Below are 111,943 nucleotides of genomic sequence, written 5' to 3'. Positions count from 1 at the left end.
TATTTGCGCGAGAAAGGAAAATGACCGGATTAAATGTAGTTGACTTGGTAAAAAAGAAAAGGTGGGTACGGAATACTGGTGCTAAATACTTAAAGAAAAACGGATTTTGATCGCGCTTTTGATACCAAACCCTTTAAACTATCAACTTCAATCACTTTATTTTTAACACAGAGTAAATGCAAACGTTTTCCACTGTCCGTTACTTAAGTTACATAGTTCTGATAGAGATTAATTACTATCTTTCCTTATTTGAAGCATTTGAAGAGGTTTTAACATAACAAACTAAATCGTCTATATGTCTTTAAGTCACGTAAAAAGGCAAATGCAGTAGTTGACTGGATAAGAGGGAACCAGTTAACTCTAGAAAACTGCCCTTCTTCAGGAAAATCCGTCTTTCTATTATTTTTCTCGAAATCCAACTAAGGGCCTTTTAACATTTTTTTCTGTGGTATTTATTTAAAATACCGTTCTTGATTTTGACATAGCAATTTTCAGAAAGCTCTTTGTCGGCAAATGAGGTGACTTTATGATCTCCTGCCTAACTCCCCACCCCCGTCCATACTCACACACGTCTGTTATGTTCCAAACCACTTTCTAATATATTATTATCATAACAATTTTATAATTAAAAGTGCCTTTTGATTTTGCTTTTAATGGGGGAGCTGTTTGCCAGATTATCCAGGGTCCCAGCTCCGCCCCTCACTCCAGAAATTTCATTTTGTTTTAGAATTATAGAGCAAGACAAGATTTACGTTAACTGATACCCTGGTGACATTTGACATAGGTTCGGGCCTTCTTTTGTGTAGCATTGCTTTAAAGTATCAAGAGGAACGACCAACTCTTAACTCTTTGATCTAACTCCCAAGTGTGTCGTTTAAAGATGCCACCGTTTCCTAGTTATTTAATCTAATAAAGAGTTAATTTTAAGCATCACTGGACAGAAGGTCACAATGGTAAATCCAGGGACCTTTTGAGACTGGACATCTGCGGTTGGGGTCTGTTGACCAAACGTTTATTAAAATATCTACAACACAAGTCAATTTTTGGATCAGTTTATTTAAAGGTGAAAATTAAGTATATTCTCAAGAGCTTAACCCCCAACATTTCCCGCATCTGTTGAAGACGGCCCCTGGATTTTTCCCTTGTTACGAGTAAGCCAGAACTTTTATTCCTTGCAATTATTGGAGATATGAAGTAGTCTTTTCTGTTGATATACAGCCGCGTAATGCATTTAAATCACAATCTTTAAGTAATTTCAAATCAAATAACAAAGCAATTTGTATCTGTTTTACATTTTTAATTAGTTACACTTGAATTTATTTACAATTATACATAACGCATGGAATGCAACATTTCCTCAAATAACTTTGTTGTTGGCAGTGATTATAGCCGACATCGGCACAAAGATGACCAATAAATGAACACATTGAATACACTAGTCCATTGAACAATCTACTCATCACTTTGAAAAGTCCAATGCTTTGCTGAACTTCTCGTAGCGCTTTCATTAAATAGTTAACGGCTGTGCTGTTATATGAGATTCAGAACAACCTCATAGTTGACTATAGATACAGCTTACACTCGGATATATCTTATAGACGTAACTAGACGATAACTTATTATAGTGTAGGACACTAATTTGAAACCTATTATCCGTTGAATTGTTCAACATTGTTACATAGCAAATATCAAAACATCCCTTCGTGCACCGTAAGTCAAAGATTACTGTCACTTGGTCTTTGTATCACAATCTAAATGTTATTCTTTACATTACATAAATATTTCCATATTACTAGCACCCGGGACCTAATAAAGCACCGTGCAAAACGGAGATCCAGCTATTTTTTTACTGTCTTACGTTCTTGTATTTGTGAAGTAGCGGTCTAGTATTGTTTAACGTCCGTTGGAGCGCACTCGACATGAATACACCATGTAGAAACCACATTGGCTGTGATAATCTTATCAATATACTGATATGAGTAAAGTCATAAGGAAATCACATTTGGCATAGTTGATCTTTTCAGTTCTAAAGAATATGAAAAGTATGACCAAAAGCGGGATGATGCTGAAGTAAAGGGGGGAATAATAACTGTTACACTCTGCACCGCTTGGGAGAGGATCTAGGGGTAACATAAAGAGCCTTTTAACACTAAGTGGTTTGTTCAAAGCGTCGTCTGTTCGCCTACATCATTTACAATGAGCAGACATGTGTCTTAATATGTAGAGTCATCCAGAGAAAAATTGCCCATCTCAAATCCATTGGTTCTAATGTGTCTGCATCGATTTCTATCAGCAAACAGCATATGCCGATGAAAATCAGAATGGAGCAAAGTCCCTTGGATACAGGGGAACACAAATTATCTGAACAATAAAACTATACATCGGGATACTTGCATATCACGTTAAGTGATCCCATGACGTCAGAGTCGAAATGTGATGGTCGTGTACCATTAAATCGGGTCGTGCGTTGACCTGTCGTTGGAAAGTGTCCTGTCGAGGATCTTACAGGAAAGACTTTTGGGCAAAAATAAATGCCTGTTCCACGTTTTCTACCACGTTTTCTCTTTCGCAAACAACTATGTTGCTGCAAACACTAAAATCAATATTTGTTTTTAAAATAAACACAATCCAGAGTGTTAAATCTTAAATGCAAATGGTATGGGAGAGGACAGAGATCAGTTATTCAAAAAGAGTTAAATATAAACTACAGTGATTGGAAGGCATGTACATTCCTTGAAACCAAACTCACATTGCGCTTTGACTCTGAACTGAGACGCTGATGCATCTGTTCTAAGAAAGAATGACGACAAGCTGAGATCTTTGAAATAATACGTCTTTTACAAATCATGTCTGTAAAATAATGGGTGATGTTTCATTTTGGCATGCTCGTGAAATACAAGGTCACTGGCTAAAATAAGACATCCTGTAATACGCTTAATCTTGATTATTTTCCTCTTTACATACTCCAGGACCATTTTTAATCACCCTACATCTTCATTACCAGAATAGATAATGACACGCTAGGAGATACGACATTAACCGGCTATATAACAATTGAAACGTAATACAAACCGTTAAAAATAAGCTAACTTAACGTAAAAATGAAAGACTTGATGAAACTAGAGGATCAGAGAGGCGATACCGCCTCCGAATATTGTACCACCAGCTGGAGCAAGCGCATTCGTATAGACCCCCACATACGCAAAATAAGGGACACAGCCACTAGTCTTATGCTTGACAAATTGTAAAAATGCAATCAACAAGAATTTTCAAAATACGCAAAAAAATATATATATATAACTTAAAATGGTACAATCAAAGTTAAGTTCATTGTAAGGTAGGTCAAAGGTCAATTTCAAGGTCACAGTAAATTTCCAGTATATGACTTCCTATTCAACTTCAATAGTAACTATGGACCTATCTCTGCCAGGTTTGGAGTTAAAAGAGAAAGAAATTAGCAGAGTTAAGTTCATGATTATAAGTAGGTCAAAGGTCAATTTCAAGGTCACACTTAGATTGCCAATATATGACTTCCTATTCAAGTTCAATAGTAACTATGGACCTATCTCTGCCAGTTTTGGAGATAAAAGGGAACCAAAATTTGCAAAGTTCAATTCATGATAAAAAGTAGGTCAAAGGTCAATTTTAAGGTCACATTTAGATTGCCAGTATATGACTTCCTATTCAACTTCAATAGTAACTATGGACCTATCTCTGCCAGGTTTGGAGTTAAAAGAGAAAGAAATTAGCAGAGTTCAGTTCATGATTATAAGTAGGTCAAAGGTCAATTTCAAGGTCACACTTAGATTGCCAATATATGACTTCCTATTCAAGTTCAATAGTAACTATGGACCTATCTCTGCCAGTTTTGGAGATAAAAGGGAACCAAAATTTGCAAAGTTCAATTCATGATAAAAAGTAGGTCAAAGGTCAATTTCAAGGTCACATTTAGATTGCCAGTATATGACTTCCTATTCAACTTCAATAGTAACTATGGACCTATCTCTGCCAGGTTTGGAGTTAAAAGAGAAAGAAATTAGCAGAGTTCAGTTCATGGTGAAAAGTAGGTCAAAGGTCAATTTAAAGGTCACATTTAGATTGCCAGTATATGACTTCCTATTCAACTTCAATAGTAACTATGGACCTATCTCTGCTAGTTTTGGAGATAAAAGGGAAGCAAAATTTCCAAAGTTCAGTTCATGGTGAAAAGTAGGTCAAAGGTCAATTTCAAGGTCACATTTAGATTGCCAGTATATGACTTCATATTCAAGTTCAATAGAAACTATGGACCTATCTCTGCCAGTTTTGGAGATAAAAGGGAGGCAAAATTTGCAAAGTTCAGTTCATGGTGAAAAGTAGGTCAAAGCTCAATTTCAAGGTCACAGTAAGATTGCCAGTATATGACTTCCTATTCAACTTCAATAGTAACTATAGACCTATCTCTGCCAGTTTTGGAGATAAAAGGGAACCAAAATTTGCAAAGTTCAATTCATGATAAAAAGTAGGTCAAAGGTCAATTTCAAGGTCACATTTAGATTGCCAGTATATGACTTCCTATTCAACTTCAATAGTACCTATGGACCTATCTCTGCCAGGTTTGGAGTTAAAAGAGAAAGAAATTAGCAGAGTTCAGTTCATGGTGAAAAGTAGGTCAAAGGTCAATTTAAAGGTCACATTTAGATTGCCAGTATATGACTTCCTATTCAACTTCAATAGTAACTATGGACCTATCTCTGCTAGTTTTGGAGATAAAAGGGAAGCAAAATTTCTAAAGTTCAGTTCATGGTGAAAAGTAGGTCAAAGGTCAATTTCAAGGTCACAGTAAGATTGCCAGTACATGACTTCCTATTCAACTTCAATAGTAACTATGGACCTATCTCTGCCAGTTTTGGAGATATAAGGGACTAAATGTTATAATTTCGGAGTTACCTTAATGTGCCATAAATTTCCTACAGAAAAAATTAATTAAAATAAAGAAAAGGTCATTTTGGTCAAAATTCTTGAAATGGGAGGTGCTCAGAAGTTCCAGAAGTTCAAATTTGATGAAATAATGTCATTTTTGACCACAAGTTGTCTGCTTTGCCAAGCCTTATGTTTTATTTTTCCGGAGTTCAAAATTTATTATCCATTACCGTACTGCACATTTTGCTTTCACCACCAATATGTACTTTTTGATACAGCATAACTCGAAAACCGTATGGAATACAAAAAAACGGAGACCACCTCCAGTGTTGGGCTTTACATGCTCTACAAAATGCAAAAAAGAATGGGTCTCTAGCATTAACGGTTCCCAAATTAGAGACAGTTTTCAGTTTCGGTATCTTATGGCCGCTACACCCGTGAAAATGCACCGATTGACCCCAAATTCACACAAATGAAAGATGACCTGAAGGGTAACATTTTCCAATAATATTATTGGTTAAGTCTGTGTGGTGTCTGAATAACAGCGCAAATAAATTTTTTTTCGAAAAAAAATTCATTTTTTTGAAAATTTTTGCCCGTTTGACCTTGAAATAAAGGTCAAAGGTCAAATCCAAGGGCATATTTGAAATCTACACATATGACTTTTGGAAAGCCGTCTGTAGAAATTTTTCCCATAATTCCTTCCGTAGGGTAGATAATTAGCATTTAATTTTGCCATTTTTGGACAAGGGTGCATTGCAATGAGTGCCACACCTAGACCCCAATACCGACAAAGCCCAAATTTTACGTGGAACGAGTTGAGATTATAGGTGACCTAAATCCAAGAGATGGGTAAAGGGGCCCATACCGTCTAGGAGGAGAAGCGGTAACGGTAACATGGCGGCGGAGCCGGCGGAGCCGGCGGAGCCGCAGGAGCCGGCGGAACGGACCGGACGGGACTAAAACCATGTGTACCGCCAGCGCTAACGCTGGTGGTACAATAAATGCTACTAACGACATGAATGAAAAAAGATGATGAGATCTAAAATTCTTTAAGTACACGTCTTTAAGTGCTGCAGTTTAAGGAGCCGCTACGTTACGAAAACTCACCGGGAAAAGTAAGAGGCTCGATTCAGGATTACGTCAAAACAAAAACAGATAACGAAGCATGTGTGTGTGTGTGTGTGTGTGTGTGTGTGTCTGCGTGCGTGTGTGTCTGCATGTGTTCTCTTACAAATGGGACACGTAGGTGGCTCTTAGACTGCAGTTTATAAAGACCAAAGTATGATGGCAAATAAATATTGGTTTATATGACCTAAAAGAATAACTGCTGTACAGAAAGTCTTCAATTTCAAGTAAGATAGCCTGGGTTTTAGAAACCCTGTTGTTTTACTCCTAATCTTAGATTTTTTCATCATACCAATAACTGCGATTTAAATGATGAGCAAGTAAGGATATTACTTTCAAGAACTCTGAAACTGGCTGTGAATAGCCGTCTCACGTTATCACCCTGTTTCAGTTACATACACTCAATTTCATACACTCATAAAGTAGGTTTTGTCCAAAGAGGTACTCAGTGACTACTTGTGAACTATCTTCTTTGAAAGAGTGCCAGGGGGATGAGGAAATTCCTACTGTTGAGGCAGTTAGTATTTCATCCCAGTTCCAAGGAATAAAGCGCCTCCTGCGACGTTTTCTTCTTGTTTAGGCTGATGAAGTACACTACACTTGGCACACAAATACAGAGATCAGTTGAAAACATGAATAAGCATTATGGCATCACAAAGATCAGGAACATGCGCAAGACTCTACCACCATGTCGGGCATGTTTTGCTTGTACATCCTCCCATCATTATCGTAGTATAGTAAAGAGATGTGGGACATTTTCTTCGGGTTGCAGCATGGAGTTAGCTCTTCCCGTTTTGCCACATCGCGTTCCAGCAGAGCCGCGGTCTGTATCACCGTGGTGTGATGGCTTCTCGGCAGTGTGCTACCTGGAAATACCAAGAACTGATCCAATTGATGGGCACATCACCGCGAACTACATGCAGTGCTTGTTCAACGATTAACGAAACGTGTTGAAAAAGGGCCGAGAATTACTAGCAAACATAGTAAATAATCAAACGAACACATTTTTAAGTACAGTACTTAGAATAAGATATTTTAACATCGACGATAAGCTGTAGTCATTACCGATATCTCTTCTTTTATCTTTAAATAGTTCCCCGAAGAATAACCACGTAAGATAAAACGTTCATTTCTCAAAAAGTTGCAATTACCGACAATCGTTTCTAGGGAAAAACTCACCTTCGCATGAACCTTTGCAGTAATTGGCGTAGTACCCACTTGGTTGTAGTATCCAGTCTGTCCAACCTATGGCCTCGAAAGAGACGTAGAAGGTCTGTTTGCAGCACTCTGCAGTGTTTCCATCACAAACAGTATTTCTCTTTTGTCGATGACGATTCTTTGATTGTCCACTTTTTATGACAAGGAATGGCCGAAGGTCGCCCTCGGTTTCTACGGGAACACTGTCAAAAATACCTCCGTCCCCTTTGCATGCTTTGCATGAAATTTTAATTCCACGCTTGTTATTTGGGTTGGCAAGCCAGTTCTTTGCCAGGTGTTTAACATGAAACTCAAACCAACCGTGACCAGAACCTATGTCAGCCATTGCAACTCGTCTTGACCTTACTCCGAGGTGATGCCCGGACTGGAAGGTTTCAGAAAGCATCAGCGTCGCATTGCGATGTCTTGGGGACGCTTTCTTATACACCCACAGGTGAGCAGACGATATTTCGTCTGGATCTATCGTTGCTTTCAAATTAAACCGGAAGCAAGCAGATGGTTTACTTCCACGACAGTTTGTCGTATCTAAAAAAGACGAATTATAAAACATTATTTCCTTTAAAGTGAGAGAGGATGGCAAATTAGCTGGAAATAAAAAGTAATTTTGTACTCATTTTAAAGTTCTATGAGCGAAGTTAAAACAAAACCCCTTTGTTTTATAGTGAAGGTACAACAAAAACGTCGACTTAGATAAACATTTGCGGTACAAACATATACAGACAAGTTTGCATAATCACCATTACTTATAAGGCATATTACAGTCTTCGGTGTTTAAGAAAGTAATGTTTTTTGTCATTAGGCTGTGAAAAATCTGACAATAGCTGTAAAAAATACAACAAAGATGTCATCAAGATGTCAAAAACCTTTGCATGTATTTATAACTGACAATTCTATTAATGCCACCTTTTGTCATGCGGGCACTATTAATGTGGCAGCCATATTGCCGCACACACACACACACACACACACACACACACACATTAACGACGTTTCCTTGTGTACGTGACTAAAGATGCAAAAAAAGTGATGATCACAGATGGGAAACAACGGGAGGATATCCCTTTCCTTTCATACAAACACAAAACCAACCCTCTGCCCCAGAAAACTTATTAGAGAAGTATGGCTCTATTGCTCAGGTGTATGTCGATGGACTTAAAATTAATGTTTCACAATTGTTTTTGTGATGTAGAATTTTGCTTGTGTTGTTGGTTTTACGAAGCTCAATATTTTCCATCTTAAATAACCCCCAGGCAAGCCAACCTTCTCCTAAAGTTTGTTTCAATTGATCAAAAGAACAGACGGTTCGCAGTTTCCTTTGACCTTCTGTTTGTAAAAACATGCCTTGGAGAAGAACAGACATTTCGAGTTCAAGTACAACATGCTGTTTCAGACAATATCGATGTAATTTTGTGGTTAGGAGTATATACTGTCTGCGTGTGATAAGATAGCCAACGCGAGGGTGGATTACGCTAGGTTGTTTCAGCACAAGAACTCAGACGACTTGATTGGCTACATGTATTTAGGTCACTGCACCGAGGTTTTCTGGGATAAATGTCATTTTGCGTCTGAAACAATCTGGGACTTTTTTTCGGGTTTTTTTTTATTCTTTCTGTCCTGGTGTTAACATTCGAGAAAAACCACTTCAGTAGCTAAAATTAATCAAAACCTGTTGATACTTAAAAGCTACAATGGACTTTCATTGTTGAATTAATAACCTTTTGTATCTGGAATAACCTTCAGACAAATTTCTTTAAATCTCGATAATAACATTAGAAAGTTAGAGCACAGGAAATCATATTCATTTGAAACAATTGGAGAAGACATGATCCGATATGATAAATCTACTATCGGTCTATGGCAATTAATTATCATTAACATTATCACTTGAACGACTGATGCACTGTTGTCATAATGTCTCAGACGAGAGCAAAATATTTTATTTCAAAGTTCACAAAGTCGTCTGCCTATTTGATTATTTATTAGTCTATTTACAAATTAATGTGTTTTCTTTATCCGTTTCTTTATTTAATTCATCCTAACTCACGCACATATAAGACAGTGAGCGGTTTTCATTATTTTGATCAAATAAATTACCAAAACATTGGTTACGTCTTTATTCAGATATCAAGTTATTCATTTTGAGATTGGAAACAGAGTTGCATAAACGACATACATATTTTTCATTGTACTGTGTCGTCTAGTGGTAAACTGCCAAAGAAGAAACACATTTACAACTGGTAGTACAATTACTTGCTGGGAGGTTTCACGACGATTATTTACTTTGTGGTATATCGCACAAAGCCTTATTAAATGACCGAATGGCTAATAGATAGCCTCAAAAGATTGTTTCATACGGAAATTTCAATTTGATAAAACTAAATCCAGACGGAAAAACTAACCACCTCAAAGAATTGAACTCCATATTATATCTTAATATCTCTACTATAACCCTGTAAACTTCATGGGGAACTACGATGTGGGAATGAATCCAACCACATACAAGGCCGTATCTTTTATGACAAAAGGGCAAAACTGCTGTGGCTCACACCCAGGAATAATTGGACGTTGTTCCGTGCCACCGAGGCATTGTCAAAAAGGTGCCGATTGAATACGATAGAAGCAGTCTTTGTTTTGAAAAAAAAAGTTTTTGAGAATAGTTACAACTGACATTTAGTACGTGTGACGGAAACGGGCACCCCTGGTAAAAATTCTCGCCAGGATTTCTAGAGACAAAGCAGGCCCTTTTTCTGATGCAAGTATTGATTGATGTGGGTATTTCCTTCATTCATACTTGCTCTGTTTTCCTCTTTTTTCTTTCTTTTAATCTTCTCCCCCCCCCCCTTTCTCAATCACTTTCGTTGTTGCGATTTTATTACATTTCATTCATTCATCTTATTTAAATGGGTGAAGGAGAAATAGGCGGTGGATTTTTACCAAATTATTTTTTTCTTGAAAACAGTAATAAAGGATGGTTGCATATAACCAGAATCAACATACGATGTAGTGACTAAAACCCAGGATGGGAGTCGCTAGAGTTGTTATCGATCAATGAATCCATATTTTCTCCTATAAATCCGCACATTCATAACAATCGGATGCTAGGACATTTTCTTTACACGTGCACATTCAAAACAAGAGGGCGTATTGGATAACCATTAGAACTGCTTAGTTGCGCCACAGATTAAAAAAACAAACAAACAAACAAAAAAAACAATGGTAATTACTATAGGAAGACATGAATATTAACACGGAATCAGCAGAATATAATATATTAGCCCTATTAACTGAAAACCCTGGTTATCAAATATACTAGAGCGATAGCTGAAACACGGCCTCTCAACTAGATAATGAAATTCATGTCACGCAAGTCCTTGGGTTTGATTATTCTCTATAATAATAATAATGATAATACTAATTATAATATATTTAGAAATTACAACCAAAAGTGAGAGACAAAATGATTACAGATGCCTCTTAGTGTACGAACTATGATTATCGTGAGGATACGGCTCCACTTTACTCAAACAAGGATGACATATGTAGTTAGCGTATTCAAGCATTATATGTGGGATGAAAAGGAAGTTGACTCAACGGGTCGATTTCGACATGCAATGTACAATATGGGCTAGCTGACCTTGTCTTTTTTCCTAATAATAACAAGATAACGCCTCCCATCACCAATAAAACTGCTAAAATTCCATGCTGTTGCAACTGTTAATTGTAGACTATTGTGGCCTACTGAACTCGGGGAATGCTTTTTATCTTCCATTACCCAAAGCATACATGTATACGTATTTATTCTCTCTCTTCTCTCTCTCTCTCTCTCTCTCTCTCTCTCTCTCTCTCTCTCTCTCTCTCTCTCTCTCTGTGTGTGTGTGTTGTGTGTTTTTATGTGTGCGTGCGTGTGTGTATAATTTTCATCATTTTCCCCCTGAACTTCCACGGGCAGATATCGCAACCCGGTTGGTTAATCGAATGCACAGGGAGAAAGAGACATACTTTCACATCGTTTAAGGTGCTTTAATTGTAAAAATTCCAATTTGAGAACATCAAAATTCGATATGAAGCACGGAGGCTTTATTAGTGAAGACAAAAATTATTCTTATTACGATCGAAAATTGATCAGGAAGACGTGTTCAGAGACAGCTTTTTAATACGAAGAGAAAGGACACATTGGGAATTAAACAAAAGTATCCCAAATGCAATTGAAATCCATTTTAGTGGGGTATTTCGTTTTAGTGGAGTAAGTATTTTGAGTCAATAATTTGCCGCCATGCCCTTCATCGTCTGATGAAAATAGAGTCGAGACCTGGGTCAAGATAAAATGTCTTAAAATGGAGCAAAATTTCGAAACTTATTGGCAATTTTTTTCACTTATGAAATATACATAGACCACCGCATGTAGGCTTTCGTTTTTGCTATTTGGAAAAGGAAGAAATTTCTATTCCTCGAAAAGCACAAGTAGATACAAAACTTAAGTAAAAATGACGTCATATTTCAAACTTTATCCTAACATTATGGGCCTTTACTTAGGTCCATTAACCATTAAAATCAAATAAAGTGGCAATAGCTAGAGCATGCTTATCAGGTAATCATTGGCGATAGCTAAAACACTGCTTGATACAATTGTACATCCGCTTTGAAATATTTTCATGAAAGTCAAGGATGAATGGGTCATTCACAAGAGGGGGAGAGGAGAGTAAGTCAAATGAGGCAAGTTAAAAGTATTTTTCTAGTTCTTTCGACGATTGTACCCAAAAGTTCGATTTATAAACATCAAACACATTGCACCTATTTTTACATCATGGGACTGCTGTATGCGCTCTACTGGCGAAGAAGGCACAGACATACAGTGTATGAGCCCCTGCACAATATGAAACGTGCGCACTGTTGCAGAAAATGACAGCGTCCAGTCTTGCACCCCTAGATCTCCCTACTTGTCAATCACTCAGGTTATCGAATAACGTCAGAAGTAGAAAAGCCGGCCGGCATTTAGCCGGCTTAGTGGTGCTTACTGTAGCCACTTTTGAAAGTTTCAGTTACTTAGCATGGTATTTAAACAAATATTACTTCTCGTCGTTTCGCTCGTTCTTATGCAATTGTTTTGAAAACCACACAAACGACCGTAGCTATGTAGCTTCTGTTTGATTCCCGTCAGTCAGCTACTAACTTTGCTTGTCGATACACTGATTGGGGAATAAGCGTCGCTTTCTTCCCTAGGGCTCTAATACAGACGCACTCTGTTCCACTGGTAATTAAGTTACCCTGTCTCACCCCTACTCACTGTCCCTCTGATTGCCTTAAACCGTTTTGTAGTCTAGAACACACTCTATAATCGCTTTCGCATGACAGGCTTTTTGTTTTTAAATTATAGGAGAAAATTAGTCTGATCGCAATTTAGTAGACCTAGACTCCTATCAATCTGAAACAGCGGTCATATGGAGGTGTTAATCTGATATTTAAGCAGAACGTTTTATTCGTCTATGCTGTCCTTTTTCATCCAAATGGGAGTGGTAAGGAGAAAAGTAAGTCAGCTGCCTTCAAATAGGTCAGCGCTCCAGACTATTGGTATCGATCCGTCCAATCCGTCCAGGGATCTTCCAACTTTATTGCTAAACATCAAAGCATGTATTTTCCCTAAACTATTTACCCGGTCTCAATTCGTATTTTTTGGCAATATTTTCGAGAAAAGATGCAATATGCAAAAACAGATAGCGCATTCAGTTTGCATAAATTGCTGTTGCCAACGCGAGTTATTTTTAGAACACTCCACGTGCATTGATAACAGGGTGCAAAGTGTCGGTAGAGTGACAGATCGCGAGTTTTATAGCTATATATTGAGAAACCAAAATTTTATCAGTATTAATGCACCTGCTTAAACGTAACACACATTTTTCAGGACAGTTCGTCTTAAATGCCATCAACACGAAGAACTGTTCAGCAAACAGGTTGCAACTAAAAAATGTAGGAGAGAACAATTAAAAAGTATCTGAAAACAGTTTCTTAAATATCAACTTGTGTAATTAAGAGGCTTATATATGCCTGCAATAATGAATTGCAGGAAATCCGTTTATGCATTTTTTGGGTGTTATTCACCTGACGATAAAAACAAAATGTCCGAATATTTGCCATTTGCATCTCGTAAAATTCGTGCATTACGGGCATCAATCCCAGGCATCAAAAATTACCGTTTAGAATTGAGACAATTTAATTTTAAGTGCATTTACCACTCTGATAAGGTCATGCAAACCTTAAATATATTTCTTATTGTACATGTATTACAGTCGAAAATGCTACTACCCTTTACCGCATGAGACTGCATTAGAGGGTCAATAATTTATCCACATATTTCATTACATTGAAAACTAACAGTATGTATTTCATTCCGGCAAACAACAGTGTTTTGCGTTCAGTGAACTCATAATCGCCACTTCATTCCAAACAATGTGTGGGACAAACCTCGGGTAGTCTACCGTTTCATATAGTAGGTGTCTGTATGCTGCAGGATGCTTTGCACCCGCCTGTTACACTTACCTTGATCTGCAAAAACCACCATTTCTGTTGTTTTTCCGTAGAAATCATCTCCCTCGCTCTCTACTGCTTCGGTGGCTTGGAAGTCCGGGTCCTTAAACAGTCTCTGAGCTAAGGGGGCGGGCAGGAGTTTATTCCTGTTCGTTGTGATATTTGGCCTGTGAGTCATTTGAAGTTTGTCTAAAATTTGTTTCTTTATCATCTCTAGTCTTAAATCGTGTAATTGTTGGTCGGTTAAAATGTAATTTTTAGGCTGTGCTTGGCCCTGATTTGCACTAGCGGATGATGAAGTCATTGCAGCGTTCTGGTGAGTATCTGAATAACTATTTTGATGAGGAAAACGAAAGTCCTCTTCTGTTGTTCCCCTAACTGTCATAGCCCGAGCTGGCTCCCGGCAAGCCAAATGTACGCACGCCACTATAACAACAGAAACGCAGTACTGCATTGAATGCATCCTACTCAATGCTAGATACCTCTCTGGCCTAGACTGCAGTGACTAAAACAAGTTATAGTTCTCTCAACTGCAGTGTAGGCAGGGTATAGGGACGAGCAGTCTCTCTCCTTGATTTTTAACCCGTTGTAGCAATCAGCTGATTCGGGCGTGTGGAGGCTACATCGACCAATCAAATCATGAGCCGGTTACTCGTGTGGAGGTTGGAACCCCGACTGCGATGACGTAGTGCTCCGGCAGGCCAAAGGATACCAATGAGCAAATATTGACTGGGTGTAGAGTAGATTCTGCAATGTTACACACTATTCCTTGGCAATCAATCAGTTTTATCAGTAATTGGCGATTAACGATTAGTGAGCACAGCGTTGCGTGAAGAGGTGCATCTCAATGATTCAGAGATGCTGGTGTCGTTTAAATGTTATTGTTCTTACCCGCCGGAGCTTTACCCCCTTAAATATTCCGAAAACGCTAATTGTGGACCCCGTCGGATACGCTATGATAAAAATAGCTATAATACCGCGGAAAAAAAGCTTACGGAAACCAAGCCATGGCTCACGTAAAGGAAGTAAAAAACATTTGAATATAGTTAGCAGTGGGGTGATTACTAAATAAAATACAGGTTAAATAAATGTAGAGTCGCTGATCTAATAATTATTATGGAAAACCGGACAAGAGACTGCACTCCTTAGAGCAATAATATGGTATTTAAAATCGTTAGTTTTGAGAAACGAGCTGAGTTCTGCATCATATACAATCTTTGGGTACATTTATTCAACCTCAATGTGAGTGTTATTGTGTTTCTGAAAAAAAAAATGCCGCTGTAGTAATCAGTGCACATGTGTAGAAACCGGAGGAGGGGGGTATCCCCTGCTCCCACCCGCCCCCTCAAAATTATTCTTTAACCACGTCAGTCATACATCTATGTAATTGCATTGCCTCTTATATCTATGCACCGAGCCACCAGTCAACCAATGTCCAACCATAATTGTTATCTCCCCCCCCTACACCGTTCCTATATTTTCTTTTTGAATGGTAAGTCCTCCCCCCTCCCCAACACACTCATACAACCACACTATCAAATTTTGCGTCTTACTTATCTGAACTAATAGCAGATTATTGCAAAATTAACAGAGTACGTAAAATAAAGATATCTTAATCGGAATAGTAATAAAATGAATAAGATGCGAGATCACTCAAGGAGTTTCTTAATGAGACGCCAGTGAATTCCCGTAGGGTCCACTGCCATACCAAAATTGATCTAGAAAACTATTTTCTATACATCATTTTGACTGCATTGTCTTGAATAGGTGGAAATTGTAAAGATGGTAAAGAAGAAAAAGTATCGAAAATGCGGCCAAAGTCTGGCTTAGATTTTTTTCTGAGTAGCAGTTCGCCCCTTTTTATCTTCAAGATAAGTCCACTTCCCTTTCGCAAAAATGGCTGATGGGCGAGAGAGTTCTCATGTAGATAAAGATTTTTATACAAAAGAAAAAGTGTGTGCACGTATCGCATTAACCCTTACTGGGTCGTTTTTAACAGTAGTCTTTAATGCGAACCTTTTCTTTCATTATATGAGTATGTCCATTTTATATTCCTTTGCCGTGTAATAAAGGACAAGCACCTGTCCCCATCCCCCCACCTCACTCGTGTTTAACAAACTGTGAAGATGCCTTGCAAATCAAAACTCAGTACAAAAATCTTAAAAATCTTTTTAATACCCCCCCCCCCCCACCCATTTTTGCAGGCACAGGTTAGATCAGGTAAGTGATAAGAACAATGAAGTGGAACCTGGGCAGAATGTTCCCGTCCATACAGCCCCTCACCACGTACTCTTGGCCATTTTCAAAAAACCTCCATCGCTTCATGGCCACATAAAAACCAGAATAGGCACAGTGGAATCAAATGTTATTGTGAATATGAGTGCTGATGAACCCTGAGACAAATTGACCCAGTACAGGTGCCACTCAGACATCCCTAAGAACAAGTTTTGACTGACGTCAGAGAGTGTAGCTTTTGAATGTTAATCATTCTCTGAAAAATGTGAAGATGAAAAAGAAAACGAGTGCCTGTTGGTCTGTAACAATAGAAGGCGAGCATCATCAGATGAGCACGGCTGAATAAATGGGTTTTTACTGGGTGTTTATTTGATGGAAAAGAATTAGATTTCTACAAACTCGTTTCATTTTGTGTTCCACATCGCCAATCTGTATTTGGCGAAGAAAGGTTGTCTGTTTGTTTGTTTGTTTGTCATGGCGTCTATCGTGAACACCTCAAATGAATAGGGTTCAATCAGAACAAAATGAAGCCTCTTTATTCTTCTTTTATCCTGTCGCTCTATCGGAAGATATTGGAAAAATATTAGAATCTTGTGATAAGCATAAACAAGAGATTTAATTTAATCCGCTTCCGCGTGGTAATGCATAGCGTAAAAGTGTCATGGAAGTTTTTTTCTGTACAAATGAGCATAGACTGTTACAGTGACGTTCAAAGCTTCGATTTTTGCATCAATTATGTAAGCGAAAATATAAATGCCATTCCATGTGTCTAGGTTATTTGCGGTTTTCTCTAGTGCATCTCGCGGTCAAGTAGCGGTGCGGCACGTCTTGTCAGTTAACGTTTATCTGTAGTTAATACAGTTTAATAACACATTCGAATTTAGCTGGAATGCTACTTGTAGTAAACAACACATTGGTTATGCGGTCCTTCAAGCTGTTGTCAATATGCTTTTTTTTTTTTTATAAATACATAGACGACAATATAGTTAGTTCTACTTAAACTTATAAATAGGTCTTCCGGGGCTTACATTGATTTTGGTAGCTTAATAGTACCTGCCTGATGTCTCAGCTAAGTCCTGATGATGGCTTTCTCACTAATCTAACCTATTACTTGAGTCATTTCTCTCTCTCTCTCTCTCTCTCTCTCTCTCTCTCTCTCTCTCTCTCTCTGTGTGTGTGAGAGAGAGAGAGAGAGAGAGAGAGGGGGGGGGGAGATTGTGTGGCGTGTGTGCTGGTGTGTGGGTGTGTGCACGCGCGAGCAAAGAAGTACCGTCATCATCAGTGTCATCGTCGGGTTCCATGCTTACGGATGCCCTCCTTTGTTGTAACCATCAATGTTGTAACCACATATCCTTACTGTACTCAATATCTATCCCAAATTTTGACTGCCACATGATGTCACTTATAATGAACCGATAATATGACAGTAAAACGGACCAATGACATCTGTAAAAAATGTAAACAATTTTCTTAAATGCAGTATGAACATTATTTCCGTATATAAACCTGCAGTATGGACGACATTTTGGAATGTTGATGTTACAATAGGTGTACGGCAAAGCAGGTAGACATGCCCTTTTCAGACCTTGCTCCAGTGACCATGTCAGGACTTGCCTACGTATAAAGCTACAAATTTCAATGGTACACGTAGAGTTTTCGGGAGAGGGTGGGGAAACTTATGGGTAAAAATTCTTGTCTCTCTTTGTGAAAAGGGGAAGGCTCTGGGTTTATAAACGAGTGAAAAATACAAAAGTTGAATTACTAATGGCTTTGTCAATATGGTTCAGCAGAACTTCAAATAAATTATTTTCTTGTTAGACCTAGTGAAGTGGTAGGGCCTACGCCTAGAAGACACTGGTAATTTTGTTCCGGTCTCTTTTGAAGACTTTGATGTACTTTATACAGATTCAATGCATACACCCCGTTGAATCTTTTGAAAATTTCTCAAATGTTCATCATCATTATTTTCACCATGCCCCCTGCTTCACGGCATTGGCGATCAATTCTCAGCAAGATTTGGTACGTTCCATCTATTGCGCACAGTTGTCCAAGATTGTTTTTCTTTCAACTTCTTTGTTTATGCCAAATGTTTATCACCATTTCTTCTAATGTCCTAAGTAAGTGACTTGTCTTTTTTCCGATCTTATTTAGAAGGTCCAGTTGGTATTTGCTTTCCTCGGGATAGTTTAAGCAACTGGTGATATTACGTTAAAACTTCTCCGCGACGACTGACCTGCTGTTTCAAACGACTAAAGCGTTAGCAATAAAAGGAAAACGACTTCTGCTTCAATATGTTTTTGTAAGTTTTATACTGACAATAATTGAGTCGGCTTTTATAACACATCTATATTTCTATTGTTAAAAGAAGAACGCTTAGTGTTAACTGGTTTTGACGTGGGCCCTAGGTCTACAAAGAGTTATGTCATTAACAATAAACAATGGAGCGTCTGTCGGAGTGCAGATACCCGGATGTCTACTACGTGACCAACGTTGGCGTAACACCGGGGCGATGATCGATGGCCGCAGAGTTGGCTATAGAAGAGGCAAAACAGGTCTCTTGATTGCGTTAGCGGGCCAGCGGGTTGCAAGTTTTATACAAAAGTACAAGTCCGACAAGTACAGACTAGGATAGTCGCAAGAACTTTAGGCAATCCTTTTGGTATCTGCCAAATTTATCTGCCAATTTAAAGCAGGGCTTGTGGTATTTCTAAAAGTTTTTCGCATTTTCCTTAATAGAAAATTGCTTGCTTTTCAAATAAAATTCAAGACTATTATATGTTACAAGGAAGTACAGAACGTGTCTTTGTTTAAGATGCCTTCTATTTTTTCTTTGCTATAACTTTACAGTAAATCGCCACATCTTCACCTCTAACTTCCTTAAACAAAAGATATCAATAAATACAGAAGGTCAATCAGTAAAAATCTTTTAAAGGCGAATCTGCCCTAAAATCTTCCTTTCCAAGGTTTCCAAATTTTCTGGATGTAGCTACACATAACCAACGGGATACATTTTCTTGACATGAATTCTACACCAGAGTTCGGCAATGGCGTACTACAGTTGAGGCACAACTGTTTTTGCTGTTTCTCTTGCCGATTACATCACGAAACATTCTAGTTAGTTGTAGAAATAGGTGGAAGGCACCTGGACAGAGAGTCTGATTACCTTCACGGTCGTTGTTTTGCTTTGTTTTGACTAATCGTTCAGAGTTAAAGTAGTTTGTTTTTTGGAAGTGTCTTATGTTTGTTTAATTTTAGCATTAATAAATGAACGGGAACAGAGTTTTAAGAATCGCCTTTGAAGATTATGAAATTATGATTAAAATTACTCCACTTAATAAGGAATTTCCTCCTCGGGACAATTGCACTTCTCTTATAACATGCAGTCAATTGCAAAGGCAGGTTCAATTAGGGAGAAAAAAACTGCGTGTAAGCAATAACGGAGTCATTTCCTTATTTGCGGTTTGAAAGGTACTAGCAATCTTCTAGGATAATCTTCTAAGGAAAATCATTTCACGATTTATCACTCTCAGGTTTCTTGGGAATGAAAGAAGAATGTCACCATCATACATAAGGATAATTGGGATACTGCATCTATATATTGAGGACGACATGCTTGAAACACTTCGAGTCTGATAGTCTTCGACTTTTCTTTGGATTTTTCAAAATACCAATGGTACACAAGGCTCGTGTACACTGAAGATTTGGCATCACAGAATTTTCTTTGTATTATTTAATTGGTACAATTGGTCCAAATGTGTTCCTGATTCGGTTCTAGGTCAAATCAGATTTTGCGTTATGTAAAAGTTCCAGTGGCCTCCTGCTCTAAAATCTAGGAGAAGAGACTTGCGTCTCTCAAATCCCCTGACATCTTAGACCCTGGAACTTTTTACGCATTAACAGTTTTGTTGAATCGATTTTTTTCTCAACATATAACTAAACACAACAACAACGTGAAATCAATGCAGAAATTGGGAAATAAAACTTTGAATTTAGGTCTTGCCCCTGGAGAAATCCCTTTCAGACGATATCCGGGGCTTCGATCAACATCAACGCAAAAGCAGACGACTGTACCAAACAAATGCGGCGCGGAATGTCCCATTATTTCCTTTTCCGTAAAATTAATCAAGTAAAACAAGTGCAGCGGAGACAGTTTCCGAAATTATTTTACAAGGCAAAGGGAACGTAAATTGGCTTAAGTATTTACTGAATTAAGATTGCGTTTTGGCACAAGGTCAACTGGTCGTCCGCAAGCAACCCTGGAGAAAGGGTACCACTTCGCTACGAATGTGAATTAGTACACAGTATTTGTCAGGATAAGCCGTTTTGTTATTGGATTTTCGAAAGTTCTGAAAACATGGGGAATTATCCCGTCTTATCGGCAAGTTTGTGTATCCTTGTGTTCAAGATAGTTTAAGTTTAGATATGTAAAAGCATGAATAATAAGCTCATATCCTCATTACAAAAGGCTGGAATGACTTTTATTGTAGATAGTCGAAATGTAAATATTTGGCTACTGCAATTCATAATTTGTAAAATTTGAAAAAAAATAATAAACAGAACGAGCAGTTGCAACAAAACAAACGTGAATCAATTAAGGCTGTACTTCATACAAGCAGTTTTATAATAATAATCTTAATTGGTTCTATCACTTTTTCTAAAATAAAGGATACTGCAATAATGGCATATGTTAATCTAAGGGACCGTTTCCAGACCCTATCGGTCTAACTGTGGATCACTCTATCTCCAAGGGGATCCTCACTAAATTGCAATCAACTTAAGCGGCTTAGATGTCTCTCACGCCTACTAAAGCTGCTAGGGGGTAATTAATTATCGTTTAGCAGCTTCAGTAGGCGTGGCAGACATCTAAGCCGCTTTAACTGAAAGCAATTTAGCGAGAAACCCCTCAGAGATGAATCAATCCTGTTAGATCGATCTAGGTATGGGAACCCAGTCTTAAGTGATTAAGCAGGAGCAATGAGAACTATTTTCACTAGAAGCACAAGCTTTTATTTTTTATTGGTATCACAAATTAACGCACCAGCACTATCACCTGTGTTACATGAAACAAATATTATTAAAAAATATGATCACCTCTTGATCATTGCTGATCGTGATTGCACAGAAAGTTGACAAAAACAGTCAATAAAATTTTCAGGTCGAGAATCGCACAAAACCAATCCTTCACCTCCAAAGATGTCAGACTCATTACCTATGCCTCAGGATGAACGAAAGGAAATACTAACATTGATTGGGAGGAATGACACTTGTCGGAAAAAATAAGACAAACTGCAATACCCCTCAAACTATAGGTATCAGATCAGGCTATCACATCACTGCTCAAACATATGCTTGAAAGATGCCACAATGCTCTACCTCCAATAGAGCTGGTGCTTTGAGAAGAACACCAAAAGCACCAGCTCTATTGGAGGTAGAGCATTGTGGCATCTTTCAAGTACATTTACAGAAAGAAAGGCAAACAAAAATTACATAAAAACTGTAAAAAAACATACAACTATCAAATTGCAGAGGCAGCAGAGCGGAGGTCTAACGTAGCCTAGCTAAAAAAGTGCACTGATTTTAAGTTTACTACGCATAAATGTAGCTTGGGGAATGAATATTCAAGAACTTTTTGTGTCAAGGTTTTAGGGGATTTGACGGAAAGCTTCCATGATCAAATTGATTCCAGAATGAAAAATATGCATTTTTTTTTTGCCAAATTTTGATAAGCGAAAGGGATATTGTGGTCCAAGATGCTGTGTACCATCCACTCTGCTTGCTGGTGTAAGGTTCGATTTTATGTTCACAGATGGAGAAGATCCAAACAGCTTTATTCCCACTGCCTTAGTTTTTAAGTCCCGAGTCATAGGTGCCTAATCTACCCTTCACCTGTCCTACTTATACCAAGATCTACCTTAAATGTCTTATTTAAATATTACCTATAAAGTTAAGGTATTATCTTGTCTCTCAAGACAAGTCTCACGAGAGGTGCGCGACATCTTGTGAGGCGTGGGACATATGCTAAGGGGCGCCGCCACCCTACTCCTCGTGTCCTCTGGTGGAGTGGACATAGTAGGTGGAGTTAAGATATCGGCCCGCCAGAAGGACAGAGCATGGTAGATACTCGAGACTTAAATCTGCAGTCACTAAGGAAGCGATTCCATCTGATGTGGCCACTTCCTCTAACAATATGCGGTAAGCCAGCACAGCGGCAGGTGGCGGTACCATCGTCTCCGTGTTGTGTCACCATGACGGCGGCAGCTGCACTGCTCCTAACTGTGGTGGCCATAAAATGAAGAATCGGGTCTTTGTAAATCACCTGCCTCACATCTTTCTGGACAGTTTGACTGGCAGGGTTGCTGTTAACAGAAGGAGCTGAAATTCCAGATTCCACCCTGGTTCAGCTCCTGAGGTACAATGGGCCATTGGGTTTCCCACAGCGAAATAAGGAGATCAGTCCCTAGCTGGAGCTGGCCATGTGGGAGTTAAGTAGCATTTTATTTGGAAGTTCAGAGGGTCCTTTTCGGGTCAAGGCCAGGGGCAATGGGCTACATGCCCTCCTCCATTGGAGGTTCCTGCTCAGGATGGCCGTCCTCCTGGAACAGCCTCAGAGTTGATTGATGGGACCCATTTACTCCCTTCAAAGAGAAGAGCAGTCATTTGTCCAGCCTCCCTGAAGGGCTTGACTCCCATTTCTACCTAGATCAAGCCTCCCTGCGTATGGGCAAGGGGTTTCTCTTCCTCACTGAAGAGGTGAATGGCAGGGACAATGAGTCTGCTATCCATTCAGGCTCATGGGGCAAACAGCAGTGTTCTACATGACATCTGGCCCAGGACCCAAGGAACTGCCCATTCTCAAAAAAATGAGCCTATGCCGAGCTATGGGGCTTCACCTTAAGAAGCAGGTGAGGGACGCGTCATATCTGCACAAAGAGGCCCTCCTGTCCTCTCCAGATGTCACCACTCTGGGAGGTGGGGATTGACCGCATGGTCCCCCAGGCCTGAGGGAGTCAAAGGCTGGAGAAGTGCAGCACAGGTCCTTGTGCTGTACTGCAGTGTTGCCAGGTGAGAACCACACCCAGTTCTCCTTCCTGATACTCATCCAGTGCATTCTGGGGAGGAGGGATCAGCTGATCCACCTACACCACTTTCAGGGTCCTTGCAGAGTTCCACAGTGCTGGATGTTTGCCAAGGGCCCTCTCTGGCCATGCCATGTGGTCAAAGCAGGGCACACCATGGCAAGCTGTTTAACATGTTTAGTGAGCTGAAGCAACAACAGTCTCAGTATGCCCCGAATGTTTATTCAGAAGAGGGGGTAGTGTAGTGGCTTGCATCACCAGCTTCCTCAGATCCTGCAACTGGAATTGGTCCCCAAGATGTGCTGTGTGGCCCCTTCTGCTCTAGCAGAACGTAGAACTCATTCCAGGTAAGCAATTTAGCCTAATCAGATCATTTTAAGATGTTGATCAGCAGTATAGATGACATGAAAGAACTGCCACAGACACCTCTGGCATTTGACTCTCACTGCCACGTGGTGTTGGTCGGGGTCATGTCGATACTCCCCCGCACCTATACTCCCCCGCACCGTTACTCCCCTGCACCGATACTCCCCTGCACCAATTATCCCCCCTTAGTAAATTTCTGTGTATTATGCACATCAATAATCCCCCACATCGATAGATCCCCGCATCGATACATCCCCAGTAAAATTGCTGATGTAGGCGCACCGTTACTCCCCCACATCATTGCTTCCCTGCATCGATACTGAGGGAAAGTATCGATGTGGGGGAGTATTGGTGCGGGGGAGTATCGGTGCAGGGAAGTATAGGGATGTAACCTGTTGGTCTGAAGAAAAGATTCAGGTCAAAAGAAAGGAGGCCATTAAGGAAGTATTACAGTTCTGAAAACATTCTCTAGAAACTACAAGATCCATCTTGCTCTGGGAACAGCAAGTGTTGTTTAAGGCCACACTCAGAACAGCTGACTAACTAGTCAAATATGGTGAGCCACTTAAAGCTCACACACTAGTTAAAGACTGCAATCTTATCCCCTAAGAGCCACTGCATAGATTCCCTGCAGGGATTACCCAATAAGCATTCAAGTGGGTTGGCCATAGTTTGATCCGTGGACTTGTAGGTCTGCTGTTGTGAATGTAGCTTTACAGTATCTTTAGACACTTTCAATGGTTTTTAAATGACAGAACACAGTTTTACCTAACCTCCCTTACTATACTAAGAAAATATCAAAAGGGAATTTGGTTAAAATGTGGAGTGTGAATTCTATAGACGCATGGTTCAACATATCTGCGATGAAAAGTGTCCAGTACAGGTGTAGTGGTAAATATAATTATATGTATATAGTACAGAATCTCCTTTATATTTCTTGAAAAGTAAGCAAAACACCTTTTTGTAACAATTTGTTGACTTGAATAAACATTTATATTCATTTCACAATTTTATAATGTTATATTTGTAATGCCACAAATCCAGAATTCTGCTTCTAAAGTAAGCTTTTAGCTTAAATAATTAAAACAAATATGGATGCATTTTACCTAACCTTTGTTACAAAATTCCTCATTTTTCATTTGAACATTGATCAGATTGAGAAAAGCTGAGTGCTAGTAAGGCCACGGCCTAAACATGGCGTACCTACATGAAAGGAAGACCGCTAATCCTGTAATGGTCTCTCCGCCTCTCACACGCCTCCCCACGCGTCATCCCTGCTGGGGCAAAGTAATTAAATCTCGGCTCAATTCAACCGGTCGAGGGACAACGAGGGGGAGGCGTGTCAGAGGCGGAGAGACCATTACAGGATTAGCAAGTAAAAGCAAGTCTGTCCCCAATGATTTCTTAATTATTTAAATTGGAATAACTTATTTGTTTTCATAGAAAACATGCGACTTATTACTGATGTGTTTGCAACATGCCATCCATAATTGAACAGAAATCCCAAATTGGGAGGTGAGAGTGTAAACACCCAGTCTGTATTAGTGCCAAAAAGGACCACCAGGCGTCCACTGAAAATTGTGCTAAGGCACACATGTAATGCAGTATATAAGAACTGAACTTTACTTTTTACTATTTCATTTCTGAGACATGATTTATATATATCCAAACAAAGTTTCAGATACTAGCATAGATTTGTCAACCAGCAGGAAGTACAATTCACCTTTCCAAAGATAATGACAGGCATGCATGGTCAACCCATTTCTGCTGGTGGTGATTGCATGCCCAATATCCAGTGGCACTTAGAAGCTGCAACTTGAAAACAGCAGTGCACATGTATAGACCAGAATGCTGCATGCATAACATAGTTGGTGGAAAGGTGAATATTACTATGGTAGTCTTCCTTGAACACAGAAAGGACACTGGTTTATATAACAGTATGCATTGTATTCCGATTCTCAGATTACATGTGCAAGAGGTAAGTGAAAAAGTATGCTTAAATCTTTTTAATCTTGGTGCCAAAAAGTTAAAAAATTCCATACAAATAGGAAGTTAACAGAGAACAAACCAATCCAAAAGGATTGCCCTTAGGGTTCATAAATAATGCAGCAAAAAGCAAATTGCACCATTGCACATACATTAAATTTAATATTATCACATAGCTTAATCCACCATTCACTGACAACAAAGTTAAATTGTTATCATCATTTTCATTGAGTTATTTAACAAGTTACCATATTTTAAAATAAATTTTCTCTTTAGGAGCACCAATTGATGTTCTATAACTACATTGAGAGGGGACTGAATTTGCAACTTCAAACATTTTTCTTCCATCAATGCTTGACTTATTGATTTCCCTTTTTTCTGACCCCTAAATGATAAATAACAGTATTCTTGGTTCATCAGCCAAGCATACACATTTGCTAGTTGGTAACATATACTTCTTTTAAATTAAATTATTTACTTTAATGAGGATTCATCTGAAAGGATCATATTGTTTTTTCCTCAGTAACAAAGGCAATAAAACAAAATTTCAAGTCAACAGCAAGTTTTATGTTTTTTCGTGATATCATCCAAGTCCACAATAGATGATCATTTAATCATATTTTGAATGACTACATTCAGCCTAAATTTGTAATTATGCAAAGTTTTCCATATATGTTATTTTTAAAAATGCATAACTGAAAGTTACAATAATAGATTCATCCAACAAAAGGTAAAAATCCTCATTCCCCGATAAAAGTCTCTTGTAGGTGAGACTTAAAAATATTCAAGTGAAATAAGTCTGAAGTTTAGCTACTGATGGTAGAATTTATTATTGTAAGTTTGAGTGCACAACACAGATGATGAAATGCTTTGCCGAAAGTGCAAAACTGTATCAAAGCACTGGTGGGGACCAAGGTTTTTGCTAAGTGATGCCAGGTGAAGCAAGACCAATATGAAACAGTACAGCAGTCTTTGTCAGGCACAAAGACTGAAAATACTTTTTCTCTTTTCCTTGTTATAATATTTTGGAACAGGGAAGAAGGTGGCACCTCCCAAGCAAAGAGAAGGGTCTGAGCCCTGCCCTGGACCCGCCATTGTGAAACACAATATGCCAGATCAAGTAATTAATGCTGGTGCTACAGTACAGCAATGCCTGCCTCACATCTACTTGTGGGCATTTTACCAATCTCAATCCAAGTCCAGGTATGGGGATCAAAGCACTCCACTGTGTCCAAGGTGGCTGGAGCTGTGAACTCATTGCTACTTGTTCTTCCACCGATCACAAACACAAGTCCATTTACTGCAGCCACTGAGGCACCAGCGCGTGGCTCAGACATGGTCGGGAGGGATGTCCATTCATTCTGAAATAGATGTCATTTTAGACAGACGATTATTATGAGATAATAAAGCAATTTTAATTGGATTAATCTTTGAGTCATATATATTCAAAAGATACATATACTGGTTTTTGATTATATATTGCAAGCACAAATTGACTTTAAAATTAGTCAACAATAACAAGGTGGCATTCAAAATTAGATCAACATAACACCTTTAAAATATTTTCAGTCACATACATGAATCCTCATAGAAAAAGGTGCTCACAATCAGTAATTTTCTTACAAGTTTCCATTAATCTTGCAATGAGAAATAGTGTAAATTTTCAATCCATAAAGTCTGTCATGTTCTAGAGTTCACACATATTCATATATATGTTATCAGAACAAGAATATCTTGTTACTTTTATAAATATACTGAGGAATAATCATACTTGGTATGTGTATTATATGGTAAAAAATTGGGTAAAATGTCAACTTCAAAAAACTGCACTATAACATCAATGTTTATTTTGGAAGTTATAATGAAGGTGTCACACTTCATTGCAATAAACTTTATAAATCACTTATAGTTTGCCCCCCCCCCCCCCCCCCCAAGTCTGTTAAATGCATTTCAATTTGGAATGTTATGATCCTAATGACAAGCAACATATCCTCAACATAAGTCAAAGAATTAGACACTGAGGTGAAGGGTTTGGGACTCACTTCTGCTGTTAAGGGAGATCTTATAAAGACTGGTATAAACCCAACAAAATAAGCTGAACAATACTATGTAAAAATCAGTAAAGTAAAATAAATTATTGTACCTTTCTGGGATAATACCGCTCCACAGTTTTCAAAGCACCATGATGTTCATTCCAGCCTCCCACAGCATATATGTACTCATCAAGGACAGTCACCCCAATGTAGGCACGTTTCTCTTTCATGCTGGCAAGCTTTGTCCATTCATTGGTGGCTGGGTTATATCTTTCTACTGTTTTCATTTCTGTTCCCAAATCACTCATTCCACCGAGGACATAAATAAAGCCTAGGGGAAAACATTTGCATAATAATTAAATTATATGGATCTGAATCAAAATGTATATTAAATGCTATGTACTGGTACATGTCTCATACATCTGTTCACAATTTAGAGGTAAAACAAATCAAACATGTCTGACCAAGGATGTTAATCATCTGCTGTTACTCATTAAGAGTATGACAACAGTAACTTTTCTTTTGGGAGACAAGCCCAATATGGGAAGCACAGGATCTTCCACAGGAATGGCAGCATAATGTATTCTATTAAAGTAGAAATAACAATAAATTCAAAACCTTTCATTTCCTGATGTGAAACTGGACAAATATCTTCATTTGTACTACTTATAAAACCTGCCACAAAGCATGCTCCGCCTAGTATTTCAGTCAAAAGTTATAACCAACTTCCCACATTTTTTTCATGAAATAGGACAAAGGTCATCCAACAAAAGGCCATATGAAATGTAACATGCAGCAACTTACACATAAACATCATTCAGAATCAACTAGACCAGGTGTTAATAATCTTCATAATTTATATTAAGAAATCCTGTATCTGTAATTATGTCCAAAGGCATATTTAAGTCCTTCCAAGAAATGAAATTATTGCCACCTGCTAAATGCTGAAAATTTGTTATTTCCCTTGAAGTGACATGTGACCGTTGCTCATCCTACATGTACTGTATATGCCAAGTGAGGTGAAAATAACCTCTAACGAACGTCTTTGGCCATGATAAGAAATTTGCAAGTAAAACAAACATTAAAATATAATTAAATCTAATACATAGTATCATGCCAACTATCACATGTTCGTATCTCAGTATTTCTCTCTGTATAAAACTATTGGTCTTTTACTGCACTCTTTCATTTGCAAGCATAAGCTTGCTGATGGGGAATTTGAGTCACACACAATAAGAACCAAATTAAGGCCCTAAAAACCTGGGAGTTTTGATCATTCATAACCTTTTAATATCTGTCTTTATGTCTTTACCAAACATGATTCTCTAACTTATGTGTCTGCGTTGCTGATTAGGATATTGAACTCCTCTCAAATTTTCTATAAATTATAAGATAATGTATAGCCAAAGCACTAGTACTAACATGTTAGACTGATCTCAAAGGTCACTGGTTTATCTACAAAAAATGTCTTTCCAGAAATAATCAGTCAGGCACCTACATGTAACAAAAAAGGCAACAGCCGAGGAGTTAAAAAAATTCAACTAATCACTGTTGATCTATTCTTATTAGTGAGCACAACAAATTGCCTTAACTACATGTAATCTTAACTACATGTATATATTTGGCAGCATTCAGAACAGATAATCCCAAATTAAATGGTCCATGGATCAAATATGGCCAACCCATTTGAGAGCAATGCCACTAATCCCTGCAGGGACCAAGCAATTTAAAAAACAGATTAAATTTAGGCTCTGGGGTTTAATTGCTAGGCCCTTGCAGGGCAGGACATGTGGTAGGAGGGGACATCATTAGGGGATTACCAGCATTGCTTTCTAGTGGGGTCAGCTCTACTTGATCCAGGGATCATCTGTTCTGAAAGCCCCCATAAGTTCCAAATTTACTGATTTTTCCCTTTTATCCAAAAATAAAACTTCAATAGGAGTGTCAGCACATGTCACTTGCCACTACATCATGTGCATGTTTGTACTCATGTAAGTGCATGCTTTTTTTGAAGGCAATAATGATGTCATGTAACGATACAAATTCTTTTATTCCATTAAAAATATGGTAGGTCAAAATTCACTAGCAATTACCTTATACCTATTTCAGTACTACCAGTGAATCATGGGTATTAGTAGCTCATTTTTCAATCAGATGTTCAAACTATAGGACTGCCCTGGGAATTGGAAGAATCACTCAATGAATGTTGAAGGTTATCTATCATACTAGATATGCTCATCATTAAGCTCCAGTCCCTGGTAATCATCACTATAGTCAATTTCTATAAATACAAAATCACATGGGTATTTTGTAAAATATCACACTTTTTATTTTAAAAGTGATGCTAAAAAATTATTTTTTTTTTTTACTTTTCTGGTGCCCACTTAACAAAATGTTCTAAAGCAGAAACTATATATCAATGACATCATTGTGAATCTCAACTCTGCAGAAGCCCACAAGTGCCCAGCTTCAAATCATTGCAGTGGACCCTTGTTGGCTTGGTAACTGCCTATTTATCATGCCACTATCAGAACAATTTTGGGAAATATAATCACCAACTTAGTGAACTGCATCATGTAGACATTCACTTGTACTAAATGAAGCTTATTGCAGTAAAAATAAACAAGGCATCAAAGAAAGAAATATAATCCAATAAAGCTGGTTTGCCAATTTGAGCTGTATGTCAATTATTCTTGTAAGTTACAAAATAATAAGTACCACAATTTTATTTTTACAGCATTCGTAGTGGCAGTACATAAAAATCTTATTATCAGTTTTGATGCAATGTTACTTAATGCTTAACAGCTTATAATCACCATCGATTATTAAATTAGTAAATTATGCACTGCAGGTAACACAGATATTTAGAAAATGTGACTAGCAAAGGTCTTCAGGCCTATGGAAATTCAAAGTTAAGATGGAAAAAATATCAGTAGAACAATGTAAAAGTCCAATTTACTCCATTCTGAGATTCTGTGAGGGATTGATTATGACAAACTGCAAAGATTTGAGTTTATCCATTTTTGACTTTTTATTATATAATACACGATAACTGATCGTCAATGATCCGATCAGGCTGATTTTCAAACTTGACCTGTACTTTATGTTCTGTAAGTTTAAAGACAAAAGGTAAAACGGTTTTCATTTTATTTGTATAATAGTGGATGAAATATGCTGAAAAAAGAATAAATAAAAGACCATAACTTTTGGAAAAAATGGCCTGATCAGGCTGATTTTTTAACTTGACCTGTATTTTATGAAAATCCATCTGTTCTGTAAGTTTGAAGAAGGTGAAATGGCTTTCATTTTATCTGCAGAAAAAAGAGGAAGAAAAAAATTATTACTTTGGGAAAAATGGTCCAATCAAGATGATGTTTGACTTTGACCTGTATTTCATGAATATTTGTCAGTTCTGTAAATAAATGTCTAAATACACAGCTCTTGATTGCATATAGAACAAATGTAATACCAATAAAAAAAAAACAAATTTAACTACCTTGAAATTTGACAAAATCTTCAATTTGCATTCCGTGTTCTAGAGAAAATTTTCCATGTAGTAAATTCCTTCACACAATTGAATGCCATTTATAAATTGTGATGTTTTATAGACCATAAAAACATAAAACAACCTTAGTGTTTTAAATACCATAACAACATATCACAGCATTATAATGGAAACAAGTTCAAACTTAATTCTTGCATCCCTTTACCAAGATAAGCAAACAATTCCTGTTTATGACTTTATTTTTGAACTGATGAACTACAGTCAAGGCTGGAGGGAGGTTGCCACCTTTCATGTTTCTGTCCTAATATAGAAAACTAATTTTGACCAAAGTTACCACTACACCCATCTCTCTCTCCATCCTCCTGTTCACTAATTCCATTAACTTTTTAAAGGTCTACGACTGTCTCTATTGTCAATAATAGCTTTCATTGTATCCAGGGGGATTAAAATGAGCAAAAACTTGTGAAAGCTAGACTTCTTTTTTTGTAACTTGACACAGTTAAAATGTGTAATGGAACAGATGCTTTTTTTTTTTTTTTTGCTAAGAAAATATTATCTAATCACTCTCAACTGTTACAGCATATGAGGAAGTTGGTTCCTAATGGATAAAACCACCTAGAAGAAAATACACTTAGAAGATAATCACCACTCAATAAGGAAAAATGAGTCTGGAAAAACTGTCTGGCAAAGCTAGACACACTCTAAGTATGAGTTATAATGTAGTTTACACCATGTGTATCTGCTATAAATAAATGTCTGTGGTTCAGTACTTATTACTTAAGCTACTCAGGATAATTAATTAAGTACAGCACATAAGGGTCTACACCACCCCCACAATCCTCAAAGGAAATAAAATGCAGGAAATACACCCTTATATTAGAATCTAATCAATAACCACAAAGATAACAAAATCTAATAACTATACACCAATGACTTCCTATCTATACTGGATCTCTAAGTGCCCATACTACATATTGCAGGATGTACTAAAACATGTTCCATTAATAATTGTATTGTGTCTCTTCAATGCTTTAACGTAAAAATACTTGAAACATGGGTTCTAGGATCAAATGAGCCAGATATATTCGATCATAACCTCTTTAAAATATCCCACTTATGTTTTAAAAGCTCTTCACACGGAAACTTCATTAGTTGCTCATTGCCATATAGCACATGCAACTTTGAGTGCTTTTCCTGGAATTAACTGTCAGATCAAACACAAATCTAAGGCATATAAAAAAATACATGCTGTAACATTCAGAACAGTAAATTGTGGGTGTTAAAAGACTGAAATCTTTATAATCTCCAACATACTCAGCTGAGAGATAATAATTTCAGCAAATGGTTGTTTGTGAAATCCTGTCAAATGAATCTTGAATAATTTTGAACTCACAGGACAACTTGACAAGGGTGATATCACTAAATGAACTGCATTTGCCTACTATTTATTTCTAAAGTAGAGTAAAAAATACATGAATTCTGCTCAATAATTATTGGCAATCATCCATCTAGATCGACCTAACTCCCTGGGGGTTCATGCTAAATTGATGTCAGCCGAGTGTGCACGGTAGTTAATTACCCCCTTACAGCTTTTAGTCGGCAGTAATCTAGTGACTCCCCACAGGGATAGATCGATCTAAAATCTGTGGGAATGGGGTCTTAGGGACCATTCCCAGACCCTATTGTACCAACTGTGGATCAATCCATCTCCAAGGGGATTCTTGCTAAATTGCAATCAACTAGGGGGTAATTAATTATTGTTAAGCAGCTTCAGTAGGCGTGCCAGACATCTAAGACCCTAGGAGATGGATCGATCCTGTTAGATCAGTCTAGGTAGGAACCCAGTCTTAGGGACCATTCCCAGACCCTAATGTACTAATTTTGGGGGTAATTAATTATTGTTTAACGGCTTCAGAAGGCGTGTCTGACATCTAAGCAGCTTAAGCTGAAAGCAATTTAGTGAGAAACCCCTTGGAGATGGACCGATCCTGGTTGACAAATCTAGGTAGTGTTATAATATCATTTTATTATTATTAAATTATAAAAATATTAATTGTACATACAAATGCTCTCCTTATTCATCCTGAACCTTCTCCTCAATGTATACAGTCATGTCTGTGCATGTACTTTAATACACATAATTTATAAAATTATAGACTGCTTGGCATGCAAGCTCTAAGGTAGCTTTTAACAGGCAAAATGTTTTATGCTTATCCAGTCTAGCAATATATCCTTCTGTTAACTTTATTAACAAAATTATATATATATTGGGTCATAGTCATTGTATATGTAGTTGTGCTGAAATAAAGTTATTCTCATTATTATGATAAGTTAAATTCAAATGTTAGACAACATCCAACCAAATATATTTTATAGTGTTGTGTTGTACAAAATAAGGCAATAATGAAAATTTAAGATGTTTGATGTATACCAAAAAAATTAAAAATGTCAATTAAAAACTTGTACACAGGTACAATCAAAAACATACGAGTAATCACAATGTTAAAAAAATAGAGCAAGCTCAAAGGGGAATTCATATTCACACAAAAAACCCTTACTATCATCATGTTAAATGTTAAAGACACATATATATGCTTACCTTCATGCTCCACAACTCCCATGGCAAATCTAAGAGTCACCAGTTTTCCAACTTTGCTCCACACATTGAGTGTGGGATTGTAGCACTCTATGGTGTCTCCTATTTCAGAGCCAACCCAACCACCAAGGGCATATATAAAGTCATCCACTGTACACACCCCCAGCCCACACCTTGGTACCGTCATACTGGGCAGCATGGACCAATGATTGCTCACTGGATCAAGGTGTTCAGCTGTGTCAAAAATCAAGGAGTCACTTTCTCCACCTATCACATAAATATTGCCATCCAAGACAGTGACCCCATGGCCGCTTCTGCAAAATTTTATGGAAGGTACTGTTTTCCACTGTTGTCTGAATGAATCAAAACATTCTACAGTGTTAAGGGTTTGACTGTCACTCCATCTTCCCCCCGGAAGGCGACTGAAGCCACCAATCACATATATCATCTTTCTAGCACACCTCCGAGGCTGCACATGATGTTTTTGGTAATAATTCAACTTATGGGGTTTTAAACCAAAAGAGGTTATATCTCTATCAGTTTTTATGTCTTGGATGATTTTTCTCAGAGCAACTTTTAGACTCAGATCTTCACACATGATGATGTGTTTCTCTAGTTGTGCTGGTGAAATAATGGACAAACGCACTGGGTTTAGCACATCAAACACACTTGGTCTCCTTGCCTTGATATCATGATTGATCCAGTCCATTGCAGCAGAGAAGACCTGAAACTCATTTTCTATGCGGAGTTCCTCACTCTGGAAGATTTTGATTACTGTTTCTTTTGGAAGCAAGAAAAATTCTTCTTCTTTCACTACATCCAGAAAATGTTTGTGAATATATTTTTCAGTGTATTTCTTCAAATCCTGGCAAGCATGTGCATCAGCAAAGTCATAAATACCTGCAATTCAAGTATTCCAAAATATCATACAATCTGCCACAGGTGTATAAAATTTGCAATTAATAAATCTTGTTTTGCCAATCTGCAGTTGCTATTAAATAAATATTCGTAACTGGATTTTTCCAAATTCTTAGTATGTTGAGTAAGGCAAACAAACCTAAACAGTTTGATGGATGAATTTGCTGTTTCATAAATTCACAGCATGCAGTCATGACCTCAGGCAAGCCAAACATATCTGCTGCTGCCAGCAAATCTTGACAGTTATCATTCCTCACATCTACCTCACCTGAAAAATTATGAAAATCAATAAAAGTTTTTTAGTGAAGAAATTTAAAAAATGATACAATGTAACTTAAAACATGGTACCAGATATAGCAACTACAATAATGGTTCTATTTGTATCACTTCCAAGTATTCATATGGCAACAGAGATTGCACAAAGAGGGGATGATCTCAACATCCATCTCCTCCACTAAATTGTCTCCATCTTCTTAATTTTTATACATCAAACTTTCACACCTTCTTTTAAAGGATGAAAACTTCTGTCGATATCCTGCATAAATAACATTACCCCTTAAAACCATTATGACTAATAATACTGCAATAATCAGCAAGACCATCTTATATATATTTCACTAATTAATAAATAGTAATATACTATAATATGTATATCTTCAACTTTATTGAACTAATCTAGTTGATGATGGACACCTGGAATGATACATATAAAGAGCACTATTAGATATCTAGCTATATCCTTCCCCAGGGGAAGTTTTATACGGGCATGTATAAAACGTCACTTATATGCCAGTCCTCATTCCTCTTTTTTAAAGTCCTCTGTCTCCTCCCCTGGGGAGCTTTTAAAGTTTGTGAACATGGGTCCTGTGACTGCCAGTCACAACCCACCACAGGACATTGCAGTTGGGGCATCCTGTTTGTTTTGAAGACTCTACAAATTTTGGCTGAAAATCTAACTCGGTTATTGACACAGTGGCAAGGGAAATCTGGTGTCCGTCATAGATAAATATGTATATCTTCAACTTTATTGAACTAATCTAGTTGATGATGGACACCTGGAATGATACATATAAAGAGCACTATTAGATATCTAGCTAATAAGTTTAATTTATTAACAATATTCCTTTAACAAGTGACTGTGAATCTGTACAATTTAGAACAGTTGTACATGAAAATGCACCATCAAAAAACTTACCAGTATACATAAAATCTAACAAAATAGAGAAAATCTCCAAATCCACTTCATGCAGCTCTACTTTGGCCATCCCTTCCTCAGCCAGCCCCCCAGCAAACATGGCCTGGAAATATGGACTGCAGGCAGACAACACATTCCTGTGTGCACTAAACTGCTTCTCCTGGACAGCCAGCTGTACATCACAGAACCTTCCATTGCACCACAACTCCTGGAGTTTTTTCAGTAGGTCTTCCGCATGGTTCGGTGACTTAAAATTAAGGTGGTCCTTTGTTGACATTTTGTCAGGAACCTCTTAGTGTCTGAAAATAGATTAAAATAGGTTGTATGTAAGTACGTTACTGACACAACATGGAATTTCAATTATTTAAAAATATTTATAGTAGTTTCAAATTTTTTACTTGAAAACATCCACACACATTCCATTAGTATTGCTGTGACCCAGTACTTCAAATTGGGGGTGAGGGTGGACCAGTCCTATTACTATGAATTACTATAATTTCTAAGATCCATAACTCCAAAATGCCATTACTCTGAAAGTCTGCCAGTCAAAATGGTATTACAGCAAAGTATTAGGCCATTTGGGTAATTAATGGAGAAGCAGCACACTGAGATGTTTTTATGGAATAACGAGTGCATGGATTTGTGAACACATAAAATTCTATATAATTTAAATACTATTAGTTATTTATATATTTTTTCACATCATGACACCTTTGGAATAATTGATCCTGCATAAGCTTTATGTACTTAAAAAAAATAAAGTCCAGGCATAAGTTCCTGAGTGAACAGTTTTTGGATCAATATGTATGTTTTTTCATCAATCAAGGACATATTTCTCTTCTCAATGGATGGAAAGCAGTCAATAGCATATAGGACAGTCTCCACATAAGGATGGAGAACCTACCAGGTTCTTGTACAATATTAACCGATTACAGTGACGTCATATTTGCTCCGTAACACTAGTCCCGCGGCCATGCTGGAGGGAATGAACGACGGGGAATAGTAGCGTAAATATAGGTAAACCAAATAAAATAAAGTAAACTTCATATCACGATCAAGGACACCAAAGGGAAAAGGATATATACAAGCTGAGGCTTCAGCTGATCAGCGGGATCGACCGATATGAACTCAAGACAGTCTAAATACGTGAAATCCTACTAAATGCTACTTACCCAACATCGTGTTGTCAGAAGATAGTTCAGTTATCTTGTACTTCATTTTTCTTGTTCATTGGGTAATAACAGTTATAGTTTGAGAGAGTTTAATGTGTAATCATAAGTTTAACCATAAATAGAAGCAACTGTTTTCATAAAGGATAGATATAAAACATTTGAGCTGATCATTAGGATAAACCCTTGTGGATTCAAGGAAGAATGTATGATTGTCTTATGACATGAAATATTTCTGTTAGTTATGACTTATCTTTACATCGTGAAGCTGTCAGAAATTATTTCAGCATTCTTGTACTTCATATTGGTTCATTAGAAAGTAGGTACATGTAACAAGACTGTTGTTCATTCATATAAGCAGCATTGCTAGCATTTTATTATTAGTTCAGTCATTCACAGAAGCATTTGTTAGGCACTACAAATATCCTCAAACCTCAGTTTAAGTGGGGCTAAGAGAATGGGAATTTGCCATGGGACTATACACTTGATATCAATGGAGCAATAGAAACTGTGTCAATGATGAAAAAGACGTGTCCTTTGTATCAAAATAAAGCTGGTGAGTTGTGTTGTAAATAAGTTTTCAAAATACATCTACTGTCATAAAAAGTATTGTATCAAACTGATTTTATAAAATTTTATATACCATTTGCATTGAGAATATTTTGCTAGGTATTCAGTGAACAAAATTCATGTATTTTAAATTAACTTTAAAACTGCAATATCAGGTATTTGTTGTTCTCTTTTTTTAATGTAAAGCCTAACTATATTGGGGATTTTCAGATGCTATTGTTTATACAGTACAGAAGTAAAGTATGCAGAACATTTGCTCTATACCATCATCAACTTTTTAAATTATTTCAGCATTCTTGTACTTCATTTTGGTTCATTAGAAAGTACATGTAACGAGACTGTTGTTTGAGAGAGTTTAATATTCACCATGAATGCAACCATTCATATAAGCAACATTGTTAGGATTTTATTATTATTCAGTCATTCACAGAAGCAAGGCATTTTTCACAATCATGTATTTATGATGTCCAATGTAAAATAATAATTCAGTTCATGAATTGATTTCTGCAACCATTTGCTTAAACATATAGGAAAAGTGCACATTTTGTATGAATAAAAGTGAACATGAAATGCTGAGTTCAATTAAATAACTCCTGTCATGCACTGGATTTCACTCTCCTGATGTTCAGATCCTGTCTCCTCAGCTGGTCACAGAGATCTAGGAATATTTTTTGCTGCTTCTACCTTGTGTGTCATCTAGCTGCCTTTTGTACCTGTCATCAAAAGCTTCCGTTTTTTTTTTTTTTTTTTTTTTTTTTTTTTTTTTTTTTTTTTTTTTTTTTTTAATAATTTACTTGCACCCAATCAGTGTGGCTTGGTGGGAAATGCCTGATCAATTTCCTACATGTAAATCTAAATTAATAGAAAGATAACAATAATGATTTTTATTCATATTATAACTTACAACATTACAGTTGAAAGGAGCAGAATTTAACATTTTTACAGAGGAAAGTGCAAAATTATTTCATGAGGTTATTAAAGTTATATGTCAATTACACCTGAGGTAGAATTTACTTGCAAAATAAAATTACTCTTATCACTACACCAAATCGAAAATTAAGCCACTAACTTCCAAATACACTTCATACAGGTAATTGATTTAATTGGCCCAGCTCAGCTGTGTACAGTACAAATATAGCCTTGACACTAATTGGGAATAATGCTAACCAGGTATAAAAGAGGTACATGTAGGTGACAGCCGATAAAATCTAGAGAGCACCGTAACTGATAACAAATTACACCCAAGGCAATAGGTGAGTCTTCATTATAAAAGTCGAAACCCTGTCTGGGTATTTCCACACTTTTTAACAAATTAACACACTCTCCATCCACACTTTTTGGGCACTACTTTAAATATATACGTGCGCCCCAAACGTACACACCTAGGTCTTTGGTGTTCTACTGTTTTTTCTTTTATGGTAAATCTGCACAGTTGGCTCTTCATTCTTTGCTATAAAATAAATTAGTTTTATCCTTTACTTTTCCGAAGAGTCTTGATTCAAAGCCACCTCGCCGTCTCTCCTCCGTTTATGGTTTTAGTTCCTTCACCATGGATTTTTACCACTGCAGGCAGTCTGTGAACGCTTGTAAAGTAAGTTACCTTCTCTCGATCAAATACCCTGCAGTAATTAATCATTTTGCTCGGTTAAATATGAAAAAAATACAGAAAACGAAAACTGAACTACAGACATGGCTTGTTCATGCGCAGCAGACGATTCCGGTCTCCCTCCAGTATGGCTGCCGTTTGTTTTGATGACGCAGGCTCTAATGGGTCAATACATGCATTTCAATACAAATCATCAATACACTAAATTTTATTTCAAGTTGGGTACAACTTAAATTTCACTAGAAGCTTTGAAGATATTTGATGACAGGAAAAGACAGATTGCCTCAAAACTATACACTTTAAGCAATACAATAACAAAAGCACCTTACAGATAAAGTCGCAAGGTAAGATTTAGGTCAGTATGTCAGATACTTTGTCCACACTGTGTACACCAAGTTGAACAGGAGCGGCGACATAAAATGGCAACTAAGGGGTAGGTGGACTTTTATCTTAAATATTCACGTAGATAACGATAGACAAGATTGGTTGTCGTTTTCACCCAAGTTTAAATTAAGATATTACTGCCACAGTTTTACAAAGAAAGAATTAATGTATCTGCTTAGAGCCGTTCAGTAGGCGGTGTCCATTATAGCCTCGATTGTTGTGCACCCGGTCGGTTTCTGCTTTGCCAGGCATGTACAGTATTCATGTAATTATATGGTCCTTTAAAACGTTATAACTTATCATGTAAGACTTTATAATCTGTAACCCAGTGAAAAGAGCCATGATGAAAGTTTACATGCACCATGTGCGTCCAAATGGAATGGCACAACATTATTCGTTTTACCTTGAACACGATTTTCCTGTAAAATATTATGCCATCGACTTTTCTCGTGTAAAATCCAAATAGAAGGTAACCTCGCTTTTAAGCAGCGTTGATACATAATATGCTTTCGATCAAGAGGCTATTTCACGGAGTGTATGCTGCATCACGCACTTGTCTAGGTCATTTTAGATCGAGGCGAGTTAGTATTTCAGTCAATTTTTCTCGTTTAGAGGTTTTCTTTAATATCGAAATCAAAAGAACTATAGTCTAAGTTCTTTCACAGTGTCAATGTCCATGACCTATGTTTATTGGTGACAAAAATAAAACTTATGAAAAAAGTTCATAATTTTTTTAGTAACATATTCTGATTGGTCCTTGAAAAGGGAATTCCAACATGGTTGGAAGGGGCAGAAATTTTTTATTTTGTATGAATTTTTTACATCGTTTAAGAACATATAACCCCAAAACAAGGTTTTCTTCTAGTGCATCAGAGGAGGGATGGAAGTTGATCCAATTCACGGAGATCAAGCCTTTTGTAGAACGTTGCATGGCAACAGTTGGTACAAAAAAGGAGCACGCGAGTCAGCTGGCAGATGCCCTAATTAAAGCCGACTACCGAGGACATTATAGCCATGGAATTAACCGACTACGTAGGGACATGAATATCCCTGTTTCATTTATAAGTGGTTAAATGAAGTGTATATGCAATATTGCACTGTATGTTATTATACAGAAAGACTAACTTAGAATAGAAAGACGGGTGTTTAGAGGTGGTACTTCTAGTACGTACCAGTACTGTACCCGGGGGGCGTGTACCCACTCGGTTGTTGAATCTTAAAACCACATGAAACAACTGTATTTTTAATTTAAAAAAAAAAAAAAATAATTAAGATTACTTTGTTTATTTGCTATTATTATATGTTATTTTAATGAAATTTATTGTTATCAGAAAAAACCTTTCAGTCCTTAATAATATTTCAGATATGTATGTAAAGGACATAAAGTCTGGCATCACAGTTCATGATATGGAACCGGTAACAGTAAAAGAATCGGCGGCCACAGCTCTGGTGGATGGGCAGAATGTATTGGGCCCAGTTGTTGGAAACTACTGTATGAAGATAGCAATACAGAAAGCTAAGGAAACTGGAGTTGGATGGGTAGTTGCCAGAGGTAGGTTCTTTTTCTCTTTGGCCCTCTGTTCTATGGAGTCATTAAACCTATTCGTGGTACCTAGCAATTTTGACTGCTTTTAACAGCCAACTGTGGTTCTATCAGTAATTTCTTTTAAAGGTAAACACATTGATAATCCATATAAACCCACCTCTTCGGCTTCATCCCAGCCAACATTTAACTTTAATCAAGACTGAATGTCCTCATTTGGAAAAGATATGCACAATATATCCAATTCTGAATTGATTTTGAAAAAACAATCAACAAATTATCACTATTTTATTTGAAAAATAATTTTTTATATGTCTTTAAATTTTCCGTTTGCTTCCTCAATCTGTATTTCATCAGCCAAGCTATGATCTCATTGTTCTTGTAGGTTCTAACCACTATGGAATTGCTGGGTTTTACAGTTTGCAAGCATTGGAAGAGGGAATGATGGTAATACCAGTAGCATATTTTGTCCTAGTACCACAAGCTTACAGAGCTGAAAGCAATGTGGATTTTAATTTGCTAAAAAAAATCTTGCCACATCTACATTTACTTAGACCAAAAGAAATTAAGATAACAGTTTACCCAACACCTTTTATATTAGAATATATACTTTTTGCCAGTCATTGTGTGCACTGACCAAGATTCAACATCAGTGCAGTGTGTTTCCAATGTGACTGTAGACTTGACCATTGACCTTTTTTATTAAGGTCAAAATAGACAATTAGTAAGATGCATTGTAAAATCTAGAGACATTGTTTGTTGCAAAAACAGATCAACCTAAAAGTTGCACATTTTGTTGACACTTTTTGATGAAACATTTATATTTGAGAAGCTTTAAAATATCCAAATAAAGAAATGTGTTTAGATTAAACAAAATTCCACATTGAAGTTGACAATGGGCATGAAGAAAAAAGTACTTATGGCATCCTCATTATGCATATTATTTGCTCTTTGGCTATATACTGTATGAACCATATCTACATGTACATTTGTCTGTCATCATAAGGATGGGACAGTGTTTTCTGAGTTTTCTAAAGTACTACATGTAGCTTTTATTTGGCTTAGTACTTTTTTTCATGCATAGTCAAAGAAAAATTGAAGATTCCCTTGTGAGTAAATATTAGTGGAACAAGCTTACAGAGTAGGAGACAGGCACAGCCAAATTCACTTTTTTGTTTCTGAATTGAAATTGTTTCTCAGAACAAATGTGAACATTTTGTATGGACAAAATGACCTATTAAAGCCCCCATTTTCCTGATAAAGTCTGACTGTCAGCAGACAAAATATTGGTGGTAAATCTCAGTTAATTTTTCTATAGCTATTGAAAAATGAAACTTCAATTGTTTATTAAAAAGATAGCGAGTGAAAATCTTCAGTGTTTCTGTTTTCTATATTTACCCAAATAAACTTTATTGTGCAACTATTTAAAGTCATTATATTCATCATTTTATTTTTTTCAAAACATCTTGTCTGCATATTGATGTGAGCTTTTTTATTCTTTTTTAGGGCATGTCTTTCACTAACACTTCACCATTACAAGTACCAACTAGAGCCAAAAAGGTATGTGGTATTTTTATGTACAGACACATTATGTTTGTACATACAGCCGTCACCTGGGTCTGTCGCCATCAGAGATAACACTAAGTGTAAAACCAGAGCTACAGAACTGAATATTCATAAAATACAGGTCGAGTTTGAAAATCAGACCATTTTTTAAAAGGTTATGCTGTTATTTTTTTTTTACTTTTAAAGCATATTTTGAAAATTAAATGCTAAATATCTCCCAAACCATTGGAATTATTGGAAAAGTTACTATAGAAGTCTGTCAGAAAGTTATATATGAAGATTTCAAATATGAGCTTGGAGTTGACATTTGACCTATATTTCAAGGTCAAAGTGGCCAAAATGTTGTAAAAATTTTAATTTTCTGTGGAAAAATATTTGTTTGTGCTGATTTGCTGCAATATTATGGTGAGAAATGACACTTGTGGTCTCCTTTAAAAACACATTGGCAATCTTAATGCGACCTTGAATTTGACCTTTGACCTATTTTTCACCCTGAACTGATCGTTGCTAATTTTCCAGCCATATATCTGAAAAACTGGCAAAGATACACCCATAGTTACTATTAAACTTGAATACAGCAACCCATATATAGGCATGTGGCCTTGTATTTGACCTTTGACCTACTTTTCACCATGAAATGCAGTTTTTGAATTTTCCAGCCTGTATAGCTCCAAAAATAACAGAGATAGACCCGTAGTTACTATTCAACTTGAATAGGAAATCATATACTGGGCATATTAATCTCACCTGGAATTTTACCTTTGACCTACTTTTCTACATGAAATGCACTTCACACATTTACTAGCCCCTATATCTCTACAACTGAAACAGATACTACTATATTCATATCTGAAAAACTGGCAAAGATACACCCATAGTTACTATTAAACTTGAATAAGCATTGTAATGCTTAACAGAAAAATCCACACTAATTTTTAAAAAAATATGTATTAAAATAATATTGCAACAAAGTTGACAAATTATCCTATTTTTTATTTAATTATTTTCTTTTTGTCTGTACATTTGACAGCTTCGGTGCCTTGTTTTAAAATCATTGCAGTAATTTTTGTTTAACTGTTTAACCTTCATCTATGTTATTCAGCTGTTTAACTTAACAATATAACATGTCATCATTATGGTAACTAACAGATCTGTCAAGATTTCAACATAATTTTATAAAACAAAAGAAGACACGTTTTCCAATGTAAATTGTAGTCAGTGGCTTTTACAGCAGAATATTTATGTAGATGATGAACAAGGTGTCATAAATTGGCAGTAATTATATAGAAAGTGAGTATTAAACATGATTGTCATAATCATTTCCTATTTTAATATATTAACGAATTTATTGTGACGCATTATTTTCATGATTTGATGATAGTGAGATGAAGAAATTCTCATTTCCTTGGAATAAGGTAATGACTCGATCTTTTCAATGGGGAAAATTGTGAAATTAACAGATGCTGTATTTTTTAAGTCTTAATTTCTTAAAATAAGAGCAATTCTATTGAGTGGTAACAACAAAATTGAAAAGCAGACTACCTTATAGTTCTATTCTATGCATTAAAAGCAAAAGCACCATAAATGTTACAAAATAGAATTTTTATGATTTTAAAATGATGTATCTGAAAATTTGATAATTTTTGCCCATGGAAAAGATCGAGTCATTACCATAATACCATATTTCCTTTACAACATACATGGTATGTCTGGTTGTGATTTTATTTTCCAAAAATTAAATGGAAATTCTTTTGTTTATACAGTTTTAAAGAGTATGTAATAAATATGTTAGAATCATAAATTTGATAATGACCTTCTATTTACTTTCTCCTTTAATTTACAATAGCCAACTTTAGGAACTAACCCCATAACTCTTGCTGCTCCAGGCAAGAATGGAGACAGTTTTGTGCTTGATATGGCAACTTCCACTGCTGCAGTTGGGAAGGTGAGATAAATATTGATTGCTGTGACAGAGGAGCCTTTATAGAGGACTTTGGTTGGTGTGCTGTGATCTGATTTGTTTAGTTTATGTGTTTTGATTCATTTGTTTGATTTTTTTTTTTTTTTGTGTTTCAGAAAAATGTGGTAGAGTTACATGCATGCTCTGTTGCTTTGCCCCCCACCCCCACCTTTTTATTTCAGTTTCTGGCACCCTACCATCAGAAAAACATGTACACTGATATACATGTATAATGTCAAGAATAGAAGGATTTTTTCATGAGAATGCTGGATTGCTTATAAACAAAATTAGAAATGGGCATGATTTGAATAATCTCTTTATGAATCAAATGATTATATTTTAAATAGGCCCATTTGGGCACAAATGCACTGACTTTGGCTGCCCCAGGAAAAGAAGGGGATAGTTTTGTATTAGACATGGCTACCACCACTGTGGCCTATGGAAAGGTAAATTCGGGCCTGCCTACCCAGTAACTACTGCATGCCATTACCAATGTTCCACACATCTGATGACTAATTGTTATAATATACAGATAAATTCTGTACAACAAACCCAATATATATTTTTATAAGTGGTTATACATGTGGAATATCAGTTGGTTGGCCCAATATTTAATTGAAGTGTAAAAACATAAGTAAAACTAAAATCATGTGGAAACAGCAATAAATGTGACTGATTCATATATGAAAGTGAAACTGTAGCATGCAAGTGTGAACAACACAATATAAAAGAAAAAAAGTTTTTACTTTGGGGTGAATATCCTTCCAGGAATAACAATCAATTAAATTTTGTGATCTAAAGTAATGGTTAGTGAAATGTCAATTTTTGTGATCTAAAGTAATAGTTTGTAAGATGCGAAAATAATGTTTGAAATACTCTGATATTTTGCAAGATGATTTTTCATAATCATCTTATAATTTAACATTTATTTATTACTATAATTGTATAAGAATATTCAAATCACAATGTATAGAAAAAATTCTTATACTGTGTTTGTTGACTACAGGTCGAAATCTGTCAAAGAAAAGGAACAAACATGCCAAAAGGTTGGGGTGTAGACCAGGCAGGAAAGGTAAAAGCAAATATACAAATTATAGACAGATTTTTGTTTTTGATTTTTTTGTTTTGCAACATTTTTTCCTCATTTTATACATTTTCTGAACAAGATGATATAAAGTATAATCAAGTTCTGTATTTTAACATTATAGTATTAAACTTTGGATGATGTGCATTTGTATAATAGATCAATTGGAATTCTGAGAAATTAAATTGTCAGGATGCATTTAGGAATGCAAGTGTAGATTCAAATGAAAACATGGGGTATATTACACATTTTGGTAGGAAACCACCAATCCAGATGAGGTTTTGGAAGGAGGTGGACTGATGCCATTGGGAGGATCAGAAGAGTGTGGTAAGAAGTATCAGTATGAGCTATTGTTATGCGTTTACTTGAACCACATAGCTTTCATTTGCTTGTTGCATTGTTACTTGTACCCCCCACACACGACAAAAATGGGTAAATTAAGATACTCCTATATTTTAGGTGGCTATAAGGGGTATGGGCTGGCCATGTTGGTGGAAATATTCTGTGGAATTCTCAGTGGTGCAGAGTGGGGTCCAAATATTCGCAAATGGATGAAAACTGACAGAGTTGCCAATCTGGTAAGTTCATTATGTGGTGGGTTTAGATTAGCATTTTATAGATACGCCAGTCCATACAGAAAAGGGGACTGCATTCAAGGAGGCATTAATAGAAAATGGTTGGATTGTAAGATTCACTGTAGCAATGAAAGACATCATAATCAGAAGTTTTGAGCTTCTTTATATTTTGTGTTAAAGGGTGTTTTTGGAAAGAAGAAAGGCGGTGTCATTTTATTTGTTTGCTTACTTTGTGTAGTTTCTTTCCTTTTTTAGGGGCAGTGTTTTATAGCAATAAACCCAGAGAACTTTGCAAGTGGCTTTACTGACAGGATGCAGGAATTGATGGATACTTGTAGAAATCTAGAACCAGTAAGAAAAAATTATACCTGCAAAGAAGTATATTTGCATGTCTAACTAGGAAGATGTTTGTAAGGGATATAAACAATCAATAGTTGAATCCAAGCCTTCTCAGTTTTCCAATTTAGTATCCCCCCCCCTTGCCGAGTAATGAAAATTCCAAGCCAGGACATTGTTAGACATTGTTTCATTGATGAGAAACAACAGTAAGCTTATGTTTAAATGCAATTTTTTATGTGTAACTATGAAGTTATTCTTTATTTGCTGTGGAAACCATCTTATTTTAAAAAATTAACAAGGTTTTATTGGGTGCCAACATTTCTTTGCAGTCTCTCACATATTTTTATTATTGCTCTCCAGGCAGAAGGTGAGAGTGAAGTCCTTGTTGCTGGGGACCCTGAGAGAAAACACATGTCACAATGTGATAGGGAAGGTGGGATAAGATACCATCCAAACCAAATTGCTTATCTGGTAGGCTGGCTGGATTGTTTTTAACAATCTGTATCACAATATGCTTTTACCTCTCTTTTTAAATTCTTAACCTTTGTTAAAGTAATTCCATTAGCAATTGCTTTAGTTTGTATACACAATATTTAGAATACAAGGTCTTTGCGTCACCTGCTAATAATAATATATGCATCCTTTGTGAAGTGATGATGGACCACAGGTTAATATTTAAACTTACAGTGTATTATTTCCAGTTTATGTATTATTCATAGTTATCAGTATGTCTTCATATTCAAGTGTTTTAGATATTTTGAGTTAAGTAGAGGAAATTATTTAATTATTTATAAATCGTTCATGATTGTTATGATTTGAGACATATTTCTTTTATTGTATTATAGGAAGATTTGGCCAAAGAGCTGGGAGTTGCACCAATGGTATCAGCATAGCATTGCTGGGCAGAGATATGAACATTCAGTTGCAGCATGTCAACACAGTCTATGTTCTAATTGCATTGTTCATATTAAAATTGTGCTGCCAAGAAAAAAATAATTGTGATAAAAGTAGTGTTCATGAAGTTTTTGATATGAAAGGATTTTTAAATGAGGCTATGGTACAAACCATTTAATAGAGGTTTGATACTTATGTTGCACATTTTAATTAATAAGATAAAACTGCATACCTGCACCATTTTACAATCAATTTGTATGATTCAAAACTTATTATCATGGCAATGTTTTACGAGATTCTATCAGCCGTTTTAGTGGTGTTGAATTGACAAAAATGAGGACTTGCTGTAATTTTATTTAGTTCTGTATCATCAATAATATCTACAGCTACTGCATTTTTAGGACCTGTTCAGAACCAGTTTGATCTGCAGACTAAGTAGTACATAGATCAGATATGGCTCCCACTTGACAGTGGGTTCCCACCTCCCATGTGCAGTCCCTGGAGGGCAGAGCAGTTAAATCTCGGCATGTTTTCAAGTGGGTCAGACTAGTTAGTTCGCAGATCAACTGGTTCTGAACAGGCCTTTAGAGTATAGCTGTTTTAAGCATAAGGATCAAAGAAAGCATAAATCAGCTTTTGAGAAAGCAGTTGTGCAATCAGTTCGGAAAAGGATAGTTTGTTACACATTTATATACTTTAAACAATTTTGAGTGATATGTCAGATTGTGTTAATTCATATTTTCTAAGAGAATCAGAAAATAAAATAAACTACTTACACATCGCTTGTACAAGTGATTTATTGTTCATAATAAGCAGATAAACAGTGACACAGTATTTCATGTAAGTTGAGATTTGCCACTACACATTACCATAAATTTGTTTAATGCAATAAAATTAAAATCCACTAAGGTGTTTCAAACAGAGCACACATACACAGTATAATTTCAGTCAAAGAGAAATTACAGTTGAAATTATTTTGTAAATTTAAAGACAGCAGTACAACCAGCAAGGTCTTATATTCGTGATATCTGATGTTGTAGACACAAGCAGCAACCCAAAAGATTTCATACTGTATTAAGAAAACTTGAACCAATTATGTTTATCTTCTTCACATTTTAAAAAAGAAAATTTTACAATTGCTTTGTACAAAAGCAACATTGAAATGTCCCATTACAAGCTAAAAGAATTGAAAAAGAAAGTAATATGCAGTATCAGAAATTGGGGTTTTGCTTGATTGTATATTTATAATATACTTCTGCTCCAGAGTACTTGATCTTGTTCTGCTGAACACTCTTTTTGCTCCTGATGTTCTGGGAATTCCAACATCTGCCAGTCGGGAAGAGTGTTCCATTGTGGACAACACTGAAGTTTAACATTTCACTGTGCAATTAAGATAGTATTTAATCAAACATCCTGCCACCTTTATGCTAGGTTTCCTGCTCTGTGTCATCATTTATTAAAGCACCCAACTGATTAATTTGACAAAAATCACTGTGAGCAAGGTATAAACAGACTGTTTATTGTACAGAAAGGGTTGCCAAGCAGCACATTTTCAGAACGAGGAAACACCATGCACATTATGAATAGGTTTTGTGTGGGGGTTCCAATTTCATGCATTTACACATATTTTAAGCATATGTCAATATAATTTCTATTTCTCTCAACTGTTATTTCATTGCCAATGACAAATACACCATATATCTATTGGCAACCTTGGGTTACTTACAGTAAATAGATCTGCGCTGCATGACCAATATAACAAGTACTGATGTAATTTCTGGTCTAGCTCTAGTTCTTGGGTGTTATTTATAAGAGAAATGGTAACAAAAGATTAAGTTACTTTCACTGTGAAAGATAAATGATGTATCATTCTAAAGTAACCTTTCATCTATTTTCTTTAGAAAATGACCATTTTAAAATAAAAATAGTTATTCATCTTTCTGAAATTGCAGCAATGTGCCTGTTATTGTATTTCTACAAGCAAAGAAGCTGATTCTCCTTAATGAATAATATTCATAAAATATATGGGTTTTCTCTCAGATTTTAGAGCTGCGTGTTGAAAATGAAAGCAGGCTGTGGAATAATGATTACATTTTGATTTCCCTTATCCTTAACCAAAACAAATATACTCCTAGTAAATAAGAGACAAATAATGGAAGGCATAAGATTATGTGCACCATGAAATGTTCCATTATAAAGAAACAACTCTCATTTGACTTTGGGAATCAGATATGTAGAGTCAAACTCCATGCTAAATGTGACAGCTTTTTCACTTTTTTTTTCCAGAAAGTTGGGGAGATTTGATACTTAATTGACATTTAAAAAGATTATATGCATCTTGACAACAATATCACTAATATGCTTAAAAATCAATATAAACAAACTGACAACTACAACATATGCAGTTATGCATGGGAAGCCTTGGCAAGATACCACATACGATCAGTGAAGAGCCAAATACTTTTTCTCATTTAATGAGGCAGTATACATGCCAAACATCTAATTAATACATTAACAGCTTCAGTGTCATTTTTGACAGCAGAAAGTCACTAAAACAATATGTAAAAAATGTACACTTTTTACAAAATTCCTCTTAAAGAGAAAACCTGTCTAAATTTTAACCATTTCAAACATTTCCACTGTACAATAAAACTTAAATATCTTGGGTGCACATTTAAAACATTGTGCATTTTACACACAGTCACTTTGCTTAATTATTCCATTTTGCCAGCTCATACAATCATGCAGGTTAAAATATACATACATAAAACCTGACAAAATAATATGTAGAGTACAACTCTACTCTGAATTTCTATATGCAATCACTGAAAGCTGCCTTTGACACAGAGAACCACAAAATACATTTCTCAGCCTTGAACTTTCTATATCCAAACAAGAGGTGTTGCTGAGACTGTAGTAAAATGCAAAATATATATTTGTTGTTCTGGTTTCCATGGCAATATGGTTACTGGGTGGAATAAACATGAGGTAAGAAATTCATGGGAATGTTCATGTTATATCTGCCTGATAGCATTTAACATAACAGTTAACAATGCTTAAAACTGTATATTTAAGCACAATATATTATTTAAGTAATCTGACCTTTAAAATTTACTTTTCTTCTACAGAGCAGACATGTCCAACATACCTTTAAATGCTTAAAAATAATAAAAAACAATAAATGCAATATTTCAAAAAAAAAAAAAAAAAAAAAAAAACAGCTGTGATCCTGTCTGAGAGATCTTCAGTCATAAGACTAACCACTGTAACTTTATGAATCTTGTTCAAATACATGATAGAAATAAATTTAAAAATGTAAGTATAAAATAGTTACTCTGGGAAAAACCTAATCTAATAATAATGGACATTCAGTTACATTAACCAGCCACTGTTACAAGTATTTGAAAATTCTAAAAAAAAAAAAAAAAAAATGGTTAGTGCAACATACAGATTATGGACATAAATATACGTGCAAATTTATCTTAATCAGACACTTTTACACGTATCTATTAATATTTTAATTTCTTATCTTGACTAAGTCACCAGTTACTACATAACAGCCAAAAAAATGTTGGACTTCAAACCCATGGTTATACCTTGTACAAGAAAACTGTTTATGAAAAGAAACTAGCATCAGACAAAAATATAGAGCCACTGTTGAACAGTGCATAAGTTCTTTAGCTTTTTGATTTTCTTGAGCTAGCATTAAACCTCCAATTTAATAACATTATACCATTAAAGTGAAAATGAAGGCTGGTAGTTTGCCCTCCAAGGCCCTAGTAATCGAATTTTCAGTGATACATAGCTTTGGGGTGATCACATTCATGCACATTAGCACTTGCTGTTTAGTAAACACAAGGTTTAACACATGTGAACAGTAAGCAATAGCAAGGTTATGAAAGGGTTCTTTTTCTTTTTTAGTACATTATTTCCTGTCTCAATACTTATAGTAGTACAGCATCATTGTTATCATTACACCCTATATTTATGTAAAGAGCAGCTGCCCTGTATTTATTATACTAAAAATGCCATTTAAATAAAAGAATCTGTACAGAATCTTTTTAAAGATTATATGTTTGCCATAAACCAGGCAACTGATATGTGCTGAATATCTCAATCAAAGAATAAATTCATTTAATGCAAACAAAAGCCAGGGTAGTGTCACTCCATAGGGATAGTCTTATGGTCTAAACCATCTTGCATCTTTATCTAACAGCACAGACACCACGGCTTACAGAGGGATGTTCTATCTTTATTTGCCTCACAAGCCGTAAGGCTTCGTCTTGATATTTAGCAAAAAGTGGCTGTCGCTTAGCAAACCTCAAACCTTCTTGGGCATAGGCAAAAGCATCCTCATGCTTTCCCTCTTGCTTGTATATCTTGGTCAGTCCCAACACTGCTTCTAATAGAGCTCCTGTGACCTTGGCCTTTACGACTTCTGCCTCATACGACTGGTTATAGTATTCAATACTCATCTCAGTGTAACCTGGAGTATTGTGAAGCAATACAAACTCAGCAGCTGTATTGTAAAACAAACTAGTCTGCGGAATTTTGTACCCAGCCTCTTGAGCCTCCTCCACTATCTGCAGCATCCTGTCGCAATGCTTCTGCCCTTCACGCAGAAGTTGGGGTATGTCTGCATAGGTCTCCAGATTGATGAACAGGATATAGCAGCGTACTATTTGTCGGTGACAGAACACTCTGTGATATGGGTCACTGTGAAGACTTGTCAGTTTGAGAACACCAGCATAGTAGTAGTCATCATGATCATGAAGCAAGTCCCCATACCTTGCCTTGGCATGCTCCAAGTTCTTGATAAGTTCTTTCTGGGTAAGCTTACTGTATTCAAAATCAAGACACAGTAAAGCATTGCGATCTGCCACTATTAAATATATGCTTTTGTAATGAAAGGCAGAGTCGAGAAGTTGGCATAATCTCTTGGCTAACCTCAAATCACTGATGTACAGCTGCTTCTGATCATTTCTAACACTGCTCGGATTCTGACAGAAATACAGGGAACCATAAGAATACAGTATGGAGATGAATATCTCTGCTAGGTAGATTCTCCTCATCTTCCCAAGAGGAGTCCCCACCTGTTCTTCTACAAGATCAAGGTACATCTCAGGGGTAAGTTGTGTGTGAAGTTCAACCACCACTGGACCCAGCTTGGCCTGAAGTGCTTTAATATCAGGATGTTTGAATACCTGGGTACACAATAGTTTCAGAAGATCATTTTCATCCATACTGTTGTAACTGGTTTCAGACAGCATGTTCATCAGCAAGTCTGCCTTGGTGCTTGTCATTAAGTCACTTGTGACCTCACGGAAACTCATGCGCCTGCGCACCATTATACGGCTTATTGCCTCTGCATACAGCTGATCCTCTGACGTCCGGAGCAGATCAAATACCAGCTGCTTGGCTCTCTTGAGCTCAGCTTCAGCCATTATGACCATTCCCTTTTTGGCATACAAATTCCCCAGCATATTCAGGAGACAAATTCTCCCTATGGAGCCTTCAAAATCCAGCTCCATGCTTAAACAGTGTTTTAATACTGATTCTAAATGTGGCAACAACAGTGTGCTGATTTTGTAATGTTGAGCACACCTCATGTCTCTTTCCATGTGCCCCAGTAAGGCAAAGATTGCCCTTTTCAAAGCATGATTGGGGTCCTGCTTTTGTATTTCCATCATCAGGGCCAATTGTACTGCTTTGTGAACAGACAGCATTTGAATCCCATCAATATCATCCCTAGCCACCAGGGAATATTTTTTAAGCTTGGTCAGGAAGTCATCCATCTTGTCGTTTTGCCCATTGTGGAGCAAGAAACTAGGGATATCTTGTGGGGAGAAATAAGCAACAATTTCAAAAGCTTTCATGGCCTCTTTGTACCCACCATGGCGCATGCGGTCAAATGACAATAACAATGCCTGGACCAGAGTTTTCTTATGATGCTGACCAAGGAATTTCTTTTGAATAGTCTGCATGGTGCCAGTGTTACTCATGTCACTGATGTTGTGTACGTAATCTTGGATATCAGATTCTGCGTGTGATATGTAAGAGCGGGCCACGGCCAGGCCAAATGGGAGATTCCCTAGAGTCTGTCCAACATCTACAATATCGTTGTCTGCAGCATTTTGAAATGAATCCTCCATTTTGAAGAAGTCCATGGTTTCGTTATCAGAGAACCCCTCTATCCTTACCACCAGATCTTCATCTTGAATGACAGCAGGGTTATTGGATGTCAGAATCACAATAAATTTATCCCTTCTGCTAAAAGCATTCTCTATCATGGCACCCAACTCATTGACATCTTCAAATATCAGCAAGATTCTCCCAAATCGCTTGGACAACTGTGCAATGGTTCCAGTCAATAGGCCCTCGACACGTACATTGGCATTTTCCTCAGCTGCAAAAGGCATATTCAGATGCATGCGTTCGTGCAGTATATACAGACTGTGCTCCAAGGCAGATGCAGATGTTCCAGGTAGCCACCATGCCAGTGTTATGCCATACTCTTTTTGTTGACTTTGTGCAAAGTTCAAGGCTAGTTGGGTCTTACCACATCCATGGGGACCTAGGGAAATAGAAAATGAATTATTTACAACAATAAAAGGTTACATTGATCCTGATAATCCTCCATTCATTTAACTGATTAAGATCTTTCCCTATTTTAAAGCAGTGCACATCTTTGTGTGAAACAATTTATAATATTATATGTTTGAAAATGTTTATGGACAAAATAGTTTACTCACTGAAGAAGCTGTACTAAAATATTACTCTTTTTCATTTTTACCAGTAGAAAGTGTTGAATAAATTACTTTTATTGAAAGCTGAATTATTTGTCCATACAAGGCAATAAATGTCATCAAAAATGGGTTCGTTTGTGAGTTAGGAAATGTTTTTCTCAACAGTTTATATAGTTTAACACCAGTCTAGTTGAGAGCTTTTGAAACACCCCAATATTCTTCATGGTGTCTTTTCAAAATTTTCACCATTAAATTTTATTGTACATTTACCTGTGACAGCCACAAAGCTGTGTTTCTCAAGGGCCTTGGTCAGGCTGCCCATGTGATGGCTGTGATAGAAATATGGCACGGGTTGGGGAACATGGATCACTGGGGGAGCTACTGAAAACAAGAACAAAATATGCCCTTAAATCTATGTACTAAAATCATTTTAAAAAATGTAAATTATAATTATATTTAAAAAACAACTTTAATCAAATGGTCTGTTTATTAAAAAGAAAATTCATTGTTTATTAATTGAATTTGCCAAAATTTCTGTTTACAGATACACAGACTGCTTCAATTCTAAATCAATCATCCTTATCTCTTCATTTTCAATCACTAAAACAGTTGCATAACAAACATGATGAGCCTGAGCAATCACATCCACTTATAAGTGTTTTTTACAGCCTTCTCAGTTATTCTGTACACTGATTTGAAAAGGGGCTTAGATGTGTCTAAAGCTATTGATAACATAATCCCACTTTTAAAATCTTATGTGGGAAAAAAGGCATGTGGTGCAAGTACTAAAACCTTTCCCCAGGCAGCACACTTGGTAGCCTATCCATTTTAGGACCACTCCAAAATGCAAATCAGTCACTTAAAAATCTCCAAAGTCAAATTGTGTGCCTAACCATGTTAAGAAAAAAAATTATGGCTCAGATGGACTCATGTATGTACTCAACCATTAGTTGGTATGAGGCACGGACATCACTGTGATACTTCAACATATGGTAATTCATCAACCAGGGAAAAGTTAAACCCACAGACATGGAGTAAATTATGACATAAACCTCATGTATGGTGAAAGTAGACCTGTCCTTTGGCATGAAATATGTAACCACCCACTGACTCACGTCACATAGGTATATAAATCGATGTACACACAAAATGTGCAAGACAGTATCAGCTAGAAGAGACAGATAAAAGCCCTATTTGTAGGACAGGGTACCTTATTAAAATATTCTAAGTTGCTTGTGAGACACATATTGGACATGTACTTTGTTATAAGCCATGAGAATGAAAGCAAACTATTTTCTATATCAATTTAGTCATGTATACACATAACAGTGTCCAACCTGGTACAGTAAATATGAACCTAATTCAACCTGTCATACATCATCCTATGCTGTGACATGTCTTCTTCCAGTGTAATTGATGTGGTAAACCCCTGCCATCTCATAACAGTAAACACAGAGCTAATACTATATGGATGAGTGCCTGGGAGAAAACATGTATCAGGACATAAGGCACAGGCATAATTGTACAGATACTACATACAATACACCAACAGGGTTAGAACTGGGCAAAGCATAATATATTGCTTTATGTTACAGTTAGAATTCTCCCTCTCTTTCTCTCTCTCTCTCTCTCTCTTTCTCTCTCTCCATGCTACCCATCCCTCAGCATTGGGCTGTCAAAACAACTCTACCATTACCACACTTCTAAATTGGATGTTTTGTTTTGTTTTGTTTTTTAAAGCTCAGAACTTATGACACCTTGCAGCACTAAGCACTTTTGCATCTTAACAAAGCTTTGAAAATCACTGTGAACAATAAATGAATATGTATACTCCTTGTGCATTTATCTTAGTCTGTGAGAAAAAACTTTTAGCATGTCTTCAGGGATGAAGATGTACTGTTAGACATCGAAATATTGGAGGTAAACTATTTCAATATTAAGTTGTTGATTGAAGGAAAATTTTACTTTTTTCTTATAATATAACACAGCTGATAAAATTTTTCTCTGACTTTTAACATGTTTCTCTTTAGGACACCAGTTTTAGCAGAAATACTGTCCTGTAAGATGAACAAAATTTTTTTGTACTCAACTTTATTTTCTCTTCAATTTGCCACGAGACCAGTGTTAACATAGCTGATTAGACACTGGTTAAAATGTATACAGTAAATCCTTTTTTCTTCATGTGGAAACCTTAACAATGCCCTGTGTTACTGTAGGTGCTTAAAAAATAATTACATATATTATCAAGAATACATTATCGATCTTAAAACCATACAGTGCCTTGTTTTAGATATGACAGGTGCACAGGAAGAAAAATATTTTGCTATTATTGCTTCTAAGAAACTAGTCATTCTTTTGTTCAACAAGCCAACATGAAATTGTTATAGAAAATCATATTTCCTGTGGTTTGGGTCAGAAACAGGATTAAAACAACAAATAGATTTTGTCAAGCAGTAAAATGTCATTAAATCTTTTTAACATTTGGCATCAGCTTTAATTTTGGTTAAAAAATTCCACATATGCCTGTCCTGCTGTTCCTCTGTTAAAGCCACAGGTTTAGTTTCATACACCTTATAATTAACTGGGGTTTAGGAAGGGCCTGGACAATTTCTCAAAGGTGTTATGGCCCAAAACACCTTTATTAGGCACGTACGTACCTTGCAGCAGAAAAAAAAAACATTCAGCTTCATACAAAACGCTATGCTGGTGCATGACTCGCATTTAAAAATGGCACTTCTTCTACTCTATTTGGGTTATGTGAGGGACATGAGGGTTAGGATCAAAGTAGCAGTGCTTTAGGTAAACTGCCATTTGTTAATATAACTATTCCAGCAGAAACTGAAAGTTAGCTAAAAACCAACGTGCCACCCCCAACTCTGTTCACTAAATTGCAAATTATAGTTACTTAGTTAATAGATTTCAAGAAATTCAAACAGTCCAGTTTCATCAGAACCACTGTGATCCATAATGGAAATTACTAAATAATATGCTCTAAACAGAGCATAATTGAATGGGTAAAGATTTAGGAAAACAATATATCCTGCTAAAGACCAGGTGATGTACTTACTCATATAATCAAATAAATTGCCATTATCTTGAAAACTAATATAAATTTATGTTCTCAATGGAGATTGCAAAAAAAAAAAAAAAATGTATATGATCTGTTGTTCATGTGCACAATTATCTGGATATAACAGGGCATTTGTAAAGAGTCCCTAATAGCTTGAGGGTGAATTATAAACTGAATTAACAGAAATAATAATGCAAATGTTTGGAAAACACACAAAGATGGTTCTGATATGATAATTCAGCATAACAATTATTTAACTAAAGTTTGCAAATGGAAATTGTTGCAGGGAATGCTACCAACATCAGACTTACAAAGTTCAATTGTTAAGTTTCTTCCTGAAGACAGTGTTGTTAATGTCAGGCTGCATTACCGTATTGATACATTTATTGACATTTAATAGCATTTTAATGGACTTTTCTGCTCCACAATGCAATCACCGACTTCCGTTAGGTTGAATCAGATCTGATTATGCTGTGGTCTTGAGAAACAGTAAGCCTATATCAAATGTTGGGTACTTTGTGATGTGCTTTTAGGAGAAAGAATTTATTTGTGAATAACTTTTTTGTTTTGCTTTTTTAATTATCATATTTTAAACAAATTTAGCTTTGTGTTTTCTATATTCTGAAGAGTTTCAATAGTTACTGATAAATGTACTGTTTGTCTTATAAATTCAAATCAGTCTGTTGTAGATAAAATAAGCCATCAAGACTGAATGTCACTGAATATCCATCTTTGAAGCAAAAGTGTATTATGGACAAAACAGTTTATTAACTGTAGATGCTGTACTAAAATATATATATATATATATTTTTTTACATTTTTACTTGCATATATATAATAACCATCTTCTTAACTGAAGTTTCAAATTGTACGAAGTCCTTTTTTCATGTACATTTACAAAGTAGGAAAAGAGCCTTATTTACTTGGTACATTTTGTACTATACCTAACCTTACCTTCTTGTTATGATTTACTTTTGTCATAATGTTTTTACAGTAAAAAGGGAGTTCATTCTTGTCACTTCACCTCATTACTCTATGTAAATTGCCTTCTGACCTCTGTCAAGGGCATGGTCAAATATTTCTGGTGGCCCCTAATTTGGCCGATTAAACTTTCAAGAAAAACCTGCTTGAGACTCCCCACTACGACAAACAGATTTTACAAAAGATCTTTCTCAAAGCATAGGGGCCCATTCCCAGTCTCTCTCCAGGTGTGTTATTCTATAGCTTTTCCTCACTCACTTCTTTCAAATCAAACCCAGACAAGATAAACACCTTTGTATTATGCACCCAAATGCAGGTAGTAGACCTTATTTTGCAGTATATGCTGAACAAAGCAAACACAAGCCCTGTTAACTGTAAGCAGGTTTGCAGGGTGTTCTCCTTGGATTGCTGCAGCCTTATTTTAAACCTATAGGCCCACTAATGGAATTTAGATTATATGAGCTTGTGCATAAATCTATTCTGATGCTATTTCACACTTCACATATTATATTATAAGAAATTTTAAGGTCTAAATAATATGGCAATATGGCTGTATGTAAGGAGTCAAATTTATTTTCATTCTATTGTACCATGGAAGAGAAAACCAGGAAATTTAGTTTGAAATGCATCAAATCATGACTTAATGAATCTCATAATGAAAGAGAGAGCCACTCTCTGCTATAAGCTCTGTTACAGAAATGAGTATGATATGCAGCATCCTAAGAGATGAGAAAATACACAACTCCCTGAGCAAAAAAAGCACAATTCTTTGTTCCCCATTATATTGCACTGTGAAAGTTAATTTGCATGATGGCTCATTATCATACATTGTAATTATGCTATGTAAAAATAGACGTCAAGATAACCCAATGCTAGCGCATTTTTTTCTACTTGTGCAATGCTATTGTCTATACGAACATACATCAGTTTCATAAATTTTATAGCTGAAAAACTGTTCTAGCTTTAATGTATACAAATCAGACACAATTTCCTCACCATCTTGCAAGGCTCCTGGTTACTTGTTATTTTTCTAAGAAACTTTAAACCATTGGTGGTTGTTTTGATTACCTAGGTGCTTGCAAATGACTATGTTGCATTAAAAGACAAAAGGTCAAAGAAGCCTCTCTGGTTGTTAGGTAAGACATGGGGAAACAAAATATCCATACTAGGAATTATGAAGCCATACATCTTTATGGCGTTTTCATAACATTTCTGTTATATCAATTTTAAGTTATTAAAGAGAAAGATGACACCATAACACAAAATGTAACATTTTGTTCACATTCTCTGTGCCAGCCCATGTCTCTCACATCCAGCCAGCACAGTAGTATTACCCTTGTTTTCTGCAACCAAACCGCACATATGCTGTACACACAATTCCCATAAAGAGCATCAGTTAACCTTTGAGGATAAAGCTAATGTAGACATCAAAGACTTATCATGTCCAAGTTAAGGCAGAGAAGGAAGGATACAAGCATTGCAAAAAAAAAAAAAAAATCCCTACATTACCATTTTCTTAGTAAAACTGAATGCTTCAAAGCATCAGATTCATTTCAGAAAAGACCAAGTTTTATTTTAATGTTTGATTGAAATCTTTTATCCTCTGAAATGCAAAGGATCGATCACCTTCTCTAAATCTTATCTTCAGAAAACCATCATATCTACTAAAAAAGACCTTTATTTAACATTCAACTCACAACTTGAAACCTATAAATTATACACTGATGCAACTGACTGTTTTGCTTAACTCAATTGAGAAGTGGATGAGTTTATTATTCATGACAGCTAGAAATGATGAAGAATATGTTACATGAAAAATAAAGAAAGGCCAATTAAAAATAGCATTCTTAAATAAAATTGGTTTCTTTACTGAAATATATCCTTAGGTAATGATCACTCACATTTTCCAACTTTCTAAAAAAAGGAATATAAAAGGAAAGGGGGGAACAAGTATGCAAGGAGTACTAGTATGCATGTAGGCATGTATGTCTGTACATACGTACATATGTATGCTGCTTTTATATCTTTTTAATATTTGCAAATAATTATTGTATTTTACTGTACCTGGTGTAGAGGTATATCTCATGGAAGTCAGACTCTGGTTAGCACTATCATCATCAACTTGCATCTTTCGATGTCCTGGGAACAAATAGTCTGGGTCATGGATACACACCACCGTTAAGTCAATCAGGGCCAGAATTAAGCTTACAATATCAATAACTAACAGGGCATGGAGAAATACTGTCTTGTCATGGAATCGTGTCACTGAACATATTAAAGTTGGTGTTGTAAGATTGGTGTGGTCATCTTCTTCATGGACAAACTGGTTAAAAGTGCTTGAACAGACATGGTAACTCCGGACATTCACATTGATGTTACTGACTTTTATTGATACAAATAATATCTCGGTAAGAACCCTGCAAAATGTCTGTATCCTATACAGAGTGACGAGGCGGGCCCGTCTATCATGGCATCCTCCGTAAAGAACTGACAAGTTGGAGTGTTCTAGAACCTCATTACAAAACCTGGCATAGATGAAGTATCCTCCCCACATAACCAAAATGGCTATTGCTTGTACTGCCAACAATATCGATACTGTCACTGGCCCCTTGTATATCTTATAACATGCCAGGGTCTCTTTAGGTGTGGCTGCCGTTGGTGTAGCATAGTACCCAGTAAGGTTACATTTGAACCCCTCCTCCTCACCATCATACAGAATCTCCTTTGTGATCCCTACTGCTGGGAAACGGAACAGAGCAAAGACGAAGAACTGTATAAGCCCCAGCCATGTTAGAACTTCCCCTGGATATCGCAGTATGGATACCAAGGCCTCTAACCTCTTAGCCTTCGGCATCGCCCTAAGTTCCTGGGGACTGCTTTATGTTAGTGTCCTCATTGTAATGACTGGTAACCTAGAAATTAAAAGAAAAGATAATCATTAAGCATGACCAGTTAAATTCAAATTTAATGACACCATATAACTGACATGACAAGATTGGAGAAAAGACAAGTAAGAACAAAGGGCTTGGCTAATCAAAATACAGAAAGGAGAAAACCAATTCACAGCAGCATTAAATATTAGATCAGTGAAAACAAACTGTCCTTATCATACTTTTGTACTATCAAAGGGATGCCCACTGAAGTCTGAGTGTGTAACTTAGATTAGCTGTCTCTGGTAGTACTCTGCTCTATCACTATGAATTCCCTGTAGAGGAAATTACTGTACTCCTCAAAAGACATCAAGCACAGTGAACAGACTTGGAGGGAAATACCACCAGTCTGCACATGCCATGCCTTACTTGTAGCCAATTTAAATTCCCCACTATTAATATCATTCCAGTATGACACTTCAGCAAAGTGAGATTATTGCATCTGATTTCTCAATCAATACTGATCATTGTCACTCTGAGATGGGGAAATGTCAACACAGCTGGGTGAAGATTGAATGCAACTCTTGAGAGCATATTAAATACATTTATTCCATGCACTAAAGGCACATTTTTAGTCCAACTGTGAAAGTTTAACTTAGTATCAGTCTATCCAAGCAAACTCTATGTGAATAACATGTCTCCCCATCCCCAATGTAACACGAAAATACGACTCCCATAAAAATCTGACTCCCAGAGTCAAGATTTCATTATGAAAATCTGACTTCCCCCATGAAATCTTGACTCCCAAAGGGGCTGACCCTAACCCTAACCCTAACCTGCAAACTAACAAAAAAGTGCCAATGTATCCTCCATTATGCATACTACAAGATAAAAGTCATATACTCAAATAAAATTAGATTTATGAAGTTTCGTGGGGGAGTCAAAATTTCATAAATGCATTGAAATTTTGACTGGGGAGTCACCTTTTAGGAGAGTCAGATTTTTACAGTATACCACCACTAGACACTGCAGACAACTTACAATAACAGAATCAAAGATTAAACTAGGTCCATATGGTTAAAACCATTTATCATGTTGTTTTACAACAAGAATGTACCAAGCAATTCCATCACTTTAAGAAATTGTGTGAAGACCTAAAAACCTGATTTAGCCTTAATACCAAATCAGCTGTATGTCCTATCAAGGAATTATATCATATGGTCCTATTACATTTTTCTAAATAAATCAGAGCCAAAAGAGAACCTTTTTTCTTATCTGTATTTGTACGTGTTACGATACTATATAAGTCTATATTAGTTTAAATCTAAGCAAATACCAAATGAAATATCTTTAATCTCATACCATCAACTCAGCACCCAATCCATGTATATATTTTACAAACATATGCCTGATATTTCATCTGTGGTACTTGGTGCATCTTTCATTCAATGGATACTTTATTATGCACTACTATTCAGAATACCATGACCAGACTGATAAAATGATGCTTGGCTTACTATGACATACATCTTAGAGCACCAGTAGGACATTCCCCACTTCCACCACATACATGTTCATAATCTAAATTCTATTCACATCTTTTCTCCACTAAGTTTCCAATACCATCAAAACATACATAAAAAGCAAGTGTATGTATTAAAGCATTATATGTCTCAAGATTAGCCCCATATCTTTTTGACTTATGTGGTTGACATCATGTATCCTATAAAGAAGATCCAATAAAGCTACTCGGTCAATTAAATGAACAGGCATGCAAGTTCATATAATGACAGCTTACTATCCTACTATCAACTTCAAAAATCGCATTCTAGTCTGTTAGTTAAAAAGCTTTAGCTTTTAAACTGATGTATGGCATGTGAAGGAGATACACATTACAAAAGCAGTAGTTAGCTCATTGTTTCATCTTACAATTCTGTACTGCTGATTATTTATATAATATAGTCTGACTGCAGAAACAATCTGACAATAGGGTATAGATTAATGGCTTTGTTCCTTTCTGAAAAACTGCATGCAGCTAAGTGTAAAATTCCAAAATTATGTTATCTCACGGATATAACATCAGTATACATATTTATGCATATTTATGTTTTGCCAAATCAGACATGCCAGTGCATTTACCCGATTTGTTATCACTGTGCATCTTATTGATAACATACTTACCATGAAAGATAATCTTAAACAATTATCAAATCTAAAGTATATACTGGAAAATTACTAACCACGTTCAAGTATCTATCTCAGAATTTTATCAATTTATCGAGGCACTCTGTCGTCAAGGTGTTCTTGCTCGAGCAACACAGGGTGACTCCCGTTCTTGCCACCAACACCAACCAATTATTGAATTGAGAAAATAATTTCTTCCTCTCCTTCAATATAGCAACTATAAATACTGGAAGGCATAATATTACTACATGTGAAGTTTGAACTAGCCTTCAATGAAGTTTAACTCAACCTCTCTTTATTTGTTTTGAATATGCACTGATTATCAAAAGAACATTACAGTATCTTTCCATGAGATTTTGCTTCATAATAATTAGTCTTATAACAATGTTTTAAGTTGTACCAACAATCAAATCAAATAAACCTAGAAAAATAAATGTATTTCTAGCATTAAAAACATATCTGATATGAATGCAAAAATTAAGTGTAAAACACATTATCTCACAAACTTAGTTACCAGTAAATCTGTTCTATATGATGACTGCATACACTGAACAGCTCTACAATATTATCCCCTACAGATAGGTCCCCTACAGACTATCCTGTTGTGTACACGTACACTTAAAAACTTCATATTTAAGGTTATCTCACTATGACAAGACTCAAGGATTATAATGCCCATCTAACATCATATCAAATCCCCTAGGTAGTATCAGAGCCAGGTGGTAACTCAGCAAGCATGATAATGTATTAGAAGTAGGTTCTGTGAAACAGCCCACTCCTTTAAGAAACGCTTAGAACCCAACAAAACTTTATTTAAGTCTTATGAAAATGCAACTAAACACAGACAGCAGACTCAGACAACAGGACAGTAAATTTAAATGCAGTAGCCCCCCCCCTCCACTCCAGATGCTCAGCTATGTGATTACACCCAACACCACAATTATCTACTGTTTAAGGAGCAGGTAGGGGAAGGGTAGTTATGTAAGTGCAGACGAGTTGATTGGTGAGTGCCCACAGTGGTCTACACTTTAATTTTGTATACTATTTTAGAGGACCCTGATATCAGAGGGTATCCCTTTTGGAGAGGAGGGGGGGGCAGAATTATGAATAATAATGTTGCTGAAATAATCTCTTGTGATCATCCGTGTTATTCTATTCAATTTCAAAGGGCACAACATGGTTTAGCGTGAGGATCTCTCCAATCACTCTTTTAAAATGTTTTTTTCTTTAGCACATGCCAGTTCAGTGTAAAGCATTCCTTATCATATTTCCTTGTATATCACTTTGTATTACATTCATTTTTCAAACTAAATATGTTCTCAGGTAGATGGATATCAAATCTCAAAGCAAGTAATTTGGAATCTTCATGCCGTAATCAGGCTTCTTTCTCATGCTGTATTAATTAATCACCTGCTACAGTTTACGAAGATCAAACTACTTAACATATCTTTTAATGTTACACTTTAAGCATCTGTGTGATAGTCTCTCAAATAAAATCCACAGAATGCACTCATAATCAAAAGAATGACTGGCATTACCAGATAAATACCAATAGAAAACCTGACCTTATGCATGTGTCACTTAATGCAATTTGATGCCAAGACTGTCTATCATGCTTGGATTGAGTGATGAAGAGGCCCTGAAAATAATCCTCATGTTGAGACAGCTAGATTTAATTTAGCATATAACTCTCTATTGAATCTGACAAGATAGCAACATTTTCACAATCAATGTATCCCACCTGGACCATATCTGTATACAAAACTTTACTTGAGTAGAAATCCTAGGTATTAATCCAAATCACAGCACCTTTTGAAGGTTATAAAAGGTTTAATTCCATTAGAAGAGCAAAAGGTCTGTTAATCAGTTTATTAAGGAAATGTGGCCTAAAGGAAGAGCAGAAGCACACACATTACTGGTACATACTTCATACATGTGGGAGATTTCTATGCCAAGATGTGGATGGATGGGAACATATCCTAACAATAGATTTCCACTTCACCTGAGACTTTTTTGGGTCGGCCCTGCTGATCTGCAACAGGGCACAGGTTCAGCACTCATCTTCTTGCCAATGCCTGTGCATTTTTCTCTGACAAGTACTTTAACAGACCCTCTTGCAAAATATCCCTTACTTTCTTTCAGAATAACGAAGATAAACCTTTCCATAAAAGGTTTCACAAATTGTGAAAAAAAGTTGTCTATGCTAAAGAGGAAAGAATAAAGAATAACCAAGCAGCCAATAAAATGCAGATTAAGGTAATGCTATAATAATTTTATTGGCTGCTTGTTTATTACTTTTATTTTTCTTGTTTTTTGTCTATCCATTTTCATTACTTTTTTTAGAATGATTATTCACTTTATTTTTATATTTTATGCAATGCTTAACATATTTTTTGCTAGGGCATATTGCTAAAAGCCAAAATGTTGTAACATAATTCAAATGTCAAATTTGGACAAAATAAGTTAAATATTTTTAGGTAAAAACAGCTCTCATATTCAAAAAAATTTCTATACATAAGGGTGGTCCAAGCCACATTCAAGTTATGAGTGCTAGAGACTATTCAATCTTGAATCTATCCTTATCATTATGTACACCACTTCTGATCAGTTTTAGTAAAATGGCTTACACAGAGAAAGACTGCCTTGCAAAGAAATCACCAATCAGTAACAACTCACAAACTCAATAGTGAATCAAAATCTTGCATTCTTCTACAAAATTTTCATTTCAACATCAACATGGAACTTGCATGTTGAGAACAGTCATCTAAATTTGCCAGTATTTGATTAAATCAGAAAAGGGTCAATCTTCTTACTTTTTTTTCCTTGCATTAAACCTTTGCCACTTTTTTGCAACCAATCCTGTTCAAGAAAAGACAGATGAGGTACGTCTACAATTTTCACTACTTTGTCAAGTAATATGTAGTGATTAAACAGTTTTATAAAGTAAAAAATATGTTACAAAAGCTGAAAATACTGGGCTATAGTCCATGAAAATATTCTGTCAACAAGTAAACACATGATCATCTTATAACTACTTCCTGGCAAATCATTTAACTGGCTGCTTTTTTTTCAGACAAAAAAAAAAAAACTTTCAAATCAAACAACTGCAACCAACACATTTATCCATTGTTGAACTTGGCAGTGCAAGGCTTAACCTTTAGAAAATGTCTTGTAAAAAAATAACAACAGCTATTCTAGCTTAAAGTCATACTACATGTACCAGCACTTTTACCACAAAGTCAAGTATTCATCACCAGGCACGCAGTTCTTTCACAAAGAAGAATTATGATACAAAAAAATCACATTATCCAAACCTGGATCAGAAAAACAAGTTCTCCTTTGCTTATGCATGCACTGTAAACATTAAAAAAATACCCTTCAAATCCATATTAATTCTAAGTGAAGCCGGTTAATGCTGCAGTTTTCTCATCCCATCCTCTTGGCATTTCTTCTTTTTTTCTTTATCATAGTATACAATTGTTTAATATCACCACATGTACATAAGGAGAGAGAGATTATCTCGCTTTCTTTGGCAGACAGCTAGAAATAATGAACTGTCTTCACTCCCAGAACAATGTTGTTCAAAGGGAAGAAATTAGATTTGTAATGAATGCCAGTTGGGTAAACTCTCATAACTGTTTGCCTTTTTTTTTTTAAAAAGCTACCTCAAGCAGACTTACAAAAGGTAATACCAAAATGCATTTTTACTGCAGTAATGTTAGATACCATAGGTTATTGTTTGCTAAGTTCATAATCCAGTTCTTACTGCCTGCCCTCATATGTTCAATGGTCAAAACAAACCTACATTCATGAAAAATACGCAAAAAGCCAATTACAAATGAAAGCACCACGTGTCACCACTAAATGTCACAAGCTACCTGTCAAAATCTGACAAATTGCCAATTTACTCACATATGTATCACTATGGAAACTGAACATCAGCTAGAGGATATCTACAGATCTTCCAGACCTACATGTTCCATAAATGAAATTCCTGTAAAGGTCATGGGATTATCATCCTTGGCAGATTGTCAGTTTTTTGCAACTGTGTCAACACATTGGTCTTACTCATTCCATTTCTTAGACTATATATATATATATATATATATATATATATATATATATATATATATATATATATATATATATATAGTGCATGCATGCAACTTCATTAAGCCTAAGCTCCAATTAGCTAGTGGCATTTTTAAAAAGGTACAAAGTCTGCACCAGTTTCTTGGACTCTCTTGAGAAAAGAGAACTGGGTAGAAACCCCACTTGGATTTAATGCTAAGCAAATGGTTCAACCACAGAAGCAAAATATTCCCTATTTTCTCACACTCATGTAGAGGAACAAGACACTATTGAAAGACAGGAGCAGGAAAAGTTTCAATTCCCACCTGATTTTGACAACTAAGCCAAAAAGGGTCAAATAACATCAGAAAACATCTGACTCAATATGTTGATAATTTCAATAAAAACATAGACCACATTCCACTATTTGACATTGCAAAAATTCTTTGTATGAAAATTCACGAATAAAGAAAAAGTTCTGCAATTACTATATGCATTTTTTTTACCTTCTACACATTCTGCAGACAGTTTTTCTAATCCTCAATTGATTAACAACTGAACAGAACAGCCTCTGGAGGATAGCAAGATGATACAAACAATGACTCATAACTGTAGATGATAGACAAGGCCTCCCTATCAGTGGGGTGAAACTTGGGATGGAATTTTTCCAAAGACAGAATATGATGTGAAATTATGGCACAGTTTCAGGTGCATTTTCAAACTGCCTGGACATCCAGTGCTTTTCATCACAGAGACATTTTCTTACTCAACATTTTCATCATATAGCTTTTTGGTCAAAACTATCTCAAATCTCTGTGCAAATCCCTTGTATCACTGCATTCAGAACAAATACTAACAAATGGGAAAAAAGAAACGGGACATTTTGCAACTTCAATTAGTGCTTTTCATGAAAACGGGATTCCTTCAAATGAAAGATGCATCTTTCAATTCATGCGAATGTATTCACATATCTTTCATTTTGTGGTATTGCATGCTTTGATAATTTAAAACATGATACAAATTTTTCATAAAAATTGCATTCATGATTCTGTAAATGTGTTACCAGGTATATATGCTGTTCAAAGAGATAAATGAACAAACTATTAGGTTAACAAGGCTCAAGAACAAAGTCTTACCTAAATTCTACTTGCACCAAATCTCTACACTTCACAGTAGGGCTCTCTTGGTAATTTCTTACCTTACTGCATGACCAGGTAAAGCACAGGTGCAACTTACCATGTGGCATACTATTTTATCATACAGAGAAACACAAGTGTTTGCAGCTTACAACTGTGAGCTGTTCTGTTGTATTTTTTAAACAGATCGTCCCAGAATAGAAGGTTCCTTGCTGATATATTGACTGGTATCGTACTGAGATGTATGCAGTAATGCTGGGTCCTTTTATATCCATGTTACATATCTGATCTAGATATCTGAGCTATTTATGTAGAACTGCTCTCTCTTCAATAATCCTCAGTGTTGTCCCCTATAAAAGGCATGTGTAGAAAAATTTGGAGAAAAATGGCGACTGGGATCAGTTTTAAAATTTAGTTTTGTCCATGAAATGGCTGGTTACTCTGTGGACAGTTGGTAAGACTTATCTTAACCATCTCTGTGCACTTGACTCCTTACACTATTATAATTTTATCGCTTCATCATTCTATTGTTGTATCACCTCATTTGGAGTCTAATGTGTTCTTGATTCTTTCAGTTTCTAATAATGATATTAATCTATCAATTATGTAAACGAGGAATAAAAGTTTACAAACATATTATGCAAATGCTACATCAAAAACACTTTAAAAAGTAGTATGGGACATAACATTTTATCTATGTCCTCTAAATCTGCCTGCTTCTCTATTTCTTCTGCCACTGGCACACCTGCAGTCTGTCTACACACAGGTAACCTTATATCACAGCAAACAAAAAGCTCCCAATCCTATACCTATTCATCAATAACTAAATTGATCTATTGTAAATGGATATAGTAAACTCAAATGCAATAGTAAGATTTGTAATAACCCATTAATTTCTCAACACATATCTGTCTAAAGTATTTAAAAAATAAATGTTTTCTAACAAAGTTTTGTTTCGGCTTGCAGAAAGCTATTAACGATTTTTTTAAATATGCAGAGGCGGACAGATTTGCACAATTCTCAGACCATCAAAGTAAACGGACTATGTATTTTTTTCCTCACATTTCACCTTCACCTCTTGCTATTTGAAAACAAATCTAACTTTAAATCAGTTAAATTGACATAGGTTCAGCAGCAAGACTAAATATGATTAACAAAGACTTATATTCAATGTTTTCTGCACAACATTCTGTTCTATAACTATTGAAAGAGTACAACTTACTTTCCTCACCTTGAACTGACTAAGGTCTCAACAGTGTCTCTAATAGGATTAAACCACAGTTTTTCATCTTATGTGGCTGTCCAAGATGCATCCTCCACACCTGTGTGCCAGATCTATGAAGACCTGCAATCCCTTAATCAATTCACTCACACCAAGCTGCTGTGAAAGAGCAACAACGCTCAAATCAAAACAATAGTGCGCCACTTTCTCAGAACCCTGCTTACCCTAAAAACTCAAAGGTCAGCTTAAAACTTAGAACAAACCATCAGAATGACCCTTTGCAATTTTTGTCCTTCATTGAAATCTACTTCTGAAGCATAATAATTGTACAGCCACATTGAAACCATACAACATATAACAAAAAATAAAATAGATTTCTTCTCAGTTTCCACCCTCACATGTAGCTTGCCACATTTGTAATCTTATGCTTTAGCTCTCTCAATCTTGCCAACACACAAAATTAGTTTTCCTTCAATGGCGAACCTATTTCACAAGATCTCAGCCTACAGAACTTTTTTATTCTGGTTAAATTGCCAAGCAATCATATCACACCCTGATATGAGAGATGATTATTTATGAATGCCCTTTTTAAATTCCCATTTCCCACCTGGGGTGAGAGAAAAAATACTGTTTCTTTGTGTGAAGTGAGTGTACATTTAAGTATTTTCCCCTTTCTTTCTCACGGTGGAATTTTTCAGTTGATATTAGAACGGGATAATTGAAACTATTAACTTGCATGGTATCCACATTTTTTCTTCCACTATGAAAAGTTTATAAATTCCTCAACTGAAACTGTTAACATCATGACAGCATGGAGTTGCTTTTCTAATACTCCTAATTATTCAGTAAGCTTCAGAGGGGGATATGGGAAATAGTTGGTATCATGCCACATGAACAGGACCTGATTTTATTTGATAAAGTGAATGAGATATGACAAACTGTTCACAATGTTATTCATCTCAGAAGTGGAAAGTTAATCTTAACTCGATTTGCACACTTCATTATATATCAAAACAGCAACACGCATCATTTTCACAATTCTTTCAAGGAGTGGCATTTTATTAAAAAATAGTAGTCACTGGTCTGTGAATTGAAGACATGAGCCATATGCTAACTTGTTCAGTTCTTGCAGATGAATTATTTCCCATCTTCAGACAATAAAAGCTTCATCTGCCTTTTGAACAAAGACACTGTCATTCATTGTTCAATTTGATAATTTCTGAGACAGGGCACAAGTAATTGGCCATTAAACTTGGAAAGTAATACTAGAGGGAAAACAAAATCTAATTAACTTTTCGTGCAAGTATCTCAAAGCAGCTGATAAGGCAAAAGCTTACAGAACTGAAATTGATTTTCCCCTAATTACTATTGTTACTGCGCCAAGGTGGAGTTAGTTTCAGAAATTCAATCCTTCTTTGTATTTTACAGTTCTGGTGGTAGTTTTCCTCACTTCTCACTTGTGTAAATACTGCAGTGTTGTGTAACTATTTCACACAACAAAGCACATTATACAGTAACTGAGAAGGGATGAAGTTGCTGCCAGACAAGCATTAGGCTTACATCAAATACATATCAGCTTGTGAACTATAATGTTCAATTTAACTAATCCACAAATCAATTTTAACTCATTTCAAACATATGTAAATTGTAAGTCAATTAATTTTTTATCCCCCAGTTATATATATCTGATCACAAAAACATTCAGCACTGCCCCAATTTTGGCTATTTGACCAAAGACCAAAATCATGTTTACTTGTATGTGGGTCTTGGTAGGTTTTCTTTTCAGTTACAAATTTTTTTTCTGTTTACAAAAATGTCTTACTATAACCTACGTACATGCACTTATTTTTTAACACCTTACAGATATAATTGTTCGTATTTTTAATTTTACAACATGAATTTCATTGTTACACTACTTCTGTGTTTACAAAATTTAAAGCAATACTGGTATACACTCAGCAAAGCTGAATAATGATTTAATTTCTTATATATGAAATATGATGTACCTTAATCATTACTTGTTTCCTTTTATGTCTCTGTACAGAGTGTAACAGTTGACTACGTTAAATACAAGGATTATTCTCTATAGGCTACAGGCCTATCCAACTACCAGACTTGGCACAGAATGATCCTAAAATCACCGGATGATCCAGAATTTACCAGTAGATCGGACCTCACTCCCCTTTTTCAAGGTGTGTGTCAGTACACGCTTCGAAGTATCAGACGTGACACCGCTCTTGCCTAGTACGTGATGATTCTCTGCGGGGTTGGAAAGTAGCTAGTGCATCTCATCTCAAAATTTGTTCCGGGGTACGATACTGCAAAATGCGTACTGACGCATACCTTGAAAACGGCTAGTGTGATCTGACTTACCAGTAAATTTGGGATCATTTGGTGCCGAGTCTGGTAGTTGGATAGGCCTAGACTAGGGCAATCTAGATTTCATTAATTTAGTGGACCTACACATTAAAGATAAAACTGATATATATATTAGTACTTGGAAGAATCAGGTGTTACTGTATGTGGATTGCATTAACAGATCAAAGCATTCTACAGACTACCATCTGCTTATGGTTTCGTTTTGCTTCATTGTTTGTTAAACAAGGGAAGCCATCAATAGTTCAACAGAAATCCTACCGATGATTATGTGTACTTCTGATGCTTCTGGATATTCTTTTTCTTGTCATAATCTCAAATAATGCAAGCTTTGGAAATTATTATCCTATGCTTTTCTAGTCTATGTGCACATACCATATGGATAGTATTTGGAAACAAACACTGATCAGGAGCTCTCTTTCTCTCTCTCACAAAAGACATATGTCTGGTTTAGTATGCCAAACAATCAATGGAGACAGCCAACCAATACTCCCCTCCTGTTCTTAGGGTAATCTCATTATTGAAACATGCTGGCTGACAAAAATATTAAATATAAAATTTTCTTTCTCATCCTGATTGTCTAATTAATATTTTTCCTCGCCTGTATTTGACCCCTGAACTTATTCAGCTGTCTTCATTTAAATTCTTTCTGAGAGCATTTTACAGTTAGAGCTAATGCCGAATGGGTTCAATCTTATGTATCACTCATATTCCTTCTCAACTAAGACATCCAGTTATTTCAGGGAAAACAAAGTGTTTCATCTTAAACCCCACCCCCAATAATGAAATTTCTTTAAAATAAATAACAACACTAGTAAAATTTTACAAGTACGCAAAAGAGCAGGTCGGTTTTAATTTATCAATTTCAATCATAAATCCCAGAAGAAACATATCTGGTGTCAGGATATTTTAATAATAATAATAATAAGTTTATTGAGCACTAAATTATATGAATACATTTGCAGGCTCTCTAGACAACATTATTTACACAATATTTTAGAGCTCAGCCTCAGTGACAGAGTAAGAAAAGTGTGTGCAAGATGATATTAATCCTCAAATAATTGTCCATTACAGGAATAACTGTGCTCTGTGTACCATAACATAAGCCTTTGACAGCAATAACACCTTCAAAGTCATAAAGTTGGAAGTAGGTCAACCGATCGATATTAACTTAGTTTTACTTTTAATGGGGTCAAACATCGACTTTCACCTGTTGATGTAATACGAACCTTGTCTGAAACGTTTACCTTTGCAGTATAATCCTTTCTTATCATTGCAGAAAATACAAAGTCCTCGCAATATACTTTTAGGCTTAAAAATTAATTAATACTATTCTTAAATTTGTTTAAAGTTGTCGACTTTGGCTTCCCTGGGGATTCAAGTCTCAGTACTTTCAAATCTCCAAACACAAGAGAGTGGCGGTCTCGGTTGAAATCACGGCCTGTGACTAAATGTGGCTTAGTGCGACAGGTGCGCTATGTGCGGTTGCGATAGCTCAAATGAGAAATGGAGAAACTGTCGGGAACAGCTATGCATGACTTAAACCCTAAATTCTTCAATACACTAATGTACATGTAACAGTAACTTTCAGAAGAGGGTAATTGTAAAAGGCCTGATGTCGGTTTGTATTATGAATAAATGGGTTTAAAAAGTAGGCCTACTGGTAGTCCTGCAAACTCCACAAATGACCTGTTTCAGCAGGCCAAGATAGTTCAAGAAAAGTTACTTCCAGATAATAATATAATTAAATGATAGTATCTTTAGAATGTGGGCCAACATAGCCTCCGGAAGATAACTGAACTTTTAGCAGTCTATGCCTAGATGGGTGGTTGAAATATTGAGATTACGTGGCTATCCTGCAAAAAAGGTTTCGTAAGGGCAAAGCTTTCGTCTGTAAACCTGCAGTAAAGATACCAACTTCACAAACATGCAACTACGTTTCAATAAAATACCAAATGAAAAAACAAACCCAGTTGCTGTTCACCTTCAAAATGGTGCAATGCTTTTGTCAGCCCTCTGTATAAGAATACTATAAGCATTTCAAATATACAGTATTTTGGCGCAAACGAGTTTAAGGATCAAAATCTTAAAGTCATGAACGCGATTAAGAGATATATATCTTTGGTTTGAAGACCTAAAGTTTACAATATCTACATGTGACTTACGAATCATGCAAATATTAAGAATATTTTAGCGTATCTGACATTCAACCATATATTCTATTTAAACTATGTACGCGACTTTCTCGCGTTAAATGGCTCTTATCTAAAATGAAATGTTCAGTTCGTCTAGTTCTATCTACTTCTTCTGCTTAAGTAACCTAATGTTGTAACTGCTTAAAACCGGAAAACTTAAGTCCTTCACTAGCAGATCCAGGATACCAGAAAGTGAAGTGTGTATAGCCAATTGATCCTCGCTACCCATCAGTTTGGAATTTTCATGAATAATTTGACAAAAGTCAGTTTACAGTAAAGTTTCGTCCATAACAAAGTCTTGTTTTGACCATAAGGCGAGTTTAAGTTTCTTCCAGAAGATGGCACGTTCTCGCAGACGATCTTCTTGTGGCCAATACAAAACGCATGAATGGCGCATCATGGTGTTCATCGGTTCTGACATCTTTGATTTCTTGATCATATCAAAGCAAATAAATACGACCGAATCAATAGAGCGCTCAAATAATTTAGTTTTTGCAAGATTGACTTCTAGGTCGCAATATTCGCTTGCTAGAAAACTTTCCGTGACAACAAAAATGATTTTCTTGCTTTTTTCAACGTTCTCTTCTATATTTTCAACAATGAATTTCCCAGCAAGAAAATCGCGCTCATGTACACATAAATGAAAGTTGAAATACTGATCCTCTTCGACTTTTGCAATAAGGGCATCCTTTACCCAAGCTATGTCGTGAGGACAGTAAGATACGAAGGCATCAAACTCTTTTCCTCTCCTGACATGTTTGCGGGGAAATCTTCGCGCACGACGCACAGCGATGGCAAACTTTATATCCCAACGTAAGACGTAGATCACAAGAGCGATAGTAACGACACAAAAAAGACTTCCACTTGAAGAAGCAAGCAAAATAACTAAGTTATTGTCACAATCAAGCCATGAAGGGCGGTACTCCTGTATTCTTTTATTGGTCGTGGATGCCGGGGCAAAGCAGTAATCATGTCTCCCTTTAACTGTGATATGCTTGTGGTTGTCCAACCATTTTTGTAGAGGTCGTATCTGACAATCACAAATCAATTTGTTAGTGGAAATGTCAATTGTAGTAAGTGAATCGAGCCCTTCAAATAAACCTTCTTGAAATCTACCGATGAAATTGTTGCCAAGGTTTAAAACTTTTAATTTCCGGAGGTTTCGGAAAATATTGCGCGGGAGAAATTTAAGTTTGTTGTTTGATAGTGAAAGGTATTGTAAATCCGGCATCGAAGCAAACATACCGGGGGATAGTTTGTCGATCGTTTTAGACATAAACAGTTCTTTTAAACTTGTCAAAGATTTGAACATAGTCATTACTAAATCTGAAGGCGATCGATATAAATCATTATAGCTTAAATCGAGCTTTTCCAAAGACGGGACTTCTTCAAATATGGTCGAAGACGTAAGTTCCAGATGATGGTCGAGATACTGTTGCAGGTAGCCTTTGTTACCTCGGAATTCAAGTGTAAGTAACGATGGTAAATTGTGCAGCTGTAGTTGATGAAATTTAAAGTTTTTTGGGGATTCGTTTATAAAATTCAATTCTAATGTTCTCAGTGCAGTCAGACTCTCAAAAACAAACACCAGGTTCAGGTTATTGTGCGAAAGCTTTATGGTTGAAATTTTGGTATGGTTTGCTATCACGTATCTTTCAATAGTGCCATTGGGGAGACTGTTCTTAAATTTGTTTCCGCTGACATCAATAAAGGATAGACGAGGACAAAAGTCCAAGACGTTTTGAACTAAGACTGTTTCTAAGTTGTTGCGCTCCAAATGCAATGACCGAAGCCACTTTAAAGGCGCAAACGCATTTGCAGGAATGGTATCTATAGCACAATTGTCCAAAAACAAAGAATGCAAGGTGGAGACATGCTGGAATGCGTCTTCTGGTATTCTTCCAAAGTTGTTTCCACCAAGCTTGAGAAGTCTGAGAGAAGAATTTTTCAAATTTACGAAGTCATCTTCTTTTAGTTGATACGTTTTCCAGCCGATGTGCTCCAGGACGAGGTTAGCAACTTTGGTTGACCGGAGCGCCAAAGATAGATTATAAGCCGCATTACATGAAGGCCAACTTTGGACGTTGATGTCCTCCAGACTTTCATTTGTTTCCTGGGCATTATTTTGACAAAGAGGGTTTTCTGAAACATCTAATTTAACGATATTTTTTAAATCAACGAATGTGTCTTGTGCAATATTTGCAATACGATTTCGACGCAGATTAATTGTTAGGTGTTTCACATTCCTCAATGGGGTCAAGTCCTTTCTGTCGAGCTTGCGGAGTTTGTTGTCTAACAGATGTAGTTTAAATGTAGGTGCCTTTGTTTGGAATGTAGCATTCACATTTACTGATTGAATAAGATTTTCGGATAAGTTCAGATCTTTTAAATTTACCAAACTGATAAGGCCCACAGGAATGAACCTTAAGTGATTGAGGGAAATAAGAAGCGTAGACAAAAGTTGATTGGTTTGAAATATATCATCCGGTAAAATTTCAATGCCTGTAGCCCTTAAGGACAGAAACTGCAGTTTATGAAGTCCTTTAAACGTCCCATTCCATGGCCGAGGGCCTAATATACCACTGTTGTATGAGAGGTCCAGATGAACAACGTTAACCAATGGCAACAGTGCTGTAGGAGCCAAAATCAACCCATTAGAGCCAAGACGTAGAATTTCCAAGCGAGAGAGACCTTCAAACGCACCTTCTTCTATTCCTTTAGTATTGCAATTACTAAGCGTTAAGCTTTTAACATTTCTTAGTCTTTTGAAGTTTTCTCTTCTCAAAAAAGGTAACACATTGCCGTGCAGATCAGCGGTTATGGTATTGCTTGGTAAGTTTGGAAACACTGACAGCCGTTGATTTGCACAATGAACAATCGAACCTTCTGAGATGTTCTTGATTTTGCATCCTGAAAATGCTGATTTACAACACAAAAGACACAGGAGAAATGTTATCGCCGCAATCTTTTCAAACGCAATCCTAAAACAGTGGTGTACAGAAATGTATTTGTAGGCTGCCATTTGATAGCTTGTATCAGTTCGTTGTTACGCGCATCTCTTTCCAGTAGGCTTGTGTGCGTTTTCTCACTGAGCTGTTTGCCTTTTATGCAGATTTCAATTTCGATTATGAAAATAAAACTAAAAGTGTTACTTCTATAGCAATAGTCAATTGTTTGAAAGTAAACATCGCCCGACTAGTGTAGTGTATTGAAGGGCACTTTAAAGTTTGTATGGGGTCTATGGCCCCATTCCCATAAACACCATTAGTCTGTGTAGATCGATGCAACTCTTCGGGGACTCTCGCTTAGTGCAGTCAGCTTAACTGAATGCCACGCCTCCTTTTGTTCCAAATGGACTCGCATAATCACCAGCTTTTCTGTAGTCTACTTCACGCCAGGAGGCGTATCCCCGCAAAGGGGGATCGATCTATGTAGAACGACGGTATCTAGACGGTCTCTAGGAGACTGGAGTCTTTATGTCCAAAGCCAAGAGCGTGATACAGCTAATGCATATAGGGACAGATGTCTGCCCCGTTGAAAGTGCAAGCAGTTGCATGAATTAGCTAAAAAGTTGCAAGTGCAAGTTTCCTCTAGAACTTTTCGTTTCCTTTCGTTATCAGTGAACAGCTTTTGAAAAGAACAAGCACAATGAAATAAGAGCTGTGTATCAAGAGTTTCGGCTGCAGGAAAAACAATGTTTTTCTCTGGTTAATTGGCTGGATTCTATTATTCTGCGCGCATTTATGGGACTTATGTGGTTGTTGATGCAACAACACCACTTAATAAATATGATTATCATCACATTGCTTACCTTTACAAAATAGGCGAAGGGAGAAAAATTACGATGGCTTAGCATTTCAATTTAAACCACTTTATCTGATCTACCGAACGAATACACACTTTTATTATTATTATTATTATTTTATATCTTTTAAAAGGTCTGCAGAAAAGAGCACCCCTTCCGGTCATTAAACATTTTCCATGGAGGAAGCAAACATGCCACATATGAGGCAGCCTAGCGAAAAGAAAATACAAAATGACCAAAATGTGTTATTTTGAACACGCCCGTAGCCAGTAGAGGTTCTGCGGGTTCGATCGAACGCTCTGAGTAAAATTTGATCTGGAGCGAACGCCTGACTAGTGCAGTGTATCGAGGGTGTATCTAGAACGAAGATTACATGGTAAAAGGTCCTCGTTTTTAGGAAAAGAAGCCCCCCTCCTTTTTAAATTGCTAGCTGTTTTACTATTAGCACATCTACGATATACATCATTTAGGAATTACGTGGAAATATTACGAACAGATCGGTGACAGCTGTACATACGGGGATGAGCTCGGGCCATTAAAGAAATAAGACTGTGATACGTATTTAAAAAAAAAGAAAGAAGAAAGGCGTACTGCTCGATGTGAAAAGGGACAATGTCTGAGTATACATTTGGTATATCAGTATAGCACTATCAGATACACATTATCTGGAGCCCAAATGTTTTTAAATGCACTGAGTCTGAGTGTAAAGTGGGTGCTTTAAGACCCCCCCTCCCCAATCCCAAATACGCTACCCTCTACCAGAGCCACAGATTGATTTTCACTAGATTTGTCTCTAACTAATTTTTTTATACTTTTTTCTAAAGCAAGAATTTTTGCATGGGTTAATGTTATCGCTAAGCTGACCTCTTGTATACCAGAATAGAACAGAATATTCGCCCACCACCGCCAGTCTAAAACGTTTTTGTAGCACCATTGAACTGGCGAGTGAATAATTTGAACGTTTAAGGTTCTTCTGCAAATATTTTTCTTTCGATGTCTTTCAAGTTAACATTTTGCAAATAATAGGCATCACAAGCCAAGCATCGCATTTTGGGTTTGTGATTGTATTTTTGATTATAAAAAAATGAAAGTGGAATATTACCAGATTTTCGCTGAACTAGACCTAGTATAAGGCCTTGAATAATAAGCACAATATGGGATTGATACGTAAAGAGCGAGGTTTATTTATAAATTTCAACAGGTATGATTCAACTTTTCATTTCGATATAGAAAGGAAAAATAAAAAAAAATGAATCACTTGTTTTTAATCAGTCAACTTCCCAGTCATAAGTTAACAGGATTTAAGGCTTTAATAGAAAGAATAGTAGAACTAAGTTTCTTTTTCACACACATAGAGCTTACTTCCTCGTTTGGGAGAGATGGGAATCAGCTGATTTGTCAATCAACAACAATAAATGTTCTTCATTTAAGGTCTGTTTTATACAAAAATCTGTACAACAGTTTAACACCAATGCTGTTTAGCACCACAAGTACCCTCCTTAAAATAGCAGGTATTCAAAACAAGTATACATGCGCTATTTGATGTTCGATATGTACATTCCATAGGTACATTTTTTGTTCAAAACTCATGATCACATTATTCATGAAAAAGTGTATAAATTCAGCATAACCAGTATTTCTGCCACAAACGCCCAGTCACTGATTGTACCTACAATATCATATACACACCATCACAGTCTAGTTACATACAAATTCATCTGAAATACAAATTTACTCCTTCTTTCTTTAAAAAAATAGCAGTCATTGATTTTCTTTGCCTCTGAGAACAACACAAATAAACTACATGTCCAAGCTACATACAGTTTGTAATAAAATAAGAAAGTCTACTAAACAAGTAGTTACTAGGACAGCATTTTAGTCACTCTACTGTGGCATATAGTATCACCAAGAAAGATTTTTTAACAGACCCACACCGATACCTTCAAGGCACGCTAAACTGAATGTGAACAAATCCATCATACCTTCCTGAAAATACATAGAACATAAATGTTTATCAATAAAATCTGAATGTTTTAGATTTCTTTCATGTTTGTGATATTACTTTTCATAAATATAGTTAATCATGTAAGTGTGTAGGCATTTCTGCAAGGGAAAAGCATGATCAAAAAGTAATATAAAAGAAACATTTATTTTTTCACTTAAAAATCTAATTATCATTGAAATAAGAGATGTTCTTCTGCCTCCATAGTGACAAATGGGTTATCAAAAATGCTAATTAAACATAAAAACTCTGGCACATTCAAAAGGATACAGTCACTTTATACTGTGCCCATTTTGATACATTGATAATCCATGTCTTTAAAGTCAAATAGCATTGTACACGATCAGCACACTACATATTGCTGATATGAGCAGACAATTTTTTCTAATTTGGTTCAAGTCTCCTGCAGCTTAATATGCTGAAATGTACAGACCTAAAACCAAGCACTTTTCATAAAAATATTCAGCCTATGTCATCAAAATATATTTTGGTTTAGCAATCTAATTAGTAGAAAAGTACTAATATAAACCCCATGTATTAGCCACCTATTTTATTATTATTCCTTACTTCAATAACACCAATGGTGCATCAAAACTTAATAATAAAAAGAATAAACAAGTGCTGTGCTGATAAAGCATTTGCCACAACAATGTTCAGAGCAAGTTAAATATCAGAAATAATTCTTATGCACTAATATTATAAACTTCCATTTGCACAATTTACTGATACTTTTATGCCTTGACCACCTCAATTATATGAAAAACCTCCCATATACATAAAATCACAGATTCAAAAGTGACCATTTTCATCCCTTTTGCTGAGATTACTGTTCTATATACATACTCAGTACATGCATGTAATTATAGTGATTTAGAAACTTTACTGCACAATACAGTGCTTTCCAATTCTGTATTGTAGATTTCTTAGTATCAACGATATCATATTCAAGTAAATATGTAACATATCAATATATGTGGTCCAATATTTTCAATACATCAGGCAGTTCCGTTTGTCTTTGGCATTCTGAAAGTATGTTGTGAGGCCTGTGCTATATTACTTGATAAAATTTACTTGCAATATATCTAGGGTAACCATAACGCTTTGAACTCTACTTTAAGCCAGTATATTAATATTTTACAGCATGTATATTAAGTGGCAAATTCAAAGTTACAGCTCTGCAATGCCCCCAAAGAACATGTTGACTCTTTTCATAATGAACATTATACATGTATCATTTGATTAGAGAACTGGTAAATGATTGCCCCACACATTTAATGAGTGCTTCTTGGAAGGATAGCTAAAATACTGTTTTTTTTTTTTCTTTACAATGTGAACCATTGTTTAAAAAAGGGTCATATGACTTGACTTGAAGAACTCTGACTCTGGTAAATGATTGCCCCTACAAAGTTGATGAGTGCTGCCAAAATGAAGACAGGGAACCATCGTCCATGTGACTGTGTTACCAGTTCTGCTGTCAGAGGTCCACATAAAATGCCAGGGATTGTTGCCTGGAAATAATTCATTAGTAACCTTATAAATCAAAAGGAAAAACTGATGACTGAGAGTTGTGATTGCTCAGATAATGACAAAATTTAATGTTTAACATTAACACCTGTAGGTTCACTCCATAAATCATGGTCTAAAAGTCATAAATTAAACTTTTTCAATGTTAAGTGAGATGGAACAAAAATTATCAAACATGAAAATAAACAGTAATGTAGCAACAGCTTGTACAACTTGCACAACAAATAAACATTCATCACAAAAAAGTAGCAATAATTTTATGGACACTCACAAAATGTCATGCAAACTTTAACTTCTTTATGATCTAGAGCATGATTTTTTGCTCAAACACTTCTTGCAAAATGGAAGTAATTTCCTCGTTTACCATCTCATTCAAGAGGCCCATAATATAAGAAGTTTGTGTTACAAGTTGAAACCACTCCTTTCCAAAGTTAACTTTTTCATGAGTTACATGGATGGGGCATGGACTGACAGACCTTTTCCACAGATCTACAGACATGGAGAATATTTATCAGAACTGGCCAGGGTGCAGTTATGTTTATCCACTTTCATACTTATAAATAGGTACTATCCTCTTTTCAAATTTATGTTATACCCAAACTTGTTTACCTAATACATCTGCCTTTACCTCTTTGCAATTTCACTTTGAATTGTTTGGAGTAATTCCACTGTTCTGCAACTTCTATATAATATATATTATGGCATGAGTTTCAAATCCAGATGCACAACTACATGTTCAGGTTTTCATGTATGATTTTAGAGAAATTAACACAAAAATATATAAAGAGATGACTGAACGAAAATGCAAATGCAATTGTTGAGTTCCACTTGCTCATTAGAATTCTTTGAAAGATTGTTTTTTTATCAGTAAAAGATTACCCAGGTGCACATTCATGTTGTGGTCTTCATGCATGAAGTTTGGTTGGAATTAATTGAAAACTGCAAGAGTTAACCTTACAAAGTTGTACAAAAAGAATAACAGATAGTCCAAAACTTTGATCATGAGTTGAAGTAATATCTAGGAACTTACTTTATCAAATGTCTTGAGTCCTTGGGCTAAGCTTAGACTACTCTTGGACATAATAATGAAGGGACTTGAAATGCGGCATCTTCCTTTGAAGATGTGCATTCGGGTAAACATTCGCCCATTGTCTCAGATAAGCTGTTTTGATAGCCTGAACAGCTTGTTATCAAGGTCTCGCGCACTGTGCCTCAGTGAATTTTTATTGTTCTTTTGCACTGATAACGCAATTTCTCACAGTCCCTTGTGGTTGCTATGATACAGCATTGCTGACAGCCTCACATTATCGCCATCTACCTGTCCAAATGCCACAAAAAGTCATAGACAACCACGATGTGCTCGCTACCTGTATGGGAGGTCACGTGATCTGAACCCACATGGTTTCACAAAGAGCTCGCGTTAAGCACCCTGAGCTTCAGAGATAACTTGACACTTACCTCTTCACAATAGCCTATCTTCATCGTGTCAAGTTACCTCTGACCACATTCGATTGCTCCCGCCGCCCGCCAATCAAATTTAAATCCCGCACTCAATGACTCATTGAACGATCTAGCCAATGAACGCGAACGAGTCAAAGCGCGCTTTGTTCAAATCCGGACCAATCAAAGATAAGGCTGAATATCAGGGGCTTGCCGTAGCCTGTGGCTATCAAGAGATAACTTAACACATTATTTTACGTAGTCACTTGTAGGAGACGCCATGCTTTCTTTGTGTACGGTTATGCACTCGGAACTACTCGGATGTCTCCGCACTCGACAATAACTTTGTTGTTAGTATGGAGCTTGCGGAATCAGCTGAGGATTACCGATTGACGGTCAACCAATCAGCGTTTTCACCAAACTTTGGTGAAAAATTTTGAAACTTGGATTCGATTGGCTTATATAAACTAGGTCAAACTATTTTCGTCAGAGATAACTTGACACGATGAAGATAGGCTATTGTGAAGAGGTAAGTGTCAAGTTATCTCTGAAGCTCAGGGTGGCGTTAAGCCGATTATCCTTTGATCTTGCTTCGCATTTCTAGTCCCTTCATTTCTATGTCCAAGGACTACTAATACCAGATACATGTAGCTAACTATATTACCTTTCCAAAATAAAGAGAGTTTCACATGCAGGTAGATTGGTTCTAAAACCCCAGTTCCCTAAATGGCAAAATGAAATAAAAGAGTGATATCAATTTGAAATAGAGTGCTGGTAATTCTGCTCTATAAAATACTTACAAGAGTATTAGATATAGCAAATGTGATCCCTGCGTGGTTGGGTGCCACCTCTGCGTGATTGCTTAAGTGGCCTGATGAATTACATGCACTTAATGACATAGAAATGGAGATAAATCTGAAAAGGCAAAAATAAATACAGCTATCACTTTCTGTATCAGACTTTGGTGCATAGTATATGCACAATAGCTACAAAACATCAAAAAATACTCAAGCCAAATGACATGCAACAATAATTGTAGAAATTATAGCCAATGGGTACAATTTTAATCAGATAGTGATGGATCAAATTATTATCTCAGAGGACAGTATGGTAATGATTGATTTTTTTACAAAAGAGCTATTAAGTGATACTATAGTTTTATTTATTTATTTTTTTACTTTTGCTAGACCACTTAATCTTGATATCTACTGACTTGGAAGGTCACTGAGAAAAAAATGCATTTCTAACTGTATTTATAAAACACTTACATGATGGCCAAAGGCACATTATATACAGCACTAAAGAGGAGTAAGAATAACCCTGGACCCAATAGCCCTAAACAAGTCATCAGACGCCGCACTGATAATATGGTCCATTTTTTGGCAATAAGAGAATCAGCAAAATGACCTGCAGCTAAAAAATGACAGAACATAGCACGAAAAAAAAATTAGAGGGGCATGGGTTGCTCCTTGTTATGTATCACCAGCTACATTTAGATTTTTAAAAGAGAATTACAAACACATTGAGGCATGTATTGAACCAGTATTCACAGTAAATAAAATAAACTGCAAAGCAAATAGAAGAAAAACTAAAGAAATAAAAAAATAGCTTAAACTTTAAATAATTTTCTTGGTTTTTCTAAATAAAACCCATGAAAAAAGTATAATAATTTGTACTTGTTTAGAAGTATTCCAGATGGAGCCATGTGAGCTGGCCCTTATAGGCAACAGCATAGCCTTTATTCCACTAAAATATAATGCATCGTAATGTAATGTAATGTAATGTAATATAGTATAATGTAATGCAATGTTATGTTATGTAACATCATTTCAAAAGCCGAGAGAAAGTTCAATAAATTTTTTTAAATATTAAATCAGTATTACAAACCATGGCTACAGCAGACATGAGCCTGAGTTTTTTTTTTTTTTTTTAATATGAACAGAAATTGTGGAACCAACACCTTCAGAACTCTTTAAAATTCACTGAATTCAGTGGAAAAGCTCATGCCTATTACAGTGATATTGGTGTTTAACTGAATCAGAAATAAAAGCCACTGAACTAGGCACCAAAGAGATATTAATATGAATAGCTGTAACTGCAACACAAAATGACCCCAGGGATATCCCAGATGTGACCGACTTCAATAACAATAATTCATATAAAGATTAAAAATTCATGATGAGCAATGGAGCAATACAAAGCTGGGTTTTGTGTTGCAAATCAATTGAAGCTTCACTCCTGTGGATCAAGAGATAAAAATAAAAAGGAATATCAAATTCCATTTTATCCAAGTACTTCATAACATCAATGTTCCCCTTTATCTTAAATAAGCTTTTGCATACATAATAAATTTGAGTGGAGGGTTAATAGTCTGTGTGGTTCTAACCTTATGCCGAATTTAGGGCATGATGACCACCAAATACTATTTAGCTAATCATTACTTATTTATAAGAGCCCAATTTAACATTATCTATAGTTTTTGCTACTTGATATAAACGTCTGAAAGCCTGTACAGTGTAGAGCTTGAGCTTGGGTGAGTCAATATGTTTTACATTTCTACTTCTGGTAGTGATGCAAAATTTTCTGTCCTAAATCATATCTAAATGCAAAATTAATGAATTACAAGAAACACATTTGTAGAGCAGACTTTGCAGGGGAAATCTGAAGAACCTCCAGCTTTAAGCTGGTGGCAAAATAATAATTGTATGGTGATTTTATCATGATATTTGTATTTGTAGACTTTTAAATGTAAAATTTAAAAAAACTAGAGAGTCAGAAAGGTGATACTGCCTATGGGCATTGTACCACTAGTGGGGATAAGTGCATTTGTGTGGAAAGCAACAACAAAATAAAACCAAAAAAAAGGACACAGCCTCTAGTGTTGTGCTTGACAAGCTCTACAAAATGCAGTTAACCAGATTTTTCAATTTTTTTTAGAAAAATACCAATTTATAACAAAATCGTAGAAAAAAGTAAGTGGTCAAACCCAATCTTGAAGTAAGATTGTGAATATAGGACTTCCCATCCTAGTTCAATAATAAATATAAGAGCTTGGACATTTGCAAAGTTCGGTTCATGGTGAAAATTAGGTCAAAGATCAAATTCAAGGTCACAGTAAGATTACCAATTCCTAATCAAGTTCAGTAATAACTATGGGCACATCTCTAAATTTGCAAAGAGCAGTTCATGGCGAAAAGAAGGTTAAAGGCCAAATCCAAGGTCATAGTAACATTGACTATTCAAGTTCAACAGTGGGCATACCTCTACCAGTTTTGGAGATACATGGGTCAGAAAATTTGCAAAAGGCAGTTCACGATGAAAAGTAGGTCAAAGGTGAAATTCAAGGTCACAGGAGGATTGCTAACATATGACTTCCCATTCAGTTTTGGAGATTTAAGTGTCGCAAAATTTGCAAAGTTCAGTTTATGGTAAAAAGTAGGCCAAAGGTAAAATTCAAGGGCACAGGAATATTTTCAGTATACGAGTTCCTTTTCAAGTAACTACGGACATATCTCTGCCAGTTTTGGGATTATTAGGGACGGAAAATTTGCTTCTCCCGTGATAATGCACCAATTGACCCCAAAAACAAGAAAATGAAAGATGACCCTAAGTGTAACACCTGCCCATAATATTATAGGTTAGGTCTGGGTAGTTTTTGAAAATTGGCACAAAAAAAAAATATATATATATATATATATATAATTTTTTTTTTTTTTGCAAAAAAAAACAACATTTTTTAGAAAATTTTGGCCCGTTTGACCTTGAAATAAAGGTGAAAGGTCAAACCCAAGGACATACTTGAAATATCCACATGAGTTTTGGTCATCCATCTGTAGTAACTTTTCCCATAATTCCTTCAGTTTGGGAGATATTAAGCATTAAATTTTGCAAATTTTGGACCAGTGCACCAACAAAGCCCAAAATTTCCATGGAAAGAGTTGATATTATACGTGATCTACATACAAGAGATGGGTACACAGGCTCTTGTAGTCTAGGAGGAAAAGCAGTAATGGTGATATGGCAGTGGAGCCGTCAGACAAAACCATGTGTACCGCCAGCACCATTCTGGTGGTACAATAAATACTGTGCTGTTGTATTATTATAAAGCACAATTTATGTTCAAAATTTTTAACTATTTAGGAATCAATTTTTTTCTACATTGGACTAAAAAAAGTATTAAAATTATTTATATAACAGATTTCACAATTCTGAAAATTCCCAAGAGAAATTTTTAAAATTATCCTTACTTGCACTTTTAATGCCACTTACCAACCCCAACTATGGAATTCATTATATATGGCACTGCAGTATACATTATGTCACTACTAGCTGCTCCCAACGTCCGTGTCATATATGTAGGCAACCACTGCATTATAATATAATTTGCCCAATTCATGCTAAAGTGAGCTATATACAGTGACCAAAGAGGCCAATGGCTAATAAATTCCGTCCACATAACATTGGAACTTGTCACCTGTTGAAAAATAAAGATATAAAATTATGTTGTTGATTCAACAAGCTAAAGGCAAGGAAACAACAGACTTCTTCGCACCATTACTTAAGTTGTAATTATTTCTGAATGACAAAATTTTCACTTGTAAGCAACACAAATTTTAGACAAATTAACAGTAACATAGCTGCTAACTCAGTGCACATGTATAATTTGCATCTACTCAAAATCTGGTTCGTGCCTTCATTCCAACTTTATCATACCATAAATAACACCCAATAAATCTTATTTAAAAAAGGAAAATATTTCAAAGATGGCACAATCTAAATGTACTACCTTAGGTGGGTCCACAAATTCCTCTTCATCTGGTCCCCTCATTTCCTTATAAAGAACTAACCATAGTGCAACCCATACAAAGCCTAATGAGCCAAACAAGTAAAACATGTATCTCCAGGGCAAATGTGGACATACCTAGAAACAGACATAAAGAAAATTTAATAAACCTGAAATATGCAGTGTTCATTTCCTGTGCTGTATTTTTCTATCAACTTGAAGCTAAAGTTGATATCACTTCTGTAGTCTTACAAATTTCTGATTATTAAACATTATCATGATCACATTGCATAACAAAGGACAGTAAAACAAAAATTACTTCTTAATTCTGTTGCAATTTTTCCATTAAGACTGTACCTTAAATGCAAAGTCCAGTGTAACTTACTATTGCTGCTATTGTTTGTCCTATAGAACCAAGTGCTACAAGATAACCAAATGCCCGTGACCTTTCATCTTGATGGATGGTGTGAGCAAATATATGGAAAACTGTAGGGAGACCTAAAACACAAATTTAATTAAAACTGATGATGATCTACTCCTGTTTTGAATATTTTCATTGTGGCAAAGACCAACTATTAGTCAATATAAAATTGATAAGTTTGATTAGCATTTCCAACCAGTTGCAGTGATTGGGAAGGAACGCGCCATTGCGCCATACGCGCATAGAATCGCAACTGGACGCATAAAAAGCCCTGTTTGAGCGTCATAAGGGCGCGTGATTTTGTTATACCTGGCGTTTTTAAAAAGAGTCTACTCGTCAATAAAATATTCATCAACTGATTAGCGTAATTTTCCTCTCATACCTGAAGACGTCTCAGGAACGAATTCGGAAGCTATCGAACGCAATCGCCGAAGTTTGCCTGTGCCGAGAGCAATGAGCTCATCGTCCCAATAGATATGCTAATGAAATAAAAGCTGATATCTTATTGGCCAATCAGTTTATAGGTCATGTTTATCCAATTAGAAGTAACTTTGCTTTTCGTTCTGAAAGCACATGGGATTTTTTCAAGCAGCACTTTGATGAAGTGAAAAGAAAAATGCTGCCGAAAAAGATTTTTAAAATCTCGCCAGACCAGCCTACATTAGTTAGTTTATTTACTTCAACCGCTTCATCTAAGGGTCCGTCCAACGTTCAGGAAGAAGTCTCAAAGGAGATGGGGGAAGAAAATGTACCAACTTCTGAGAGCAGCGCTCCTTGCACTACGACGAGTAGTAGTGACACTGACAGTAGTGTTACTGCTAGTGCTAGCACCTCTCACTCTCAGGTCGCACGAGGTTTCCAACCCCGATGGTTTCAACTATGGCCCTAGCTCCAGTACGACAGCACCCAAACGAAAATGTTCTGCGAACAGTGTAAGAGTTAAGATTCTTGGGAGTAAGATAAGTTATGAGGATGCACTGAATGTGTGGCGCAGGAAAAAGAGATTACTTCATTTAGTAATGAAATCTCTTTTCAGTAAGACTGATTAATAAGTACTAGACAGTATGTGAGGACAATTTCATTTACATTTTCTCAGTTTTGGGTAAACAAGGTTTTCAGAGATCTAGATTCTTTACCTCTTGTTGATGGTTTCATCAAATAAAAACCAATTACTAATGAGTATTACATGTTTTCTGATCATTTTGTTTTTTCATTTAGTCTTCAAATAAGTTCAGTAAAGAAGGCATTGTAATGGTTTTATTGAAAAAGACAAATAAAAGTTTTAACTAAATAAATATATTAACAAAGTTTAACTGCAAAACCTTATCATATTATTCCCAAAAATATTGATACAGATATTTCAAATATATTTGTCATGTTTAAAAATGGCCCATAAATGTCAAGCAATGGCCCATTGATATGCAAAATGGCCCATTAAGGGTGACCCAGGAGGGGCCATTGTCCCATGGGTGGTTTGAACCTTCCCAATCACTGAGCTGTTTCAAGTGACAACTTATGAAATGACTACTGTACATTGAAATTTCTAACCTTTTGTAAAGCAGGGTTTACAGAAGTATAGTGCCATGAGTACAACTTTTTTCAAAGTAATTATTAAAGAGGAAAGTCCAACATTTAGATGAAATGTTGCACATCCTAAGCAGACACCTGACAATCCTACATTTAAAGCTGAACACACAGCACTTGTACACTTCTCTCAACTTTGTCTGTACAATACTTACCTATTCCTTCTCCTATGCCCAATACAACTCTAGACAGAAAAAGGGCATAAAAAGAGTGAGCAAAAAGTGGTGTGAGAAGTGTTGACAGGGACCACATGAACACAGCTAGTGCAAGCATGTATTTGCCACCATATTTCTTAGCTGCACTACCTCCTATCACCTATTACAAAAAAAAAATACTTATAAATAACATAAACAACATTTACATGCAACAAAAGTAATCAAAAATTCTTACAATATATGTAAACTGGACTCTAGACTATCTTGTGTATTGTACAAATATTAAATAAAATAATACTTAACAAATGCACATAGTGTTCATATATAAAAAGTAAGGTTAAGTCACAGTCAAACTTAAATGTATCTGTGAATGAAAATTGATAAATTATAAAAAAAAAGAAAAGAAAATCCATACCTGACTACTCATGTAACCTATTGCAAAGGAGCTTAGAACCCATCCCTGACCATGGAGATCCCACTTGAATTCATCGGTCATTTGTATGATGGCAATAGGCATAATGACCCTGTCTGCTGCATTGATAAAGTTTGCTGCAGAGCACAGTGCTACTGTGCTGGATGTTTTCCAAAACATTTTGTGGTTTATCTGATAGTATAATAGGAGCTTTCCACTAATATTCAAATTGGTCAGATGCAATTTTACAGGAATTCTTCTCTCCTTCTTTGTACAAGCTGGTGGAAATTATTTACACAGGCTGAGAGTTAGAGTTCACCTCTGTGCCATGTTTTTACTTTTGCAGAAGACTGGTTTAAATAATCGTATTCAGATTTGGTAAAGCAACTGGATTATGTTGACTCAAACCTAGAAATAAGAAAAACAGGAAAAATAAAAATATATATATATGCAAAAATGTTCCTTATATAAAAACATGCAAAATGTGTTTCCAGCATGACCAAAATCACATGCACTTAATGCATAGTTACAGTCATTAAAATAATTGCACTTTTTTTTTAAGGGGGGGGGGGGGGGGGGGTTAGAAGCCTAAGACAGGCAAAGCAACTACCAGTAGGCAGGCTACCAACTTATACAACATAATGTAATCTTGTTGTAGCACTTAACTGTAACCCCACTATGTCAGATAATGGCAGATAGTGGACTTGAAGCTATAGTTTATGGATCTAATAGTTTTTATAGCTATATTTGTTGAATTATGTCACCCCCATACAAACACACACACACACACACACACACACACACACACACACACACACAGATTTTTGTGGGGAAAAGCAGAACTTTTTGTCATTACATTTTTCCAAGTCCAACGGGAGAGTCTAACGTTTTAGTCAGCGTTTAGATGAGTACCAAAGGCAGTACAATTGATCTGTTTGCATATACTGGTACTGTAATGCAAGCCTTCAACAATTCAACAGCAGAGCCCTTCCCCCAAAGCATTTTTTCTCAGCCTTTACTCTACAACCCTACAATTGTCGCCGACTCCTCTTTTAGTCATCAGAGATGATAAGGCCAAGATATTTTTATAAGACACTGCATTTTGAGCTTGTTCTCAAATTTCAATTTCAAAGCAGACGGGCAGGTTATCCTTGACACCTAAAAGTATACTTTTAGACAAAATTTCATGCCCAGTTTAAAGGTGTAGCAGATCTGCAGGCTAAGAATCTGGTTGTGTGATTAAGTGACATCGTTTCGCATTGTCAAAAATGTTTACTTTTGTACTGTATTCGTATTCAGACATTAATCGTTTGATTTGCATGCACAACGAAAAAGCTGTCTAATGATTTCGGCTTTAAAATGCTGCGTAGCATGTATTGCTTACGTGTAAGGCCGACGACTGAAGCAAACTTAGCAAAATAATGAAGCTGACAGACTCTTTTTACAATACCTAATTATCAGAGAATGAGGTTAGTGAACTAAGCACGGTATTGTGTTCAATGTACTATGTCTATTCAAATGCCCTTTCTTTCACCATTATGAGAATGAGGTATTTAGAAATATTGCCGTACCTTATCTCTCCGACGTGGCATGGACAGCGCCATATTGAAATCTGTATGTAGTCGCTTACATCATAAACATGTGTTAATCCAAACATGGTAATATAATTAAATATTAAGATGTAGCATAAACACACGTACTAAATAAGAATTGAATCGACCGAATGCTTATTATACAATATTACTCTCCTTTAGAAGGTATTTCTCCTGTATCTCAAAATTCACATTTCCCTAGACTCGTTCTAAAATTTGAATATATACCTTTGTTACATTAATTTGATAGTGATAACGAGACTCCAACGTTGAAGAGAGAAAGAAAAAGAAAGGCGTAATAATAGGCCCCTACGCGTTACCGATTTCTCTTCGGATTCCAAATAAAAACACTTGCAAGAGACTCTTTCCACCAGTAGCCTACATATGTATGACAATAGTGCAACAGTGGTGGATTTAAGGGGGTGCCAGAGGGGCCCTGACCCGCCACCTCCCTTTCAATTTCTGAAAAAAAACTTGAAATTAGAATTTTAACAGCTGAACCATAGTTCTACACCGCACCAAATGACACCGTTCACCTTCTAAGATACCGAAAATTTCCGCGGCCCTTCAGCGGCCCCGAACCCCACGCCAAGGAGCGGTTATCTACCTCTACCTATCTATCTATAACAGGGTACCGAGAACTGTCAACTTTATTAACTTCACTCCATCACATTTACAGCGACTTATTCATCCTAGTGTTAGCTGACCTTGCAAGGAAGTTTATTGGAATGTATTTCTGAATAACAAGTTAAGAAAATTCACTAAAGACACAAAACAACTGTCACTTTTACTTTAAAACACATTTTTATTATTTTGATAAAGTTAGTTACAGTAGGCCTATTGATAAACAAAGTATCACGTTTTCAATAATTAATATTTTAAATTACAATCCATGTCTGCAAGGTTGTGTCAATGACCAAAATACAACGTTGAATCAACGTACGCGTCATATTATGGCAGTGTTTTGACGTGGCTGGATCAACGTTGATTTTACGTTGAATTTAGGTAGATTAACGGCAATTCAACGTATCAACCTGTTTTCAACATTGATCCTACGTCACTATGCCTGCTGGGTAGGTCGATCCGTTGGTCTGATGTTCCAAGAAATACCAAATATAATTTAAGTAGACTAGAAAATTAAGGCTCATGTATCAAAATTGTTTTAAATCAATCTACATTGGAAATAAAAAGCAATTTGCGATAGAATATTTGGAACCTCTCTCCCCTCCCTCCCCTCCCTCCCTCCCAACCACTCTACACACTCAGGCGCGTCCATTCAACCAAACACTTTTCAGTGTTTTTGCAGCTTTTTGTGTTTTGTTATTGTTCCATAAACCATCAAATCTAGGAATTCAATGCATTTTCTCGGCAACGGAGCTCGCCTAGCCTGCGTGATAGTAAACTATGCGTCTCCCCCACGCACTTGTCAATCGAATAGTAGGCTATCAAAGATACCTGCCAAGTCAAGCCAATAACAATCCATGCCTGTCTGTGGATATACAGTCACCAAAATGAAAGAATATTTATATTGGCGGTATTATTTTTTTACACAATGTTAAATAAAAAGGTCTAGCTGTGATCGTCTCCTTGTTTCTATACCGTCTTATCATCCCACAATGTCATTCACAGTTGCAAGAGAACATACGCGTGCTAGTACATGTAGACCCTACCTCATACTCTACATGCATTCAAAAGAATAACAGAACTTAATATCAATATTATCAAAATAGTGGGAGTCAAACCACAGCTGCAGCTATGCCCGTTGGCCATTACGGTAGCGTGCCATGTCTTGACTAGTAGGTGACTACACGTGTGTAGTGTGCATTGGATAATCACTTTTAGCATAACAGGCCTTATAAACGGATTAGAAGTTTACTAACACTACTCGCAGATCTTTTAGCACCAACACCCATATTAACCACCAAACCCTCAAATTAACCAGCACTACCACTGCGGATGAATGTTAGTGCTAGGTATCGCTCTGTTGGTGCTAAATTATTGTACGGTGTGTTGGTTAATTCGTGGGTTTGGTGATTAATGTGGGCGTTAGTACTAAAAGATCTCCGGGTAGTGTTAGTAAACGCCTAATCCGTTTATAATGCCTGTATAAACCTGTTTAGATTCACGAAGTTAAAAGGCATAGGGCCTTGTACAATGTATGTGAGGCCTTTATATACGAGCCAACAAAAATTAATTTTCCTGGAAATCCCAACAATCTACCTTAATCACTATCCTACATTGTTTCCAAAACTGTTGATAAAATGGTGATTTATGAACTTGCTTTCGAGATGTAAATTTTCATTTTTACTGTTACGAGTGAAATTTACAAGTTCCACCATCATAGGCAACAATTTTTTAAAAAACAATACCCTACTTATAAAATCAAAATCACATATACTAGTAAATGTCGAGAAATCGTTTCGGTGAACCTGTACATAATAATCTTGAAGAACGTCAACGTCAACTTGCAGTTGAGTGATACATGTACATGTATACTGGTAATATCAAAAATTTGTTATAATCCTAAAAGAGATATAAGTGTGATAATTAATATCACAACTCTACTCAACACACTGTGAGTTGCAGAGAGTGTTTTGCGCAACTGACAGATGAAGAGGATATCTGCCCTTGGCACTAAATCTGTGTGGCGTGCTAAAAATAAGCTTGATGGCAGGTGGACGGTGCCTACGCCGCATGTTTCTTAGTCCGATTTTCACGTTATTATTTTAACATATCGTTCTGTTAGTTAATGATCTTTCTTATATGGTGACTGCGGGGTTAGTTTGGCTCATAGTTAAGGAAATGGAATACAATGTGTTTAAAAGCATTAATTTTTGAAACAGAGTTCATGCTGTATATAAACTAATGTCAGTCATGATTTTATGTACAGAGGTGTGACAAAAGTATATTGCACCATTTTGCTTGAAGGTACACAACAGCTGGGGTTGTTTGTTGTTTTTTTTAATTAGTAATTTATTGAAAACTTGTTACGTCAAGTAAATATATATATATATATATATATATATATATATATATATATATATATATATTACTAAAGGTTTACAGACCAATGCTTTGTCCTTACATTACACGTTATTATGTCAGGATAGCCACGTGATCTCAATATGGCCACCGTCTTTCTGGACACAGACTTCTAAAGGTTCAGTTATTAACTGGGGGTTACGTTGGCCCAGACATTTTGGATTATATTTGGATTGGCCACGTAGTTGCAGGTTAAGGTTAGCGAAATAACTGTTCAAAGAAAGCTCCATGTTTCAAGAATTCACACCAGGTTTTACCAGAAGAAAAACATTTATCAGCTTGGTAAACAAACAAAGAGAAGTGACATGGGATGCTAAAAAAAAAATCTTCATGGAAAACCTGGTGTGAATTCTTGAAACATGGAGCTTTCTTTGAACAGTTATTTCGCTAACCTTAACCTGCAACTACGTGGCCCATGCAAAGCTAAGTCGCTGCACGGTTCACATACCTAAGCCTTGACAGCATAAAAAGACCTGGGCCCGTATTCCAGAATCTCCCTTTAGTGTTAAGGGAGACTTAAAGTCGACCTTATACAACATTTGTATTCCAAGACCTTTCTTTATCTCACTTGAAAGGAATCACCTAACAATCATCCTTAGCAAAGGAATCGGTCATTTCTAGAATCTGCCTTTGCTTAAAAATTTCCTTTATTTTCGGCTGAGGATTCCTTAAAATGTAAGGTTGGTCTGGAGTTACTTTTAGTCTTCCTTAAGCAGCCGTCGTGTACATTTCTGTTGTGAAAATCAGCTCCACGGAGGACTATATAAGCCAACATGCCTACTTAAATTCAAAATCATTAAATTCAACTAGATAAGCACTCCGAGAGCGAAATCTCCACCCAATTTTCATTCCATAATGATTTAGTTTTTTGGTTTTTGATTTTTGATTGATTATTGATCCAGATCCCCACCAAAAACGAATAATCTGTTCCTTGGCCCACTTGCGACAGTTTCTGAAAATTTCAAAAAAATTGGTCCATAATTTTTTGAGTTTTTTTTATTAATGATAATTGATTGATTATTGATCTTGATCACCACCAAAAACTAATCACTTCAAATATAACCCATTTCTGACCTACCCTGAAAATTTCATCAAAATCGGCCCGTTACTTTTTGAGTTATGTTGATGACAAACAAACAAACAAACAGACAGACAGGCAGACAGACAGACAGACAGACAGTCAGACAGACAAACAAACAGGGATGAAAACATAACCTCCTTGGTGGAGGTAACAAAAAGACAGACAAACAAACAGGGGTTTGATCGAGGATAGGCTTTTCTCTGTTGACTAGTTGCATCAGTAGCTGCTTTTTCGATATCAGAAAAGGGTCTACGACTTTGGTTTTCTCATCCTCCAAACTATTCTTTTCTCTTCTTGCCATACTTGCTTTATTCACTAAATTTGGCTTGGATCAAAAAATCCACATGCAGTGATAATGTCCATATGCGCTGTTGCATGACTGAAGTTGATCAGTTGACCCAGCATTACTGAGGCATTTTTAACGAGGAGGGTGTCACAAAGGCCTACTCTAACCAATGAGGAGCTCCTTTATGTCAGTGTCCCTTGCCTAAAGGCTGACTTTTGTCAAAGTAATTTTCTATCAAAGGAGAGGCTAAAGTGTGATCTTAGAATACCATTTCGTTAGGCCTTCCTTTACCAAGGAACACCTCATCAAAGGAAGCCTTTATAAAAGTTGACCTTAGCCCTATTTTAAGGAACATCTTGGAATACGGGCCCTGTTGTCTTTGGCACTGGTCTTCTTCGGGCGGCCACTTCATAGTGACTTATGGGCATCACCAGTGTCCTCCACCTTGCTGCAAACGTTTTATACAGTCTGTTTAGATCCACCATATCTGGCGGCTATCTGGGGGACATTTATAGGCCTACTATCCCCCCTCAGAGAAACAATTTCTTTTCTTTCTTCATTTGTGGGCTCCCGTACCTTCACCATGTTAGGAACTTGACAGCCAGAAGGGCGTTACACCTTCGAAAACACCCTTCACTGGGCACATGGATTAAAAGTCATCACTGGCTACGCGAGCAATAAACCGCGAATCACTTTTTACGAACAGGTCTCCCATGCCACATATCGCACCATTTACACATGTGGTGCGAGCACGTGGAAAAGGGTGGATTCGCCTTGATCAGATTTCTGTCTATTATCCTTTGGACGTTGTCTCAAATTTTTCCTTGTTTATCACAAACCTTATTAACGGAATACACTATATACTGCCGTAGTGAACCCACAGAGATGGAAAAAAATGTTTGAAAGGGGCATTGTAATTATCATGAGCTATTGACATTTATTCACAACTTACAACATCACATCTACCCGTAATTAAACAAACAGACTATGTATGTACGCCAGTCTCCCCTACGTTTTTATTCCCCCCTCTCTCTCTCTCTCTCTCTCTCTCTCTCTCTCTCTCTCTGGGGCGTAAGCCTGTTTGTTTCAGTAAGAAGGTTCTTACTTTTGTGTGATAATTAAACCAAACAGTGAGTCAAGATACGTGAAGAAGAAAAACATATTGATCGTTTCTAAGTATAGTCAGATGTTACAAATGCATCAATCTGATAATTAAAAGTGATGAGCCGATTATATATTAAAACAAATAGCAAAACAATCACTACCGAGATATTTTTTTCATTTGCAAATAAAAGATATACCCTGGCTTCCACAAATTGAATCCAGGCCCTTCCAGCCTCACACTAATTTTGATTTGCCATAGGAAATTAATAAATCGATGATAAGACGCAGTCAAATGATTCTAGTCCCTGAAAATAAAAAGGGGCGAAAGGGGCCTGTAAATCATGTGCTGAAGCTCTGATGTGCTGTCATTAATATACGGCTACCACATAAGAGTAGAAACCATCATCAACAACAATTAACTGTCGTTATCTGTACATTTTTCAATATTATTCAGCTGAAGACGAAAAGTAGGGGTTTACAGATTTCAGCTTATGGAAGAAATGCGTGGTTCGGTGAAAAGGTTTATGTAGATTTTATTTTCGAAAACAGTGATGCTACAATGTTTTGTGTTGGTAATTATTATTATTATTATTATTTTAAAATCAACCTTGAACTCATACGTATGATGATTCCATGAATAATCTTAATAGATTGTACACAGTTTAAAAAGACTCCATATAAGAACCACATACCTTGTTTCCCAGACAGATTAGCCAATATTATATTATATTATATTATATTATATTATATTATATTATATTATATTATATTATATTATATTATGTATAATAACGTAACATTAACATTACACAACATAACAAAATATCAAAGGATGTACTTTCCAAGTTTCTATTCAGTTGTTGTTACCGTCCAATCATTTCATTTTGTGTGAATGGTGTATGGTTGCGTGTGTACTATCAGAGACATGGATCAATGATTTTCCGTGATTTGCTGGCCTATTCCCTGTCAGTCTCACGCACAGTCTCAGAAATACTTTTGTTTTGATATCAGCAACACGGTATGTTACTAGGAAATGCGTGGAGTAGCTTTAGCTTGCCGTGCGAAGACAAAGTAAAGACTCGTGATTAGAGATAATTGGTTTCCTTTTAGAACATGTTATCACAGAAGTCCAGCTGTAATTTTTGCACAATATTTACAATTACGTCACTCAGCTGGCCTCTGGTAGGTTTCAATATGGCGGAAGATGTGCATGTTAGAATTTTAGAAGAGTCTGGGTCGAATGAGAGTAACATTTTCTCTCTTTTTTTTTTGTTCATTACCAACGGAAGGGATAAGCTTCTTGACGTTTATGTTACTTGTAACTACTCCTCCTTCCGCGCGAACGCCCACGTTTGTTTAAAGATTGTCTAGTAGACATGTTCTCCTGAGGGAGAAATGATTGATAACTCATGTTTTTGTTTAATGTGGTTTATCCTGTTGATTTGTGCCTTGATATCTTGTAGATTCTTGTAACGACAGGATACTCTCAACCCAGAATACCCCACGAATCGCAATAGATTTTGCGTACCCAAAGTCACCATAACTATATGTATATTTTTAACTCAATAATCCAACACAACGCCAGTAGGTTGTATGAATAATAACATTATTAAAGATTGCGAAATTTATTATGATATAAATTCAAATGCAATTACTACTTACGGGATCAGATATCTTAGAGCTAAAATCACAAGTTGTCTTATATTTGAGTGTATAAATAATACGATCGCCCTGGAAACAACTCGATGTTATCCTCTAGGCCTATAGTTGATAGAGAACGTTTTTCTTATATGCGATGGGTGTTGCTGTTTGTGTCGTATAGTAGGTTTATGAATTATGTCATAAATCTAAAAGTAATACATCAGGGCGCATTGTTACAAAACTGAACGACAATCCTCCTTGCAAATACTACACGACAAAACACATTTGCGTCACATGGTAACTCTTTAGCAATTGATGAGCGTTGTGTTTTGGCATTAGTGTAAAATACATATCCCTTAATGATTGTGGCTTTTGATTTAGTTTCATACTTGCTGTGGTCAAACGTGTAACCCCATATTTTAGATTAATTCACTCTTCATGTCTCATTGATATTTTATACCTACTGCACGTCACAGTGATTCCCTTCAGGCGCTCTCGGCAGGTGTATTCAAAGTACAGACTTCTGCTTTTGTTAAAGCAAATATGTATTTTCTGATAATATTGACTGCATTATCAATAATCAACACCTAATGCAGCCTGATTTTATTCTAGAATGCTCGAATGTTTGGATCCGTGTAAATGTAATAAGCCGATAAAGGGATGCTTCTCACTGATATTTGATGTGACTATAGGCCTATCTGTTATAAACTAATATTGAACCAACTTCGTTTAAATGAAAGGCGAACAATTTGGTTTTAGATCAATGATTCAAATTCAGATGAAAACTGATGTAATGCACGATGTCTCGTGACAGGTCTTATAGTTTCTTTTCACAACTACTCGAACACACAAGCACGCACTCAAATCCGGTTCTAGTAACAAACAGCTATAGGGCTTCTTTTTTATTAGTCTCGCATTTGGCAAAGTAAATGTAGCATTGAACAAAACTAATAACGTATCAAATTGGCTTTATTAACACTTAACATTTTGGTGTAGGAATTACACCTTCTGATGACCCTTCACTCCCACTTGTTTATCAGTGATAATATCCATATTAGTCAATTGTCCGGAAATGAATTGAAAGAAGAAGCCCCAATAGCAATATTTTGATATAACATCTATGGGTACTTAAAACTGGACTTGACGTTTTACTGACAAGAGGATCTCTAATTAGACCACGCTGATCTCCTTTAAAGGGATAATAACTCTTCGTATGAGACCTATATTTTACAATAAAAACCTTGTGAATAACTCATAGAAATATAATATATTCTGTTTTACCACAAAAACAGCATTTATAGCTTTTATTCTGATATTTGAACTTGTCTTTAGACCACATGACCTCCATTGATGTCTATACTCTGTTAAAATCTCTTAAGAGATTTTAATAAAAAAACAAACTTTTTAGAAAAAAAACAGGGACTAACTTTGAATGTAAAAATGGATTCATTAACCATTGGTAAGTATGGGAAAATTGTTGTTTACTCCAGGAAAATTCATTTTTTGGCCGAAACGAAGAGTTATTATTGCTTTAAAGTGGTATGAAGTGATGTAATTATGTAAAATAAAATGCGGGGAGGCCTGCCAGTTGGTGATTTGAACAAGACATTAGGCATATTTGATATTACTGACTATTCCGAATCTGTATTTTTATTGATGTTTTGTGAAATACAAAAGCCAAAAAACAACTGTCATTTATTGAAGTGTTGCGTCTTTCTTGTCTTATGTTAAACGACTTCTTTATATCTCAAATTCCGTATCCAGCATCATGCATTCTCCATATGAGCACAAATCTTAAAGTAAAGTGAAATGTGTGAATAAGAAAGTCTTGTATAATTAACCCTCATTAGTTCTACCTTTATTATACCTTCCGTTTACTTCTATCAAAAGGGGATCTTTGTCAATAAAAATGTACCTAGTAATGCATCTTTAAACTGATCATTTTGTCAGGACAATATACGCTAAATACCGAATAACAGCCATCCTTCAAAGAAATCAAACATAATGGAGACTGCGAGATTAATATGTGAAAATTGGATGAAAACGGGGCCAAGTTTTGTCGTGAAACACAAGATATGAGTTCAAGAAATTATAAGGTTGATGAAATTTGAGAAAAGACAGGAGCAGCGCGTCACGCAAAAACCATACTCTAGCAGGGAATTTAAACCACAGTGCAAGAAGCATGGGGAATATTGGTCAAAGCCAAGAATATGGAATCACATTCTTTTTATTCTATACCATACAATACTTATTTAATACGATACGATTTGATATGATATATTTTGATGTCCCTCTTCAAGACAGTTTTTATGTAGTTATTCAAATAAAATCAATGAAATTATCACTGCCACCGTAAGTACTGGTATTAGCAAATTACCAATTGACACAAAAAGATGGAAAGTGAGGGAAAGTGTTAAGGAAATGGGCAGTTAAGAAATTATTAAAATGACCTCATCATCAAGTCAATGTGTGTTGGGTGTACGTAAAATCATCTCATAGTTTCCGTCTAAGCTGACGTATAATCTGTCCAGTTGAAACTCTGATTGGAATATCACCGAGACAAGGACTACTTAATCTCACCCAGGAGAATCTAAAACCAACCTGAATTTCAAGCTTCTCAACGAAATAAACGTTCTCGTGATTGATAAGACTGTGTCGTATGAATGGCAAAATGTCTACATATCGAAGTCGGAAATCTAAGCCTGCCACTCTTCAGATCATATTTCAAACCCCCGTGAAATTCCCTATATCTCATAATTGTAATTAAAATTTAGTGTTGTATATCGTAAAAAAGAAAAAAATGATAATTTTGCAGGCGGAAAAAACATATTTTGTTATCTAAACTTCTTTATATACTCAGTGTTACACTGGACATTATCCTACGGTATTATTATTATTATCATCATCATCATCATCATTATTATTATTATTATTATTATTATTATTATTATTATTATTATTATTACAAGACCTTACTGCTTTAATGTATTATATATTGAGAAACAACTAATATCGGAAGAAGCATAATCTCAGCCTTATCTAGGCCTACATATATGCTTAAAGGTATGGAGTATTCTTATGCAATATGAAAGCTGTGATTAGATCAAACTGGAAAAAATACATTATTCCACTTTCTTTTCCTTGTGCCGTACAAGTTGACGTCTCCTCAGCTCTAGGCAAAAATGTGCGTGACATTTCATTCTTTACAGATTTATCACAAAAGGCATGCAACTCTAACCACTAATCGTGTACTACAAGTACTCAAAGAATCTTTTCAGTTTCCATAAACTTGAGAATAAATTTGTCTGATGGTCATTGCTAAAGCCCAATGAGAATAAATTTGTCTTATGGTCATTGCTAAAGCCCGATGTATCAATGGTTTTGAAATTGTGTAAAAATTAATGTTGATGTTTTAGGTTTGTGGTAGCCAGTGTACAGAGTTGGGTCAGAGAGAATGGCGGACAAGCGAGTGCGGTGCTGAAAAAAAAAAAATCCACATTTTCCATGTTGTTTTTCTTACATTCTGTAGAAATACAAAAGCTTTTATACAATAGTAAAAAATCGCCATGTTTTGCATGTCACTTTTGCATTGCTTTCTAAGACGACATTCCTGGCGCATTGAATTTCAGCCTTATAACTGTGCGATCTAATATAGCCTCTTTATGGTGCACACGGTGAGTCTACCGTCAGTATTGCCGCTTTTCAGGCTTTTTACTCAAAGGTAAACATCCGCATATGCCAGTGATTGAGATTGATCCATTTCCAAATAGCTTGTGCTTACAATTTTATCCCTCTTTATATTTTTTCTTTTCTCTTTTTGGAATTTTAGCACTTCATAAACATATCAGTTTTGAGACGTATGATTCTTAGAAACCCGTAAAATGTACATCTTTGCTTCAAAATGAAGAAAATCTATCAATTAAACGAAATTTTCAAATCTTCAAAGCAAATGGACAAATAGATAAGTAAAGCACATGTGTAGGGATTCTCGAATCTTCAAGATTAAATACACATCCTTTATTGGTGAATCAGTTAATCACATTATTGACGGCCACGCGACACGGAATACTTTTATTACACTGATTGCCTCTATGACGATGAAACTTATAGATAGCATGTCAATGAAGGTAATTTCCTTGATTAACTACTAGAACTGAATTTTTCAATTCGTGCGTGAATTCTCAGCTGAATCGTACACACCACAGGCTTGGTCCGCATTGAGATAGGCCAAACTGAAATGACTCCTAAGAATGACTAGTGTTAAACCAACCCTTTGAGAATCAGAACTATTTTCTTTATTAACTAACCGAGCATGGGTGAAAAAGGGTAACTAAAATCGTTCCGACCAACTGTCCAACTGACAAGTTTGATTTAGGCAAATTTTGTCAATACATGTAGAATTCAATGTTTTCAGAAACCAACCGAAAATACCAACCGTCTGTAACAAGTATGACTTTTAGGCACTCTATTGAAAACGTATTAACTAGCTAGATGCCTTGTTATTTGGGTAACACTGCATAATTTTGTTCATTGAAAAACATTACTGGCCTTTCATTATTTCACGTCTTGGCATGGAGATTTTGCTTGGTTAAGATGAAGGTTAGCTTAGTCATATTAAGTGAATACTCCTCCGTATATTCACCTTGTCAATATTTTAATTTAATCAAGAGTAGCGTTCCAAATCACACACGTGCATTCTATCATTTGGATCCCAGGCTGCAATATAGGGTGTGTAAGGTACATGTACATGTAGTTTACGTGTATAGGCCAATTGCGACGTCGATGCCTTTGTTGACATTGATATAGTTTTGTTTTTATGAAAAGTCTGAGAAATGCGCTTGAATTAGTTATTTCAATTTATCATCTGTCGTCTTATTACACATTTGAAGTAAAACACTTTGGAGACAATTAAGAAAAATAAAGACGAATGGTTTCCTCCCACTGTCGTGGAAACAGGTTATACAAATTGGTCAACGCTAGCTGACGTATGCAAATTAAGATGTTGCATTCACAACCTTGTTGCGAATGTGGTTAACGGTGGAAAGATAACTTAAGAATTAGGGAAAGAGATTTTTGAAGCAGCCAGCCCCCCGTTGATTACTCGATAAGATCATCTGCGACAGTTTGAAGCTCTATATACCACGTATAGAGCATGGAGGTGGATTTGTAATAATGGCTGGCGCGTTTCTATGTATTACTTTATTAATCTAGTCAGCTCAGAAAAATCCGATTTTGTGGTTATTTTGTGGTCAACATTTCCCTTCAATTGTATGTTTAAATAATCAAGAAACATACCACTGTGTTCATATCGTCAAAAAAGCAAAGAAAATGAAAACCCTAATTAGTATCAAAATCGAAGACCTACATTATTATTTGCGAACAGGTTGATATTACTTTCATAAATGCCACCAACCACTGCTTGGCCTAACATGTGCTCTGACATGAGCGGCAAGGCAGATTCAAGAGAAAGCTATTTACATAAACAAAAGTATCCAAGCAGTAACCTAACAAAGTGATACAGAACATTTTATTCCACTGTCTTTGGAGCAAGATCAGAAATAAATAATGCATGCATCATGGTTTTGGCTGTACAGAATGTCAGTCATACGGCCTTAACTTAGAATTCAAATCTTTAACCATAGCGGATTTTGGGACCCTTGGAACCAGGATTGTCGAATGGTTGTAGTTTTATGTGAAAACAACCGCCGAAGGGCGGGCAATGTGTGTAGCGTTTTCGTACAAATCTTCCGTGCCCATTTAAGCTGCGATTAAGAAAGGCGCCCCTCAGTCTTTCGATGTTTCTCAAGCGTTCTCTCAGGATGCGCTCAATTCTTTTAGTAACATCTATGTTGTTTTGTGTCTGTTTAATCACAAAATCCATCTTCAACAAATTGTCTAAAGTACCTCTCGCTTCATTTCCCCCTTCCAAATCGGAAGAAACGACACTCAAGTCATTATTTACCAAAGCAGGGATGCTTTTCTCTGGTCTTCCTTTGAAGTTGTCATAGCTGCCTTCGCCAGCAAGTTGTGAAGCTGGCAAATATATACTGTTGGAGTCGGAATCAGCTGTGGAGTAACTAGTAACAAGATCTTGTGGTGGCAGGGCATCGTCGCCATAGTCGTAAAATGATTCCTTTGGGCTGTCATTTTCCACTGACATTCTGCTGCTAGGAATCCGAGCTTTTGGTGCCTCTAATCCCATAGTAAGTGTCACGAAGCACGCAAAAATTACCATCGTTATGGCCAAATGTTTCATATCTGCAAAAGACAAAGGGTAGAGTTAATGGATCAGTGCAAACTGTTGTAATGTTCATAAATGGCTGAAGTGATAGAATCCCATTTAAATTATGAAAAGAATAAAGAGACCATCTGCCCCTGTGATCCAAATCACAGTCACTAGGGACTAACTTTTTCACCAGTTTTCAGTAGTAGGATTTCCTTTAGTGAAACTGCACTTACACAATACACGAATTGACAGAAAATCAGATTGTCCGTGTTATACATTAATTTGTTATGAAATTCAGTAATATTATGTTTCAAAGCAAAGCTTGATATTACCCTTGTGGTCTTAGTTTGAGTACTCGTTAAGGTTTACTTGATTGTTTGAAAGCCAGCATGGAACATGAAAATCCATGTTATCATTGTATGTAGTCATAAAGATGCAAAGACCAAGCATGAACATGAGGTCTCCGAACGACATACGACAATTTTCTTCAGAGGCAATATACGCTAATTCTAACGCATTTTAAATTGATAAAAAAATCTTTAATTTTGTCCGAAAAGCATCGCGGCTAACTCGGTTGAAGGTATGAGCATAAATATACTAACATTTAGTCAAACTTTTAAAACGCTTTGATTTGTCCCTCAATTCATTTCCATGTCATCACTATTTCATTTCATTGTCATTTCATCTAGAGATAATACAACAAAGAGAAACAATCATTTAGATTAGTCTCCTGTTTACCACCAAACATATTTCCAGATGATATCTTTATGTAAAACGCTCAATCACTGCCTAAATATATTCAAAGAGACCAAGACCTTCATCGAATGCCCTTTTTTCGTTTCAGATGTTCAGATGGAATACAATATATTACTTTGCCTTGAACGGCTGATATAGATGAAGCGTTTATTTTCTTCGTAACTCAGACTGTAAACCCAAATCATTCCCTTACTGATGAATGTTTAATGATAAATGGCAGTTCAAAATCACACTTAGGTGTCTGATATCACTCATTGACAAGCGTACGTGGTACACTGTAGTATCAGCAAAATCTGAAACATTTCCAAGTATATTTTAGTTCTGGTATTTAAAATGTTTGTCGAAACTGTCATTATAACAAGTAGAGATATTTGACTTCGAATTCGTACCTTTTTTATTCTTCAGAAATAAAGGGGATAAAAAGGCAAAAAGGGATGATAGTGATTAAGTGGACAACCCTTGAACTATAACGAGTTCCTATAATTATAAGAAAACTTCTAATGGATTATCATAATGATGTATGAATGAGCTCGACCAAGTAAGGGTCGTTAAACTGACACTCATTAAGCTACAGTGCAGGGGTTGAGCAGAAAAAAATGATTTGATTATGCAATAGCGTTGGTAGCCTTGACCTTTGCAGCGGCAGCTTGTTTGTGAAGAGGTCATTTTTTCTATTCTCGCTCTCACAGCAAATCGGCTTTGAGCGCATTCAGAACAGCAGACTAACAGATACTTGAATGCTTGTTTCGCAATCCCCGCGGGAAATCTATATTCAGTGTTTCATGGGGAATTAGGCGACAAGCTTTTAGTGGGTCGCCATATTTGATCCGCGAATCTGTTAGTCCGCTGTTCTGAATTGGGCCATTCAGAATAGAAGCTCCGAGTATCAACTGGTCCGAGGTTCCATTATGGCGGACTCGACATGAAAGGAAGGCCGCTTAATCCTGTAGTGGCCTCTCCGCCCCTCACACGCCTCCCCACGCGTCTGGTCGAATGGAGCCGAAATTTATTAACTGTGGCCCTGCAAAGACGACGCGTGGGGAGGCGTGTGAGAGGCGGAGAGACCATCACAGGATTAAGGTGTCTTCCTTTCATGTATGGTCCGCCATATTTGAGACTTGGGCCAGCTGATATTCGGATCTTCTAATCCGAATGGCCCAAATAAGCCCATAAAATAATAATAAAAATAACAGAATAAAGAATCCGAGGATCTTCTGATCCACGGATCAAATATGGCGGACCTTACGGATCAATTTTGTAGCAGTTAGAAGGGCGTCTGGTAGAGAATAATGTTGGTCAGATGCATATCGTGTGGGCATGCTTATTTTTTATTGTTTCCTTACCCTTTCACGCTAGTCACGTAGACATAATGTCACTGGAAACATGGCACACGGCAGATAAGACCATCTAGGGGCACTTATACGCGACACTTAAAATGAATCGGGAGTCCATAAATGAAATGAACCTGATGCTTTGTTAGATATATATGAAATGCTTTTTTCCAAACCTGTGTGTTACGTCTATCCTTTGTATGCCTGACATGCAAAAACTTGTTTTATCTATGTATTATCCATCCACTCAGCATTTATGTGAATTCAATTAATATCATGTTTTGTGTAGACACTGCTTTCTGACAACAGGAGTGACAGCAATAACACAAGTTGAACTGAAAATAGTCCTTACCACAATACGTGTATTTTGTTAACAATAATATTTATTATACATTGAGATATAAAATACGTTTGTAACATTTGGTGTTGATTGAATGAATTTAATGTACAGGCACTTTGCAAGGGAAGGCTCTGTTAAAGGTAAACGTATTTTAAATGGTATTGTCGAAAACGTTCTTCCTCTCAAAGATGTTTTTGCAGAAACATATACAAGTGCTCTAACGTAAAATGATGTTATACCAGTAAACGTAAAATGATGTTATACCATTCGTGTGTAACTTGCGACCAGATTGCTGTGATGATTCCATTATATTTTCACACTTTCAATTATCAGTTCATTTAAATCTTAGTTATAGTATATGATGACATTTTTTTTTAATTTAACGCGTTATCGATCATAAAAAGATGGGCTTTAAAATACATTTCATGAACTGGACGCGCTAAGCTTGCATCCGTTTTTCACCCAATAATTCTATATTTCATCATATCTTTAAATTGTGTAAATGAAAATAAACAACATTCATGTTGTATCTTGACTAAAAGTTGATGTTTTCTTTTCTTAAAGTATTATTTATTTTTAATGCCACTAAAAAGTCTTCTCAGTACGTCCTACGCACGTAACCATTAAGTCGTGCCAGTTTCGCAGTTTTTAAAAGTTAAAATTATGAGACAAAAGTACGTCCGCTTGTGCCTCTCTTAACTGTGTAATCTTAAAAAACAAATAAAACAAATGAGCGACCAATAAACAATTAATTAATTAAGTGGTAGCTAGCATTTTATCAATTACACCTGTGGTTTCTAAAAACAAGTGAACATAAGCCTACCTTTTGTTAATTCCCGTAACTAGGTAACAGGATACTGTCTCGGTTACTCTGGTAAATTGCCCTCAGAAATTAATGTTTGAACCTAACTACTTCTTTCCTCGTTTAATTTTTCTTGGAATATTCTATCTATGCAACTCGAGTTTCCAACTGTTTTCTCTACAGGCGCCTTGTTTCGATGTAGATATAACGCCAATCCAAAGGGACTTTATATCTGAAACCAACGACGTCACTGTCATGGCTAATCAGATTTGATGACACAATAAACTAGGATCCGTGTAGGTTTTCTAGGAGTCTCTTTTTTCCGTGGGTGATTTTTTCTATCCTGACCAAGGTTCAATAATTAATTCCATTGGGGCGTGACGTAATAACTACCCAATGCGTTTAAAGTGAAGTTTGGCGTTCCGCGGTGACATGCGTTCATTTTTGATCAAAAGTTATAAAGGCATTTATATATTTTTATAGAAATAACGAGGCATAAAAAATTGAAATGTTTTTATAGATCATATCAAGGATGGAAATAATGCCTAGACAAAGTTGCTTCTGCAAATGTCCTTTGGTTTCCCCATCCCTATTCTCATTCCAAACTATCATAAACAGTACATTTTTAATTGTTTCGTGATCGGACATTGTGGTTGAAAAGGTGGTTTACTATTTTGAATTTATAAGAATAATTTGTCAGAAATCTTTGCCTCCTTCGTGTCTGTAAAGTAATTAGGTGGTATCTTATTTCACATTACAATACGTTTCAATTTTTGTTAAATGTTGTGTTTATATGAACTATGAGAAACTACGCGTACTTTTCGCTAGTCAGTTTTGAGGGTTCAGTGCCACTGACAACTTTTTAAAACAGCTCTGTACTACTTATATTAAGGCGACTGGAAGTAAGAGTGTTCTTATGGTCATTGACATAAAATTACATAAAATGAAGGATTATGGGTTTTCGTAAATACTCGCACTGTGTATATAATCGCTGCCCTAGCATATCAATATGATGAGAGACTAAAAAGGAACCATCATTCTTTATTTGTCTGAAACCAATTCACTAGGTAAATATTGATAATTAACTTAATGAAGAGGTTGGCGGGAGGTCTTGCCCTTTCTTTGTGGAAATTGACATTTGTCAGTTTGTATGACAATTTCATCACCATAAGTTAATCTGATAAAGCCATGTAAACACCGAAGATAATGTCAGCCAATTTCTGAATTTTGCTTTTACATTATAACTTTTGACGAATTTGTTTATAAAACCTGTTGCTCTGTTGCTCTGTTGCTTATTTTGTTTTTGTAACAATATTTCATTTCTCTGAAACCAATCCAAGCATATTTAACACTTTCGCGATCAGCTGTTTAATCGATGAAATTTACTTTATCTACTATTTCATTACGAGACGGTTAGGGGTGAAAAATCTATTTGTTTCATGTTTGAAATAACCGATTCATGTAGTGTCTTTCCGATCTATCTCAATATACATGTATGAATACGTTGGCTGCTGTTTAATCGATTTAGCCCAAATTGATAATGAATAGAGACCAAAGCACACAAAACATACAACGAAATGTACATTCATCATTCTAAGGATCTCATGTCTACAAGTTAATCATGCATAATCATCAAAAAAAAAAAAAAAAAAAAAAAAAAAAAGCCATTTACCTCGTACGTGTACGTGTATTGTAATAATGTGTGGTGTACTAGAACATGTGAATAAAGCTGTATTTCGTACATCGAAATCAACTGTGATATATTCAATGATACATGTAAATGTATACCTGGACGGAGGACAAAGTGCCAAAAAATATCATGCAAAAAAATTTAGTTCTTTGCTTTTTCTGTTGCATGATATCATGGACATTGTGTAAAGACGCCTCTGTTAAAAATGTGCTAAAAAAAGGAAATTGCTGGCATGGGAGGAATTGTTTTTTAACTATTCCTGAATTGGATAATTTCATGACGACAAATAAAGACTGAATCGACTAAAATGCATTTCTGCACTCACGATCTTTGATAATGATTCCCCGCGACATATATAGACTCAGAAGCCGTGAAGATGCAGCCACTTTGCTTATATCAAGTTGAAACTTTCAAACTGTTCACACTGTGCTTAACTGACGCAAATGAAACGTATAATAGGAAGACAGTTTTCAGAAAAAGAAGACTGATGAAAGGCGATGATGGGCGAAGAAAGACAGCACTGTTGTCGCGAATGTGACAAACCAATGAATCCAATGACAACCCGATAATTGAATTTGTTTGAAAAAGCAACTCAAACGTAAGTCTGCATACGCTGTAACTCAATTTACATATTCCTATTCCCGAATTCTAAAGCTCCCCCTTTCACACTTTTTCACCGTGATTTTGTCCCGCAAAAGATAACGTCTTTTTTCTTTTTTTTCCCTTTTTTTTATTGTTTCTTAGATGTTTATGGCCGTAGTATGGTCGAGACAGGCACACCGTTTCGTTCGTCTGGAACATTTTCGTTTTCATTTTACTTACAAGATTGTCCACCGTAGACTATATCCATGATATGTCACATCTTTAGCAGCTACATACATACACCAAATCAAAAATCGCAATTATTATTTTCCATTTTTTTTTTTGTAATGATTTGCCAAAATATGGACTCTGGCAGAAGGCATATAGGTGACTTCCTCTGTTCCCAATCAAACTAGCGGCTTTAGCATCCATACTTTTCAAAAAGACGGAGAAAAGACATGTACACCCTCCATGAAGAGATGGGTTAAAAGAAGGATCTTATGTTGGATATAAGGTTGAAAAGATAAGAAAAAAATCACATTAAAGATTACTAGATTATTTCAAATACTCGCTTTCCCTACCAAATAGAATGTCACGTGTCTTTTACAGCATTTATCAATTTCCCCTATATAATAATAATTGTTCTTGTAGGCTCGAAGAAACAACATAAATTCACTGTGATTGACTAATGTGGATTTTTTATATACATGTATGCTGCAGGGGGTGGCTAACGTCTCTATGAGCATTGAGATCGTAAACCCTCTTAGGTCAAATTATAAAATGATTTCCCCCTTATTCGTTTTAAACATACGCGTACTTTTCTGTAAAGCCGGGTTTAAGTGTTTCGGTAAGATGGTGAATGGTATTATGTATTATGTATTATAAGAGACGATATAGCGTTGGTATTATTCAGTTACTCATCAAAGGTACATTTTTAAGCCAAGTTAAAAAATTGATTTCATAAAGCCTACCAAAGCACAAGTACATGTATTATATAATAAGCATTCAATTTTTCTTTAAATTTAAACATCAGATGAAGATCAAAAACACAGTATCATGTAGGCCTACCATTTTTTTGTGAGTAGAATGATTTATGAAAGAATTAAATGATAATCCTTCCCCA

The 111,943-nt window shown here is 36.0% G+C and overlaps 6 protein-coding genes and 1 long non-coding RNA gene across 19 annotated transcripts; 1 reads left to right on the top strand and 6 right to left on the bottom strand.

Annotated features, from left to right (window-relative positions):
* Positions 1 to 5,900: 5,900 nt before the first annotated feature.
* On the bottom strand, positions 5,901 to 14,372 carry LOC106155884 (growth/differentiation factor 8). The gene is made up of 3 exons (XM_013533130.2): positions 13,783 to 14,372; positions 7,210 to 7,773; positions 5,901 to 6,896 (listed from the first exon to the last, which is right to left on the bottom strand). The coding sequence occupies exons 1-3, from the start codon at positions 14,231 to 14,233 to the stop codon at positions 6,691 to 6,693; spliced, it is 1,221 nt and encodes a 406-aa protein (XP_013388584.1). The 5' UTR covers positions 14,234 to 14,372; the 3' UTR covers positions 5,901 to 6,690.
* A 6,085-nt stretch (positions 14,373 to 20,457) lies between these two features.
* Positions 20,458 to 39,953, bottom strand: LOC106165261 (actin-binding protein IPP-like). 2 transcript variants are annotated; one of them, XM_087002490.1, is made up of 6 exons: positions 39,813 to 39,953; positions 35,681 to 35,979; positions 34,625 to 34,753; positions 33,571 to 34,467; positions 27,577 to 27,797; positions 20,458 to 26,794 (listed from the first exon to the last, which is right to left on the bottom strand). In XM_087002490.1, the coding sequence occupies exons 2-6, from the start codon at positions 35,955 to 35,957 to the stop codon at positions 26,570 to 26,572; spliced, it is 1,749 nt and encodes a 582-aa protein (XP_086858616.1). In that variant the 5' UTR covers positions 35,958 to 35,979; positions 39,813 to 39,953; the 3' UTR covers positions 20,458 to 26,569. The 2 variants fall into 2 exon arrangements, with proteins under 2 accessions (XP_086858616.1, XP_086858617.1); XM_087002491.1 differs by lacking the exon at positions 39,813 to 39,953 and adding an exon at positions 39,355 to 39,674.
* Positions 39,270 to 48,147, top strand: LOC106159668 (uncharacterized). Of its 5 annotated transcripts, none has more exons than XM_087002499.1 (13): positions 39,270 to 39,458; positions 40,275 to 40,441; positions 40,773 to 40,961; positions 41,338 to 41,399; positions 42,459 to 42,512; positions 44,365 to 44,463; positions 44,826 to 44,924; positions 45,485 to 45,550; positions 45,820 to 45,889; positions 46,022 to 46,140; positions 46,393 to 46,488; positions 46,837 to 46,947; positions 47,322 to 48,147. In XM_087002499.1, exons 1-13 carry the CDS (start codon positions 39,445 to 39,447, stop codon positions 47,367 to 47,369), a joined length of 1,194 nt encoding a protein of 397 aa, XP_086858625.1. In that variant the 5' UTR covers positions 39,270 to 39,444; the 3' UTR covers positions 47,370 to 48,147. The 5 variants fall into 5 exon arrangements, with proteins under 5 accessions (XP_086858625.1, XP_086858626.1, XP_086858624.1 ...); XM_087002500.1 differs by lacking the exon at positions 39,270 to 39,458 and adding an exon at positions 39,952 to 39,990; XM_087002498.1 differs by lacking the exon at positions 39,270 to 39,458 and having other exon boundaries at positions 40,141 to 40,441.
* Positions 48,148 to 48,149: 2 nt separating this feature from the next.
* Positions 48,150 to 73,422, bottom strand: LOC106159679 (uncharacterized). Of its 8 annotated transcripts, none has more exons than XM_013536043.2 (4): positions 73,274 to 73,422; positions 60,232 to 61,079; positions 54,387 to 54,497; positions 48,150 to 53,944 (listed from the first exon to the last, which is right to left on the bottom strand). In XM_013536043.2, the coding sequence occupies exons 2-4, from the start codon at positions 61,019 to 61,021 to the stop codon at positions 51,576 to 51,578; spliced, it is 3,270 nt and encodes a 1,089-aa protein (XP_013391497.1). In that variant the 5' UTR covers positions 61,022 to 61,079; positions 73,274 to 73,422; the 3' UTR covers positions 48,150 to 51,575. The 8 variants fall into 8 exon arrangements, with proteins under 8 accessions (XP_013391497.1, XP_086858604.1, XP_013391505.1 ...); XM_087002478.1 differs by having other exon boundaries at positions 60,874 to 61,079; positions 73,256 to 73,421; XM_013536051.2 differs by having other exon boundaries at positions 54,387 to 54,494; positions 73,256 to 73,420.
* Positions 73,423 to 73,596: 174 nt separating this feature from the next.
* On the bottom strand, positions 73,597 to 77,797 carry LOC106159630 (toll-like receptor 2 type-1). Its single transcript, XM_087012518.1, has one exon. It carries the CDS (start codon positions 77,241 to 77,243, stop codon positions 74,490 to 74,492), a length of 2,754 nt encoding a protein of 917 aa, XP_086868644.1. The 5' UTR covers positions 77,244 to 77,797; the 3' UTR covers positions 73,597 to 74,489.
* Positions 77,798 to 79,186: 1,389 nt separating this feature from the next.
* LOC106159671 (uncharacterized) lies at positions 79,187 to 92,097 on the bottom strand. The gene is made up of 9 exons (XM_013536030.2): positions 91,919 to 92,097; positions 90,351 to 90,755; positions 89,936 to 90,095; positions 88,161 to 88,273; positions 87,779 to 87,913; positions 87,262 to 87,466; positions 84,261 to 84,405; positions 83,793 to 83,907; positions 79,187 to 81,536 (listed from the first exon to the last, which is right to left on the bottom strand). Exons 2-9 carry the CDS (start codon positions 90,525 to 90,527, stop codon positions 81,381 to 81,383), a joined length of 1,206 nt encoding a protein of 401 aa, XP_013391484.1. The 5' UTR covers positions 90,528 to 90,755; positions 91,919 to 92,097; the 3' UTR covers positions 79,187 to 81,380.
* A 12,337-nt stretch (positions 92,098 to 104,434) lies between these two features.
* Positions 104,435 to 109,065, bottom strand: LOC106159687 (uncharacterized). The gene is made up of 2 exons (XR_015332181.1): positions 108,570 to 109,065; positions 104,435 to 105,351 (listed from the first exon to the last, which is right to left on the bottom strand). It is a non-coding gene; the product is annotated as an uncharacterized LOC106159687 (long non-coding RNA).
* Positions 109,066 to 111,943: the final 2,878 nt, after the last annotated feature.

Source organism: Lingula anatina, chromosome 1 (assembly GCF_051362555.1).
Source record: "Lingula anatina isolate TDL-2025a chromosome 1, LinAna3.0, whole genome shotgun sequence".
Taxonomy (NCBI): domain Eukaryota; kingdom Metazoa; phylum Brachiopoda; class Lingulata; order Lingulida; family Lingulidae; genus Lingula; species Lingula anatina.
The sequence above is the reverse complement of the archived record's forward strand: the minus strand, read 5'-3'. Positions and strand labels throughout refer to the sequence as shown.

Bases quoted from the DNA above. Each gene is read 5' to 3' on its own strand.
- LOC106155884 (XM_013533130.2), bottom strand. From the start codon at position 14,233: ATGCATTCAATGCAGTACTGCGTTTCTGTTGTTATAGTGGCGTGCGTA. The intron at 7,774-13,782 runs GTAAGTGTAACA...CGTCTTTTTTAG, and splicing joins GGTGGTTTTTGCAGATCAAG to ATACGACAAACTGTCGTGGA. The intron at 6,897-7,209 runs GTGAGTTTTTCC...TGGTATTTCCAG, and splicing joins CTGCAAAGGTTCATGCGAAG to GTAGCACACTGCCGAGAAGC.
- LOC106165261 (XM_087002490.1), bottom strand. From the start codon at position 35,957: ATGTCAACAAAGGACCACCTTAATTTTAAGTCACCGAACCATGCGGAA. The intron at 34,468-34,624 runs GTTTGTTTGCCT...CTTGAATTGCAG, and splicing joins TCATCCATCAAACTGTTTAG to GTATTTATGACTTTGCTGAT. The intron at 26,795-27,576 runs GTACAATAATTT...CATCTATTTCAG, and splicing joins AGCGGTATTATCCCAGAAAG to AATGAATGGACATCCCTCCC.
- LOC106159668 (XM_087002498.1), top strand. From the start codon at position 40,186: ATGGTTGGAAGGGGCAGAAATTTTTTATTTTGTATGAATTTTTTACAT. The intron at 44,464-44,825 runs GTGAGATAAATA...TATTTTAAATAG, and splicing joins CCACTGCTGCAGTTGGGAAG to GCCCATTTGGGCACAAATGC. The intron at 44,925-45,484 runs GTAAATTCGGGC...TGTTGACTACAG, and splicing joins CCACTGTGGCCTATGGAAAG to GTCGAAATCTGTCAAAGAAA.
- LOC106159679 (XM_013536043.2), bottom strand. From the start codon at position 61,021: ATGCCGAAGGCTAAGAGGTTAGAGGCCTTGGTATCCATACTGCGATAT. The intron at 54,498-60,231 runs GTACAGTAAAAT...TCTTGTTTTCAG, and splicing joins GAGATATACCTCTACACCAG to TAGCTCCCCCAGTGATCCAT. The intron at 53,945-54,386 runs GTAAATGTACAA...CTATTTCCCTAG, and splicing joins CAGCTTTGTGGCTGTCACAG to GTCCCCATGGATGTGGTAAG.
- LOC106159630 (XM_087012518.1), bottom strand. From the start codon at position 77,243: ATGGCAGCCTACAAATACATTTCTGTACACCACTGTTTTAGGATTGCG.
- LOC106159671 (XM_013536030.2), bottom strand. From the start codon at position 90,527: ATGTTTTGGAAAACATCCAGCACAGTAGCACTGTGCTCTGCAGCAAAC. The intron at 88,274-89,935 runs GTAAGTATTGTA...TTTGTGTTTTAG, and splicing joins GGGCATAGGAGAAGGAATAG to GTCTCCCTACAGTTTTCCAT. The intron at 87,467-87,778 runs GTAGTACATTTA...ATTTTTCAACAG, and splicing joins AATTTGTGGACCCACCTAAG to GTGACAAGTTCCAATGTTAT.